This window comes from Osmerus eperlanus, chromosome 8 (genome assembly GCF_963692335.1).
Source record: "Osmerus eperlanus chromosome 8, fOsmEpe2.1, whole genome shotgun sequence".
Lineage (NCBI taxonomy): Eukaryota > Metazoa > Chordata > Actinopteri > Osmeriformes > Osmeridae > Osmerus > Osmerus eperlanus.
Genome location: NC_085025.1, coordinates 13,355,383 through 13,497,688, shown reverse-complemented (window position 1 = coordinate 13,497,688; position 142,306 = coordinate 13,355,383). Strand labels below are relative to the sequence as shown.

At 42.3% G+C, this 142,306-nt stretch overlaps 15 protein-coding genes across 20 annotated transcripts in view; 11 read left to right on the top strand and 4 right to left on the bottom strand.

Annotated features, from left to right (window-relative positions):
- Positions 1-1,061: 1,061 nt before the first annotated feature.
- Positions 1,062-1,522, top strand: LOC134025290 (histone H4). Its single transcript, XM_062468221.1, has one exon. It carries the CDS (start codon positions 1,073-1,075, stop codon positions 1,382-1,384), a length of 312 nt encoding a protein of 103 aa, XP_062324205.1. The 5' UTR covers positions 1,062-1,072; the 3' UTR covers positions 1,385-1,522.
- Positions 1,523-2,386: 864 nt separating this feature from the next.
- LOC134024671 (histone H2B-like) lies at positions 2,387-3,181 on the top strand. Its single transcript, XM_062467268.1, has one exon. The coding sequence runs from the start codon at positions 2,398-2,400 to the stop codon at positions 2,770-2,772; it is 375 nt and encodes a 124-aa protein (XP_062323252.1). The 5' UTR covers positions 2,387-2,397; the 3' UTR covers positions 2,773-3,181.
- Positions 3,182-17,241: 14,060 nt separating this feature from the next.
- LOC134024851 (histone H2A-like) lies at positions 17,242-19,442 on the top strand. The gene is made up of 2 exons (XM_062467570.1): positions 17,242-17,624; positions 19,232-19,442. Exons 1-2 carry the CDS (start codon positions 17,242-17,244, stop codon positions 19,422-19,424), a joined length of 576 nt encoding a protein of 191 aa, XP_062323554.1. The 3' UTR covers positions 19,425-19,442.
- Positions 19,443-21,291: 1,849 nt separating this feature from the next.
- Positions 21,292-23,785, bottom strand: LOC134024862 (histone H2B-like). The gene has a single exon (XM_062467581.1). The coding sequence runs from the start codon at positions 23,767-23,769 to the stop codon at positions 23,395-23,397; it is 375 nt and encodes a 124-aa protein (XP_062323565.1). The 5' UTR covers positions 23,770-23,785; the 3' UTR covers positions 21,292-23,394.
- Positions 23,786-24,629: 844 nt separating this feature from the next.
- On the bottom strand, positions 24,630-24,982 carry LOC134024864 (histone H4). The gene has a single exon (XM_062467583.1). It carries the CDS (start codon positions 24,967-24,969, stop codon positions 24,658-24,660), a length of 312 nt encoding a protein of 103 aa, XP_062323567.1. The 5' UTR covers positions 24,970-24,982; the 3' UTR covers positions 24,630-24,657.
- Positions 24,983-38,806: 13,824 nt separating this feature from the next.
- LOC134024849 (histone H1-like) lies at positions 38,807-39,418 on the top strand. Its single transcript, XM_062467567.1, has one exon. The coding sequence runs from the start codon at positions 38,807-38,809 to the stop codon at positions 39,416-39,418; it is 612 nt and encodes a 203-aa protein (XP_062323551.1).
- Positions 39,419-42,338: 2,920 nt separating this feature from the next.
- On the top strand, positions 42,339-42,727 carry LOC134024860 (histone H2A-like). The gene has a single exon (XM_062467578.1). It carries the CDS (start codon positions 42,339-42,341, stop codon positions 42,723-42,725), a length of 387 nt encoding a protein of 128 aa, XP_062323562.1. The 3' UTR covers positions 42,726-42,727.
- A 1,323-nt stretch (positions 42,728-44,050) lies between these two features.
- LOC134024853 (histone H3) lies at positions 44,051-44,881 on the top strand. The gene has a single exon (XM_062467572.1). The coding sequence runs from the start codon at positions 44,070-44,072 to the stop codon at positions 44,478-44,480; it is 411 nt and encodes a 136-aa protein (XP_062323556.1). The 5' UTR covers positions 44,051-44,069; the 3' UTR covers positions 44,481-44,881.
- Positions 44,882-46,226: 1,345 nt separating this feature from the next.
- On the bottom strand, positions 46,227-47,197 carry LOC134024725 (histone H2B-like). Its single transcript, XM_062467350.1, has one exon. The coding sequence runs from the start codon at positions 47,161-47,163 to the stop codon at positions 46,789-46,791; it is 375 nt and encodes a 124-aa protein (XP_062323334.1). The 5' UTR covers positions 47,164-47,197; the 3' UTR covers positions 46,227-46,788.
- A 1,909-nt stretch (positions 47,198-49,106) lies between these two features.
- On the top strand, positions 49,107-49,775 carry LOC134024891 (histone H1-like). The gene has a single exon (XM_062467626.1). The coding sequence runs from the start codon at positions 49,107-49,109 to the stop codon at positions 49,704-49,706; it is 600 nt and encodes a 199-aa protein (XP_062323610.1). The 3' UTR covers positions 49,707-49,775.
- Positions 49,776-52,723: 2,948 nt separating this feature from the next.
- Positions 52,724-75,752, top strand: ppp1r13bb (protein phosphatase 1, regulatory subunit 13Bb). 4 transcript variants are annotated; one of them, XM_062467614.1, is made up of 19 exons: positions 52,820-52,961; positions 54,006-54,208; positions 57,648-57,795; positions 58,296-58,415; positions 59,438-59,505; positions 62,352-62,453; positions 63,696-63,870; positions 64,608-64,807; positions 65,213-65,353; positions 65,667-65,859; positions 66,552-66,686; positions 68,106-68,239; positions 68,534-68,987; positions 69,102-69,859; positions 71,615-71,752; positions 72,030-72,163; positions 72,353-72,519; positions 73,633-73,832; positions 74,267-75,752. In XM_062467614.1, exons 2-19 carry the CDS (start codon positions 54,200-54,202, stop codon positions 74,306-74,308), a joined length of 3,318 nt encoding a protein of 1,105 aa, XP_062323598.1. In that variant the 5' UTR covers positions 52,820-52,961; positions 54,006-54,199; the 3' UTR covers positions 74,309-75,752. The 4 variants fall into 4 exon arrangements, with proteins under 4 accessions (XP_062323595.1, XP_062323598.1, XP_062323596.1 ...); XM_062467611.1 differs by lacking the exon at positions 66,552-66,686 and having other exon boundaries at positions 52,724-52,838; positions 65,213-65,377; XM_062467612.1 differs by lacking the exon at positions 66,552-66,686.
- Positions 75,753-76,480: 728 nt separating this feature from the next.
- Positions 76,481-84,025, top strand: LOC134024843 (sphingosine-1-phosphate phosphatase 1-like). The gene is made up of 3 exons (XM_062467562.1): positions 76,481-77,421; positions 78,540-78,629; positions 80,429-84,025. Exons 1-3 carry the CDS (start codon positions 76,660-76,662, stop codon positions 80,978-80,980), a joined length of 1,404 nt encoding a protein of 467 aa, XP_062323546.1. The 5' UTR covers positions 76,481-76,659; the 3' UTR covers positions 80,981-84,025.
- A 453-nt stretch (positions 84,026-84,478) lies between these two features.
- On the top strand, positions 84,479-103,046 carry LOC134025383 (potassium voltage-gated channel subfamily H member 5-like). Its single transcript, XM_062468375.1, has 12 exons — positions 84,479-84,722; positions 88,041-88,164; positions 88,288-88,394; positions 88,744-88,872; positions 91,302-91,411; positions 92,319-92,711; positions 93,333-93,425; positions 93,856-94,285; positions 94,415-94,614; positions 95,321-95,573; positions 95,657-95,853; positions 99,891-103,046. Exons 1-12 carry the CDS (start codon positions 84,650-84,652, stop codon positions 100,854-100,856), a joined length of 3,075 nt encoding a protein of 1,024 aa, XP_062324359.1. The 5' UTR covers positions 84,479-84,649; the 3' UTR covers positions 100,857-103,046.
- A 1,358-nt stretch (positions 103,047-104,404) lies between these two features.
- On the top strand, positions 104,405-132,770 carry mthfd1a (methylenetetrahydrofolate dehydrogenase (NADP+ dependent) 1a, methenyltetrahydrofolate cyclohydrolase, formyltetrahydrofolate synthetase). 3 transcript variants are annotated; one of them, XM_062467558.1, is made up of 27 exons: positions 104,405-104,601; positions 105,425-105,509; positions 105,832-105,891; positions 106,060-106,113; positions 117,417-117,553; positions 118,703-118,803; positions 119,163-119,299; positions 119,958-120,069; positions 120,309-120,436; positions 121,009-121,106; positions 121,387-121,560; positions 121,712-121,848; positions 122,045-122,091; positions 122,248-122,355; positions 122,629-122,703; positions 122,822-122,914; positions 123,467-123,607; positions 124,073-124,141; positions 124,455-124,566; positions 124,858-124,997; positions 126,334-126,375; positions 126,645-126,745; positions 127,287-127,464; positions 128,221-128,328; positions 128,614-128,766; positions 129,405-129,486; positions 131,890-132,770. In XM_062467558.1, the coding sequence occupies exons 1-26, from the start codon at positions 104,501-104,503 to the stop codon at positions 129,468-129,470; spliced, it is 2,757 nt and encodes a 918-aa protein (XP_062323542.1). In that variant the 5' UTR covers positions 104,405-104,500; the 3' UTR covers positions 129,471-129,486; positions 131,890-132,770. The 3 variants fall into 3 exon arrangements, with proteins under 3 accessions (XP_062323542.1, XP_062323543.1, XP_062323540.1); XM_062467559.1 differs by lacking the exon at positions 131,890-132,770 and adding an exon at positions 130,089-131,360; XM_062467556.1 differs by lacking the exon at positions 131,890-132,770 and adding an exon at positions 130,178-131,360 and having other exon boundaries at positions 104,406-104,601; positions 129,405-129,487.
- Positions 132,771-140,249: 7,479 nt separating this feature from the next.
- The window catches only part of zbtb25 (zinc finger and BTB domain containing 25), a 4,460-nt gene continuing 2,403 nt past the window's right edge, over positions 140,250-142,306 (bottom strand). The window contains exons 3-4 of the mRNA XM_062467640.1: positions 140,820-142,306; positions 140,250-140,564 (exon numbers count right to left, since the gene is read on the bottom strand). The exon at positions 140,820-142,306 is cut by the window's right edge and continues 765 nt beyond it. Coding sequence (XP_062323624.1) covers positions 141,865-142,306 — 442 coding nt within the window. The 3' untranslated portion in view covers positions 140,250-140,564; positions 140,820-141,864. The remainder of the gene's footprint in view (positions 140,565-140,819) is intronic.

Genomic DNA, 142,306 nt, shown 5'->3' with positions numbered 1-142,306 from the left:
ACCAATTTTACACGTCTTCGTGTAAAATTGTTGTAGGAAACAGAACTGAAGTAGAGAGGATTCTTTTTTACCGATGGCTGAGGGAAATTCAGATTTGGAGCTGTCAGATGATGAGAGAGATGAGGATGAGTTTGAGCCTGGGATAGAAGAAGATGTTGAAGAAGAGGAAGATGATGCAGGAGGCTCAGATGTTACAGACACAGAGACAGACAGGGAGGATCAGGAAAGATGTTGCCCTCTTTGGGCCAATTATTATTATTATTTATTTAGTACCAGGGTTAGGGTTATTTATGTTATATTTATCTGTTATCCTTAAGATTTTACGATTTCCACAGTAATGCTATGAAATGAATAAAAAAATTCTCAAGAATGCTAAGTTTGTTTCCATGAGTATGGTCACTACTGTAATTTTATAATGATGCACTACCACCTGACTACATTTAATCTAATTTGATTAGCGTGAGACTTAAGTATTATTCTTGTTTATTACATTTCATTTATAGCCTATGTGTTTTTTCCTTCATCCTAATAGATTCACACCTGTGCTACCTGGGCTTCCTGACTGTCAAGATGACCCTACAGCCCGTATTGTCACTCTACAGCCATAATATGTTCAGTTTTTCTATCCTTTAAATTTGGCTGTTTTTGCACACAAAAAATGATCCCGTAGTGCATGACAGTGGACATACTATGAAATAAAAAATCTAAATACTTTTTCAAAAGTCTAAATTGTAAGATGTGTTTTAAAGACTAAATAAACAGGGAATGACAAAACAAACTATTAAATGGAAAACAATACTTTACCTTGGTTCCCAGGAGGGTTTGACCGATCGTTACTTCTAACTATCGCGATCCCTTTCATTAACTTTTGGAAATGTCTTTGAGAATACACATGACAAAACAGTGTCAGCATTCAGGAGGCCATGTTGGGAGACGGTCCCTTTAATTGCAACGCCACAGGGAGTCGAAGAATGGCGCTTGCAGTGTTCCTTCACGTCCGTGCCGTCGAAACATAACGCCAGTGAGTCTGTGGTGAACTTCATTATTGTTTGTAACCGTTGTAATACCCATCATGTCAGGAAGAGGCAAAGGAGGCAAAGGACTCGGCAAGGGAGGCGCCAAGCGTCATCGCAAGGTTTTGAGGGACAACATCCAGGGCATCACCAAGCCCGCTATCCGTCGCCTTGCTCGTCGTGGCGGCGTGAAACGTATCTCAGGCTTGATCTACGAGGAGACACGTGGAGTTCTCAAGGTGTTTCTTGAGAATGTCATCCGTGATGCTGTAACCTACACTGAGCATGCTAAGAGGAAGACCGTGACCGCCATGGACGTCGTCTACGCTCTCAAGCGCCAAGGACGTACTCTGTACGGTTTCGGCGGTTAAACTCCTATTTTGATTTACTGTTTCGGCACTTAACCCAAAGGCTCTTTTAAGAGCCACCCACACTTTCAGTAAAGAGTAATCCATACCGAATTCAGTGTTGAAAACGATACATTGTTCCCTCAGTTTATCTAGTCGCCTTTGGTTATTAGCGGGTCAGGTAAGCCTATTTCCTGAGAACATGTGCCAGAGCACTACACATTTGACTATTTGATACTAGCCTGACACTTTCTTCAACACGAAATATTGCCGTTCATTAAAAAAACTTATTTCAGTTAAAAAAATCCTTAATAAAGTATTGGTTATATCGAAGCCACCAAGCGCCGTGTGTGTATTGTAGTCGGACACGTTTTTAGCGAGGCTCGATTTCGTTTGCAAGGTTAGGTTATTTGTGACATTGAGAGCAGCAGCTAAACAAGACTACTATTCCGAATAAAGTGGCAAATTATAGTAGTTGGAACAATGCTCAGTTTTTACAGTAGAATTTCGTGTAGCTAGTAAAAATACAAATGGTTTTGTACTCATATGTATTTAAGTAGACGTTAGACATAAGCCTATCTGACCTTTGAAAAGATCCGTAACAAAACATGAAACAAAGTGGCAAACTTTTAATGGATAACCAAATGGATACTTTAGGGCGGCAAGCGCATGTCGTCCGCAAGGATGGACGCATGCGCTGAAGAGATGCTAACAAAATCTACCGGGAGAAGGTAAGTAGAGCAGGCAGATAATGAGGCGTTGACGCGGTGAAACGCGCGTGCGCCTGATTATCTGCCTGCTCTACTTCCCTGCTCTACTTCCCTTCTCAAAACTTCCCTTCTCAAAAAGATGCTAACAAAATCTACCGGGAGAAGGGAAGTAGAGCAGGCAGATAATCAGGCGCACGCGCGTTTCACCGCGTCAACGCCTCGAAGAGCTGGGAGGCGTGCCTCAATTTTTGCATCCAAACCCCTATAAATACGGGGAAGCGAGTACCCGGCAATTCATTCGTTACTGAACAGAAACGAGACGTCAACATGCCTGAGCCTGCAAAGTCAGCGCCCAAGAAGGGCTCCAAGAAAGCAGTATCCAAGACTGCTGCGAAGGGAGGCAAAAAGCGCAGAAAGTCAAGGAAGGAGAGCTATGCCATCTACGTGTATAAAGTGCTGAAACAGGTCCATCCAGATACCGGCATCTCGTCCAAGGCTATGGGAATCATGAATTCCTTTGTCAACGACATTTTCGAGCGTATTGCCGGAGAGTCTTCTCGCTTGGCGCACTACAACAAGCGTTCAACCATCACCTCCAGGGAGATCCAGACCGCCGTCCGCCTACTGCTCCCAGGTGAGCTGGCTAAGCACGCCGTGTCCGAGGGCACCAAGGCGGTGACCAAGTACACCAGCTCCAAGTAAACGGGTGCCATTTGACTGCCCTGTGATACCCCAAAGGTTCTTTTAAGAGCCACCCACACTAACTTTAAAATGTGCCAATTTCCATTTCCGCCTGTCACGGTTATGATTAAGACAAGAGCCTTAAGGCGACTTGCGATGGTAAAGGTACTAAGGGGGCTTTGAAGGTGCGTAACAATGGATATCATTTTAAGACACTTGGGAGTGAGCAACACATTGTAATGAACTAGGCCTATCAGTTTTAACTGTCGCTTGGGGTTACACATTACAAAGTCACATTTCAGTTTTTTTTTTAAATTTCTGTTCTGAAACAGCAAATTCTACACGTTGAAATGTTCAAATCGTAATGATCCATGTTCTTGTTTCTAGTGCAAATGACCAATTGTGAATTGTGATCATTAAAAAAAACTTATGCTCCACATAACTGTCGAGTGAGTTACTAGGAGTAGGCTACCTTGATTTGTTCAGGGTTCAATTTCACACACATTGTCACGCACATTCGTGTATTTAATTATTTCCGTCTAATTATTAAAAAGCAGTGACTCATATAGGGTGTTGTCTTCATTCAGAAACCAAGTATTGAGACTTGTCTCTGCATTCAGAATATTGTCTTTAGTCTGAACGGTCATCGTGAACTTTAAACATTAGGCATGGTCTTTTAACACCATGTCGTGCTATGTCCGTGACAGATAACCATAGACTTAACTTGACATCATGTATTCACATTTCTACACACTCTCTACTCTTTGCCATTTCATGAGGTGAAAACACTAAGGCTACAGGGTGATGTTTGGGTCTCGGGTCCAGGTCGCTGCATTTGGCGCCTTGAGAATGACACCACAACTGATAAACATAATGGCTGTATTATATCATGCGTAACAATGCGTCGATATTGGTGGCTGTGAGTACACACCATGAGTTATGTTTTCATAGAAATGTATTGGGTAAAAGTGCAGTATTTGGTGACTTGCCTGTCTCGGAGAGTGAAAATATAGGGCGAATAATTTGGGGAAGGGAGACGGAACCCAGCGATGGCTCGGGACTTGAGACCTGTGTTTTACGCGACTCAGAAGACGCACATTAAAAAACCTTTGTCACCCTAACTGGCTACCGCGAAGCTGCAAAGTCTATTGCCTGACATCTTGGCTCACTGTGCAACGTGTACTGGTCGGAAGAGAATGCACTTTTAAACACTTTAGAGGAAAAATGCCATCGGTAAACCCGTGCGCAACGCTCAGTCTCGGAGTCCAACGCTGGCGTGTTGGGACAGTTGCAACAAAAAACACGAGGCTTCTGGTACTACAACAACTTTATTATGAACAATAAGAAGTTTACTTTCTAGCCACAGCTGCTTTTGGACAGTTTGTCTATTCCAGCTGCGTTTTTTACACCGCTATACACGAGGAGAAAACACAAGTGGCACTGCTTGTCGATTGCAGACAGCGGTCGAGCTGACTAATTGAGTCTACACAGTTCTCATACCGCCTTTAAGGCCAGCCCCCAGCCCACAACCGAACACTACACCTATAAAATATTTTACAAAATTACCAACATGAAAATATTTTACAAAATTACCAACATGAAATGAAATATGCATAAAATAGACAACAAAAGAAAACTAGAGAGGGTACAATTTCTGGGGAAATTGTAGGATGTGCTTGCTTTCGTCGGTTGCACAGGGGTCCGTTTTTGAATGACATTTTTACAACTGATATTTTTGTATATTTTATATAAAAATGCATACTTATTATTTATAAAGATTACATAGATTTAAAAGCATTTTTTTTGCTGCTCATGTACAACTGAAAATACGAGTGAAGTGTAGAATGAAATAGATGTCTTCTCAAAGAGGCAGCCTCATCGTTGAATCAAAACAAACAAATTTGGCAGACCGGTGTACAAATTGACCTAATCTCGATGACTTAAACGTCATTTTAAGTTTTTCCCTTCTCATGATATTTTCAGGCATTTAGCCTACTCATTGCATTCATTCATTGATAAAGAACCCCCTTTGAAGATTATTCTACGACGTTACCCGGCAATAGAAGATGGAATCGCGATTCAAACAGTACCATCTGCTAACTGAAAATATGCCCCCCAAAATGTAAATAAGCTTGACATTTATTTAGTGGAAATTCGCTCATTCATAAAAAGCTCTTTGGTAGATGTTTTTGTAGTGTCTCGCGTAGGCTACAGCGTTGCAGTGAGCAACACTGGTTTGAAACCACAGGTAATGATGATTTCACCCACAAATCGTTTACTTGTAATGTAATGTCATAATAAATCCTACAACGAAAATGTATTTGTGAGGAATGTTTATTTTAAAGATTGAAAACAGATGCATCATAGACCACTGTAGTATGTGTTGCCCGGGCAACAGAGGCTAATGTCATGATGCTAATGCTTCAGTGAAATAGTAGACTACCGTTTCCAAAAGTAGATGTGGGCCTACTTCCTTAATAATATCAGCTAATATTGTACATTACATTTCATAATTGTGTTTCACATCACAAAGTAAAATGAGTAAATAGTTATCACCCTGGCCTCTTTGCTTGTGGCGTTTCTGCAGCTGCCTTGCAGTAAAGCTATAGTTAGCCTAGCTATCCCCCAAGTTAACAGATGCGAAACGAATGTTCTGCTACAGGTAGTCACGCGTGTTTTCGTGACGTTAGTGACGTAGTGACGTTAGTAACGTCAGTGACTGTGGCTAGCAAATTAGCCACCGTTAGCTTCACTTTTCGCCACAAAAACTTAACTTAAGCCCAAACCATGCAATGGAACGTAAATTCCAATAGAAGCAACGCAATCGCTACCAAGACGAACCTTTTGACACCGCCGTAGTGTATGTAGGCCAAATATTGACTGTGTTTTAGGGGGGCGAAAATAAATAATAATAAATAAACTAGAGAGGGTACAATTTCTGGGGAAATTGTAGGATGTGCTTGCTTGCGTCGGTTGCACAGGGGTCCGTTTTTGAATGACATTTTTACAACTGATATTTCTGGATATTTTATATAAAAATGCATACTTATTATTTATAAAGATGACATAGATTTAAAAGCATTTTTTTTTTGCTGCTCATTTACAACTGAAAATACGAGTGAAGTGTAGAATGAAATAGATGTCTTCTCATTTCCCCTGCAAGAGGCAGCCTCATCGTTGAAACAAAACGAATAAATTGGGCAGGCCGGTGTAAAAATTGACCTAATCTCTATGACTTAAACGTCATTTTAAGTTTTTCCCTTCTCATGATATTTTCAGGCATTTAGCCTACTCATTGCATTCATTCATTAATAAAGAACCCCCTTTGAAGATTATTCTACGACGTTACCCGGCAGTAGAAGATGGAATCGCGATTCAAACAGTACCATCTGCTAACGGAAAATATGACCCCCAAAACGTAAATAAGCTTGACATTTATTTAGTGGAAAATCGCTCATTCATAAAAAGCTCACTGGTAGCCATCATTGTCAGTAACAACGCAAAATGCGATATAGCCCTGTGTGGAGAAGCTTCCCCGGTAAATTGTACTACTACGGCACAGTACTAGACTACTGTGTTCGTCTTGGTAGTGATTGCGTTGGTTGAATTGGATTTAACGTTCCGTTGTACGGTTTAAACTGAAATTAATTATTTTCATGAACAGATTGACAACGTTTAGGCTGTGGCAATGAAGTTCAGGTTAGTAGTTAGATAGACTTTTGATTTAAGTAAGGGGAGTGCCGAACATGTTCTGTCGCCGTTTGACTTCCTACAGCTGTGTAGATGTTTTTGTAGTGTCTCGCGTAGGCTACAGCGTTGCAGTGAGCAACACTGGTTTGAAACCACAGGTAATGGTAATTTCACCAACAAATCGTTTACTAATGTCAGAATAAATCCTACAACGAAAATGTATATGTGAGGAATGTTTATTTTAAGATTGAAAACAGATAACGCTACATCATAGACCACTGTAGTATGTGTTGCCCGGGCAACACAGGCTAATGTCATGATGCTAATACTTCAGTGAAATAGTAGACTACTGTTTCCGAAAGTAGATGTACTTCCTTAATAATATCAGCTTATACTGTACATTACACATGACAATTGTGTGTCATATCACAAAGTAAAAGGAGTAACTAGTCATCACCCTGGCCTCTTTGCTTGTGGCGTTTCTGCAGCTGCCTTGCAGTAAAGCTATAGTTAGCCTAGCTATTCCCCAAGTTAACAGATGCGAAACGAATGTTCTGCCAAAGGTAGTCACGCGTGTTTTCGTGACGTTAGTGACGTAGTGACGTTAGTAACGTCAGTGACTGTGGCTAGCAAATTAGCCACCGTTAGCTTCACTTTTCACCACAAAAACTTAACTTCAGCCTAAACCATGCAACGGAACGTAAATTCCAATAGAAGCAACTCAATCGCTACCAAGACGAAACCTTTGACACCTAGATTGTCTATGTAGGCCAAATATTGACTGAGTTTTAGCGGGGCGAAAATAAACAATAATAAATATATATGTGAGAGAACAAAGGTTGTGCTCTCGCCGAAGGCTTGAGCACACCCAATAAATATATATGTGAGAGAACAAAGGTTGTGCTCTCGCCGAAGGCTTGAGCACACCCAATAATATATATGTAAGAGAAGAAAAGGTTGTGCCCTTGCCGAAGGCAAAGCACACCCAACTAGAGAGGGTACAATTTCTGGGGAAATTGTAGGGTGTGCTTGCTTGCTTCGGTTGCACAGGGGTCCGTTTTTGAATGACATTTTTACAACTGATATATCTGTATATTTTATATTAAAATGCATACTTATTATTTATAAAGATTACATAGATTTAAAAGCATTTTTTTTGTGCTGCTCATTTACAACTGAAAATACAAGTGAAGTGTAGAATTAAATATGATGTCTTCTCATTTCCCCTGCAAGAGGCAGCCTCATAGCTGAATCAAAACGAATAAATTTGGCAGACCCGTGTAAAAATTGACCTAATCTCTATGACTTAAACGTCCTTTTAAGTTTTCCCTTCTCGTGATATTTTCAGGCATTTAGCCTACTCATATTGCATTCATTCATTAATAAAGAACCTCCTTTGAAGATTAATTCTACGACGTTACCGACAGTAGAAGATGGAATCGCGATTCAAACAGTACCATCTGCTAACTGAAAATATGCCCCCAAAAACGTAAATAAGCTTGACATTTATTTAGTGGAAAATCGCTCATTCATAAAAAGCTCACTCGTAGCGATCATTGTCAGTAACAACGCAAAATGCGATATAGCCCTGTGTGGAGAAGCTGCCCCAGTAAATTGTACTACTACGGTACAGTACTAGACTACTGCTGTGTTCGTCTCTGTAGCGATTGCGTTGGTTGAATTGGATTTAACGTTCCGTTGTACGGTTTAGGCTGAAATTAATTATTTTCATGAACAGATTGACAAAGTTTAGGCTGTGGCAATGAAGTTCAGGTTAGTAGTTAGATAGACTTTTGATTTAAGTAAGGGGAGTGCCGAACATGTTCTGTCGCCGTTTGACTTCCTACAGCTGTGTAGATGTTTTTGTAGTGTCTCGCGTAGGCTACAGCGTTGCAGTGATACACTGGATTGAAACCACAGGTAATGATAATTTCACTCACAAATCGTTTACTTGTAATCTAATGTCATAATAAATCCTACAACGAAAATGTATATGTGAGGAATGTTTATTTTAACGATTGAAAACAGATAACGCTACATCATAGACCACTGTAGTATGTGTTGCCCGGGCAACACAGGCTAATGTCATGATGCTAATACTTCAGTGAAATAGTAGACTACTGTTTCCGAAAGTAGATGTACTTCCTTAATAATATCATCTTATACTGTACATTACACATCACAATTGTGTGTCTTATCACAAAGTAAAATGAGTAAATAGTTATCACCCTGGCCTCTTTGCTTGTGGCGTTTCTGCAGCTGCCTTGCAGTAAAGCTATAGTTAGCCTAGCTATCCCCCAAGTTAACAGATGCGAAACGAATGTTCTGCCAAAGGTAGTCACGCGTGTTTTCGTGACGTTAGTGACGTAGTGACGTTAGTAACGTCAGTGACTGTGGCTAGCAAATTAGCCACCGTTAGCTTCACTTTTCGCCACAAAAACTTAACTTAAGCCCAAACCATGCAACGGAACGTAAATTCCAATACAAGCAACTCAATCGCTACCAAGACGAAACTTTTGACACCTACTTTGTCTATGTAAGCCAAATATTGACTGAGTTTTAGGGGGGCAAAAAAAATAAAATAATATATATATATATATATATATATATATATGAGAGAACAAAGTTGTGCTCTCGCCGAAGGCTTGAGCACACCCAACTAGAGAGGGTACAATTTCTGGGGAAATTGTAGGGTGTGCTTGCTTGCGTTTTTCCCTTCTAGTGATATTTTCAAGCATTTAGCCTACTCATATTGCATATTTCATTAAGAACACCCTTTGAAACAGCTGCGAACCCCCTTTGAAACAAGCTACTGTAACAACGTTGTCACTGGCAGTATATTTCAGATGGAATCGCGATTCAAACAGTACCGTCTGCTAACTGAAAATATGCCCCCAAAACATAAATAAGTTTGACATTAATGTAGGGGGAAATGGCTAATTCAAAATAAGTTTGCTGGAGGCAAGATAGCTGCTGTTGCTCCACATTTCACTGATTGTTTGAAAGCGCCGGAAATGAGAATGTTTCTTTTGACATAAAGTTTAGCTGTGGCATTGAAGACAGTAGTACTACACTGCCAGTGGGCGAGCCGAGTCTGACTGAGGCTAACGTCAAAACAAGCCGCGGTGTCACTCAAATTCCAAGTTTGACACAAATCACAAAAATATGCTGACCCGCTGGCTGTCTTCGCAATCGCCATATCTTTAAAACACTGCCCTCCTTCTGATTAAACAGCTGTGTAGATGTTTTTGTAGTGTGTCTCGCGTAGACTACAGCGTTGCAGTGAGCAACACTGGTTTGAAACCACAGGTAATGAAAATGTCACCAACAAATCGTTTACTTGTAATGTAATGTCATAATAAATCGACAACCAAAATGTATTTGTGAGGAATGTTTATTTTAACGATTGAAAACAGATGCATCATAGACCACTGTAGTATGTGTTGCCCGGGCAACAGAGGCTAATGTCATGCTAATGCTTCAGTGAAATAGTAGACTACCGTTTCCGAAAGTAGATGTGGGCCTACTTACATTTAGTCATTTAGCAGACGCTCTTATCCAGATCGACTTAATAATATCAGCTAATATTATACATTACATTTCACAATAGTGTTTCACATCACAAAGTAAAATGAGTAAATAGTTATCACCCTGGCCTCTTTGCTTGTGGCGTTTCTGCAGCTGCCTTGCAGTAAAGCTATAGTTAGCTTAGCTATCCCCCAAGTTAACAGATGCGAAACAAATGTTCTGCCAAAGGTAGTCACGCTTGTTTTCGTGACGTTAGTGACGTAGTGACGTTAGTAACGTCAGTGTCTGTGGCTAGCAAATTAGCCACCGTTAGCTTCACTTTTCGCCACAAAAACTTAAGTTGAGCCTAAACCATGCAACGGAACGTAAATCCCAATAGAAGCAACTCAATCGCTACCAAGACGAAACTTTTGACACCTAGGTTGTCTATGTAGGCCAAATATTGACTGAGTTTTAGGGGGGCAAAAAGAAATAATAATAATAATATATATGTGAGAGAACAAAGGTTGTGCCCTTGCCGAAGGCAAAGCACACCCAATAATATATATGTGAGAGAACAAAGGTTGTGCCCTTGCCGAAGGCAAAGCACACCCAATAATATAATTGCGTTGAGCGTGTGTGAGTGCATGTGTGTGCATGTGAAAGTAAAGTCTTGCTTGTGTTTGTTCAGGGATGTTGGATTATACCCCTGTGGTATTTCCTAAGCAATGGGAATGCTAAGTGAAACAACTATAAATGTAGATATAACAGCAAAAACAAGACATAAATTAACAATAATACATAAAACTCTTACAAAACAGCAATTAGAATTTCTTTTAGGCACTTTTTGAAACAATTTATGGTGGGACATTCAGTTTACCCGCTGCCTAGTGCAGCCAATGACTGAAGATCAAAACGTATCCACACCTGTCACTCACACAGGTGCCCTATGTAAGGGGGTGACAGCCGTCACTCATCCTCCCAAAAAATTCATTCAGCACGGTTTGTCCTGAATTTTGATCGAAGATTAAGAAGAAAAGAAGCTTTCAATAAAATGAGCTTTTCCATGCCACCTCTGCCGCACAAAGCTCTTTTAAGAGCAAAGTGCAGGTGCCGTCATCTGGAGGCCGAAGGAGACCGCCACAAATTTTGTATGGGTGTATAGGACCTCGGCATGCCAGAGACGGCCTGGTAAATTCCCCCGCATGCAATGAGTGTGCCAGTCTCTCTACAAAGGAGAGACAAAAGCGTCACAAATTCTTCCAGGAGGAAGAGCCCCTCGAGGACGTGGTCTCGGCCCTGTTTTATTTCGTGGAGCTCCGCCCCATAGGGGAGCTCTGCTCCTATTGGTTTACCCGCTGCCTAGTGCAGCTAATGACTGAAGATCAAAATATACACACACCTGTCACTCACACAGGTGCCCTATATAAGGGGGTGACAGCCGTCACTCATCCTCCCCAAAAAATTCAGCACGGGTTGCTGGAATTTAGTGGCTTGAAGATTAAAGAATATCTGAAATGAGCGTTTCCATTCCACCGCTTCCGCTTAAGGCTCTTTTAAGAGCCCAATGCCGGTGCCGTTTCTTGGAGGCCGATGGAGACCACCACGAATTTTGTTTCGTGTGCTTGGGACCTCGGCATGCCAGGGACGGTTTGGTGAACCCTCCTGTCTGCTTGTCGTGCGCTGGCCTCTCCGTTTCGGAGAGGCGGCTGCGTCACGACTTCTTTCAGGTGGAGGAGCCCCTCGAAGATGTGGTCTCTGCTCTCCGAGGAGGAGAGTTCAGAATTTGAGGACCACCTCGAGGTGGCTATTGAGGTGCACGCGCCTGGGCGGGAACCTCCTGTGGAGGCTTTCTGCCCAAGCGTGTTGTTCAACCCCCCGCACTTCTCTGAGGTAAAAGGGCGCGAGTTGACCTCGACCTCAGAGGATGACGAAGAGCCGGCTCCCGCCCCTCCCGTCTCCTCCGCGCTGTCTCGCAGGGCAGACTTCCCGTCTGTCATCGCGAAGGCAGCCGAAATCATGGGCGTTCCCCTGCCGGCCTCTCCTCCTGTGGAGGAAGATGACCCGTGGGATGTTGGCCCTCATGCAAAACGCAGTGAGGCCTCGAAGCCCTTATGCCCCACTATGCCGAGACTGGCAGACTATGTGCAGGGCTCATGGGAGGCGCCATTGGTGGCTAACGCCCCGGTCAAGGCGCTCCTCCCGTTCACGAGGGTGAGCGGGCTGGGTGAGGCAGCGAAGTCCGGTCCCCCACCCTTGGAACCGTCCCTCGCCGCTTACCTGGTGCCAGGGGCGAGCGCTTGGTTGACGGCGAGGAAGGCGACCCTGCCATCATCCCGGGACAAGCTTACTGCCTCTCTGGCAGACAAGGCGTATGTCTGGGGTGCGCAGGCTGCGGCTGCCTCTGGGAACGCCGCCCTTCTGACGGCGGCGGTCTCCAAACTCTCCACGGAGAGGCCTGAGGGACTGTCGGCCGAGGAGACGTCGTGGGTTGCCAGGATGGCATCTGCCGCGCTCCACCTGAATCAGGGGGCAGCGATTGCGCTGGCAGGGCGATGGGAAACAGCGTTGGTGTTCATCGCCACCTGTGGCTGTCGCTGACAGCCATGAGGGAGGCGGACAAGTCCGCCCTACTCAACGCTCCCGTGGCTAGCGAGGGCCTGTTCGGACCGGCTGTGGCGTCAGCCTCCGAACGCTTCTCGCGCCTGGAGGAGGAGAGGAAGCACCTGCTAGGGCATATGCCCCTGCAGAAGAAACCTCACGCTGCTCCCTTCTCTGTTTCCTCCGGTGCCTCGCAAAGCAGGAGGAAACGAGCTCGCCGTCCGGTGGCACGAGCGGCCGCTGCGACGCAGGCTGCTCCTCCCGCGGCACCTGTTCCACCCTTGGCTGTTCCCCCCGAGAGAGCGGGTCACAGCCGCCCACCTAACGCCAGCTGGCGTGGTGGCGGAGGGGGAAGAAAGAGGAGAGCGTGACTGGCGGCGGGGACCGAGGCTTCGGTCCCCACCCCGGTCTATCTGAATGAAATAAAGAGGCTTGGACCTCCACTTTACCCTTTCCCTGAAAGACAAGTGTTCCATTCAGTGCCTCTTACGCCTTCGACGAGTACAGAGCTGAGCACTCGTACTGTTGTCGAGCGGGTTCATGAGTTGGTTTCGGTTCGCGAGTTGTCCTCAACGAGTGACGCCGAACCATCAAGCACTGCACTCGTAGCGGAGTCTGGCCCAGCTAGCAAGCGTGTGGCCAGACCGCTACCCGTCTCTGTGCACCTTGACACAGCGTGTGACTCTGTTGTCACGTTACAAGAGCCATCACTGCGGCTGTGCGCCCAGAGCTCTGGCCGCACTGTGAGACCTCTTGAAGCTCATAGCTCAGACAGAGCTCAGACCTCTCTTGGTCAGGGGGCGCAGCCCCAGCCCTTTCGAGTCGACCCCACCTTGGGCTGTGCCGCCGATTCGGTGCACAGCAGCGGCTGGGGTCAGACGAGAGTACGGCCGTTTCCTGTCTGCGGCTCCGCAGCTAAACGCACGCCCGCTCTCTCTGCGTTATGCAGAGTGGCGAGAGTCATGCTCACTGCCAAGCTGGCTAGACAGGATACTGAGAGAGGGTTGTGCCATCCAGTTCATGCGGACTCCCCCTCCTTTCAGAGGAGTGAGGGAGACACGCTTGTCCTGCCCGCTGAAAGCACTCGCGCTCCGGACGGAGATAGCGAGCTTGCTGACCAAAGGGACAGTGATCCCGGTCCCCAGAGATCAGGAGAACTCGGGTCTCTACTCCCCTTATTTTTTGGTTCCCAAGAAAAACGGGGGGATGAGGCCGATTCTAGACCTGAGGGTGCTCAACGAGAGTGTGGCCAAACGGCCCTTTTGCATGCTGACGATAAAGCGTTTGCTGACTTGTGTACAGCGGAACGACTTTGGGATCAGCATAGATCTGAAGGACGCGTATTTCCATGTGCCTATCAAACTGAAGCACAGGAGATTTCTGCGTTTTGCCTTCGAAGGGAAAAAGTACGAGTACACGCGCCTGCCGTTTGGTTACGCGCTGGCTCCTCGAACTTTCTCCAAGTGCGTGGAAGCAGCTCTAGAACCGTTACGGCGGAGAGGAATACGCATTCTGGCGTACCTCGACGACCTGTTAGTTCTAGCTCAGTCTCCGGACAGAGCTATCCAGGACGCGACCTCACTGGTGAGTCAGCTCAGCCAGTTGGGGTTCGATGTCAACTGGGAGAAGAGCGCTCCATGGCCCGCTCAACAGTTTACCTACCTAGGTATCCATTTGGACACTGTTGGGATGAGAGCCAGACTGTCGGCGCCACGGAGAGAGGCTATTTCAATAGCTCTCCGCGCGTTCCGGGTCTCACGCACAATCACCGCGCTGTCGGCGATGTCCCTATTGGGGTTGATGGCGGCGGCTCATGTAGTAGTGCCATTAGGCCTGTTATACATGCGCAAGCTGCAGAGATGGTTTGCTCAGCTGCGGTTGGATCCTGTGCGACACCGCCGCAGACTGCTAGTGATACCGAGATCAGTCAAAACCGATCTGAACCATTGGAGAGACCCGCGCGTCATGGCGCGCGGAGTCGACATGGGCAGAGTGACATCTCTCTACCCGGTCTTTACGGACGCGTCCTTGACCGGGTGGGGTGGAGTATGTCAGGCGGGCTCGATAGGAGGAAGATGGGAACCGTCAGAGACGCGTCACATCAACTTCCTGGAGCTCGAAGCGGTTCGACTGACTCTGTGCCATTTCGCGCTGGTGTTGAAGGATCAAGACGTTCTCGTCAGATCCGACAACAGGGTGACGGTGGCTTACATCAACAGACAGGGAGGGGTGCGCTCTCCAGCACTTCACCGCTTAGCGGAGGAAGTGTGGACTTGGGCTTTCACGCACCTACGCTCCCTGAGAGCTCTGCACATTCCAGGTCTGCTCAACGAGGGAGCGGACCTGATGTCAAGAGGCGGCCCGAGAGAGGACGAATGGAGGTTGAAACTGTCCATCGTGTCTCTGATCTGGGCACGTTTCGGCCGAGCACAGGTGGATCTGTTTGCGTCACGAGCCAACACACAGTGTCTTCTGTGGTTCTCGCTGCGCGCACAGGACAGACCTCCGCTTGGAGTCGATGCGTTCGCGCACCGTTCCTGGCCGAGAGGTCTGCTATACGCATTTCCACCTCTGGCCTCCATCCTCCCCTTGCTGGCTCGGGTGAGGTCAGACGGGCTGTCGGTCATTCTGATAGCCCCTGATCGCCCCGGAGCCCCATGGTTCCCGGAGATGATGGGGATGCTGGTGGGCGGGCCTTGGCCCATACCTCATCAGACGGATGCGCTCTCTCAGGCCGGAGGCCTGGTGAAGAGCCCTCCAGTGATCGGAGGCCCACTTATGGCTTGGCTCCTGAGAGGGAACTCTTAGAGCGCCGGGGTCTGTCTGATGCTGTCATTCAGACCATTCAGAGTGCGCGCGCACAATCTACTGCTAGAGGGTACGCGTCGCGCTGGCGAGCCTTCATGCAATGGTGTGGAAAACAGAACCTTGACCCGGTCTCATGTCCGGTCGAAATGTTCTTGTGTTTCTTACAATCGTTTGACGAGGGCTTAGCCGCGAGCACGGTTCGTGTTTACGCGGCTGCCGTTTCGGCATGTCACGAAGGGTTCGCCAAAACGACGCTGTTCAGCCACCCGCTGGTCAAGCGTTTTCTGGCTGGGGTGTGTAGGCTCAGGCCGCCTCCGAGAGCGTCAACACCTACATGGGATTTATCTCTGGTGTTAGACGCTCTGTGTGGGCCACCTTTCGAGCCCATAGACAATGTGTCATTGCGTCTGCTTTCTCTCAAGACGAGTCTGCTTCTCGCTTTGACTACGGCTAAGCGAGTGAGCGACTTGTGCGCTTTGTCAACACGCGCGGATTGTTTGGTCATCTCGGGTGATCGAACAAGAGCGGTGTTGCGTCCTAACCCGGCTTTTATCCCCAAGGTGATTAGCCGAGCGTTCAGGGCACAAAGCTGCGAACTGAGAGGCTTTTTCCCACCTCCGCACAGCGGAAAGGAGGAAAGACGCTTACATAGCCTGTGCCCAGTGCGCGCTCTCTCGCGCTATCTGGAATGCACAGCAAGCATCAGATCTTCTCCCCAGTTACTGATCTGCTACGGTGGATCGAGAGCTGGCTTGCCACTCTCCAAACAGAGACTTTCTCACTGGCTCTGCGAGGCTATTGGTCTCGCGTACGAGTCTATGAGATGTCCCGTGCCACCTGGCATTCGGGCTCATTCCACCCAAGGAGTGGCGGCATCAGCCGCCATCCTCAGGGGTGTAGGAGTGGAGGAGATTTGTGAAGCGGCGTCTTGGTCGTCGCCTTCACCATTTGTGCGATATTATCTATTGGACGTTTCCTCCTCATCTTTTGCGCATTCTGTCCTCAGCATGGCTGGTGGATCAGGTGTAGCGAGATGACAACTCGCAAGGTTCTTGTGGGCCCTAGATGCGAGTTGTTCGTTGGGTTTATCGCCAAGTGTGGGACAGTCAGACATTCTCAGTTGAGATGTCTATACTGTATGTGTTCTGTTGCCCCTCCAGCTTAGCTGTTGTGCAGGCGAGAGGAACAACATGAGTTTTTAAGTAAACTCTCCTGTTTTCACCCTGGACGGCTCTCTGTCACAGTAGCGGCCTGACCAGGAGGACAGACCCTGTGTATTATTTACATCAGCAGGTCTGTCCTCGGTGCCTTGTGAGATTATGTGTCTTTTAGATCTAGTCTCGCTGGGGGTATATCTGGCCTCGCTCGCTCCGCCTAAACCAATAGGAGCAGAGCTCCCCTATGGGGCGGAGCTCCACGAAATAGAACGATAGTTAATGGAGGTAACTCCAGTTCTATGAGTGGAGCGGAGCCCCATAGGGCTGCAGGCCCAGCTCGACTTATTCAACCCGGCTGTATTAATACTTTTGGGAGGATGAGTGACGGCTGTCACCCCCTTATATAGGGCACCTGTGTGAGTGACAGGTGTGTGTATATTTTGATCTTCAGTCATTAGCTGCACTAGGCAGCGGGTAAACCAATAGGAGCAGAGCTCCCCTATGGGGCTCCGCTCCACTCATAGAACTGGAGTTACCTCCATTAACTATCGTTACCTCCATTAACTATCGTTTGCGATAAAGCAAAAGACTCCGCCTTCAGTTGTGCCGCTACCTCTGATTGGATTGAGACCAAACCGGCCTTGTGACCAATGACTGCCAGTTACCGTGAAGTATAATAGCTGGCCTCTGAACAATGCCATTCACTGTAATCTAAAACGTCAACAAAATGAGCGGAAGAGGAAAAACTGGAGGCAAAGCCAGGGCCAAGGCAAAGACCAGGTCATCCCGCGCCGGTCTTCAGTTTCCTGTGGGTCGTGTTCACAGACTTCTCCGTAAAGGAAATTACGCTCAGCGTGTGGGAGCTGGTGCGCCAGTTTACTTGGCCGCTGTGCTCGAATATCTGACTGCTGAGATCCTTGAGTTGGCTGGCAACGCTGCCCGCGACAACAAGAAGACTCGCATCATTCCTCGTCACCTGCAGCTGGCTGTCCGCAACGACGAAGAGTTAAACAAACTCCTCGGTGGTGTCACCATCGCTCAGGGTGGAGTGTTGCCTAACATTCAGGCAGTACTTCTTCCCAAGAAGACCGAGAAGGCCGTCAAGGCCAAGTAAAGTCCCTGTTTGATTTGATGTGATTACTCACCCTCCACAAAGGCTCTTTTAAGAGCCACCCAATTAACTCTAGAAAAGCGCATTGACCTTATTGACCATTTTCATACAGGGATCAATTTTTTTCACTGGTGGGCTATATTCACAGATGTACTGGGCCAAATCGAATCTCGTTACCCTGCGTGACTGAAAAGTTCACTACATTGCGCGATTAATCAACATTTTCCTCGCAAGTGTTAAAGCTGGGAGGTGCACAGACGAGAATAGCCTCCTTAGTGAAAAATAAACCCTGTAGGCTCCCGCGGGAAGTAGCAGCTGGCCAATATTTTGTCCTAAAGATATTTAAAAGTAAGACAACTTTCTTTGGATAGGGTATTTTATCGTATCAACGTTGTTAATGATCATACATGCACTCCGCGTATTTGCCCCCCCCAGCAGAATACGTTCCCACGGCCATGTAGCCTACATATCTGGATCGTCTCATTTCCGTAGGATACACTTACATTGACGCTAGTAAAAGATAATTATTGGATTTTAAATATAATTTTGTAATACATAACTAAACCACTAAAGCGACCAAAGGATCGGACCCAATGCCATTTCGCGCAGAAGTTCAAAGGAGGACGAGGGCGGAGGCATAACGTTTGAAATTTAGGCGGGCACGGCTTTGTAACATCCCCAAAGGCTCTTTTAAGAGCCATCCACATCACTCTTGCAAAGCGCAATATGTTCTTGAGGTTTTTCATGAGCCAGAAAGTTATACATTTGACATTACACATAAGTTACTAATGTGTCACCTTGAATATCCCTTACGAGTATTACGTCCCTTATGAAAAGTAAAATGTGTCCTTATCAGGTGTAGCCTACGTACACAAGAGCGTTGCCCAATGGATTTCTGAAAATAATGTTAATACGCGGCATATTGCTCTTTCTACCAGGGGGCTGAGAGTATAATCGTATATTGCGCGCAGGGATAAAGATGCTAATTTACAAATGCGAGAATCTATTTTAGATCTTCTTTGGAGGAGACTTAGCTGTGGAAGAAGAAACAAAATATATAGGTATATATCTGCACGCAAATAAATACGCTGTTCCCGTGTAAAAAGCGCTAGTTATTTTGGAAATTGTGATTAAATTTGACCTTTTGAAAGGGAAAATGGAAGTTGTTCTGAATTTGGATATAGTAATAGCAAAGCAAGCTTCGGAGTGGGGCGGGGTCTTGTTTGAATTTTTGGCGGCCCTGACTACATCCAATGGCGGGGGAGAGGGAGGCTCCTGCCTGACAATGAGGCCGTCCAATCAATGCAGGACGTGGCTGGAGATATAAACTTGTTCGCTTCCCCTTTTACTGTATTCAGTTTCGTGTCGAAGAGAAGGAAACAAGCAGCATGGCCAGAACCAAGCAGACCGCTCGTAAATCTACCGGTGGCAAAGCCCCGAGGAAGCAGCTTGCCACAAAGGCAGCCCGTAAGAGTGCGCCAGCCACCGGTGGCGTGAAGAAGCCCCATCGGTACAGGCCCGGCACCGTGGCTCTGAGAGAGATCCGTCGCTACCAGAAGTCGACTGAGCTGCTTATCCGCAAGCTCCCCTTCCAGCGTCTGGTCAGAGAAATCGCCCAGGACTTCAAGACTGACTTGCGGTTCCAGAGCTCCGCTGTGATGGCTCTGCAGGAGGCTAGCGAGGCCTATCTGGTCGGTCTCTTCGAGGACACCAACTTGTGCGCCATCCATGCCAAGAGGGTTACCATCATGCCCAAGGACATCCAACTGGCCCGCCGCATTCGCGGAGAGCGCGCCTAAATGTAATTTGACTGCAACATCCCCAAAGGCTCTTTTAAGAGCCACCTCATTATCTCTTTGAAAAGACAAAGTCCTTCCGTTTCCTTGCATGCTTGTATTATGTGAAATAACATGATCATAACCATGTGACACTGCTGGCAATAGTGAGTATGCCTGTCAAAGCAATGCGATTTTAATCGAATGCTCTGACAATCGATGACATTAAGCAGCTCAATTAGACTTTGCCCAGAACGACTGTCCCACTTTTCTAACGCACCGTCTGTGAGAAACGATTACATATGCTAGGCCTATATCGAATTTGGACTGTCCTTGCATGCTTGTAGTATGTAAAACGGCTGGCACCAGTGTTGTAGGCCTATTCACACAAAACGATTTGCAACAAATGGCAGCTCAATTTTATCTGGTCCAGAACCAACTTCTACAAAACAGAAATGGTGCGGTATGAATTGAATTCCTAATATGCTACTATTCAAGTCTCACAAATATCCACTCTTCTATCCCAAAATATCTAACAACTTGTACCCATTCTTTTTAAAGTTGTCTCAAAATAAAAAATATTTTTTTTTTTAACCTTCATATTTTCATATTACGGATAACGTTTAAAGGTAGTGGCTAGTTGATTTGAACTTACCCTGAAACATTACCTCATTCATGGTACATGGTCTGTGTTCAGAGTGGTGTGCACTCAATGATGAACATCATCACCATGGAGATGGTTTTGTAGCCTTGAACTTTACCATAATTATACATTATTTACTTTCTGATCTCCTTGGACAACTCTCTCCTTTGCTTTCTCAGGTCCGTGTTCAGTGTGGTGCACTCAATGATATCAAATGGCACTGTGACTTTTTTCCTCCATTCAAATAGGCTGAATGACGGATTACATGATTGGAGACATGTCTTGTGTTAAACAAATTAAAGGAAGTAATTGGTTTGTAAAATCACCATTTTATCTCTATAATGATCTATTATCTTTTCTAAGGGGTATCAAGAAATGTGTCCAGGACATGTTATAATATCTTAGTTAAACTGAGCAATTATGAATCTCTTTTCACAGCTTCTTTGTTTTATGACATACCAAAGGCATGTACGGATTGATGATGCAATAGCTTTGAATGTCATCGCTTTCAAGAGGAATTAAGCATTATTTCAAAGTACTATAAGGGTAACAACAAATTATAACACGTCTATATACAGACAGACATCTTAGATGGCAAAGTCACTGTGCCACAAAACACATCAGAATGAGAGTGAAACTGAACCACCAGTTCCCAGGTGGTCAGAAGTGACAGAATATACTTAATTTGAATTAAGCATTTCCTACAACATACACTAACACATATAACATATTTCAGAAGACACATAACTTGTTCTTTCAATTCAAAATGTCCTTTACTTACAATGTGAAAACAAAAAGTTATTCTTTTCATGGAATGACCACGTTAAAGGGGTCATTGACTGGGTTTTTTGGTTATTTCACACTGTTCCTTAAGGTCTCCGAATGGGGTATATAACATTGGTTGGGCTGAAAATGGCCCGGATGCTGTTCTATGCCCCCTGATGCTTCCTGTGAAATTGTCCCAGGAACAAACGCTAGGTTTTCTCCTTTTATGGTATGCTCATGAATATATAGATGAGCTGCGTGCTGATTGGTTGGTTTACAACGAGTGAAGCTGCGGAGCAAAGACGCAACATGGCCAACAGCACTCACTGAAACAAGAAGGTGGAGACTTGAAATAAAAACGTACAAATAAATCTATTGTGTCTACACAACACTGTTTTCAACAGATTGACTAGATATCATTTGAGATTATTACGTTAGTTGTTTCCATTTCTGTTGTCGAAGCAAACAGGATCGCCTTAGGTGGGTAACATTAGCACTACAAATTAGCAAACAAACTATCGTGATTCAACTCAGCTTCAGTTAGCTCTAGCTATCTTGCTGAAAAATAGGTTTGGACAAACATACATCTTGAATTGTAGATTGACATGACAACACAGGTTATTTATTTGAATGAAACACAGTCAGGAACATGAAATAACGTTAGGCCCATTGCCAATAAACTAAATCATCACACATTCTACCTATGCTAGATACAGGCAGGATACGTTAGCATTGCTAATAACTGTTTGCGACATCATACTACAGCTTGCGGCTGTGATGAACATAAGGTCGGAACAGCACCTCTTTTCAGCAACAGCTTCATAGCAAATCCTGCTTTACATTGTCCCAGGTTTTCAAAACTGTCCTGGGCTGCGTTTCCCGATAACGATGGATTGTAGCAATGATCGAGCAAAAAACCATCGATATTTCTTACGTGCGTTTCCCAAACATGCTCGTAAGGAGTAGGCTAATCTATGCACTTTCAAGAGTTACAAATTTTCAAGAGACACTTTAGCTACGATGTCTTCAGGAACGGCCCGTAAAACTAAGATTCATCCTACGATGGATTCTACGATCAACTTAGGCTTACGACGCTTTCGGGAAACGTACCCCTGGTGAAATGGTTCGAGCAAATATGTAATTGAGGGTCGAACTGCACATCTTCTCATAGACAAACATCACAGCCCGTCGAGTGTTTGGTTCCTTGGGAAGACTCTGAAAAGTGTCAGCATTCCTTGTACAGGCTGGAACACTGCATTTACGACCGTAGTCCATTTTCAATATCCTTGAAAAACGTTCTTCTTTGTAATTCCGTGGAAGTACACAGAGCAGCGCGCAGCAAATTTTAGGGCATGACAAAAGTACAGACCAGAGCCAAAAAAGGTGGAGCCACCAAACTGACATCAGTTCAGTGGCTTTTTCAAAACCTATGTTTTACAGCTGTTTTTTTTAATTGTGATATTTGCATAGGAAAGAGGTGTCAATGGACTTTGGGGTTCACTGTATGTCCATTTTACCACTGAACTGTCATTATTCAACTGTGACAAGGTAAATTCAGTTCCTCAATAAATGACCCCTTTAAGCATCCACATACATTTTCTGAAGCTACGTCTAAGACTCTTTTCTCTGTCTAAAGAAAACCAGAAACAAAAAAAAGAGCTTGAATGAGACTGACTCTCAAAACATCTTCACTATAGACATAATCGACATGATGGGTAGGCTGGGAAAACATTTTTGGGTAAATATCGTTTGTGAATGTGTGGACATTTTGTTGGCCTGTGCTGAATTAATCAAAGTAGGCTACAAAACTCGTACTCCCTCAGAAATAGTCAGATGGGACAGTATAACCAGATTGTATTTTTAAATCAATTATTCAGGTCACATTCCAGTAACATGAGATCATATGAGTGAAATGGAACCCTGAACAAATCAAGGTAGCCTACTCCTAGTAACTCACTTAAAATAGTTATGTGGAGCGTTAGTTATTTTTTAAGATCAAAATTCACAATTGGTCATTTGCACGAGAAACAAGGACATGGATCATTACGATTTAAACGTGTAGAACTTGCTGAAAAAAATCTACACAAGTCTATTTCACAACAAAGATCTAATAAAAACTGAAATGACTTTTTTAACAATAATGTGTTGTAACAAGGTGCAAGTTCCCACAAGCCACTCTGTCTCGTTTACATTACATTTAGTCATTTAGCAGACGCTCTTATCCAGAGCAACTTACACTAAGTACAGGGACATTCTCCCTGTAGTAGGGTGAAGTGCTTTGCCCAAGGACACCCTTTATAGAGTCTTGGAACATTTCTTGCAATAGTTTTATCAATGTTATGGTAAAAAGAGCAAAACCCAATGCATGTCCTGACCAGGAGCTAGGAAAGTAATGACTATTCCCAGGTCGCATGTCAAGGTTCATAACGTTAGTAAAGTACCCTTACCATCGCAAGTCGCCTGTAGTCTCTTATCAGAATCATAACCGTGACAGACGCAAATGGAAATTGGCACATTTTAAAAAGTAGTGTGGGTGGCTCTTAACAGAGCCTTTGGGGTATCATAGGGCAGTCAAATGGCAACCGTTTACTTGGAACTGGTGTACTTGGTCACCGCCTTGGTGCCCTCGGACACGGCGTGCTTAGCCAGTTCACCGGGGAGCAGCAGGCGGACGGCGGTCTGGATCTCCCTGGAGGTGATGGTTGATCGCTTGTTGTAGTGAGCCAAACGGGAAGACTCTCCGGCGATACGCTCGAAAATGTCGTTGACAAAGGAATTCATGATTCCCATGGCCTTGGACGAGATTCCGGTATCGGGGTGGACCTGTTTCAGCACTTTGTACACGTAGATAGCATAGCTCTCCTTCCTTGACTTTCTGCGCTTCTTGCCTCCCTTCACAGCAGTCTTAGAGACGGCTTTCTTGGAGCCCTTCTTGGGCGCTGACTTCGCTGGCTCAGGCATGTTGACGTCTCGTTGCTATTCATGAACGAATGAGTTACCAGGAGGTCGCTTCTCCGTGTATATAGGGGGTTGGATGCAAAAATAGGGGCACGCCTCCCAGCACTACGAGGCGTTGACGCAGTGAAACGCGCGTGCGCCTGATTATCCGCCTCCTCTACTTCCCTTCTCCCGGTGGATTTTGTTGGCATCTCTCCAGCGCACGCGTCCATCCTTGCGGACGACATGCACTTGCCATCCTGAAGTATCCATTTTGTTATCCATTTAAAGTGTTCCACTTTGTTTCATGTTTTGTTACGGATCGTTTTCAACCAATGTCAATTTTTCCTTTCAAAGGTCAGATAGGTTGTTTACTTAAATATGTCTAATGTCTACTTAAAAACATATGAATACAGGAATAGGAGCCTCGTTTAGCTTCTGCTCGCAAATAACCTAACCTTACAAACAAAATCAAGTCTCACAAAATTATACGTGTCAGACTACAATCCTAGCGCAATACACGCACGGCGCTTGGTGGCTTCAATGTAACCAATAATGTTTTGTTGGGAATTGTTCAACTGAAAGACAAATATTGTTATGAATAATATGAAAGGCAATATAACGTGTCGAAAAATGTCTGCCTAGTATTAAATTGTGAAATGTATCGTGCTCTGGCACTCATGCCATCTCAGGAAATAGGCCCACATTATTAGCACTCATCCCTGATCTATAACGTATTTTCAACCTGACCCACTAATAACCACAGGCGACTTTTATATCTAAAGCCTGAGGAAACAATGTATCGTTTGCAACATGGAATTAAATATGGATAACTCTTTACTGAAAGTGTGGGTGGCTCTTAAAAGAACCTTTGAGTTGTGTCGAAACAGTAGCCTATGTCAACATTGCAGTTTAACCGCCGAAGCCGTACAGAGTGCGTCCCTGGCGCTTGAGAGCGTAGACGACGTCCATGGCGGTCACGGTCTTCCTCTTGGCATGCTCGGTGTAGGTTACAGCATCACGGATGACATTTTCAAGAAACACTTTGAGAACTCCACGAGTTTCTTCGTAGATCAAGCCTGAGATACGTTTCACGCCGCCACGACGAGCAAGGCGACGAATAGCGGGCTTGGTGATGCCTTGGATATTATCCCTCAAAACTTTACGGTGACGCTTGGCGCCTCCTTTGCCGAGTCCTTTGCCTCCTTTGCCTCTTCCTGACATGATGACTATTACAACGGTTTCAAACGGTAATAGAGCTCTCAACCGACTCCTGGCTCTTTGTCTCGACCGTACGGACGTGAAGGAACACTGCAAGCGCCATTCTCCTTGTCTCTGTGGAGTTGTAATTAAAGGGACCGTCTCCCAACATGGCCTCCTGTAGACCTATGCTGACACTATTTTGTCATGTGTATTCTTAAAGCCATTTTCAAAAGTTAATGAAAGGGATCGCGATAGTTAGAAAAAATGATTGGTCATACAGTGAAGTTCAAATGAATGGATGATCAGATTACATTTTGTCATCTAACCAATTTACCAAAAAGGTGCGTTGTCACATTTAAATGTGGAGAGTAATATTTAAAACTTATACTAACCTATACACTAATTGTAGTAGTACAAAATATATATACATATAATAGGGGCGTCAGGTGGCTGAGTGGTGAGGGAAGCGGGCTAGTAATTTGAAGGTTGTTAGTTCGATTCCCGGGCGTGCAAAAATGACGTTGTGTCCTTGGGCAAGGCACTTTACCCTACTTGCCTCGGGGGGAATGTCCCGGTACTTACTGTAAGTCGCTCTGGATAAGAGCATTTGCTAAATGACTAGATGTAATGTAATGTAAACGAGACAGAGTGGCTTGTGGGAACTTGCACCTTGTTACAACACATTATTGTTAAAAAAGTCACATTTCAGTTTTTATTAGATTTTTGTTGTGAAATAGACTTGTGTAGATTTTTTTCAGCAAGTTCTACACGTTTAAATCGTAATGATCCATGTCCTTGTTTCTCGTGCAAATGACCAATTGTGAATTTTGATCTTAAAAAATAACTAACGCTCAACATAACTATTTCGAGTGAGTTACTAGGAGTAGGCTACCTTGATTTGTTCAGGGTTCCATTTCACTCATATTGTCACGCACATTCCCCTGCTTAGGTTGCTGCCCCCGCGACCCGATGGACAAGCGGAAGATGATGGATGGATGGATGGATTTCACGCACATTCTGTCTTGTATTTTATAGTACTTCTATAAATAAGGAATGGACCAGAGACCAAGGCATAAGGTTGACCATTTACTAGGCATAACTTAAAGTCTGAACACTCGCGCATGTGCACTCATTACATAGCAAAACCTGCTCACCACATCTCCCCCTTTTAAACTGATACTTTTAGGATCTTTACAGAAAACTTAAATCATATGTTAATAAAGCGTAATGCTTATTTTACCCACAAGGCAGGGGACAGCTGGCACATTTAACATCTGTAAACATGAGCATAGGTAAACTAGTTAAATGAACCTCATATTTTCATATCTCATATCTCGACACACATTTCACAACACATATCTAGACATACATTCCACATCTCATGTTCCTTTTTTTGTTTTGTTTTTCTACATATGAACACAGTACATGACCTGAGAGGTAGGGTGGACTGCCTGATCCTCTCTGTTGTGGTATGGAGGTTATTCTGCTCCGTGTATACACACAACACTAAGCTACAAATTCAGTCTGTACACAGGCTTGACTTCTCTGCCAACCCTGGTGTGTAGGCCAGAGTGTGGCTGGCTTCCAGACGGTGAAGGAGCCACTCTCAAATGAGAACTGTTTCTTCGGAGACTGCCTGTTGAGGTTTGGATCACGTATGAACGTGGTGTCCCTGCTGAGCCAGAGACGACTCCTGTGTGTGGTACATTCCGTATCCCAAGTCTCTGACCTGGCTGGAGTGGTGGTGTCTCCCGTGCTCTGTGTCATCTGTTGTATCCTTCAGCCTGTTGTCTCCTCCTGGTCTTTCAACTCAAAAGGTCTCAAGTCTGGCCATGCTGTTTTGAGAGTGCTTGGACAGACCGGAAGGGGTGTCTGGATGTTGCGGCCCATCAGGAGCTCCGCTGGTGATACTCCATGGGCAAGAGGAGTTGCTCTGTACGCCATAAGCGCTTTGTGAGGGTCCTCACTCTTCTGCAACAAGGATATCAAAGTCTTTACTGCACGTTCAGCTTCCCCATTGCTTTGCGGGTAACGGGGGCTACTGGTAACATGTTAAAAGTTGTAATCCTTTTGCGGCAGCAAACTGCCGTCTGTTGTCTGTGACGAGTGTATCTGGCACCCCATGGCGGCTAAAGATGGCTTTTATTTTCTTAATCACAGCTGTTGCTGAAGTGCTTGTGAGATTGGCAACCTCAATGTAACGTGAGTAGTAATCAATGATTACTAAATACTGACCCTTCTTCCACTCAAACAAGTCAGCTGCCAGCCGTTCCCATGGGCGTGATGGCAAGGGTGTGGTCATCAGAGGTTCTGTGGCATTTTGACTCTCTTTAGCACAAATTTCACACTGACGTACCTTCTCTCTGATTTCATTTGTCAGCCCAGGCCACCACACTGCTTCATGGGCCCTGGCCATGCATTTCACCATGCCCTGGTGACCCTGGTGAATTTTGTCCAAAATGTCCTGTTGCATGCTTGCTGGAATCAGTATTCTCCTTCCTTTCATCAACAGGCCATCCACCATCAACAGGTCGTTTCTGTATCACCAAAAGGGCTTTAACCGTGGCGCAGAACTGTTTCTTTCCCACCCTGTGTGGACCAGGGAAGACAGCTGCTTACACACTGGATCTTCTTCTTGTGCTCTTCCTATTTGTAGCAATTTCTCAGGTGAGGCTGGGAGTTGCTGAATGACCTCATTGATTTGAGCTGTCACGTCATTCTGGAGCGCAAGGTCTTCCTCTGTTGCAGTACACAGGAGTGCAGCTCTTGATAGAGCGTCAGCTGTGATAAGATTTTTCCCTGGTACATGTAAAACGCATAAGTCTCAATCTGAAGCGCATAATACGAGGCGGGACGTCATCCAGCGGCCTTGAGCTTAGAAGACTGATTAATGGTTTGTGGTTGGTTCGCATCACAAAGTGTAGGCCCAGGAGGTAGGTCTGAAATCTCTCGCAAGCCCAGTTGACAGCAAGGGCATATCTGCGCTCTGTTTCAGTCATACTGCGAGATATGAAAGCCACTGGCCTCCAGTCTCCAGATTCTTGAAGATGAGACAAGACCCCGCCTAATCCATAAGAGGATGCATCTGCTGAAACCCTGGTCTGTGTCTCTGGACTGTACTGGGCAAGGACAGTAGATGAGCTGAGCTCGTCTTTCACCTTTTCAAAGGCATTCTTCTGCGCTGCTCCCCACATCCACATGTTGTCAGCTTTCAGGAGGTCTCTGATTGGCCCTGTGAGCTCTGCCAGGTTAGGGGAGAATTTTCCCACATAGCTGACCATCCCCATGAAGCGTTTTATGTCGGCCACATCTTTGGGTGGCGGCATCTCTCTAATCACCCTGATCTTCTCAGGATCTGCTCATATGCCCTCTGAACTGACAAAGTGTCAGTTCAGTCATTTGACCTGCTTCACTGCGAACTGACATTTGTAATTCAGAGTTAGGCCTCTCTGCTGCAGTCATTGCAATATTTTATGCACTCTGTCATCATGCTCTCTGGGCCACACCAGGATGTCATCTGCATGACACCCTCCAGGCCGTCAAGCATCTGTGTCAATCGCTTCTGAAAGTGTTCTGGTGCGGACGATATTCCAAAGGGAAGCCGATTAAAACAATAACGGCCTATCGGTGTGATGAAGGTGGTGAGTGGAGTTGAGTCCTTGTGCAAAGGCACCTGCCAAAAACCCGCAGTGGCATCCAGTTTGGAAAAAATCCTAGCTCCAGCCAGCTCCAGCCAGCTCCAGCCAGCTCCAGCCAGCTCCAGCCAGCTCCAGCCAGCTCCAGCCAGCTCCAGCCAGCTCCAGCCAGCTCCAGCCAGCTCCAGCCAGCTCCTGCCGATCTGTAATCTGTAGAGCTTCCAGACAACTGTGAGCAGCACAACTGTGAAGAACTGAAATTAACTCCCAAAATCCTGCTTCTTTATAGGCAGTTACTCCCAAGTCAGGCTTTAGCATATGCCAATCACTCCTAGGGTGATTAGGGGCAGATCTTTAGAGGTGATTATCACACATGTCTCCTTGACCCTGGCCCTGAAAGCTGAAACAATACAAGTGAATGGGTGAGGTTGTCACCTGCATAATCAGCCCTCAATCAGCTTTAGCATATTTTTATACATGACCAGACTCCCAAAATCGCTCATAAATTTAGTTCACACTATCTTAATTACATTGAAAATATTAAACTTTGAATCACCTCTGTGCTTATTCATGGCACTTGCCTGAACACGTTGATACCACAACTGAGACTGTACGATATGTATCATGAAATTCAGCACTGTTACAACGTTTGGATCCAAAAAGGGTTAACACCTTCAGTTTATCAGGATCAGTTTATCTTAAAATTATGATTCGAACGTGTGCTTACTCGTGAGACTTTCATGAAAACGTTGCTACCAGAACTGAGACTGTTTAAATTGAACCTCATAGGATATGTCTAAATATCTATTCAGATTAGATGTGTGACGTGAGGTTATCAGACATTTGTCCTTGGCCCTGCCCCTGAAACCAACAAACAAAAGCAGCCCCTAATGGCTAATTATAATACACAATGGCGGTTGATCATTTAATGGGGGTGGAGCGGCCTATAATTGAGCCTACATTGGGGAGTTCATTCACTTCTTATTTCTCCTGCTCAAGCACAGACTTTGACCTTCTGAAGAATATATTGAATCATGGCTCCACCAGAACCAAATAACCAGTGGCTTTTGTGCCCTCTCTGCCTGAAATCCCAGGTGAAACTGTCTTTTCATCTGCACCGAGTCTGTATGAAGAGATCAACTGACTCCATTCCTGCAGTGGTCCAGCAGGCAAAGATGAATGCTCAGGGGATTCTAAAGGATGGCATTTTTTTCAGTTACGACTTGGTTGAGAAAATGACAAAGGATCCTGATCCATGCAGCAGACTGATAGAGGAGCTTCAGTGTCGCAACATGGTGGTGACTGGTATCACCCCAAGGCTTTCCACCAGCACAGCCAGACAGCCACCTGATGTCGAAGCTTCTGAGACTGGCGAGCGTGAGCAGTGTACAGAGAGAGGTCCACATGACTGCTTGGCTCTGTTGAGGGCTGCCAAGAAGGATTTCTTAGCAGTTCTCACAAAGGTCAACAAAGGTGACGGCACAGACTCGGCTCCCACCGATTGCAGCTTTCTGGTGAATTATCTCCAGGCAGTGTTGATGTTGAAAAACCTCCAAAACCCATGCATCGTAGAGCGCATGACTGTGAGTATTCCCGTACTATTGTCATTTTCACTTTCAGCAAATTTGACCATACTAGTTTTTTGATGATCTTACTAATATAAGTGATATCCTTGTTTGGTGCAGGAGAAGGACTGGCTTGACAAACAGAAGCAATCAGGCTTCACAGTTATTAAAGTCAAACAGCACAGAACAGCAGCTAAACATGCTGCCATATTTGCCCTCTCAGCAGAGGAATCCTTGGTAAGTTTATCAAATTTTCGTGAAACTCACCATAACCTGTTCACAATAAAATGTATGTAAAGTTATTAACCTTCCTTCCTACTTTTCCTCTGCCAACAGTGGTTTGGCCTGTACTTTGCCCACGTGCGGCCACAACTCCTCACCTCTAAGAAGGTCAAAAGCAGTGAAAGAGAGGAATGCTTTTTCATCTCCACCACTGGGAATCCTATTCACAATGCCAGCAGAGATCTGAAACGGCTGCACGTCAAGTAAGCTCACCATCATTTTTCATTTCCACAGTATGTGCTCGATTTAGTAGCTGTCTCAGGTAAAAAAAAATTAATACATTTCGTATTAATATGTTTTTAAAACCTACGTTTTAGATACCACATTCAGCCAGTTGCCGTCCACGAAGCACGTCGGGCTTTTGGGATGTCCGCCAATAGTATGAGCTATGCCAAACAGTCTCTGGTGGCGGGATATCTCACCTGTTCAATTGCAACAGCTGATACAGTTGTGGAGGCCAGACAGCTGCTGGATGAGATTGCTGGTGACTCAAGGTAACAATATTTTATAATAATAAGAAGACTTTATTTATATAGCACATTTCATACAAGAATTGAAGCTCAATGTGCTTTACATAAAATCAATAAAAACAATAATACAAGTGTTAAAAGTAATACAAATAAAGAAAAAATAAGAATACATATATTTTTTTTAAATGTAACTCAACAATATACAAGCTGCAGTCTTTGTGGGAATCAAAACACATAAATCGCAATCTTTGCGGTATTTCGAATCCGTCTTAGACTTAAGCTGCCTTTGCAGTTTCCAAAACATATAACAAGCCAGACTAGCCGCAATCTATCTGCGGTCTCTCGAATCCGTTTTAGACTCGAGCTGCCTTTGCAGTTTCCAAAGATATAAATGTATATCTGTCAACACAGTTAATACAATCAACAATTTCTTTACACAGTCATACATTCATATATATTTTTGACAGACTGAATACTAATGTTATATTCTTCATCTAATTTTTTATTTTTATTATTTAGCTCTGAGTCTGCCCAGTCAGCATGCGATGCTGCCCACCAGACCATCACTGGTTCAAATAAGAAGATGTCTACCAAAAGAGCGTTGGACAGACTTCTTGAAATGCACCCGGTGACTCTGGATGAGGAGCCACCTGCTAAGACTCTGCGCACACAAATCTCACTCGAGTTGCAGCGGCCGCTCTATGACCATTGGCTGAAAGAGCAGAGGAAACTGCGTGCGCAGCATGTTGCCTGTGAGTATTTAAAGGATTTGACTATATTCAATAAAAGTAAAAATGGTATGCGTAAGATGTAAAGCAATTTTAGTCTCTCTTCTCAATTAATGAAATATTATCATTTTCCTTTGACAGCACAATTCTCCCGACGCCTCCCAGAACAAAGCAGAGTGAAAGACTTACTCAGAACAACACACTGGAAGAGAAACATCCCCAAGATTGATGCAATCCTCAAAGAGTGGAAAAAAGAGGGCAGAAGAGGGCAAAACAATACACCTGACCGCCAATGAAGAGGAGACTGGTTATATATTTTCTTTGTCAAGACAGGGCAGGAACTTTAAAAGAGGAAAAAAGAGGGCAGAAGAGGGCAAAACAATACACCTGACCGCCAGTGAAGAGGAGACTGGTTATATATTTTCTTTGTCAAGACAGGGCAGGAACTTTACATTGATGCACATTCTGAAGCTTGTGAATGCCACCCTGGACAGCAGACCTTTGGGCGGTTGATCAACCAGTCAAGGAGTAAACCGAACCTAAGTCCGAAGCATTTTTCTGTGGAAACAAATGGGAATGAAACGGATGTCATTCTTTTCCTCGCAAAAAACAACATTAGGTGTTGAACTTCTGTTTGATTACGGAGTTCAGAGGAATTCTTTTTGAAGGCGTGGAACTTCAGTGGCTCTAGACCATCTGAAATGTACATGTAACAAGTCATTTTTAACTAAGTTACAATAAAAAAAAACGAATACCGGGGCCATCTCCTTTGTTCTATTTCAGACCTCGGTGTGTTTGAGCATTTTTTTGACCCATGCGGGTAAAAGTTTTTTTTATCAGACCCATGCGGGGACGGTGGGCCGGCCCCTCGAGGTCTCGGCCGGCCCTAGACGCTTTGGTGACTCTAGATAACTTCGAGCCGATCGCACACCCTCCTTGGCAATGACGTCTCATTCGAATGTCTGCCCTATCAACTTTCGATGGTAGGGGAGACTGGGGACAATCGTAACACTTTTTGCATTTCTCTCAGTTTCTCAGAGACTATTTGGACTAGACCAACCAAATTTGTATATATTTAACTTGCATCGTTCTGCTAATTACCCATACCATTTAAAGATGATTACATATGACATATCGTTCACAGTATTTATTTGAATGTAAGAAGCCAGATGTTGCAACTGACCCCAACCCAGGGGACAGATGCAACAACAATCAGTTTCACAAATTAACTTTAGCTTTTTGTCTCAATGAGCATAGAATTCTGAAAATAATAACTGTTTTACTATAATATTATTGTATTATTTATTTATCATATTTATCAAATAACACTTATTGAGTTTTGTTTATGTGTAGAACATAGGCCTACATAGATTCAGTGTGCAGGTGTTACAGATGCTATAAACAGTTGCTATAAACACACTGTTTTGTGGTCTGTTTTGATATTGCTGCTTAGCTTGGGGAGGGTTGCAATAAGTTGTTGCAACCGTCCCCAAGCTAAGCAGCCATGACACAACATAATGTGCTAGCTAGCCACACTGACCTTGACACATGCTAACCATGTCACTTAGAAGTCAACAAAACAATCATTCAAACTAAGTAAGTTTTGATTAATTCATACAAAATGTCAGGACAGTATGACAAAAATTCACCTCATGAAAAAAATTACTTTCATACCTCCAAAACAAGTTTTGTCAATTAATGCAGCAGCAGATCTTGAATGTGTCTTATTTCTTCTTGGTAGGGGGAGGGATCTAACTGTGCATGTGCAGTATGAGTGTCATCACTCTAGCATGTTTCTTATAGGAGGAATAAGACTTGTTGCAACTGTCCCTTGTTGCGACTGTCCCCAGGCTCCCCTACTTTCTGTGCCTAACATTGGTGACCATGGGTAACGGGGAATCAGGGTTCGATTCCAGAGAGGGAGCCTGAGAAACGGCTACCACATACAAATTACCCACTCCCGACTTGGGGAGGTAGTGACGAAAAATAACAATACAGGACTCTTACAAGGCCCTGTAATTGGAATGAGTACACTTTAAATCATTTAAATAGGATCCTTTGGAGGGCAATTCTGGTGCCAGCAGCCGCGGTAATTCCAGCTCCAATAGCGTATCTTATAGTTGCTGCAGTTAAAAAGCTTGTAGTTGGATCTCGGGGTCGAGCTGGCGGTCCGCCGCGAGCAGTGGCGGAACCAGACTTTTATCAATGGGGTGGCCAAGGGGTGGCCAGGGCTACTTCAGGGAGTCAACAGACCAAGACTGAAAATGTGTGTGTAACCTTAGCCTGGCATCTAAGCAGTGTAAATTATTCATATGATTGCTGATGAGAAATAGAAATTCAAATTCACTTAAGCCTGAGTTCTTCAGTGTGGCCTAGTATGGTCCGCTAGGGTTACTTTAATCAAATTATACATTTACTATGAATAGACTGTGTCTCTATATCTGAATTGCAACTCATTTCTTTCTTACACACGCTGTACTGTACTCATAAACTGGAGAGACTTTGGTCACTCTGTTTTTATGAATATATAATCTGGGTCTATCCAGGTTAGAGGTTAGATCCTTTGATGAATCTTTTAAATTAAAACATAACTATTAGTGTATACTCACACAAAAAATGCCAAAGCCATCAAAACAAAACCACTCATGAATCAACAACCAACATTTTAAAGTGAGGCTTAATCGGAAAAAAAACTTTTGTGTAGGCTTTCATGTGTGGCCTACAAACACAAGACCTGGTGCCTGTGGCCTCGTGGAGGGAGCTGCTCTGAGGTGTTGGGGTGGTGCAAGGACTGGGGTCTATTTCCACCCGATCCTGTTTGATCAGATTTTTGAAGAAGTCTGCTATCTCACCCTTTCTTTTAATGTTTGAAGTGAACCCTAAGCAAAAATAACATGTAGGCCTACACATCCAATTACCCACATTTGAGTCCAATCTCAATCTTAAACATATCCCCATTATTATCTTCAAGCAACTACCAGCCTTTAAGTTATTAGATCATGGCTGGCCCTACTCTGAAATATGTATTTCAAACAGACATTATACAATAGCAAACAGGGTAGCTATCTGACTGCAGTGTTAATCTTTTGTAACGTTCATAGATTGATAAGGCATCTCATCAAGGAATCTTAGCAGTTAAAGTACAAAAATAGTGTAGCGACCCACACAGAAAGACGTGTGTTATATGATAGGCTGTTAGTTGGTTGTTTACCAGTAGTGTTCGCAGGGTCCGACATGCCAATCAACCTGCTGTCTGCCACCACGGGAATGCCCGGAATGTTCGGATGCCGGGCATCCTGGTGGTTGGCGAAGGGGCATGGAGGGGGTTTGTGCAGGGGGATGGAGCATTCGAAGTTAGGACCAGGTTTATCATCTGTTATTTCTGTTATGTCTGGGTTTCACAAGAGACGGTTGATATGCAGATATTCTGTATACACGAAACTTGTGTCTTAGGGAGGTCAAGAGGTCGCTCCGTGGGCCCCTAGAAGGACACATATAGATCTAGGGATGCACTCTGTGCAACCTCAGGAGAGCGAGGAAGCAGATAATGGTCTCCAAACTTAGTTATGACCGCATCACCTGTGTGCCATTTCCCCTGTGCATTATTCGTGGAATGTGTACTGTTAAAGGGCATGTTTTGGTGGTTACTATATCTGTACTGTCTAGCTCATGTATATAATGGCCATCTGAGAGACAGGTTTTTCACTCATGCCAACCACTCTGCCTGATGTGGTGACGTGATCCGAGCAGCTCGATCTAATAAACAAAGTGAACTCTTTTTCATTTGGGTGTCTTCCTTGGCCTATCTTCTGACAGTAAAAAGTCATATAACAATGGTCACTATTGTTTTGTGGTCTACCTTTCTTTTATTTAGCATGGGTTAGGGCCAAACAGCTGTACAAACGTTTGGCTTACTAGTAGCCTGTGTACCATGTGGTTAATAAATGTCAATTCGGGAACTTCATCTTATGCCTGGACGATTGTTCCTTTCTGACTTAGTCAGGTCATTACAATAGATTTCAAATGGCTAAATGATACTGTTTTTGTTGTTTTAAAAGTGTGCTATATAAATGAAAAAAATAAATAATAATTTGAATCAACAACACCACAGTATGACAACTGGTCGTATTGTAACTTTTCAGTACAACCATCTGGTACGCTGCTTCCACTGCCAAGGACAAGAGCAGGCTGCAGCGTATCATCCGCTCGGCAGAGAAGGTGATTGGTTGTATTTCACACAACAAAATGACAACAACGCCACTTGTAACGCGTGTAAAAAGTCTATTTCATCGAAGGGAGGAAATGCCACAAATATGAAGAAGCATTTGAACACACAGCATGGAATTAAGTTATTGGAATGTCATGTCTTCGATGCACGCAGCAACGCAGCTAACGTTCGCGCTTCATAAAGGTGAGCAAAACTCCTCAAAAGTGATCACAACCACTTGTCACTGTGTGAAGCAATTTGCCTTTATTGTGTGTAGTCGATCAAGTTATCTTCTGTCCCGTCGTTTGAAGCATACATTTTTGCTCCGACATTCGTCTTCCATTATTGATCACTTCACGTTAATTATCGGAGGGCGTGCGTTAGCAAACGTTCGTGTTGTCGTGTTAACCCAATATTAGCTAAACTGAGCGACACTGTCATATTATATGATTTGACCTTGGCTGAAAATTGAAGATTTTATAGCTAAGCTAGCGTAGCTATAACTGACATAGCTTAGCTATAGAATCTTCCATTTTCAGCCAAGGTCAAATAGAAGTGTAGAAGAAGAGCAACAACAACATGTAAATGTGTATGTATACATACTGTATATGGTGTGTAGCATTACAGAAAATGATATTAAAGAAAATGTATGTACATTAACCCGTTTGTGCTCTCGATTTTCGAAACGGTTTGATCGGTACAGCCAATCAAAATCTGCGGCAAAGCCGGCAAACAGGAAGTTGGGTCGTATCTCAGCAAATCTTTGATGGATTAAAAGCTACATTTACTCAGAACCCTGTTCTGAGAATGTCTAAAATGTTTTTTGTTCATTTTACCTGCTTTACCGGTTTGGCCACCTCATTGCTGCTTGCAGCTATATTTATTATTATTATTATTTAGTTTAATCTACATAGTGTTTTACGTAATGTGGACACATGTCGTTTGTAGATATATGCATAATAAACCCATTAAAAATACATACTTTTTAAAGAGGCAGAGGCAGAGGATTTGTTTGGATGACTGAGTTGGTTGCCATGACGTAGCGAGGGACTGCTAAACTGCGGAGCTTCTAGAGCCGATCCGCGGGTGCTGAGCTGGAGCAAAGCGGAAGGGATACACTAAGGCTGGACAGACTGGTCAGGAAGGCAGTGACTGTTGTGAAGATATAGGCAGCAGCACCCTACGTTCTACGTTTTCATCTTATCTACTCTGTACATGGCCTTGTTGTGTTGTGTTGTCTGTTTGTATTGTATCGTGTTGTCTGTATATTGTCTGTGGTTGTTGTTGGTATGAGAGCTGTGAGAGATACCTGAATTTCCCCACGGGATTAATAAAGTATCTATCTATCTATGTTATTAGCCTACAGCCTGTTCAGCAGACAACTGATCTTTGTATTCTTTTGACGTCATAAAGGCTAGTGGGGGCTTTGAAGGTGCGTAACAATGGATATCATTTTATGACACTTGGGAGTGAGAGACACATTGTAATGAACTAGGCCTACCAGTTTTAACTGTCACTTGGGGTTACACATTACAGTGTCATTTCAGTCACATTTCCGTTTTTATTTGATTTCTGTTCTGAAATAGACTTAAGTAGAATTTGTTCAGCAAATTCTACCATTTTAAATGTTCAAATCGTAAGGATCAATTTTCTTGTTTCTGGTGCAAATGACCAATTGTGAATTTTGATTTGATTACTAACGCTCAACATAACTATTTCGAGTGAGTTACTAGGAGTAGGCTACCATAGATTTGTGCAGGGGTCCATTTAACTCATATTGTTACGGCAGAGTATTGCTACCACACCAGAAAAAGAAAAACGGATCAGTATCACGTATAACGTGATGCAAACTTATCAAGTTATAAACAAACTTGTCACTGACGTATATTTTCACGCACAGTCGTGTATTTAATTCTTTCCGTCTAATTATTAAAAAGCAGTGACTCAAATAGGGTGTTGTCTTCATTCAGAAACCAAGTATTGAGACTTGTCTCTGCATTCAGAATAATGTCTTTAGTCTGAACGGTCATCGTGAACTTTAAACATTAGGCATGGTCTTTTAACACCATGTCGTGCTATGTCCGTGACAGATAACCATAGACTTAACTTGACATCATGTATTCACATTTATACACACTCTCTACTCCTTGCCATTTCATGAGGTGAAAACACTAAGGCTACAGGGCGATGTTTGGGTCTCGGGTCCAGGTCGCTGCATTTGGCGCCTTGAGAATGACACCACAACTGATAAACATAATGGCTGTATGGATTATCTCCTGCTCAACATGCGTCGCTATTGGTGGCTGTGAGTACACACCATGAGTAATGTTTTCAAAGAAATGTATTGGGTAAAAGTGCTGTATTTGGTGACCTGCCTGTCTGAAAATATAGGGCGAATAATTTGTGGAAGGGAGACGGAACCCAGCGAAGGCTCGGGACTTGAGATCTGTGTTTTACGCGATTCAGAAGACGCACATTAAAAACCTTTGGCACCGTAACTGGCTACCCCGAAGCTGCAAAGTCTATTGCCTGACATCTTGGCCCACTGTGCAACGTGTACTGGTCGGAAGAGAATGCACTTTTAAACACTTTAGAGGAAAAATGCCATCGGTAAACCCGTGCGCAAAGCTCAGTCTCGGAGTTCAACGCTGGTGTGTTGGGACAGTTGCAACAAAAAACACGAGCCTTCCGCTACTAGAACAACTTTATTATGAGCAATAAGAAGTTTACTTTCTAGCCACAGTTGTTTTTGGACAGTTTGTCTATTCCAGCTGCGATTTGTACACCGTTATACACCAGGAGAAAACACAAGTGGCACAGCTTGTCGATTGCAGACAGCGGTCGAGCTGACTAATTGAGTCTACACAGTTCTCATACCGCCTTTAAGGCCAGCCCCCAGCCCAGAGCCGAACACTACTCCCGAGCACAGAAGTCAGTTTAGTTTACTTGAGCGATCGGTTCAAAGACAGACATGGCAGAAGTCGCCCCAGCAGCACCCGCTCCGGCCAAGGCACCTAAGAAGAAGGCAGCAGCTAAGCCCAAGAAAGCGGGACCCAGCGTCAGTGAGCTGATTGTTAAGGCTGTGTCCGCCTCCAAGGAACGCAGCGGCGTGTCCCTGGCAGCGCTCAAGAAGGCTCTTTCTGCCGGTGGCTACGATGTAGAGAAGAACAACTCCCGCGTCAAGGTCGCCGTCAAGGGGCTGGTTACGAAGGGGACCTTGGTCCAGACCAAGGGAACCGGCGCCTCCGGGTCTTTTAAGATCAACAAGGCCGCTGAGACCAAGGCAAAGAATCCTGTCAAGAAAGCCGTCACTCCGAAGCCCAAGAAGGTTGTCGCCAAGAAGCCCGCTGCGGCCAAGAAGCCCAAGAAGGCTGTGGCGAAGAAGCCAGCAGCTGCCAAGAAGTCTCCCAAGAAGGCAAAGAAGCCCGTGGCAGCCAAGAAGGCTACCAAGAGCCCCAAAAAGGCCAAGAAGCCTGTGACACCCAAGAAGGTAGCAGCCAAGAGCCCCAAGAAGGCAGTCAAGGCAGCCAAACCCAAAGCGGCCAAACCCAAGGCAAAGAAGGCGACACCCAAGAAGAAGTAATATCTTGAATACAACTTCTACGTGGCAGTTGCTTTGCGCACTGTTACACAAGCACAAACAAAAGGCTCTTTTAAGAGCCACCAACTCTTTCCGTAAAAGCGCATCCATTTGTTAGTTTCCCTCCACAAATACTACGTGTGAGAAAATGCCCCATTTGGTCATGGGGATTATAATACTATGTCGTTGACATGGGCATCTCACCGGTAAAACAGGCCAGAGGTATTTGTTACATTGTGGGGAAATCTTCCCCTGCTCATAGACCGCTTTTCATGGTAGCAACTTAACAGAAACAAGGAAGTTTCTGAGTTCCATTTCGCGGAGCTCCGCCCCACAGGGCAGCTCAGCTCCAATTGGGTTAGGCAGCAAACGACTGAAGATCAAAATGTATCCGCATCTGTAACATCTCAGTCTGATTTTTTGGAAAGACTCAAGACTAAAAGACTTAAAGAACATTGCCAGAGCAACCCACTGGCATTTAGGTAATGGCCCAATGTGGTCGATATCAGTTCCCCCTCAGCCTCCTCTCCATCAACTTCAATAGCCTAATATAGCTTCTATCACATTATCAATTATAATCAGGGGGCTCCTCAATAATTCTAATCAAATACAAATTTGGTATGGTGGGTCCAGTGCAAAATATAGTATTTGATTTCACGCAACATAAAATTACTACAGGGGCTCTATAATTGTTCTATTTCGTGGAGCTCCGCCCCATAGGGGAGCTCTGCTCCTATTGGTTTACCCGCAGCCTAGTGCAGCTAATGACTGAAGATCAAAATGTATCCGCACCTGTCACTCACACAGGTGCCCTATATAAGGGGGTGACAGCTGTCACTCATCCTCCCCAAAAATTCAGCATGGGTTGCTCGAATTTAGTGGCTTGAAAAATAAAAGAATGTCTGAAATGAGCTTTTACATTCCACCGCTTCCGCGCAAGGCTCTTTTAAGGGCCCAATGCCGGTGCCGTTTCTTGGAAGCCGATGGAGACCACCACAAATTATTTTTCATGTGCTTGGGACCTCGGCATGCCAGGGACGGTTTGTTGAACTCTCCTGTCTGCTTGTCGTGCGCTGGCCTCTCCGTTTCGGAGAGGCGGCTGCGTCACGACTTCTTTAAGGTGGAGGAGCCCCTCGAAGATGTGGGCTCTGCTCTCCGAGGAGGAGAGTTCAGAAATTGAGGACCACCTCGAGGCGGCTATTGAGGTGCACGCGTCTGGGCGGTAACCTTCTGTGGAGGCTTTCTTCCCAAGCATGTTGCGTTCAACCCCCCCGCACTTCTCTGAGGTAGAGGGACGCGTGTTGACCTCGGCCTCAGAGGATGACGAAGAGCCGGCTCCCGCCCCTCCCGTCTCCTCTGCGCTGTCTCGCAGGGCAGACTTCCCGTCTGTCATCGCGAAGGCAGCCGAAATCATGGGCGTTCCCCTGCCGGCCTCTCCTCCTGTGGAGGAAGATGACCCGTGAGATGTCAGCCCTCATGCAAAACGCCTGAAGGCCTCAAAGCCCTTGTGCCCCACTATGCCGAGACTGGCAGACTATGTGCAGGGCTCATGGGAGGCGCCATTGGTGGATAACGCCCCAGTCAAGGCGCTCCTCCCGTTCACAAGGGTGAACGGGCTGGGTGAGGCAGCGAAGTCCGGTCCCCCACCCTTGGAACCGTCCCTCGTGGCTTACCTGGGGCCAGGGGCGAGCGCTTGGAAGACGGCGAGGAAGGCGACCCTGCCATCATCCCGGGACAAGCTTAATGCCTCTCTGGCAGACAAGGCGTATGTCTGGGGTGCGCAGGCAGCGGCTGCCTCTGGGAACGCCGCCCTTCTGACGGCGGCGGTCTCCAAACTCTCCACGGAGAGACCGGAGGGACTGTTGGCTGAGGAGACGTCGTGGGTTGCCAGGATGGCATCTGCCGCGCTCCACCTGAATCAGGGGGCAGCGATTTGCGCTGGCAGGGCGATGGGAAACAGCGTTGTGGTTCATCGCCACCTGTGGCTGTCGCTGACAGCCATGAGGGAGGCGGACAAGTCCGCCCTACTCAACGCTCCAGTGGCTAGCGAGGGCCTGTTTGGACCGGCTGTGGCGTCAGCCTCCGAACGCTTCTCGCGCCTGGAGGAGGAGAGGAAGCACCTGCTAGGGCATATGCCCCTGCAGAAGAAACCTAATGCTGCTCCCTTCTGTTTCCACAGGTGCCTCGCAAAGCAGGAGGAAACAAGCTCGCTGTCCAGTGGCACGAGCGGCCGCTGCGACGCAGGCTGCTCCTCCCGCGGCACCTGCGGCACCTGTTCCAAAAATATACGTTTTTACAATATAAAAATACAAAAAACACAAATATTACAAAAAATACAAATGGTATAAGATACATTTGTGATGCAGTGGAAAAAGCAATGTGTTTAAGGACATTTAGTCATAAAGGTCAGTGTGGGCCCTTGGTATGGTGGGTCCAGTGCAAAATATAGTATTTTATTTCACGCAACATAAAATCACTACATTGGCTTCATAATTGTTCTTTGGGGGGATGGGGGTCACCGCATACTAATATCACTGCACACCATAGCTAATACTAATAATATCGAGCAATAATAGCGACTACTTAAAGAAATTCTTAAAACACCCATAATTCATCACAGCAAACTAAGGCCTAAGCCATGTAGCCTACTGAGAAATGCTGGTTCTAATGACATTTAATGGAGACCATTTTAGCGAATGGTGCCCAAAATGAGGAGCGACGAAAAGGAACAAAGAGAAGGATGGGGACCAAATACCCCCCTCGCCGTTTGCGATGAAGCAAATGACTCCGCCTTCAGTTTTGCCGCTACCTCTGATTGGATTGAGACCGAACCGGCCTTGTGACCAATGGCTGCCTGTTACCGTGAAGTATAATAGCTGGGCTCCGACCTATGCTATTCACTGTAATCTTAAACGTCAACAAAATGAGCGGAAGAGGAAAAACTGGAGGCAAAGCCAGGGCCAAGGCAAAGACCAGGTCATCCCGCGCCGGACTTCAGTTTCCCGTGGGTCGTGTTCACAGACTTCTCCGTAAAGGAAATTACGCTCAGCGTGTGGGGGCTGGCGCGCCCGTCTACTTGGCCGCTGTGCTCGAGTATCTGACTGCTGAGATCCTTGAGTTGGCTGGCAACGCTGCCCGCGACAACAAGAAGACTCGCATCATTCCTCGTCACCTGCAGCTGGCTGTCCGCAACGACGAAGAGTTGAACAAACTCCTCGGTGGTGTCACCATCGCTCAGGGTGGAGTGTTGCCTAACATCCAGGCAGTACTTCTTCCCAAGAAGACCGAGAAGGCTGTCAAGTCCAAGTAATGTCCCCGTTTGATTTGTGATTGTTCACCCTCCCCAAAGGCTCTTTTAAGAGCCACCCATTTAACTCTAGAAAAGCGCATTGACCTTATTAACCATTTTCATTCAAGGATGAAATTATTTCACAGGTGGGTTATATTCACAGATGTAGTGAGCCAAAACGAAACTGAAAAACAGACCCTGTAGGCTCCCGCGGGAAGTAGCAGGGGCAATTTTTGACCTTATTATATTTAAGATTAAGACAACTTTCTTTGGATAGGGTATTTTATCGTATCAACGTTGTTAATGATCATACATGCACTCTGGTATAGCCTATTTGATAGGCGTCTATAGGAGCCTATTATGTCCCCCCCAACCCACAGCAGAATACGTTCCCACAGCCATGTAGCCTACATATCTGGATAGTCTCATTTCCGTAGTATACACTTAGCCTACATTGACGCTAGTAAAAAAAATATTTTTGGATTATAAATATAATTTTGTAATGCATAACTAAACCACTAAAGCAACCAAAGGATCTGACCCAATGCCATTGCGCGCAGCAGTTCAAAGGAAGACGAGGGCGGAGGCATGAAGTTTGAAATTTAGGCGGGCACGGCTTTGTAACATCCCCAAAGGCTCTTTTAAGAGCCATCCACATCACTCTTGCAAAGCGCAATATGTTCTTGAGGTTTTTCATGAGCCAGAAAGTTATACATTTGACATTGCACATAAGTTACTAATGTGTCACCTTCAATATCCCTTACGAGTATTACTTCCCTCATGAAAAGTAAAATGTGTCCTTATCAGGTGTAGCCTACGTACATAAGAGCGTTGCCCAATGGATTTCTGAAAACCATGTTAATACGCGCGGCATATGGCTCTATCTACTCCATAACGCTTTTCAAACAAGCACCAAGGGGCTGAGAGGATATCGTAGATTACAGGAATAAAGATGCTCATTTACAAATGAGAGAATCTATTTTAGATCTTCAGTGGAGGTGACTTAACTGTGGTAGAAGAAAAACAAGTTATAGGTATATATCTGCACGCTAATAAATACGCCCGAGTAAAAAAAAAAGCGCTAGTTATTTTGGAAATCGTGATTAAATATGACCTTTTGAAAGGGAAAATGGAAGTGGTTTGAAATCGATTCTGAATTTGGAAATAATAATAGCAAAGCAAGCTTCGGAGTGGGGCGGGGTCTTGTTTGAATTTTTGGCGGCCCTGACTACATCCAATGGTGGAGGAGAGGGAGGCTCCTGCCTGAGGCTGTCCAATCAATGCACGACGTGGTTGGAGATATAAACTTGTTCGCTTCCCCTTTATTGTATTCAGTTTCGTGTCGAAAAGAAGGAAACAAGCAACATGGCCAGAACCAAGCAGACCGCTCGTAAATCTACCGGTGGCAAAGCCCCGAGGAAGCAGCTTGCCACAAAGGCAGCCCGTAAGAGTGCGCCAGCCACCGGTGGCGTGAAGAAGCCCCATCGGTACAGGCCCGGCACCGTGGCTCTGAGAGAGATCCGTCGCTACCAGAAGTCGACTGAGCTGCTGATCCGCAAGCTCCCCTTCCAGCGTCTGGTCAGAGAAATCGCCCAGGACTTCAAGACTGACTTGCGGTTCCAGAGCTCCGCTGTGATGGCTCTGCAGGAGGCTAGCGAAGCCTACCTGGTCGGTCTCTTCGAGGACACCAACTTGTGCGCCATCCACGCCAAGAGGGTTACCATCATGCCCAAGGACATCCAACTGGCCCGCCGCATTCGCGGAGAGCGCGCCTAAATGTAGTTTGACTGCAACATCCCCAAAGGCTCTTTTAAGAGCCACCTCATTATCTCTATGAAAAGACCAGGCCTTCCGTTTCCTTGCATGCTTGTATCATGTGTAATACCATGATCATAACCATATGACACTGCTGGCAACAGTGAGTATGCCTGTCAAAGCAATGCGATTTGCATCGAATGCTCTAACAATCGATGACATTAAGCAGCTCAATTAGACTTTGCCCAGAACGACTGTTCCACTTTTCTAACGCACCATCTGTGAGAAACGATTACATATGCTAGGCCTGTATCGAATTTGGACTGTCCTTGCATGCTTGTAGTATGTAAAACGGCTGGCACCAGTGTTGTAGGCCTATCCACACAACGATTTGCAACAAATGGCAGCTCAATTTTATCTGGTCCAGAACCAATTCCTACAAAACAGAAATGGTGCAGTATGAATTGAATTTCCAATATGCTACTATTAAAGTCTCACAAATATCCACTCTTCTATCCCAAAATATCTAAAAACTTGTCCCCATTTCTTTTAAATGTCTCAAAATAAAAGCATTTTATTAAAGAATATATAGAAGATTGGCACACTGCCCTCGGGACTTCAGGTACTACCAACCTTGGTAGGCTAGCATATGTGGTCTATTTATTTCACTAACAAATGCATTATTTTAACCTTCATATTTTCATTTCACGGATTATGTTTAAAGGTAGTAGCTAGTTGATTTGAACTTACCATGAAACGTTACCTCATTCATGGTACATGGTCTGTGTTCAGCGTGGTGCACTCAATGATGAACATCATCACCACAGAGATGGACTTGTAGCCTTGACCTTTACCATAATTGTACATTATTTTCTTTCTGATCTCCTTGGACAACTCTCTCCTTTGCTTTCTCAGGTCCGTGTTCAGTGTGGTGCACTCAATGATATCAAATGGCACTGACTTTTTTCCTCCATTCAAATAGGCCGAATGACAGATTACATGATTGGAGACATGTCTTGTGTTATTCAAATGAAAGGAAGTAATTGGTTTGTAAAATCACTATTTTGTCTATATAATGATCTATTATCTTTTCTAAGGGGTATCAAGAAATGTGTCCGGGACATTTTATAATATCTTAGTTAGACTGAGCAATTATGAATCTCTTTTCACAGCTTCTTGATGATGATGATGCAATAGCTTGGAATGTCATCACTTTCAGGAGGAATGAAGCATTATTTCAAAGTACTATAAGGGTAACAACAAATTCGACCACGGCTATATACAGACAGACATCTTACATGGCAAAGTTACTGTGTCACAGAACACATCAGAATGAGTGAAACTGAATCACCAGTTCCCAGGTGGTCAGAAATGACAGTTCAAGAATATACTTAATTTGAATTAAGCATTTCCTAAAACATACACTAACACATCATATTTCAGAAGACACAACTTGTTCTTTCAGTTCAACATGTCCTTTATTTACAATGTGAAAACAAAACGTTATTATTTTCATGGATTGACCACGTTAAGCGTCCACATACATTTTCTGAAGCTTTTTTTTGCATATATTGGGGCAACCATTCAATTGTCTAAATAAAACCAGAACCAAAAAAAAGAGCTTGAATGAATGCGACTGACTCTCAAAACATCTTCAATATAAACATAATGGACATGATGGGTAGGCTGAGAAAAAAATGTTGGATCAATATTTTCTGTGAATGTGTGAACATTTTGTTGGCCTGTGCTGAATTAATCAAAGGAGGCTACAATACTCGTACTCCCTCAGAAAGTCAGGTGGGACAGTATAACCATATTGTATTTTTAAATAAATTATTCAGGTCACATTCCTGCAAAATAGAACTTAATTCGGAGTACTGGGTTGCAACAAAACATGAATGTGCATTCATTCATTCAATGTTAAACCCTTTATTTACATTTAGTCATTTTAGCAGACGCTCTTATCCAGAGCAACTTACAGTAAGTACATGTACATTCTCCCCAAGGGAAGCAGGGTTAAGTGCTTTGCCCAATGACACACTATAGTCTTGGAACATTTCTTGCAATACTGTTGCAACAATGTTATAGTAAAAACAGCAAAACGCAATGCATTTGTGCTGACCAGGAGCTAGGAAAGTAATGACTATTCCCAGGTCGCATGACAACGTTCATAACGTTAGTAAAGTACCCGTACCATCGCAAGTCGCCTGTAGTCTGTTAGAATCATAACCGTGACAGGCGCAAATGGAATTTGGCACATTTTCAAGGTAGTGTGGGTGGCTCTTAAAAGAGCCTTTGGGGTATCACAGGGCAGTCAAATGGCACCCGTTTACTTGGAGCTGGTGTACTTGGTCACCGCCTTGGTGCCCTCGGACACGGCGTGCTTAGCCAGTTCACCTGGGAGCAGCAGGCGGACGGCGGTCTGGATCTCCCTGGAGGTGATGGTCGAACGCTTGTTGTAGTGAGCCAAGCGAGAAGACTCTCCGGCGATACGTTCGAAAATGTCGTTGACAAAGGAATTCATGATTCCCATAGCCTTGGACGAGATGCCGGTATCGGGGTGGACCTGTTTCAGCACTTTGTACACGTAGATGGCATAGCTCTCCTTCCTGGACTTTCTGCGCTTCTTGCCTCCCTTCGCAGCAGTCTTGGAGACAGCTTTCTTGGAGCCCTTCTTAGGCGCTGACTTTGCTGGCTCAGGCATGTTAACGTCTCGTTTCTCTTCAGGAACTAATGAATTGCCAGGCAAGCGCTTCCCCGTATATATAGGGGGTTGGATGCAAAAATTGAGGCACGCCTCCCAGCTCTTTGAGGCGTTGACGTGGTGAAACGCGCGTGCGCCTGATTATCCGCCTCCTCTAGGCTACTTCCCTTCTACCGTTGGAGTTTGTTGGCATCTCTCCAGTATGGAGTTAGATTCGTTTCAAAATTCACAAACAAACGTAACACGATTCACAAATGTATTTCATGATTCACAAATAAATGTAACGCGATTCACAAATGTATTTCGTGATTCACAAATGTAACGCGATTCACAAATAAATGACCCCATTACATTTGTTTGCAACCTGACAAACACGAGTTACAAATCGGAGAACAGAGTTACAAATCGGATAACACGAGTTACAAATCCCTGCATTTGTGTGTGTGGATTTTTGGAACTTTCCTGACGCACTTAGATTCACCAATGCATTTTTTCTAAAAGATATTCTCTGCAGCCTCTCTTCCAATTTTACGACCGTTAAAATGCGTAAATTGTAGACCTACCAAATCTACTTAACATATATATATATATATATATATATATATATATATATATATATATAACGCAATTTATAAACGCAATTTTACGACACTTGGGAGTGAGCGACACATTGTAATGAACTAGGCCTACCAGTTTTTAACTGTCACTTGGGGTTACACATTACAGTGTCATTTCAGTCACATTTCAGTTTTTCTTAGAATTTTGTTCTGAAATAGACTTGTAAGACCAGCAAATTCTACACGTTGAACTGTTCCAATCGTCATGATCCATGTTCTTGTTTCTTGTGCAAATGACCAATTGTGAATTTTGATCTTAAAAAATAACTTACGCTCCACATAACTATTGAGTGAGTTACTAGGAGTAGGCTACCTCGATTTGTTCAGGGGTCCATTTCACACAAATTGTCACGCACATTACTGTATTTAATTATTTCCATCTAATTATTAAAAAGCAGTGACTCATATAGGGTGTTGTCTTCATTCAGAAACCAAGTATTGAGACTTGTCTCTGCATTCAGAATAATGTCTTTAGTCTGAACGGTCATCGTGAACTTTAAACATTAGGCATGGTCTTACTGTGTCGTACTATGTCCATGAAAGATAACCATAGACTTAACTTGACATCATGTATTCACATTTCTACATACTCTCTCTACTCTTTGCCATTTCATGAGGTGAAAACGCTAAGGCTACAGGGCGATGTTTGGGTCTATTGGTGGCTGTGAGTACACACCTTGAGTAATGTTTTCAAGGAAATGTATTGGGTAAAAGTGCTGTATTTGGTGACCTGCCTGTGAAAATATAGGGCGAATAATTTGGGGAAGGGAGACGGAACCCAGCGATGGCTCGGGACTTGAGATCTGTGTTTTACGCGATTCCGAAGACGCACATTAAAAACCTTTGGCACCATAACTGGCTACCCCGAATCTGCAAAGTCTATTGCCTGACATCTTGGCCCACTGTGCAACGTGTACTGGTCGGAAGAGAATGCACTTAACACTTTAGAGGAAAAATGCCATCGGTAAACCCGTGCGCAAAGCTCAGTCTCGGAGTTCAACGCTGGCGTGTTGGGACAGTTGCAACAAAAAACACGAGGCTTCTGGTACTACAACAACTTTATTATGAACAATAAGAAGTTTACTTTCTAGCCACAGCTGTTTTTGGACAGTTTGTCTATTCCAGCTGCGTTTTTTACACCGTTATACACGAGGAGAAAACACAAGTGGCACAGCTTGTCGATTGCAGACAGCGGTCGAGCTGACTAATTGAGTCTACACAGTTCTCATACCGCCTTTAAGGCCATCCCCCAGCCCAGAGCGGAACACTACTCCCGAGCACAGAAATCAGTTGAGTTTACTCGAGCGATCGGTTCAAACGACAGACATGGCAGAAGTCGCCCCAGCAGCACCCGCTCCGGCCAAGGCACCCAAGAAGAAGGCAGCTAAGCCCAAGAAAGCGGGACCCAGCGTCAGTGACCTGATTGTTAAGGCTGTGTCCGCCTCCAAGGAACGCAGCGGCGTGTCCCTGGCAGCGCTCAAGAAGGCTCTTTCTGCCGGTGGCTACGATGTAGAGAAGAACAACTCCCGCGTCAAGGTCGCCGTCAAGGGGCTGGTTACGAAGGGGACCTTGGTCCAGACCAAGGGAACCGGCGCCTCCGGGTCTTTTAAGATCAACAAGGCCGCTGAGACCAAGGCAAAGAATCCTGTCAAGAAAGCCGTCACTCCGAAGCCCAAGAAGGTTGTCGCCAAGAAGCCCGCTGCGGCCAAGAAGCCCAAGAAGGTTGTGGCGAAGAAGCCAGCAGCTGCCAAGAAGTCTCCCAAGAAGGCAAAGAAGCCCGTGGCAGCCAAGAAGGCTACCAAGAGCCCCAAAAAGGCCAAGAAGCCTGTGACGCCCAAGAAGGTAGCAGCCAAGAAGGCAGTCAAGGCAGCCAAACCCAAAGCGGCCAAATCAAAGGCAAAGAAGGCGACACCCAAGAAGAAGTAATTTTTTTTATACAACTTCGTGTGGCAACGTGGCAGTTGCTTTGCTCACTGTTACACACGCACAAACAAAAGGCTCTTTTAAGAGCCACCAACTCTTTCCGTAAACGGGCAACTCCATTTGTTTCCTTCATTAATACTAGTGTAAGGCACACTTTATTGCTTACTGTCAATGCCCCAATTGGGTAATTATCAATGCATGTAATTAACATGGGCATTTTTCACGTGTTACACAAGTTACATTGTAGGGGAACTGGTGGGGAGAGGTGCCTCGCTCATGCACCGCTTCTTATGTTAGCGCCCAAAAAGAAATAAGGCAGGTCGTGGGTTCCATGTAGTGGAGCTCCGCTCGATATGGCGGCTCAGCTCCTATTGGTTTACGCTGCAGCTTAGACAACCAATGACTGAAGATCTAAATGTATCCGCATCTGTCTCACCAAGCATGTAAGTCTGATAAAATTTCGGTAAGACTGAAGTGAAAGACTCAGATGAACATCACCAGAGCAAACCACTGACATAATGGTAATATAGTTTTGTGACAACAGAGATGGCCATATCTAGTTGAGTCTGATTGTCCCTCCAATCTTGACGCTTCATCTCCATTACGCCATAGGAGAGTATGATGGCTACCACAGACTGGTAAGACATCTGCCGTGAAGACCGCGGTATATCTTGAACACCTGAGACCCTTAACCCTTGTGCCCGCTTCGGCTCACATGACACGAACCATGGTTGTGTTGAGACAACTTTACCTAATACAAAAACAAATAAAAAGCTTCATCTTTTAAACTTCGCAATGTAGGAGGTCTGAGACAGCCCGACGGTTAACAGAAAATGCCTCACTTTTTTTTTTTTTTGTATGCGGTAAAGTTGTCGCAATACGACGGTGGGTCACAATCACTGATGGGTCAGAAGGACCCGAAGATAACAAAAGGGTTAAGAAAAATCAGTCTGCTCTGTCCTTTCCGATAGAGGCCCGAAGTGTCTGTCCCGTCAAGTTCTCTGTTTATGTGCACTCCTGTGAACCTGTACAGTATCACCATCTCTAGTTCCTCCCCCTGTATGGTAACAGCGGTTGGAGTGCTTCCTGCTTCCTACTCCATCAGAAGTCCACCACCAGTTCCCTGGTCTAGGTGATGTTGATCTCCTAGGAGGTGGTTCCCCCCAGACCATCTAATGAAGCTCATCTCTATACTTTCATTTATGAAAACTATAAACAATGGTCTGGTAGGCGCTGACCATAACTCAGTTACTCAAAGTTTCAAAGTTTGTATCTATGCAAACCGGAGATTTTGAGTGGGTGGCATTGCTGTCAATCAAGTTCTCAAGCAGATCCTTACAAGCTTCTGCAGACAGCCCTGAAGAGGTAGGGGCCAAACGCAGACCTCCTGAGAATTAATTGATGTTATATTCATTTCAGAATCCATTTTTTTAAAGATACAAAGGGCGATAGAATGATGGAAAGGATGGCAGTAGTTAAAATATTGGTCATCCGGCTTTTTGTACTGAATACAGATGCAGATCATTTGATTCTGTACAGTTACGGAAGAAGAACTCTTCATTCATCTAACTACATGAATACACACACACGTGTGCAGGGAGGCGGAGCACACAGACATGCATGACAGGGCATCCACCAGAGAAATGAGTCCCTCAACCACATCAGCAGTTCCCACCTCTGTATGTTTTTATAATGGGGTTCTTTGTTGAGGGAACCATTGTAATCACAGGGAGAATAAGCAAAATCCTCGCAGAAAGGCCCAGTAAACAGGCCACAGACCCTAGAGGGACTCCACCCCAGGACCTTCTTATGTGGTGGCAGTGCAATTGCAGATAGTGGCATTTCTCTACACACCTATAAACACACATATGTGTACTGTTCTAATGGTAATTGGTGTGAGATATCTTAAAATGTACCCACATCATTTTCCACAAATGATGTGATATTGTTGACTGACTGACTCTCACCTTCCCCACTGTATCGTGTGATGGCAGAAAGTGAGACCTCCCCCACATGGCTTGCTGTATGTACTACAGCTCAGTCCAGGACCTCCTGGTCATGGTGTGCCAGACCTTGCAAATGTATGCTGCGTGGATTAATTGAAATATGAATAGATCCGATCCCCTGGAACAGATTTCATGTTCCAAATGAGGGGGGCTGTCGCTGTCTTGGTGTGTGGGGTTGCATCAAATTCCCCTTTTTTGCTCTGTTAAATTGCTGCACCAGTCCACACTTGACCGGTGGGGATCTCATTCTATTATGACTGTAACTGTTAGCTGCTCCTGGCATTCTCTAATCCCTGCTCTCCTCTCTGTCCCCCCCCACACACATCCCTTGTGGTGTGGGGGGTTTGAGTTGTCAGCACCTGCCTGGTTGTCGGTCAGCCAACGCTGGACCTGGTCGCGAGTCTCCCGGTCCTGTCCTACATCTATAAAGTTGAATAATGGATTTTGGTGTTTTAAAAACCCATCGACACTGTATGACCATGTTTAGCCTGTGTTCTGCTCCTCTCTCCCACCAACCGTCTCTGGAGGAGGGGATCCCTCTCTGAATTGCTCCTCCCAAGGTTTCTTCCATTTTTTTTCTCCTGTTGAGAGTTTTTTGGGAGTTTTTCCTTGTCTTCCTTGAGGGTTTAGGTTGGTTGAGGGGCAGTTCTATGGGCATATGTGAAGCCCTCTGTGACATGCTTGCGTGTAAAAAGGGCTATACAAATAAATTTGATTTGATCCGTAATCTCTGTGTGTGTTTACAGTTACAGATGGTCGGTTTGTGACTCACTGTCACAGACCAATAATAGCATACCCTAGAGATAAAAAAAATATTTTTTTATTGTTACTAAATATATTAAGCTATACCATCCAAACATGCATCACCTTCAAAAAGATAACACACAAAAAGTAGGGACATCATCTTATTGTGTAATTAATCAATTCCTCTTTCTTCTCAAAATGAAATAAGTAAATAGTTCAATAACGAACAAGTGTAGAAATGTGTAACCACCATCCTCTCACCCTTTTCTGTGATTGTACAGGTCAACCTCCTACTTGTTATCAACTTTCTCTGTGGTGCAGCTCACATTTTTTACATTCCGAGTCAACGTGACATCACTGCGTGGCAGCGTACTGCAGGGCGGGGGTATGTTTTCTCACGTCAACAGATTAAATATATACAGTACTCTTCTCTAACCTTGAAATTTAAAGGCAAGCCGGCAATATTTCCCGAAATTCGATTAATCCAAAACGGAATCATTGTTAGGAGGTGAGTTTGGCAGCTTTCTCGTTTCTGAATGTGCTTCCCTGAGCTAGTCTAGCTAGCCGAAACAGCAGGCTAAACAACCCCAGTTCGCAGTTTGTTTAGCTAGCTACTAGCTAGTCCTAGCTAATTGAAATTAGCCCGTATACAAGCACGAGCTAACTACTTACATCGGGTACTAATATTGACAGTTATCCACCATCCATAATTTACTTAATCGTGGATTGTCTTTAAGATCTGTGCTGAAATTACGTTGTTATACTAGCCAATCTAGTATAACAACGCGGTAGAGCTACATATGTCATTAAATAGTGAGTGTTTCAGATAGCTACCGTGGCTAGGCTATCTACTATCTGGTCGATTTTTGGGTTGACTAGCTCTACTGTAGCTAGCTAATTAAAGCCACAATCGTTTGTAGCCTAATCGCAAATCAAACCTTACGTTTTGATTTTATAATTTAGCTTTTCACAAGCAGTTTGAAATGCTTGCGATCATTACAAAAAATATACTCTGCTACTTTGGCTGCTTTGGCTAGCCAAATTGCCAAAGAGGCAATGGATTTACCAGTACTAGGCTACTAGCTAGTACTAGCTTAGCAATCAGACTGCTGAACCCAAGCCAATGCGGTAGGCTAGCCATCTAAATGCATCCTGTCATTTCGAACCAACTTAAATGTTCAAAACCTTAGGCTAAACGTATCACTAAACGACGGGGTTTTTGTTTTTACGTTTGATAAAGCTGTTTTGCGATTTGTGACTGACATTGTTTTGACGTTGGGCCCACACACTCGATGTACGGCAACATGTAGGCTAGACCTACCTACGTACTGGTACTCTCGAGTCCCTCTGCCATGGCATGTACGTCCAACAAAGTTGGTCGTGGTTGCTAGCCATGATGAAATGGCTAACTATCACACTAACGTGACAATTAACGCTACAGGAACGTGTCCGGATAATTGTATGGCTAACCACAATAGCGTAAATCATGCGATCAATTATGCCAACTCTCAGTTGTCTAGTAAACTAGAGCTAATTGTGATGTATTTTGCAGAGGACTGGCGTCGAAGCAACAACAGCGCATCGGACAGGGTGGACCATTCCTTTACTTGTTTGGGCTTGAGGATGCTGCAGCGGTGGGCATTGCAAATTTGCAAGTGAACGTCACCACTCCCTGGTTGAACTTCAAGCTACCCAACGTTAGTGCTGTTATGTGCCTCTCCTCCTGACACCAACCGAGCCGCAAATATGATGCCGGTGAGGAAACTGTCATTCCTAAAAAGTATTACAATATGATGTTTTGGTGCTACTTTGTGTTTGGTGGACAGACCGAATGAAATCAGAGCAAGGGATACATTGATATTAAAATGATTTACTGAAACACAGACACTGATAACATTATCCAAGCCTATACCAACATTTCTTGATTTTGTTTGCCTATTTGTACACCTCTTGAACATTCAGTTGCTGTTTTGCTTTTGAATAAACACAACTCGAATGTGACCCGCAAGCTTTTTTTTGAATTGTCAAACCTTTTTCTAGAATATTTCTAACTTGTTGTTATGACAAGTAGCCTAAATTGTGTTTACAAATACTTACGATATTATGTTTACAAAGAAAAAAAATGAAGCTTACTTTTTTATAAAGCTGTTACCTTGCAATATGGGCAATATATTGTTACAGAACATTAACAAATTGTCAGTTGTACAAATAATTTTGCTGTCATTGTAGCTTACAGTACCATCCTGTTGGCACAACTGAGAACTATTTACTTTGATACAATTGTCACACATTGTAAGCGTTGTGTGATACAGCTTTATGGTGACTGCAAGTCTTGCATGTCCATGAACAGCTGCCTTTTACAGGAAGTTAATATTGATACTAAATACAAGACTATTTCCACATTTTGATATTCTAATACTTTCCTCCATACTCCATACAAATAATCAGAATTAGCTTCTATAGCCTGTTATATATCATATTCAGTTATTGCACTGGTAAAAATATGGTTAGATTGAATTATTTTCTGTCTGAGGACGGAAATCATACTTTTGGTTGGTTTGTAATTGCCTTGTTTGGTTCTCGAGTGCCTTACTGTGTAAGGAGCTTTTATGCCCAAGGCTGTGTGACTCAATGTACCTGACTGGCTCAGAGTCTGTCAAAGTTGATCATGAATAGAGAAAATAAATCAGCTCTTGACTTATTCAAGAGCCCCACCTGTTTGGTGACCTTTTATCTATTATATATTTTTCTTCCCTAATGCACTTGTCTAAATTGTCATCTTTCTTACTGCAGAGCTTTTCAAATGTTAATGGATCCTGTCATGAGAACTTAGAATCATGAGGACAATTGGCTCTTAAGTTAGTGTTTTTATTTGAGACTCAAACCTCACTTTTTGCACTTCAGTTTGGTATATCCCTTTGAATGAAATGTTCAGAGTAATAACCATTGTAATCATATAACCAAGAAGCAGGCAGCGGCATGCACTCTTCAGTTTGCCATTTTGGTTCTCTGTCCACGTCTGTACAATAGACCCTTGCTTGAATCAGTAAACAGTCATTTTCAAAATGTAGGACTTGCTTGCTGGGATCAGTAGCTGTTCTCTGTAGTAGGTCTACCCTGTCACAGCCTGGTCAACTCAATCTTATTTGATAATTTGGTTGCACTGTCATAACACACCGAAGTGGAGCCTTATTCAAAAAGGGGAGCTTGCGGCCAAAAACACGTCTCTCTCTCTCTCTCTCTCTCTCTCTCTCTCTCTCTCTCTCTCTCTCTCTCTCTCTCTCTCTCTCTCTCCTTGCCTCTGTCCTTCAGTGGATGCACACACAGCATGCCTTTACACAAAGGAGACTAATGCTGTTTTGCAGAGCTCACGTCTGCAAACCTTTTTACTTGTGGGCTACTGGCGTTTCCCGCTCGTCTTTCCTAGTTTCATTGAATGCTGAGTATTTGAAGTCCGAATGTTAAAATGAAGAAGTTTGTGACAGTAGTGCTAAGGAGCCTGGTCAGCCTCTCAAAAGACCGAAACACTTGGACTAAGAAGGTCCACCACCCCCAGAATGAGGGCAGGAGACAGGTGGCATTCAAAGGGTCAAAGCCTACGGGCAGACGGAACTTAGCGAGGGCAACACGTTTTTCCCTCAAGGTGAGATCACTGCCCTCTTGAAATTCAGTGTGATTTGTCATCGCTTGCGCTACATTTGGATATTAGTCTACCGGGGAGTCAGGTGGCTGAGCGGTGAGGGAATCGGGCTAGTAATCCGAAGGTTGCCAGTTCGATTCCCGGTCATGCCAACTGACGTTGTGTCCTTGGGCAAGGCACTTCACCCTACTTGCTTCAGGGGGGAATGGCCCTCTACTTACTGTACTTACTGTAAGTCGCTCTGGATAAGAGCGTCTGCTAAATGACTAAATGTAATGTAAATGTAGTCTGAGCTTGAAGTGATTGCGGAAATTGACACTTTAAGGTGATTGACATCATCATTGTTGCATGAAAATGTAAATGAGTCTTGGCTATGTTGGCATACATGTGTGATGTACATCATACATTTCTTAGTGAAATAATAGTCTATCCTGACTAAATGCCTTAACATGTCTGGTGTCTATGAAGGATTCTGCAATATTAGTACTTTCCTGTCCAAATAGGCTATATCCAGTAATGGATTTATTATCACAACATTAGCTTAAATCATTCACTTGGTTTTGCTCATAGATACATTGTTGCTGTCCAGATATTGGGATTTCTGAATACCTATTGTTGTGATGAACTTTAATTATGTATCCTAAATAGATCCATAGCCTATCTGTGCTCATGGAATGATTGTATTTGTAAGGTTATTTAAAATAAATCGCTTGAAGTGTGAGTATAATTGTAACAGATTGTCTGTAGAATCTATAATGTGTTTCTGCTCAATGGTGTGTAGATTGTTTTAGTTATTGTCACATTAGTTCAAGACATTGCGGTATTTTTGTGTGTGCTCTCTCGTTGACACATGCTTCAGATTTGGGTCATATGGATTACGCATCAGGGAATTTTATTTTATTGCGCCATTTAATGTGCTTCGGTTTGAGATCAGTACACATGGAGGCAGTCCAGAATAAGTGCTTGGTGGTGCAGGAAAGTCATGTTTTGAAACACCCAGGGAACTATGGGTTTGATATAAGCTGACACAAAGCTAAAAAGGAGGCAACCTCTAGTATGAAATCCAGAGGTACAAAAAACCTGCAATCAACAGCACTCTATTAGGACAAATCTAGTGTTTCTGCAGTGATAATTGGCAGTTTAGTTTAAAGCTGCACTTGGTAACATTGTAAAATAAATTGAACAATATGAGAAAGGGTGCCCCTAATTCTAGTCTGGACTTCTACACTTTCCTTCAGCTGAAGTTTGAATGACACAAAATAAGACAATGAGAAAGGTACGCCTCACCAAGGAAGGCACGCCTTGCTGAAGGCGATTGGCTGGAACAAAATTGCTGGAACCGAGTTGGCTTGAAAGTGCCTGTACGCTCCAAAAATGTTCAAATTGACATTCCACTGGCACTGGGCTGTATGTGTTGCTAAACAGCTCTCAGAGGACCTCATTATTACACACCATGTTTAAAGGGGACTGAAAAAATCCTACCAGGAAAAAATGGTCCCAGCTGAAAAAAGGCTTGCTTGATCTAATTCTCTTGCTATTTTTTTCCTCTTTCAGATGATCTTGACAGTGTACCTCAGTGATGGAGAGCAGGCTTTAACGGAGGTACCCATCACCCCAGAAACCTCATGCCGTGATGTGGTGGAGTTTTGCAAGGAGCCTGGAGAGAGCGGCTGCCATCTGGCTGAAGTGTGGCGAGGCAATGGTAGGGGAATGATGACACTTTTATAGCACTCTCATTTGAAAGGAGTACATTCTATTTGACTTAATGAGGGAAAAAATGCAGCTTAATGGTGGGTCGTCGTTGCAGGTTATTTGTATTACACAATCAGAATTGACTTTGACCTGACAACCAAGCACCCACTTTCCCTCAGTGTGCTTTGCACAAAAAACCCAAACACTGATGATACAGGAGTTTGTCACAGTGGATATTGTTGATGGATCGTTCAGACAATGCAAGTGTTAGCATTCCTCTTTCACTTAGGTTTCAACCTTACAAACTATGGCCCTACTTTAACAGGTTGTTTGCTGTCTGCAACACATTTCTGTGGAGACAAACATTTGAGTATTCAAATTTTAGAATGAAAAAACGCATGTCTTGGTTCAGTCACCAATCTCTTCCCAACACTGTGATTTTATGTCCGGTGTATCATGTAATTATAATTCAAACAGAGAACTTACGGAGTCTTAAATTTGTCTTTACAGAGCGAGCCATTCCATTTGAACACATGATGTATGAGCACTTGCAGAAGTGGGGCCCTCGTAAACAAGAGGTGAAGTTCTTCCTCAGACACGAAGAGTCACCAACCGAGAGCAGTGATCAAGGTGGGCGGGCTAAACTCCACACTTACTTGGACGCTATGAAATCAAAAGGCATGTCTGTCATTGCCCAAGCACACAGACACTCGAAGACACGCAGGTGTCTTAGATGTGCTGTGCTGTCAGAGGTTGATTAAGAAGCCATTTTTGTCTGGCAGTTTATCTTAGTTGGTGTTTGCAGTCACTGATGTCTTACTTGGGTTACTGCTGCAGAGATAAACAGGAAAGTGGAACGGCCAGGAAACCCACTGCTGTGCCTGGTTATCAGATGGTCAAGCTTGGGTGACAGATCAGGAATGAGTGGCGAACGTCTTGCTGAATTTATGAGATGATGTGTTTCAGCCTCTGAGCCAGAGGATATGGAAGCTAACAATATCAATATATTTGTATGCTGCTAGTTTTTAATAAATGTTATAAAAAATTATTTCAAAAATAAATACTTTCATGCTAACATAAGCATGGTCTGGTCATCGGACTAACAATCTCAGACTTCTAGGGAGTCAGGTGGCTGAGCGGTAAGGGAGTCGGGCTAGTAATCTGAAGGTTACCGGTTCGATTCCCGGCTGTGCAAAATTACGTTGTGTCCTTGGGCAAGGCACTTCACCCTACTTGCCTCAGGGGGAATGTCCCTGTACTTACTGTAAGTCGCTCTGGATAAGAGCGTCTGCTAAATGACTAAATGTAAATGTAAATTAGGCACCTCGACATTGTAGCACGGGTACGTTGGCCTGTCATGTGACATCACGTGTCATCAGCTTCCCATGAGTCAATGTTTCAGCATTTGACTGTTTAAACAGAGGAGCAGTGCAAAACCGATTTGCGTTCTGATAAAATTGTGGAGAGTTTTTAACATCATACCGTGATGGCAACATATTCACACACCTTCTGCATTCTCTGGCTCTAAACTAGAATACAAGCTTCAAATCCTTTTGGCTTTGTATTGTCTACTTTGTGCTGCATCGGTTGGTTTGAAGGGACCATTATTAATTAAGTGTATTTTCCTGCTGTGTACATCTTACTCTTTGCAGGGAGCCAGCAGTCTCAAGAGCAGGCCAACCGCAGGGCTGGAAGCAGTGGAGAAAAGAATGAGAATGGGGTAAAAGCTCACAATGCACATCAAAAACACAAACATAATATTCTCGAGTATTTTCAATTGTAAATCCAGGGACTATTAGATGGACTCATCGCTTACTGAAGCAAAGTATACCAGAGGCTGTGTTTACATGGCTGTTGCAGGGAAACCTCTACTAAAATAGTGACTCAGAGGCCTCACTTCTTTCCTAGTCTAAATGCCATACAGATTTTTAATGGCTGTGCTGACCAAACCACAACAATGGACTTTTCCTGGTCACATGGCCTGATGAAGAAGTATGAATTATGAACGAGTCAACGAGAATTATTTCCCTAATTGATGCTGCAAAATCATGACATATGTACACGAACCTTGCTGGTCAGACCAGCATATACAGTAGTCTAAACAACATCGACAAGTGTGGTTATGCAATTCATGTACCCCTCCAACAAATCAGAATCGAGTGTCCACAATATACATTTACATTTAGTAGATGCTCTTATCCAGAGCGACTTACAGTAAGTACAGGGACATTCCCCCCGAGGCAAGTAGGGTGAAGTGCCTTGCCCAAGGACACAACGTCATTTGGCGTGGCCGGGAATCGAACCAACAACCTTCTGATCAATAGCCCGACTCCCTAACCGCTCAGCCACCTGACTCCCTATATAACATATATATACTTTCAGAATATCTCTGAGACATCTCTGTCTCCATCATGATCTATATCTAGGTATTGGTCCATTGTCAGCAGGTACTGATCTGTTGTCAGTACTGATGTGCGTGGCCAGCGGGTTATCTGGGTTAAAGAGAGGTTGAGCAGTTCAGCCTCCCTGGGTGACTGATGCAGTTGGGGACTGTCAGGTGGCATGGCTGCCTGACCTGACCAGTGCACCAGAGATGGCCAAATAATATAGACAATGCATTCATTTCGGTACTACAGTACTCTCTATAAATGGAACTTAAAATGCCAGCAAACACATTACCTCTCCTACTTACAATAAGGGAATGGATCACAGTATGTTGTAGTTTTATCCAACGCTGTGTGAATCCGGTTCTTAGAAGTATGCCGCCCCGTCCCATATTAACTGTGTGAGCTGTAATGTATCTCTCAGTTCGAGTTGGCCTCATAAGCACTCCGTGAAGTGTGTATCCAGTCCATTATCCCCCCCCGTCCCAGATTCCAGAACGGGAAGCTGCCGTGGTCAAGGGAGCGGAACTAATTTAACCTTAGGGGGGATTTGGGTAAGAACTAGAACGTCACGAGATGCCAAATTGTTTATTTATTTCCCTTCCCTTCTCAAGAGACGGCAGCATGACACACCTTCTGTCTTTCTTATCTAATACACACTATCCAGTTGTGTGTAGTGTGAGTGTAGTGTGATCCAGTTCCTCATTAGTTGGTTTCTGTGAGCAATGTTAGAGTTGCCTGACCGACGGCCTACACACACAACATACACAGGATGTTTTCTAAAAAGGAGTGAACCAGTTGCCCTGGGGTTCTGATAGATGTGCAGCCCACCTCTGACAGAGCTGCTGACCCTGCATCTGTTAAGACCCCTCAGCTAGGAAATCGATCATTTCCAGTTGGCCAATGTCTAGTTTGTAAAAGATCAGTGTAAAATGAAGATGTGGACCATAGCTCAATAAGTCTGAGTAGAAGACTCAAGCGTGATTTTGGGATGTATCTAACAGTGCAATGACAATGACATTCTGGTTTTCATTTGGGTCAGGCCCAGAGCACGTTACAATTTGCAAATACCTGGGTGACGTTGCTCTAAGTACCAATGGTAACGTGGTTAAATTGGTGAACTGTGTAAAGAATCATTCAATGTCACTTTGAATGGTTGGTAGAGGCACTAACTTGCCTGGTTCCGTGCTCTCTGTGATTTGTCCGTTAGACAGCCACTGAGTGGCCATGCGTGTAAGTTGCTTCATTCTCTCGTTCTCAAACGCAACACGGTCTCGCGAACGCGCAAGACTCGCCACGCGCTTGCATGGACGCCGCGCGCATGTAGCTTTCTCCCCCGAGCGTGACTCGCTTTGGCTTAGTCACTCCCCCAGTTCCGTCTCATCTCCAGCACACTCTCTCCAGTCATCTGCTCTACATCTATATCGCGTCAGTGCGCATACTTAATTCATCCAGCACCACGACAAGAAATACTCGCTGCTTCTAGGGAAGAGAGACCAGGCCTTGGGTAAGGAAATATTCATAGACAACGTGGCATGATTGCCATGACTGTGTGATGGCTTTTTAGTTATCTATGAACCTGTTGTCTCTCATCACTTATCCTCCTTTGGTTAATCCCATCCCACACTTACTGTGCTGTCTTACTTGCATACAGTGAGTCCTTGGAGAGTGACATCTTTTTTGTTGTCTTTTTTAGAAAGCACATTGTGGCTATATGAATGTTCCTGTATGTGGCCAAAGTGCACATTTAACTGAGGGGTTATGACAGGACATTGATAGCAGGCATCATCATGTCCCAGTGGTGAGCTTTACCGGGAGGTAGAACTAACATCTGTAGTTTCTATCCAGCTAATGTGTTCTACTACAATTCATTATTGGTTCGGAGACCAGCATCATGTGCTGGCATGAAACAAAGCTATTGGATTTACTGATTGAGTTGTATGTCAGATGTATCCACGAGCAATAGGTCACCTTCTATTTTAGTGTCCGTATCCACACTGCTGGGTGTGCACGCACGATTACTGTTGCAGCTCCACATACTGACATACGTTGTGCTATTTTATGTACCCACCATCTGGGTTCACCTTTAAACGTGACTATATTTGAAACCTTTTATACAGGCTACCAATGAAAACAGGTAGGGAAGCCCCAAGTTGATGGATCGTGTGTGTGTGTGTGTTAGGTGGGGAGCCCCCGTGTGGAGCTCACGCTGTCAGAGCTGCAGGAGATGGCCACACGGCAGCAGCAACAAATTGAGGTGCAACAGCAGATGCTTGTCGCTAAGGTAACACCTTTTTGATTATGAATTGGTGTTGATATTATCTTTGTTGCATGTTAAAATTCGAACTTGTAAATTTTGCCATGTTGTACTACTACCTAGGGATAGTCTTTGTAGGTGAATCGCATACAATTTATCGAAAAATCTTTTTTGGTGTAAGTGAATGAAGAAAATGTAGAGTTGAGAACTATACTATATTTTGATGGGGCCCTCATCTGATCTAAGAACGTCTTATTGACTTATCTTATTTGTATCTGAGGGGTCTCAGACCCCGAATGATCTGTTTGTGTGTATTTAAAGGTACAATAGGATCTAGTAAGATCTTTTCATAAAAATACAATAAAATCTACATTCTGCCATAAACATTTGGGTAAATTATATAGTACAGGGTTCCCGCGGGGTCTTAAAAAGTCTTAAAAAGTCTAAAATTCGGAACTTTAAATTTAAGGCCTTAAAACGTCTTAAAAACGGCCATATTTTCATCCGAGGTCTTAAATTTCATTTAGTCAGGTCTAAAAAAGGTTTTACCCTCGTCCATTTCCAAAACCGCTGGCCGCAGAAAGTTATGACAAAGTAGCAAAAAAGTATTGAGTCGCAGCCTACAAAGCGGATCTCTACAAACGAAACCAGCAGAACGCTGCCCTTAGAACGTTGGTTCGGTGTGTTGTAGTTCTTTCTGGGGGATATTTGTGTTTGTATGTACACGGTGATAAAACTACAAATCCTGTTATAAATGCAATACATGCCCGCGAAATACGTCTGCGCTTCCTCAGAGTTTGTTAAAGTCCGGCTACGTGTGGAAAATGGGAAAGTGTACTTTCAACGAGACATGGCTAGATCACAGCGATTTCCGCTGTTGGTTACAAGCGGTACCCAGCTCCAGGTACAAGGCTCGCTGCAAACTTTGCCTAAAAAATATTAAAAAATTACTAATGTGATTGTTTTATCTGTAAATTACATTTATACTTTTTCAATGACTGAATTCATTGAAATAAAATGTGGGTAATGCATCGTGTAGGTCTTAAATTTCAGTCTTTATGGTCTTAAAATGTCTTAAAAAGGTCTTAAATTTGACTTGCTGAAACCTGCAAGAACCCTGTAGTAGTAAATCCTAGAAAATATTCAAAAGCCAAACTACCCATATATGGTTTTGATTCATGTATGCCCAACTGCATATTAGATGGAAATCTAGAGCAGTGAAGACAAACGTTCCATTTGAATAATCGGAAGCGTCCCGTGTGCGTCTAGGAGCAGCGTCTGCGCTACCTGAAGCAGCAGGAGAGACGGCAGCAGCAGTCAGTGTCTGAGACAGAGAAGCTGCAGAGGCTGAAGGACCGCGTGGAGAACCAGGAGGCCAAACTCAAGAAGATCCGTGCCATGAGGGGCCAGGTTGACTACAGCAAAGTCATCAATGGCAACCTGTGTACGTACTACATACTCACACACAGTCTCAACCTGTGTACGTACTACATACTCACACACAGTCTCAACCTGTGTACGTACTACATACTCACACACAGTCTCAACCTGTGTACGTACTACATACTCACACACAGTCTCAACCTGTGTACGTACTACATACTCACACACAGTCTCAACCTGTGTACGTACTCACACACATATACTTGGTCTTGGTCTCTGGAGTTAAATTCAACCCTGATTAGTCTTGAACGTAGACATATCTGTTCAAGTAATATGCTTAAGGCTAGGCATTCTTACAATTAAGATCATCTGGGATTTGAAGAATACTTTGCATGACAAGTCTGGCCTCTTTACTTTTTCTCTCTCTTTTTTTCTACCCCTTTAGCTCTGAGCAGATCCCATCAGAGTCATGAAAACCAATGCCCTTAACTTTGTAAAAGGAAACAAAGGTTTTATAAGGGCTAGCTAAGCACAGTAAGAGTGGCACAAAATGAAAAGACACTTAAACTCCATTTTGGAGAGAGTTTGTTTCCGCTGTACTCAGCTACAAGCTGACACTTCCTTTGTAAAAAAGCAACATGTATTTATCGATTCATCATGAATCAACTCTCTTCAACTGAAGTTTCACTCCCCTCATACCACTGGTCACGGGTTAGACATTGCTGCTGCGGCCTTTCTCCTGCGCTCTCCGATCCACGAGGTACTAAAGGACTACGCTCTCATCCCCTTTCTCCTCAGCTGCCGAGATCGAGCAGGTGAGCGGGTTGTTCCAGGAGAAGCAGGCGGACCTGCAGGCGGCCGTGCTGCGGGTGGAGCAGCTGAGCCTGCAGCTGGAGGACCTGCGGAGAGGCAAGCTGAACAACCTGCAGTCCGCCCTGGGAGGACAGGTGTCCAATACCGCCGCTCTGGAGCTGCGCAAACTCTACCAGGAGCTGCAGGTCTGTGAAATGTCACGAGATGAGACTGTAGGTGCATCTTACCTGCAGCCCCCCCCCCCCCCCCCCCCATTGTACGGTCTGTAGAGTGACGTCGTCACCTCTGCTGATTGGCCAAAGCTTTAGTCTTCCTAAAAGAGCCGGGTAATTGTCATGGCCAAAACCGCAAAGCAAATTTGCTATAGGCTACTGTTTTGGGCCCTGAAATGTGTATATTATGATTTAGTTGTATCCCAAATCTGTCGAGATTTGCTTTGTATCGAAGCGGTAAAACAAATACTAGGAAAACATGGACGACATCAGCTCTATCACAGTCTACTGATGGACTACTGCCGCCTACGATCACCCTCCCAATTGGATCGTTTCGCGTCACTAATCAAGCGTGCACCTTCCTCCCCGTTTCCCCAGATAAGAAACAAGCTGAACCAGGATCAGAACAGCAAGCTGCAGCAGCAGAAGGACCTGCTGAACAAGCGCAACGTGGAGGTGACGCTGATGGACAAGCGCATCACCGAGCTGCGCGACCGCCTCTACAAGAAAAAAGCTGAGGCACGTCCAAAAGAGAACGTGCCTGTAAGGCTAGGAGCGCACAGCACACGCGCGCACACACAACATGCTACACACATTAGAGATCACCCTCATTATTTGTTGATGCGCTGTTCACTGTGTACAATATTTACGTTATTTTTATTAAAGCTACAATAGCTAGTGCAATGCGATAACTTCCCATTTAGCCAGCAAACAGTTAGCTTAACAATAAAAAGATTTGGGCAAGTTTCAAGTGAAATTAGATGTTCGAGAAGTCCTTCTTCACGTGACCCCACTTGTCTTATTTGTTCATGTGGTTCTTGTAACCCTGCAGCTCAACCGGACTAATCGGCCGCCGTCTCCCCAGCCGGCCCCAGGGACAGTGGGTCGCGTGGCAGCCGTGGGGCCGTACATCCAGGTCCCTGTGCCGGGGACGCAGGAGAGTGGGTACTCTGTGCCGGCAGACCCCCTCAAGCCCCAGTCGCTGGGCGTCAACGTCCCCAACAACCAAGCCCGCTTGAAATCAGGTTTGTCTACTGCCCTCCCAATTCCTCCTTGTCAGCTCTGCTGTGCCGTGGTTGAGTTCTTCCCCCGCCCGCTGTCACCTTTTACCTTTCCTTTGCTGTCTCTTTAATTCTGCTTTTTGAGTCTGGTTGCCACTTGCATTACGTTCTGGAGAATCCTTTTCTGTGCAAAATGTATTTGATAATGGATTGTGGGCATATGTACCAAGCCAAAATGTATTTGAGTTGTATTGCAGCAGGAGTATTACAGAGTCATAGGAGACTCGTAACCCCAAACAAACTAAAATTTTGTCCTCCGGTTTTTCATTCTCTCGGATCAGTTGAGATCCCTGGGGCCCAATTCATCCAGTTATGTCAACAACTTGTTTCTATACTAGATTAAGAGTGGTGATCCCAGAATGTCAGTCAGACAAAACATTTTAAAGAACCTGTTCAGACTTGGCTAGCCGGCGAATATGCTGTCCCAGACGTTCTAAAAAGTAATTGTACGTATCTGTTACATAACTAATGACGGTACAGGTATTGCTATAGAGTTATCAACAACAACAAAAAAGTAGATGCGAGTGTATGTACAAGCTGATGACAAAACATACATTTCCATACATTTTTATGTATAGCTTTCCTGCCCAATAGCATGCAGTATAATTTCCATACAGAGAACTTGAACAACCAGCCAGAACACCCACTACCATCAGTGGCGGATTCTGTGAGAAAGCCCCCCAGCTCATGGAAGGTGTCAGATTTAGACATCGTTGTGGACCCTGTACCGGCACCCCTTCAAGAAGCTCAAATGGGGCCCGGGGCCCCCTCCAGTTTGGAAGGTCCTTCCCGTGAGTGTGCAGGTTGCTAAGCAGAGGGATGGCTTGCTTTGAACCTTCTTAGATATCTGAGCGAGATTTAGTTGGCCATTGTATTCCAACTGAAGCTTGGTTAACAACCAGGGATATTGAGGGAATCGTTTTTTATGAAATTTGATGAGACTTAGTAAAATTGCAAACTGAGACATTTTGGTGCTTGATGACGTTTATAACAGTAATGCCTGCTTTGCCTCAGACATTGAGACACATTGCCCACTATGCAAGTTTGAGGTCTATGTAAAACAGACCCTCAACCATAAATCAATGCATGGTGCAAATGAATAGGCTAATGCTTGTTTTGACACTGCAGCATCCATTGCATTTCTTTTTTCCAGACCGTGCCATGGTTTTTGCTGTTTTCTTGTGTTCCTGTGCACCTTCAGTTGAGAATACTTTGCTTATAATGCAAGTTGAGCACTAGAGCCGTGTTAGTTTTTTTTTTGTTGACAAAATTAAATACCAAGCAACTTGGTCACTGATTTTTGTAAATGAGTCTTTCTTATGAACACTAAAAAGAAAGGCGACAGAATATGTAGAATTTGCACTGAAGTATGTGAAAGCACATCAAGAAAAATCAAACCAACACCGTTTATGATTCTTCACTTTTGACCTCATAAACTAGCTGTCTGGATCTAGTGGCTTATAGAAAGAACTATGGGTTTCATAGCTCTCTAAATTTCAGCCTCACACCACAGGGGATATGTACATAGGTGCTCCTTTATGCTCTGGCATCGAGAAAGAAAACAGATCCTGCATTATTATGCATTGCTACTTTGGGAAGGTTCACTGCGCTCCCCTGCATGTAGTGTGATCAGTGCTGAAGTCAAATTTACCTATGTAATGCCACACCTGTAAATTTGAGCTCTGATCAGATTTTCGTTCCATGACCTCCATAGCCCACCTAGTTACTCACCATGCATCACTTAAATAATAATAAGCTAATAAAATTATCAAGCATGCTGGAAAATATTTTCTTAGCATTTAGTCTTGACAATTTTGTATGCAAGCCAATTATTTTATATTCTTGAATATAGGAATATATATAATCTAGATGATTTTATAATGCACAACAAATTGTCAATTGAGTTTTCAACTAATGATTCCATTAATCACCCCTTCCTGGTGAAAGACCAGGTTAAGCCAGACCATGTGTAGCATGTCTGAAAAAGATAAACACTGTTCATTTGTATCAATCAAAAATCTGGTTTGTAATATGTCCAGCTTCCACCCAATCCATTACACTAGCTGTGGACAAGAACAGCAATTTGTATTCAAGCAACCATTTCGACCCAGCTCTGGTAAACCTCCTTTATCCCATGCTAGTCCTAAAACTAGCCCTGAGGCCTTCTCTTACTCTCATGGTCCTTACCTTACCTCCTCCCCTCTTCTCAGCTAACGAAGCCAGCTGGCCCACACTAGGCAAGGGCAATGCCTTGCTAAAACCCCCAGACTGGAGAGAGTCTGAGATTGACACTCAAGGCACCACTCCACCTCCCAGCTCCCCCTCCGGTACCACCACAGACAAGGTCAGTCTCCATTTCTCTCCAAATGTAGCAAACATGTACTCTGGTGTCGGAATTGTACCTAGTTAGCTATCTTTAATGAACGTGCAGCTCTTACACAGTTGCTGGCCTTATACTTCCTGACGGTCGTAAAACATAGGTGGGATCATTCCAGCGTTATATCATAGCATAGATTGAGTGTATTTATCTACAGGGCTGCATATCATTTTCCAGATGGAAATTTCTTCCTGTTGGATATGAGCATCTGATGAATGAGTCAATGACATTTAAATGTTGTTCCTCTGTGCCTCTCCCAAGGTGATGGACTCAAACAAGATGACCGTCTCCTCCCCTGCCATATCCAAGCCCCAGCCCCCGCCTTACGGCTCGCACCTCATCTCGGCGGCCTACAACAGCTCGCTGGAGCGCCGCAAAGACGTGCCTCCCCCTCGACCTCACCCCAACCCCCCGGCCCCCTCCTGGCCCCGTGTGCCTCCCCCATCCGGCTCGTCCTCTCAGCAGATTCAGCAGCGCATATCAGTGCCCCCCAGCCCCACCTTCCAGCCAAACTCACCGCTCTTCCCCCCAGGGCTGGGGGAGCGGCTGGACCCGCCCCTCGCCGTGGCCGTTCGCCCCTTCATTCCAGACAGAGGGTCGCGGCCGCAGTCGCCCCGCAAGGGCCCGGCCACCATGAACTCTAGCTCTATTTACCACATGTACCTCCAGCAGGCGGCGCCAAAGAGTCACCCTCTCAAACCCGCTCTCAAAGCAGGTATTGAAACAAAACTTTGTCATTGTTGAATTCATTGTTGCATTGGCATTCCCCCCCCAAAGATCTAACAAGCAGATTATGTAACTATTTCAATTTTTTCCTTTGTGCGTGCAGTGTATGGAAAACCTGTTCTCCACTCGGGCTCCACACCCCCATCCCCTCTGCCCTTCATGCTGTCAGGAGGGCCCTTCCCTGCATTCCAGGGCCACGAAGATTCTTTCGATGGCGAAGCGACAGATCTGGAAGGTGGCCATGCCCCGGAGTCCTCAGCCCCCCCTCCCAACGTCGAGAACATCCCGCGGCCTCTGAGCCCCACCAAGCTGACGCCCATGGTGCACTCGCCGCTGCGCTACCAAAGCGATGTTGACCTGGAGGTGCTGCGCAAGAAGCTGGCCAACGCCCCTCGGCCACTGAAAAAGCGCAGCTCGATCACGGAGCCCGAGGGCCCCGCGGGGCCCAATATCCAGAAGCTGCTCTACCAGCGCTTTAACACGCTGGCGGGGGGCATAGAGACTTCTGTTGTCGGGGGAAATGGGGGAGGGGGGGCCGGGGGAGGCACACCCTTCTATCAGCCCGCCAATCCGCCAGACTACCCTTGCGTTAACATGGCAGCGGACGCCGACAACGGGAATCCCCCTCCACAGACAACCGGCGCTGAGGGACCAGCCTCAGAAGCTCTCCCTCCGCCAAACGACACCAACGACAACCAGGCCCTTGCATCGGCCCCGGAGGGCCTCTTGAATCCCCCCGAACCGGAGGAGTCTGAGGATAACCACAACAACAATCTCGAGGGTCTAGTGGTCATGCTTCCCAGCCCGGTGCTCGAGGTCAGCTCTCCAGAGGATGCCGGGACTACGCCCTCACCAGCAGTGGTGAGGCACACACCTTAGTTTGTATTGTTACGTTCACACAAATGCAACCTAGTTAGCGTAAAAAAATAGCCTTTCCCATAATTTTTTTTTAATCAAAGCCAATAGATGTTAGGTAAAACACCACAAATACGTACAAACAAACAGCCCAACTTATTAGTTTTTAGAGCATAGTTTATTTACATCCCATTTGAATTGTGTGATCGTTCAAAATGTTTTACAAAAGATGTTCCGGATGCAGGTTATGCAGACTAGAAAGCAGAGAGAGATAGAAAGACAAGTGGGAGAACAGCACAGACCGGTTTTCAAAAACAAAGGGACTGTGCACTCAAATCAAATAAAAATGTATTTGTATTGCGCTTTTTATGGGACCGGGAAACTCGCTGTTGCCCGTCATGGAGACTGGTTTCCGGTTGGCGACCAGGTCCAGCGTTGGCAGACCGACGACCAGGCAGGTGCTGACGGCTCAAACCCCCCACACCACAGGGGATGTGTGTGTGGGGGGGACGGGGACAGAGAGGAAAGCAGGGATTAGAGAATGCCAGGAGCAGCTAACAGTTATAGTCATATTAGAATGAGATCCCCACCGGTCAAGTGTGGACTAGTGCAGCAATTTAGCAGAGCAAAAAAAGGTTATTTGATGCAGCCCTAGACACTAAGACAGCGCCAGCCCCCCTCGGTTGAACATGAAATCTGTTCCAGGGGAAAGAACTCTAAAATAAGTTATACTTATACGAATAAGTATGAGAATGCCCCGTCCCCCGTTGTCACCTACTAGTAAGAGAAACTATAACAGTAACAATATACAGTAAAAGGTTTAGTTTATTTTTAAAATCTAGATGGGGCAACATGAACATATAGAGGCTTTAATTGTACCATAATATTCGGACTATAAGCCGCGCCTTTGTTCCCATTTTTCGACCCTGCGGCTTATATAATGGTGCGGCTAATATATGGATTCTATGGAAAATATATGGATTTTTACAGCTAACGGCCACTAGCGGTGCACACTTTTTCAAGGTTTTTCAAAAATAGCCAAAGTTAAGTGGTTAAATGATTGCCACGCCTTGCCACATCTCTATGCTGATCTCTTTGTGATAGCAGCTAAGTTAACAACAGACATTTAGCTGCTGCGGCTTATATAACGATGCACCTTTATAGTCCAAAAATTACGGTAATATACAGATAGACACACACTTCAGGTTTACATAGAAAGTACATACACACATACTTTTAGCAGTCATAGGACGCTTAGCAGTCATAGAATTGACTAAATAAGAACGTTTTTAACCTAATTTTGAATGTCGAAACAGTATCAGCCTCCTTAATTGAGACAGGTAATTTGTTCCAGAGAAGTGGTGCTCTATATGAGACGCCCTGCCTCCAGCAGGGCATTTTTTAATTAATTTTGGGAACCACCAGATAGCCAGCATCTTGAGATCTAAGTGTCCTTACAGGGTGATAGGGTGCAGGAGAAGTGGGCAGCTGCCAGATTAGTTGACTAGAACCTAGAAAGTGTTGATCACAGAACATCTACTCTCGTCTTCTGGCTTGGATAGGGAGCCAGTGTAAAGAGACGAGAGTAGATGTTATGTGATCAAACTTTCTGGTTCTAGTCAATAATCTGGCAGCAGCATTTTGCACCCGCTGTAAATTTTTTAGGTAGGTAATTGCACTCATGCCCTCCGGATCTTTGAACTCTCTTTCGAGGAGAACATGTGCCACATTTACCACTAATAGAACTTTCACTTTCTCTAGGAGAAGCGTACTAACTTGAAGAAGGCCAACTCTGAGCGTACAGGCCATGGCCTCAGGGTCAAATTCAACCCCCTGGCCTTGCTGCTGGACGCCTCACTGGAAGGAGAGTTTGACCTGGTGCAGAGAATCATCTATGAGGTGACATTTATCTCTCTCACACACACACTTTCTCCTTTTACCTACTTTACTTATTGGCAGTTTGTTAAATTTGCTGGCGAGTGATTTTTCATTCGATCAACAACATTAACAGAACTGCACATCATATATCATGTAATCCCTAAAACCCAGTTTTACCCAGTCAAGATTCCCTGCTTTGTGAAAAGTTGCGAATTCTAGCTTTGTAAGCATCTGCAGACAATGCTTAAAATGTCCTAGGTATCGCCCTTAATCTCACCTGCATGTACACTGTCCTCAGGTGGAAAACCCCAGCACTCCCAATGATGAGGGCATCACCCCATTACATAACTCTGTCTGCGCCGGGCATCACCACATAGTCAAGTTCCTGCTCGACTTTGGTGTCAACGTCAATGCTGCGGACAGTGATGGCTGGTAAGCCACCCCACACCATACAGGAAACAGGCTTCATTGGCCTTTTGACTGTTTAACTTGTCATACCTTTGTGCATGTAGCGCACTAGATATAGGGTTCCGGAACACGCATGGCTTGTCACAATAAGAATTCATTTTATACTTTTTCCCCACTTGTTTGTGTGTCTCTGTGTGTTCGGCCCGTACACAGGACTCCCCTGCACTGCGCGGCGTCTTGTAACAGCGTGCACCTGTGCAAGGTCCTGGTAGAGTCGGGTGCTGCAATCTTTGCCAGTACCATCAGCGATGTTGAAACTGCTGCAGACAAGTGTGAAGAGATGGAGGAAGGCTTCATTCAATGTTCCCAGTTTCTCTATGGTGATGCCTCCTTTTTCTTTTTTTGCTCCCCAGACATGCCCTCTTTATATATTCGGCTTTGTAAATAAGCTAAAAGCCAGTTTCATTCAAAACGGATAGAATCTGTCTTCAACATTGTATTGTTGGGTTAAGGGTGGGTATAGCATAGTAGTAGAGGCTTCGACCACAGATCAAGAGGTTTGCCTTCGGCAAGGGCACAACCTTTGTTCTCTCACATATATCTTATTATTATTATTATTATTTTCCCACCCCTAAGGATCAGTCAATATTTGGACTACGGTACATAGACAACGTCGGTGTCAAAATGTTCGTCTTGGTCACGATTGTGTTGCTTCTATTGGGATTTACGTTCCGTTGCACGGTTTAGGCTAAACTTAAGTTTTTGTGGCAAAAAGTGCCTTGTGTCAACAAAGTATACTCAGTGCTAGCCTACGTCACAACGTCAGCACACGTTAGCAACGACGCATGGATACAACGTGCATAGATGTGCTGTTGCACAGCGAGTATTGTGCCGTGGTGTACTAGCAGAATCATACATGTACATTTAAGCAAATCAAGACTTGCATGTACAGTAAGTAATGTAACATTAAATAATGTATTTAAACTAAAGCTTGTGTGGTGCATCGCTGGCTTCAGTGCCACAGCCTAAACTTTATGTCAAAAGAAACTTTCTCATTTCCGGCGCTTTCAAACAATCCCGTCACTCAGTGAAGTTTGGCTAGCCACCGCAACTAGCTTGCTCGTAGCAAACCTCTTTTGAATTAGCCAATTCTCCCTAAATAAATATTTACATAGCTTATTTACATTTTTGGGGGCATATTTTCAGTTAGCAGATGGTACTGTTTGAATTGCGATTCCATCTGAAATACTGCCGGTGACAACGTTGTTACAGTAGTTTATTTCAAAGGGGGTTCTTAATGAATTACGCAATATGAGTAGGCTAAATGCTTGAAAAATGTCACTAGAAGAGAAAAACTTAAGGGGACGGACCCACCTGCAACCGACGCAAGCAAGCACACCCTACAATTTCCCCAGAAATTGTACTTTCTCTAGTTAGAATTGTAATACTGTTCAATACTCATTCTGTCATGTGCCTGGGTTCTCTCTATCCAGGTGTTCAGGAAAAGATGGGGGTGATGAACAAGGGCGTTGTGTATGCCCTCTGGGAGTACGATGCCCAGAGCCCAGACGAGCTGTCGTTTGCAGAAGGGGACGCCATCACCATTCTGCGGCGGCAAGATGACAACGAGACAGAGTGGTGGTGGGGTCATCTCGACGACAAGGAAGGCTACGTGCCACGCAACCTGTTAGGGGTGAGACGCGTCTTTCCACGACTGAAATATCAGCATTGGTTGTCCTTTGCGCATAGGCAGATCACACAGAATGTATGGCCCCTTTGCGCTTTACGCATGTTAGTATACTGGGTTTCAATTTAATCAACAAGTTTTGGGACTAAATATTCATCAAACACCCTTTATGACCGGCAACAGGCAAACAGGATAACTTGTGATGACATCAAGTTGGCTGTATGAAATCACTTTGGTTAAATCGTATTCATGCACCACAAACTGAAATTGGAAGTTTATATTGCGAAATATTTGTATTCAAAAATGTTTGCAGTTACACGTGGACTTGACAGGTTTACATGTAACAATTGAAAAATAAAATTACAAATGTGACTAGATTGAGTGGACTAGTAAACAGAAAGTATAATAATGTATATCCTTTTTCTCTCTCTCTTCTACAGCTATACCCCAGAATAAAACCCCGCCAGCGTTCCCTTGCGTAATTCTCCTGTCCCTCTATCCCTGGTGAACATCAAGACTACAGACATCACTCAACACCTGAGGAAAAACATGGTGCCTGGTGCTCCCCTCCTGCATCTCCCTCTGCCATACATTAGCCTCATACTTCTACAACCTGTGAACAATGAAGCTTGAGACTTAACCCCCCCCCCCCCACACACACACACACATCAAGCTATCAAGAGCATCCCCCTGTCAACCACTGATTTACTCCAACAGACACCAGTTCTAGGCTCGCCATTTCATACTCCCTCTCTGTCCAGCAAGAATTCAACAATAAACAACTGATTTTTATTATTATTGAATACTTACACGTATTCATTGGAGATCACCCCCCTCCCCCAAAACATACCACTGCTTCGTGTAAGTGCGTGTGCATGCGTGACAGTGATGAACTTTGTGTGGGCTTTGTACATTTACATTTAGGCATTTAGCAGATGCTCTTGTCCAGAGCGACTTACAGTAAGTACATTCCCCCGAGGCAAGTAGGGTGAAGTGCCTTGCCCAAGGACACATCATTTCTGCACGGCCGGATATCGAACCGGCAACCTTCTGATTAATAGCCAGATTCCCTAACCGCTCAGCCATCTGACTCCTTTGTAGGATGATAACGAAATTGAGAAGTGTGTTTTATGTGAAAAGGGTTGACAACATCAGTTTATAAATTGAAAATTTGTTTTTTTTGGCAGCCATAGAGAGGGATAAAAGAAAACAAATCTATGCATAGAATCTGATTTAATGACAGTGTTATACAATCATAAGTGGGATCTTGATACAAGTACACTTCTTATTTCAATAATCAAGTTGTTCTATTTCACTTCAGTAAATGCTCCCCAAGGTATTTCAGAATAGGCTTTCTTATCATTGCCTTATTTCCTTTTAAATTCAGATTATTTGATCTCTACACTTTATTTTAATGTTTTACTTGTAATTAAGTAGAATGGGCAGTCCTCTCCTTCAGTATGGTCTTTAACTTGTATTCATACAGTAGAAAATTTGACATTTTGAAACGTTTTTGGGGAGAAGGCTATACATATGTGCAAGGTTTCACCATCACCCAAATTGTACTATTGAAAATCATTTAGAAAAGAACACTTGCAGGTAAGTGTTTTTTTATTTTTTTATTTACAGTATTAGAGAGTGTGTGTGAGAGAAAGAGACCAAGCACTTGACCTAACTGGATCAATTTTCACCATCTCAACTGTCATTTTCTATTGGTGGCATAGGTTTTTATTTGCATTCTGTTCCCCAAATCTAACCATATTTTCATTCATGTGACATGAGATTGGTAATCCTAGTTAGACACGACACGGCCTTTCCCTGAATCAACTCTGTAAATACTGTGTGAGGAGTTTAGTGTTTGAGTGTGTATGAAGACTGTACTCATGCTGTTCAGTAAATGTGCACAATAAAATGGTCCGAGCATGACGAGCATGGGAGTTTTTCCTGGTCTCATACGCTTTTAAGCATTACAGTACCGTTATACTGTAGCCCAGTGGTTCTCAACCCTGGTCCTCAAGTACCCCCTGTCCTGCATGTTATAGATGTTTCCCTGCTCCGACACACCTGATTCAAATGAATGGGTCGTTATCTAGTTATACAGAAGCCTGCTAACGACCATTCATTTAAATCAGGTGTGTTGGAACAGGGAAACATCTAAAACATGCAGGACAGGGGGTACTTGAGGACCAGGGTTGAGAACCACTGCTGTAGCCTATAGGCTACCGTTAAATACACCGTTATATAACATGTTTTAAAAGTTGCTTTTAAAGTAGGCAACGTGAAAACAATGAAAGTTGCTTTTAAAGTAGGCAACGTGAAAACAATGAATACATCGAAGCGGACATCGATAGAACTGGTCAACTGTGCCGTTTTTTCGTTTCGTTTTTTTGTCATAACTATGTTGTCATGGGACCGACGTGCACGTCCGTGTTGACAACATAAACTACGCACTTTTAATTTTATGATAACAGTTAAACAAATATAAAGCAAGACCGCCTGATTTCTCAATTTTCAGACAGTAGGCTATGTGTTCTAACAGCCTGGCATGTCGTATGCCACCCCATGTTATGTTCATAGTCTAGTGTAGTTAATAGGGAACAGTGAGCGCGCATGTTCCCGTGACAAAGCGAAGGAAATCCGCCCTCTTGCTGTTTGCACACGTCCACACACCCGACGAAATGTGTTATCTCTCTACTGTCGGACTAGGAGTGGTTGGTTTCTTTTAATTATTCAAGTCGTGCGTTGAGCCTTTATTTAGGGTGGATCTTCAATTGAGGTACACGAACAAAATGAGCTTGTGGTTTTGAAGGCGGCATTTGGTTGAGGCGTCGCGATGGCGAACGGACTTAAAACAACATTAACACGGCTTTGTAGATATCTGCAAGATCCGAACCATGTGGCGAGTTTCCAACAGCTTTGTGGAGTGAAAGGAACGTTTCCCCCACAGAACACGACTGAGGACGATTTAACGTCCAATGGTGTCTGCGTGAAGCAGGGCCTACGTGAAGAGGATGTTGGCCCCAAGCAAAGAAATACAGCCTCAAATAGATGGCAACAGAATGACTGTTCAAAGGGGTTGCCGAATGGGGAGGCTGGATCCGTAGCTGCGGATGAACCAAACGCAGGTAGAGATTTGGACAGAAGGATAGAAACTGGCCATAGAATGGCTGTCCAGCCATCTGAATTAAGTAATGACGAGAAGACGGGGGTTTCAATGAAAAGGGCAAAACCTCTGCGTAAGAACTCTTTGACTGGCGAAGTAGGACAGGAGTTTATTATAAACAATCAGTTTTTGTTCTATCTTTTCACATTTGGAACTGAGCTGGGCAACGAGATGTTCTTCATAGTTTTCTTTCCCTTTCTCATGTGGAATGTTGATGCTTTTGTGAGCAGACAACTAATAGTGGTATGGATTTGGAATCTCTTCTTCGGTCAGTGCGCCAAAGACCTTATCCGCTGGACGCGACCGACATCGCCACCCGTAGTTAAGGTGGAGATATTTTACAATTTGGAGTACAGCATGCCATCGACGCACGCTATGTCGGGAACAGCCATACCGTTCTGCCTCTTCTTACTCACTTATGGACGCTGGCAGGTAAATACCAGTGCAGTTATTTTCAAAAGGTCATGAAGCACAACATCTCAATGTAGCCTAAACCATTGGACTCCAACCCAATGTTTATCTTTTTGTCAATATCCACTGACACGATACAAACAAACAAATATTACTTACCCCAATGTTCCCCCAGAAAGATTGTGAAACATGGTAAACATTTAAAAAAAAAACATGATCAGGTGTTGTTTTCAGCAAAACATATTTGCAATTATGTTGTGAAAATACATGTTGCGAAAAAGAATTGCGATTAAAGGCACCCAAACCAATCACAATTCCATCTGACGTTTATTTATGACAATTTAATGGTGCTGAACCTAGAAAGCAGGGTTTACCTTCTGTCATTGAGCAAAATGACCCACAATCACTTCCAGTCCAATTTTATGGTCCAGACTTTATCAGTAATATGTCAGTTAGCAGTGCATCATGCTTTCTTAAGTATATTTTTAAAAGCAGCTTCTGTTCCATGTGTCCATATGGTAGCATGTCGTAAATAAGGATATTTTGCATGTCTCATAAACTGACAAGTGAATATGTGATATCCTTATTTTGCTGCATGCTCTAAATGTACATGAACATACCACCTATCACTTGCATGATTTTTTGCCACAGAGCTCATAAGGGCAGATGAACAAAGAGCAAGATTGTGTGTGATAAGACAAGGAACTCGGTCTTTATCTCTTATCTTTCAGATGATTAAACACTGCATGTTAATGGTAAGATTTTCAGGTAAAAGGTGGGTGTAGGGTGAAGGCCATGCCAGGTTAATGTTTTATTTGATTCACTAATTTAGAAAATCAGGCCTCCCTGTTCAACAAGAAGATTCAGTTATGCTATACAAAGTACATGACTGACATGATTCAACAAAAGAACCATCAAATATAGTCGTCGTCGTCCCCCCCCCCCCCATTTTTTTTTTTACAATTAATGTATCATTTTAAATGTATTTAACCTATATTATATGTGGTTTTAAATGTAACTAAACCATGTGGGGACAAATACATTATTGTCATGTCAGGGACATGCAGCACATTTAAGTGCTTGAAAAAGATTTAAATTCATATAATAAACCACCTCTTGTATTTCTGTTGTGCTCGCAGTACCCGTTCCTGATTGGCTTAAGCGTGGCCATTTGCTGGAGCATCCTGGTCTGCATAAGCAGAATCTACATGGGCATGCACTCCATTCTGGTGAGTTAGTGGTATTTTCTACATAGCAACATTAAGATTGAAAAGATTTTTAACCCCTGTCCTCCAAAGTCATGGTTTAATTAGGCATTTGTATACATTTCAAAGAGGCCTAAAACATTTTAGGTTGTACCTTGATACAGTTTTACCAGTGGGTGTGTATTTGCCATTTGTGTATATTTGCAATTATAGGAATCATTTTGGGGAATTTTGAAGCGCAGACCAAATCACTGCCGCATTGTGCCACTGAGTTCAATATGTCGAGGGTTAACTTCTACACATCTTATCTGGGCTGCACTTAGTGACTGATAAGACATTTACTTCAGTACAAATGTGTTGCTTCTATCTACCAAGAACATTGGAACACAAGGTTACTAATATGATCATAAACATTTTGGGCTTTATTTACCCTGACATTAAGTTTTAATCATCACGTTCATGTCTTTTATTGTCAGATGTACAGAACAACACAGGGTCAGACTGGGCACTGAAATTCTTAGGACAAGACAACGCAAAGCAAACTGGCATAACATAAGTACACGGAACATAGATTACATCTATGATAAGCTAAAATATAGTGAACATCCTAAATATACAAAATAATATACAATGTACAATACAGTAAACCTATAATAAACCTATACTAACTTAAGACAAGTGAAGTACAATTAGTGCAATATTTCTGATAGTGCAACTATTAGCTGAAAGGGACAGTGTGTAAAGTGGCTAGTGAGAAGTGTATCAATGTCTATATCAATGTCCATTCAGAAGACTGATGGCCCTTGGAAAGAAACTGTTGTCCAGACTGCGTGTGCGAGACCGAATGGTTCGGTATCGCCTGCCAGAAAGTAACGAGGTAAAAAGACTGAAGGATGGGTGGTGGTAACAGTCTCTTAGAATCCTGCCAGCTTTCTTGAGGCATCGTGTGTGGTAGGTGTCCTGTAGGGCAGGGAGCTTCCTGCCAATGATGAACTCATCAGACCTGACCACACTGCATAGGGCCTTGCGGTCCCTGTCTGTACAGCTCCCATACCACACTGTGAAGCAACCAGTCAGTATGCTCTCTAATGTTTTATGCTTAGGCAGACAGGTTCTATTAAGAGAACAATAATGGTTCTATGAGAATGACAAGTTCTCAGCGAGGGCCCAATTGAGACATTTCTCCAATGCTTTGTTCCTTGATTACTTCCCTGATGGCAAATATGATGCATAATGGGTGGAGTTAAGAACTTAGGAATATTTCAAACTTTCACAATTATGGTCTGTACACTGCTTATATGTTGTGTAAGTGACCTACCTACTTACTGTGGACTTCCTACTGTGAACATTCTAGCAGAAATAGCTGTAACCCACAGCTATTGAGCTATTTATTAGTGATGGAAAAATAAATGCAACCTCAGCACCTAACCGTTGTTTATTATACCCACTGTCCATGAAGCATGGCGCAATGACACAGTGACCTTCTACTTATCCATTTGTACTGATAATCTTTGTTGGTGGGGAGTTTTGGTGTAGTCTGTGTGCAATTATTCTGTCCTTTTGGTGCAGTGCTTTTAGCTGACCTATTTTACCACACTTCCTATGTGTTTTTTTTGCATCTGTTGTAGTTCCTTTTTCTCTACTGTTGTGGAAAAAAACTGGTGGAGCATTGTAGCAGTCTCTTTTTTCTTGGTTCCTGAAAACTGTAGATCAATATTAGCAATAAACAATGAACTTTCAAAAAGCAGCCATTTTCTAAAAGAAAAAACCTTTCAATTTGATTTATAAGTAACATTCAGCTCTTTCTTTGTCTCATGTTTCAGGAGGTTATCTCAGGCTTCCTCTTCAGTCTGTTGATCCTGGCCTGCTTCAAACCATTTTTGGCCCAGATCGACAGCTTCTACCTGATGAGCCCGTATGCATCGTTGGTCATTGTTACCCTGCATGTGAGCCTGGGTCTGCTGGCCTTCTCTCTGGATTCCTGGAGCACCTCACGGGGCGACACCGCACAGGCCCTAGGCACTGGGGCTGGGGCTGCCTTAGCCTCCCACTTAAACTATCAGCTGGGGCTGCTGGCTGACCCAGCCCTGTCGGCATTACCACTATACTTTCCATCCCTCAGCACTGACCTACTGGTCCGCATAGGACTGCGTCTCCTCATCGGAGTATCCTGCCTGCTCGCTGTTCGGGCGACCACCAAAGCAATTACTGTTCCATTGGTCTGCCGTGTGTTGAAGGTGCCTTGTGACAACGTTAGGGAGGCGCGACAGAACATGATGGTGGAGCTGCCGTATCGCTATGTTGTCTACGGCTCCATTTCCTTCAGTTGTGTCTTTGTTGTGCCCCTTCTTTTCAGCTGCTTAAACATTTCCTGAGAGCGTCTCTCCCTGAATCAGTACAGATCCTCCATTAGGTTCAGGCTTGTTATTGCCTCGTGCTGAGCATATTTGAGTTTTTTTGAAACGGGAAATATGGTTGGTAATACTTCACATTAGGATGCCCTTATTCCTAGGTAATTGGACAGTAAGATCAAGCAAAACTATATTATTGACAGTACATGTTTTGGGCATTTAAATACACATAATACTTGTTTCTACAGGTATTACAAAGTAGTAGAAATTGGAAATATAATGTTCCAAATAGTTATAAATTCACATTTGATGACCTGGCCATAATTTATACCAAATCAAATATGCAGCTTGCATGAACTTCACGTAAACATGGATGTGCTTCTTACTGTATATTATTGGGTCTGACTCAGACCTTTGTACTTTTTCATACTAGAGGTGGATTGAGAGATGGAGATGAACTGAAGGAAATGGTCAATCTTGCATGGTGGCAGATGTGATTGGTAGTCGTACAGTGTAAAGTGCACTCATACTTAATATCCAACTGTAAATGTAAAATGCAAATGTAACTGTACTTTATACATTAATTTTATTTGGCAGTGTACTCAAATGGTTAAAGACTGATACACTGCTCCAGCTATTCCACTAGCTAGACCTGTAAATGTATTGTAAACCCCTTGATATCATGGTTGGAGGATGCCTGTAATGAAAATATGATGTATTGAAGTGATAGTGATCAGATCCAGTTGAAGTGGGGGTACATCATTTAGACTTATGCTCAGCAGGACTGAAGCAGCAAACCACATGGGACTAACACCAGATCAGGGGCGTTGTTAGACATAAAGCTCTACTGGGGCACAGGCCCCCTATTCATATCACTTTTTTTTCCAAGCTTGCTGCAGACAATGCACTATTAGGCTATAGAAACTCAATTTGCTTAACCCACTATACAACAGATACATATACTTCTGTGTGTGGGCTGCAGTGGCTATTTGGCAAGCTCAGAAGAGTACGCTGACATGGAACTCGAACGGACATTGATTTGTGTTTTCGGTTAAACTGCTTTGATTTTACAAGCGTTGATTGGGATACTGCGTTTATTTTTCCCGGATTATCAATCTAAATGAATGCACTGACTAATAAAGTAAATTGTTAAAACTCAAACTTTAGATTTTACAGGGGCACAGCAGATTTATACTGGGGCACAGCAGATTTATACTGGGGCACGCGCCCCAGTAAAAACAGTCTAATGACGCCCCCTGCACCAGATGCAATTAAAAGGATTTATTTGGCTCCTCAAATTGCTTACCTAATTATTAGCAAGTGTCAAAATCAACAAAGAGACCATAATGTAGAATGGACCACATATGATTTGCACTGTACATGTCGCTTCCATCCTTAGACCATGATTCTTGTTACACACATAAAATAATATAATATAACTTTGATAAATTCAAAAACGATGTTGACTGCTATCATTTTGAAATTGTTTCCTATTCACATTATCAATCTCAGCAAATAAATGTCAGTAATATAAAAAATAGATAATTGGTCAGTGTAACATTTTTCATATTGTTTTTATATATATTTTGGAGTTTCATGAAGTCCTGTCTTTGACAGTGGAGGTGGCTCTTTTTGATGGAGGTGTTGCTTTAGAAAGGTATAATCACTTTATACTTAATTGTGTTCGTTTTTTCAATTCTGAAGTCATCCTTCAGAAATCACCCACAGCTTGTTTCTCCTATTTCCTTTCCACACATTCTCTGAAGGGGCTATGGTGTCAGATTGCCAGTGTGAAGGGAAAAGAAGGGTGTGAAGCCAATTTAGTTCATGAAACAATTGTAAAAAAGCTGAAACTTGTCATAACTGTTTGCACATTTTCAAAGACGTAACATTTATTTCTACTGTGGTGTTAAAAAGCTAGCCACTCACAGCTCCTTTTGCTCAGTTGGAGTGATATCCTTACAGGGTATCTCAAGCTTAGTCTCTAGTTCTACTGGGAGCTTCAAGTGGAGAAGTGGAGCCTCCAGTGGTGTCTTTTGATCTTTTTCCTGTGCTGTTGTGATTGATTACTGTGATTGAATACTGTCATTGTTTTAAACCGACGTTATCATTGTTGCCCTTCTCTTTTACTCTAAATGTTTTGAGGAAATAAATTAAATCATAAATCTTCTGTACTCTTTTACATTATTGTATTAGCATAAATTGGGGTTTATTAATACCATCCATATGTTCATAAGTTCATATGTCATATATATCCATATGTCCAATATCCATACCATCCATTTGTTAATTAGACATGCCAAAAAGGCATGGCACAGAATCTGCATTAAATATAAGAATATTTAGGTTCTGACTAAAAACTACCTAAAAGCTGCACTATTTCAACATTTTGCACAGAACTGTTTCCACATAAGACTACTGACTGGATATACACATTTTCTTTAAAAAAAGATTCTCTCTATTCACACTTACACAATTGCTACAATACTAAGGTACAGTAGTCCACCAAAAAGAAGCTCCTATAGGGCTTTAAGGGATCTGGAAGATTCTAGCAACCCCCACACTGAAACAATTCCAGTGTGAAATGGCATCAAAACATCCATTAACCTCCCCAATAATGATCAAAAACTGGCATAATGTTTAATATATTGGCATATCTCTTCAAGTTTATAAATGAAGACGCTGAAAAGGCAAAAACACTGAAAAAGGTATTTATATTACCAATGTTGATTCATTTGTGTTTTTATTGTTAAAATTGTCTCAATACTTGTCTCATTGTTTCCCCTGTACATTGATTTGATGCAAAATAAGTCATAAGCATAGGCAGTTTGGTTTCAAGGCGATGACTAGTATAGGAGGACACAATTGCATGAAATTTATGAACATTAATTTGACAGCATTGGTTCATTTATTTTATTAACTGAACATGTAATAATCATCTGTCCAAATGGATATTTTTACAACTTCTGATCTGAGTTTGGACTTTACTGTTTATTTATCTATATACAAAGTTTGCAGCAATAATGTAATGTTGACTGAATAAACAGTTATGGTATCAATATAAACAAATTATCTGTATTTTATTTGAAACAGAAGACTGTTGATATGTGCACACTGCTTCTGTAATAATAATATCTTGTTTAAACACCATTTTCATATCAATATGAAATTCTAAATATATAATGTATCATATGGGTGAAAGAAGATCACTCAAATTACGCTATGCAGTGCTTAATAGTCTACACATCTCACACAACTTTAAGTGAACAATAAACGATAATAAATATTCATGACAAAATCAAGTATCTGTAGTTGTGGGCTTAATGAGTTATGTTGTACTACAGCATGTTTAGTGAACTGTGTGTATGAATATTAACCTCCATGTGTAGTCTTCTTAAATTGATAGTGTGTAATGTACCCATACTAAAATGTTGCACATCCTACATCATAAAGGGCGGATATGGTTTCTATCGGTGGACTACAATGCTCATAGCCTCATTTTGCAGAAGCGCTGCCGTTTTGTGCGGTAGCAAGTCTTATTTACGGAGACGGACAACGTTGATGTAGTTGGCAGTACTGCGTTTCATTGAAAACTGTTTCTGCGTTTGACTGACGAATATTTCAGATATTATTAGAATTAAGTGATCAGATTTACTGAGTTTACAACCCATACGGCTAAATTTTGATCACAGAATGCACGGGGGGAAGAGGGGATTGGTGGCACCGCAGAACACCTTTCTAGAGAATATTATTCGGCGCTCAAGTGGTGAGTTACTTTGGCTAGAATATTAAAATGATGACTGACTAAAGGCACGTTCAAGAAGGCACATTGTTTTGAGGATTGTGATGAAATGTTGGAATTTAAGAAAACTTTTCTCTCCGACCTTGTCAGTTATTTTGCAACCTAGATATTCAGCTTTTCTTCCGCCATTGTTTATTGTGTCTTCTTTTCTGAATGAATTATTATTTTAATCTGAACATAGGGGAAAAAAGTAGGCTATACAGAACTGGAATATTGGTGAGATGAGTGTGCAGCCCCCTGATACAGATGATGGAAGCACATCTGACATCAATACAGTTGGGTTGTTTAATGGGATCTCAGATCTCAATTTAACAATATTTGCCTTTTCATTCAGAAAAAAAATATTTAGATGCTGAAGCATGGATGGACAGCAATCAATAGGTTATTCTGCTATACACTATGTGGGGTAATCGTTATCCATATCTCAAGATCTGTTTTATAACAAACTGTTTTGTGCACGATCCCTCATGTAAGTGCGATGGAATGGAATAGCTCAAGCTGTGTCACTGAATTCACAGCCCTTGCCTAGTCATTCACTTTTAAGGAACTATATAATATATTGAGGTCCTGTATAGGGAGCAGATCTACTGATAGTAATACACAAGTATTGTTCTTGATGTAATGTGTTGTTTTTCTATATATTTCTGTTGTTGTTAAATATATACTGAGAATGTTGAAGTCACAAATGCAGTTAGACTCCTAGTGGGCTGTTGTCAAGGCATGTTGTCAGGTAGAAGAACAAACATGTATTCACCTTTCAGTAGTGACACGTGTACACGTGTGCAGGGAGCAGTGACACTGGGAACACACACATAATTGCAGGAGTGTTCCCCATATAAATGAGTTTTCTGCATTTTGTCATCCCTGCTGTCCTTCCTACAAGTGGAACAAGGAGCAGCGGGCAGCCCTATCAGTGGTGCCCAAGTGCTCATGCGGTCTGTTCTGTTCTGCATGTTTTTGTATCGAGGTTATTTGAGGAAGAAGTCAATTTGAGCACGGGGAGAACATGCAAACTCCACACTGAAGGGCCTGGGATATAAACCACCTGAGGGCCAATGGGACTGGGGAGAACATGCCAACAGTGTCCCTGCTGGAGTCAAACCCAGAACCTCCTTGCTGTGAGGTGGCAGTACCAAGCACCATGGCACAAGTAGGCCAGAACATGGACTCCTTGGAGAAGCAGGGGTTCCAGCACAGTCTTCATGCTTTAAAAAACGCAAGGAGATGGAACTCAATCACTTGAATCAAGTACTCAATAAGAACTCAACATAAAGGTCCATGTTCATGCTTAAGTTGTTTGGTTGCATGCAATAATCACCAAAGATGCTTTGACTGAGAATGTGGAGACAGTCTGATTAATTGGATGTGCACTTGTTCAAGAGCCTTAGATCCCCCAACTAGCATCACACCTCTTGTCTTTTTGTTGTTGTTGAGCTAAATAGAGCCCATGTCTTTGTTGGACCATTGCATCACATTAACATATCAAAATCCTCTTCCAACAGAAGCTGTGCTGTCTTTCTCGCTAGCTCAACACAGTCTCCAATCATAGCTACAATGACAAAAAATCTCATTGTAGCTATAGTTAGTCTAGTGGAATGAGCAGGCATCCTTAATACTTGAGTCTGACCAAATGTATGTTTTACCAAAAGAGAAGTAGTTTTTTGCCCTGGCCACTACTGTGATACTGTGAAACTGTGGCACAGCCCATGGTGAGCATCTAATCAGAAGAGGAGGAACCATCCTTAAACTCTACATGGGATAGAGTGCATCACCTCTCTCTTTGTGCACTGGGATTCACTTTGCAGATTGCATTTCAATATTGAAATGGGGAGAGAAGACTAACAACCCTGCATACTGGCATCTCAAAGCAAGAAGCTGACATGGTCAGGTTGAGATCATTTACGATTCTTTCTTTTTTTACACCAGCAAACTGTTTTGATATGGATGGCATCATTTAGTTCTCTGTTAAAAATGATAATAGGTGCAAAATTGAATCAACCTGTCTAATGGTTAGTACATGTTGTGTGAAGTCAAGGAATCCACATAGCTACACATCTGTAACAGGTGTCAAAGTGATGTGCTAGAATAACTTGATGCCCGTTTGTGTGAATTGGGTTTTATTTAACGATAGATAAAAAGTCAGGGCTGTGGTGGTCATATTTCTCCCTAACTTCACACTATAAACAGTTCTCTGAGGTCAGACGTCAGTGCTTTTCTCTATTTATTTTTTCCACACACAAACGATGAAGTGAAAGCTTCATTGGAAGTCAGAGATCTGTGAAATGGTTTGGACCCAGTAGGCGCGAGCGATTCATATCCTGCCCTGAGTTCCCAGTCTTCAGACGCCCTAATTATGTTACAGCTTGTCAGGGGTGATAAACTTCATTCCACTCACGAAAAAAGATCCTACTCTTAGCCTTATTTATGGAATAGCTTTGCCCTCAAAGAGTGTCTTAGAGGCAGATCAAATTAGGCTTTCAAGAAGACTCATGGCCCTTATGAAACACTCACAAAACATTCACACAGTGCCAAAACTGACAATGTGCAAGAAAGCAATCCTGAACAGATGAGCTTGTGTCAGCAATTTTATCTCAAAATGTCACAAACTGCCACAGAATCTGAATCTGGCAAATCTTGAAAATGTCTTGATTGCTACACAAAAATATTATTCTGGCTACCAGGTGCGTAGCCAGAATAATCTTTTCGTGTAGGCCTAGAAAAATATGCATCTTTTCAGTTTTTTTACTTATTGGGTGTGCTTACGCCTTCGGCGAGCACAACCATTGTTCTCTCATGTATGTATTTATTATTTATTATTTTTCTTTCTTTTCCAAAACCCTAAGGATCTGTTAATATTTGGACTACATAGACAACGTCGGTGTCAAAAGTTTCGTCTTGGTAGCGATTGAGTGAAGAGGCATTTTTTTACGGGTTCGGTTGAAACACGACAGACTAGTCAGACTCATATTCTGACTAGAATTATGAGTATGACAACGTCAGGCTAGAAAATATCACTAGAAGGGAAAAACTTAAGGGGACGGACCCACCTGCAACCGACGCAAGCAAGCACACCCTACAATTTCCCCAGAAATTGTACCCTCTCTAGTTTACTTTGCAATGTGAACCCGTGCATACATTTTCAGAGATATTTTCGGTTTTGGGTAGGCCTTAGAACAAATTGGGTAGGCCTGTGCCTACCCAGGGCTACCCGTGGCTACGCCTTTGTTGCATACTAAAATAAATCCCCTCGCTTCAGTCCCTTACCCCACCTCTGTCTTTCAGAAACAAGTTTCTTGTTGGGGAATGCCCAGCTACTCGAATGGCCGGTTGTCTACAGTAATGATGGATTCTGCAAGCTGTCAGGCTACCACAGGGCTGAAGTTATGCAGAGAAGCAGCACATGCAAGTAAGGATGTCTCATCACAGGCAATTTGTCTCCAACATCTTTGTGGATTTCTTTTTGTACCATCTTTCTTTACTTTTCTTATCTTCTACCACTCCTGTCTACTCTCTCCTACCGTCTTTACAGTTTCATGTACGGAGAACATACAGAAAAGAAAACAATGGACAAAGTCAGACAGGCCTTTGATAATTATGAATCAAATTGCTTTGAAGTGCTGCTCTATAAGAAGAACAGTGAGTATTATCTTCAGTGTCACTACCAATCATTGTCTATGTAGGGCCTACTGTCCCATCAAATCTCAGGATGTAGTTTATAGTAACAGGCCGGTAATTGGCCTGTTTGACCGTGGGAGATATGGACTGTGTGTGGTTCAATGCTCCAACATCTACTCTTTATTTTATCTTTGTCTTTAATATATTACATTGGCTTAATTCAAATAATAGTAAACACAATTGGATCTAATATACGAATGTCTCAAATCCTCCCAACCCCCCCAACCCCCTTTGGATTGACCTCATTTTTATTCTCTTGTCTGGAAATGCACACTCTTTTTTTGTATCCCCCTCTTCTGTACTCTTGCAGAGACACCAATATGGCTCTACATGCAGGTAGCTCCAATCCGAAATGAAAGCAACAAAGTGGTCCTGTTTCTCTGCACATTCAAAGATATTACAGTCTTCAAGGAGCCTATTGAGGATGAGACCAACAAGGGTGGGTTGTTCCCTTATCTATGAATCATTTTTTGCTTTTTCTGTAGTGTCAGAGTGTTCAAAATATTAGTTGAGATGGATAAAACATTTTGGCACACATTAGCATTTTGTTGAAGCCTAAGATAATTTATTCAAAACTGTTCCCCTCAATATTACTGCTTGACTGGAAATGAATTTAACAAATTACCTAATTTGTTAATTCAATACACTGTATTTTGGTATGGTATTGTGGGTTTAGATAACGTATCTGCATTTCACTTGAAAAGATCAAACATATCTTTTGCAATTCAGACTATAGTGAGGTGTTATGAGGAAAGGGGAAACATGGCATGCATGACTGACTGCCCAGATTTGTCCCAGTGTGCCACAACACTTGGGTACTCCAGGCTGTGTACACTACTACATGCATGTACATGAATATGGTGGAATGCAAGCACAAGTCCATGTGCTTGTATAGTTTGTAAGTGATGATCAGTAATTCATTATTGATGTAAACAGGACTAACGCTAAGTGGCTTTGTCACATGATTTGGAGGCAATCTGGATAAGTTTACAATGATGTTGACATACAGTAGAAACAATTTCTATGTATGTACCTCCCACATGGAGTGTTTAACAGAATATTGAGACATAAGGCGATTTCCCTTACAAGGAACATTCACTGGCCCTGCACACAGGACAGAACCAGATGCTATTGGCTGTTTTAAATTGTTGTGCTACTAAAAGGTTCCCGTCACCATGCCAAGGATATCTATAACCTAGAAATGCATTTTTTAGTACAACAGAATAGTAGATCATTGTCGGCTACTGACTAATTGAACCGACTCAATTGAAGTGGGGATGACGCAGATGGCACTGAAATGGACCATCTCTCCTAGTCTGTCTGGCTGACTGCTTTTCATTCAAGGGGCAGTAATAAAATATTTTTTCCATTAATTGTTTCTTTAATTTCTAAACAGTAAGCACAATGAATGCAGGCAAGCAGTAGCCTTTGGTGTAGAGATTTCATGTAGACGCTTGAAATACATTTGTTATGACAAAAAGTCTGTAGCTTGAATGTGTACGCTGAAAGTTGGACTGATCTCAATTTTTAGGGAAATAATTGTATTAAATATAGCATTGTTTCCCTATAAATTTCCCTATAAATAGAGACCAGTCAAAATGTCCCTAAAAATAGAGATCAGTCGAACTTAACTCAGCGTAGGGAGGAAAGCATCCACCTGATAATTTAATTTCAGAATGAATGTTTTTTTCTTTTTTTGGTCCCCTAATACAGTAATACAAAAAAGTGAGAAAGTGGCTGATCTGAACTCTGACTAACTACCATTTTGTTGGTTTGGTGGCTTGGCTTCTGCAGCTAATTTCATTTCAAAGTGTGCTGGACAGGATTGATATTGAGTGTTGATTTGTTAAGCAATTTGCACTTAAAATTGACATACACAAATTATGACATTCTGGAACTTCATGCCAACAAAATAAAAATCTATGAGCATTTGGCCAACAGCTTTTGAATAAAGTCCACATGCTGTACCCTAATCAAATCCGTACTCGCTGTTTTAAATTTCTCTTCTCTGTCATCCACAAGGTTATATTTGAAAAAGGTAACCACAGTTTAACAACTAACATTTAACAAAACAAAAAAAGTGTTTTTATATATCTTCTGCTTATAGTCTTTGAAGCTTCACTGTACTATATCTACTGTCCGGAGACAGTATTGTTGAGCCTGTGTTGTTGTTCGGGGCCCAGATGTTGTTTGTCTGGGTCAATGGTCATATGCCTCCCACTGGGTCCAGAGTGACATCCCTGGGGTCCTATCTTGCAGTGTGACGTCATTAATAAAAGGCAGATGGCAAGAACAACTCTGGGCATATTTTAAGAGACAGATGCCTATATTTATTTTAAAAACTTCTGAATGGTTGAACAGATAACTGGACATTTGTCTAAGCAATGGTAGAGGCCCCAACTGTCAGAAGGACTAATATTGAGTCACTGAACACGTGACGAGTCCCTTAAGCAAGCCTTGCTACTTACGGTAAACTAAAGGGTTAACTTCTGTTCTCCCTGTTATCAACCCCTCTCCCTTTGTATTTAAGTGGTCGTCTACGACCCTCTACCAAGTTTATTACAGTTTTGAAATGTTTCTTTCTATATCTATTTTAGAACAGCCATACACCTAGTTAAATAGTGCTAGAATTCAACTCAATAAATTGCATGCCATTGAGTTTCTTATGTGTTTCTCAGATGAATAAAGGTTACCAACACCTTTACACTTGGTCATGACCTAAATCTTTCATCGGAAATGTTTTACTGGCACTGGCCGTGCTGGGAATTTACCTAGACCCTCATAAAATAACACTGGCAGGACATGATTATACATTATGAAGGTGGATACTGGAACTGAATTGATTTAATTTGTTATTTTGTCTGACAGGATGGACTAAGCTTACTCGACTGACACGAGCACTTACAAGCAGCAGCACTATGCAGCAGCTGGCACCAGCCAAGACAGAAGTCAGCCACAAGCCCTCCAGACTGGCTGAGGTGCGCAACAAACAAGGCTATTTAATGTTTCCCCTGCCAGGAAGGATTAAATCATTCAAATAACTAAAGAAGGCAAAAAGTTGAGAAATCTCAATAATGATAACTAGAAAGGAAGGAAGATGATCAGGAGTATTGGAGAACTGTACAGCTAATGGAATTTCGTATGCAAATATTTAGTTTAAAAACAGTGGTTCAATGGCTTACTGATTTAAATGTTCAATTAAAATGTGAAAATAGAGCAGTACTTAATTCCTTCTCACTGTTTTGTCACGATCGTAAACTTAAATAATGAGTAAATATCAATCATCCTGAGTAAAGAAAGGGATACATTTAAGTTTTATATTAAATTTGATTTAGAAGATGTTTTTATCTAAGCGTTAATAAAATATTGTGCTTTTACACAAGTACAGCAGATGAGTCAATGACCAGAAGAGCCCAGTTTCAACAGTTTTACTCAGTTTTGGCTAGTGCCAAAGAATGATCTGTATTTTAACCAGACACAGTGTAACAGTAACATAACATATATCTTAATTTACCCATAAAACTCTCAAATTGTACAATACAGTATGTTTTGTTTACCTAATCTGTACTCAATATGTTGCCACATACAATATACCTCAATTAAAATTTAAGTTAAATTTGTCACTCTTATGCATCAACAAAGGCACAAGGTGGCAGTGTAGGCCAAGGAATAACCATGTTTCAGTCACTATAACCTACCATACTACAGGCTCAATATATCAAACTCTTGATAATATACAGTATTCTTACTGTACAGCACTTAAAAAACATACCTACACATTCATAACCAGTTTATTTGCCTATACACTGTTCCAATCTCCAAAATAGTCACAATAACCACAATCATTTGTGTGCTGTATATCTTTCCTTTGTCATTTGACTCCAGGCTCTACAGCTGGGCTCAGACATTCTCCCTCAGTATAAGCAGGAGGCACCTAAGACTCCCCCTCACATCATCCTCCACTACTGCCTCTTCAAGACCACGTGGGACTGGGTCATCCTCATCCTCACCTTCTACACCGCCATCATGGTGCCCTACAACGTGTCCTTCAAGACCAAGCAGAACAATTTGGCCTGGCTTGTTCTAGACAGCGTGGTAGATGTCATATTCCTTGTGGACATAGTGCTCAACTTCCATACGACCTTTGTGGGTCCAGGTGGAGAAGTCATTTCTGACCCCAAGCTGATTAGAATGAACTACATGAAGACCTGGTTTGTCATCGACTTGCTGTCCTGCTTGCCTTATGACATTATCAATGCCTTTGAAAATGTGGACGAGGTAGGCCTTACTTGCATACATTAACTAAACTGTAGTACCTACTGAACTGTTACTATGACCAGATCATTAACAACATTCACAGTTGAGAATATAGCTGCTTGTTAACTGTTGGTGACATACTAAAGATATTTTCTTTAAACTTAATTTGTCCCGGACGGCAATTCGTTCTGCAGCAAGACATAGATACAAAACAGACATAGATAAAGATGAACTGGAATTGTCAACAACCTCAACCATTTTTTGAAGACTGGGTCACCTAGAACACTATCAGTTTATCAGTGCTTCAAAGGACTTGAAGTCTGTAGCCAACAAGAACATTTAGTTTTATTTTAATATAAATGATACTTGATGGGGGAAAGGCATAATGCATTACAGATAATGAAAACCATGCCAAATATTCAGCGTTGTTTTGCTTATCAGCCTTTTAAGAAATGGAATATTCACATTTTGACTTAAATTGTGAATTGTTTGGTCACCAAAACCACCATATCCTGTGAGGACTGCCAGGGTTTGGGATTGGAACCTATGCTCTATTGTTAACTTGTAGTTTCACCACATGTACATTAACAGTGACTGTATTCAGTGACTAGTAAGGGTGCTTCTTATCTTTTGTGTGTAAAGGATCCTATCTCAGAGACATCAGCAGTCCAGCACATCAGAGAGTTATCCAGTACCCAGAGGAACACTACACGGACAGAGGACTCTGTACTCCCAGTAAGAACATTGAAACTATTTGATTGCCCACATTATTATCTGTAAGTGTAATGTCCATGATATTGTGTTTTGTTTTTTGGGGGAAATTAGCGTCAACATCACATAATCATCAAGTATTTTTTTCCTCTTTAATATTGTCCCCTACCATGTCTTGAAACTGTGAAGTAGAAGTTGCTATACCCAGAGTGGATTGAATCCTAATCATCGTACAAGCGTGTAGGTGGAGGGAGGCCTAAAGGCTTCAAGTGCCGTCACAATTTCCGCACAAAGCTTGTGAGACAAGTGCTACTTATACAGTTTATGCATTGAGCAAATTCCTGAAAAGGATCGCTCAACGCATACATCACCACCCACCGCTTGTCATCAATGTACTTGGTGTCATGAGGAAGAGGAATGAGCCTTAAATAAACCTTTTTTCTTATTTTTACAGGGCCTTAGCAGCCTATTTAGCTCCCTGAAAGTAGTTCGACTTCTTCGTCTGGGTCGAGTGGCTCGAAAGCTGGACCACTACTTAGAATACGGGGCAGCTGTCTTGGTCCTGCTTGTGTGCGTCTTTGGCCTGGTAGCTCACTGGCTAGCCTGCATCTGGTACAGCATCGGGGACTACGAGGTCATTAACGAGGCCACCAACACCATCAAGACAGACAGCTGGCTGTACCAGCTAGCCTCAAGCATCGGCACACCCTACCGCTACAACATCAGTGGCTCCGGCCAATGGGAGGGCGGCCCCAGCAAGGACACGCTCTACATCTCCTCCCTCTACTTCACCATGACCAGTCTCACCACCATAGGTTTTGGTAACATCGCTCCAACCACAGACGGTGAGAAGATCTTCTCTGTGGCCATGATGATGGTGGGCTGTGAGTATTCTGGGAGCTATGAATCAGATTCGTTCTATACATGAAGGATGACAATAACGTAATACAACCATGACTGGTGGTATTGTTGTTTCAGAAATTATACTTTCCCCCTCCCTTCCTTTGTTTCAGCCCTGCTGTATGCAACCATTTTTGGAAACGTGACCACCATCTTCCAACAGATGTACACAAACACCAACCGCTACCATGAGATGTGCAACAATGTGCGTGATTTTCTCAAGCTTTACCAGGTTCCAAAAGGTCTGAGTGAGAGGGTCATGGACTACATTGTTTCTACTTGGGCTACTTCCAAAGGCATTGACACAGAGAGGGTAAGTAGATGTTGCAGTAGGGATGGTGGTCATGAAATATACTGAACAATATTGAGCAAGGTGTGTTGGTTGACACCACAAGCAAATTGGACAAATGAGGCAACCTGCTACCAACAAAGTGCTGACTTTATAGGCTATTGCAAGTGTCTCTGCTGTTTTCTTGTAATTATACTCAACAGTAAAATAATTGTGTAGATTGTTATGCACACAATTTATTTTCAATTAATCTTAAAACTGGTGACCGTTTGAACTTTCTGGCATCTCTGACTATTATTTAGGTAGAAACCCATAGCAATAATAGGCCTATATTATTTTATAAAGACAAATTCCTCCAAGAGGCTGGTTTGTGTTCTGTGGAAAAAAAGAAAAAACATTTTCGATTAATTCATTTTCGATTAATAATAAGGGGGTCAGATGGCTGAGCGGTTAGAGAGTTGGGCTATTAATCAGAAGGTTGTTGGTTCGATTCCTGGCCGTGTCAAATGACTTTGTGTCCTTGGGCAAGGCACTTCACCCTACTTGCCTCGGGGGGAATGTCCCTGTACTTACTGTAAGTCGCTCTGGATAAGAGCGTCTGCTAAATGACTAAATGTAATTCAAAGGTTTCACTGGGCTGTCTGCTGGAGATTTTTGCTAAATGTAACTTCACTTCAATTCAAACATCAAAGTGATCTATTGGTGCTTCGTATCTTCCCTCTCTTGCCAGGTTCTCTCCATTTGTCCCAAAGACATGCGAGCTGACATCTGTGTACATCTCAACAATCAAGTTTTCAACGAGCACCCGGCTTTCAGGCTTGCGAGTGACGGCTGTCTGCGCTCCCTGGCCGTGGAGTTCCAGACCACACACTGTGCACCTGGGGACCTCATATTCCATGCGGGCGAAAGTCTTGACACCCTTTGCTTTGTAGTATCAGGATCGCTGGAAGTTATTCAGGATGACGAGGTCATCGCCATTCTGGGTGAGCACCAGTCGACACTCAATGATTCAGAGTTGTGGACTTTGGGAATCCAAGCGTGATTGGCTCTTTTTTCTACTTACCAGGTAAGGGAGATGTGTTTGGGGATGTGTTCTGGAAGGAAACCACACTGGCTCGTGCTTGCGCCAACGTCCGGGCACTCACCTACTGTGACCTGCATGTAATCAGTAGAGATGCCCTGCTGAAGGTCCTCGAATTCTACACGGCCTTCGCCAACTCCTTTTCTCGAAATCTGATCCTCACCTGTAATCTACGCAAACGGGTAAGGAGTGCATACTGAGCTGAATTCATTTGGAGAGTTTTGAGGAATAGAAATATGGTGATAACATTTGCCTGATATCCTTACCTTTATGAGCTCTTTACATGACCAACCTATCCAGGAAAGGTAGCCATATTGCCTTGCTTGTTTTAACTTTGTTTATTTACTTTTCATGAATTGGATCAAAAAGTCAATCCAAGAAAATCAGTATCATACATTTAAAACTACCTAAACCCTAACAACAGGACAGTCAAAAGGATAACACAGTGTACCTTAAGCAGCTTGATGATTTACTTTTTAAATGTGTTTTATTCAATGTGAAGTGCAAGTATTGTAACAACAGAGTTTTCAATGTGCCCTTTTTGAAATCCCATTGTGTGTGTAACGAGTGTCTAACTTTAACACCGCTACAGAGAATAATAATGTGATAAATGGGAGATGTATCAGAATATGTGGTTCTTTGGAAAGATGGTACTGTTTGCACTACAGAATGAAACACACAGAACACGTTGGCTATATTTCAGAGGTAATAAAATTGTTGTTGTTATTATTTTTGATATTTTGTTTCTCTATTACCTCTGTTTTATTTTTTTTCTTCTCATGTAAAAACACACCTTAACAAACAAACAAACAAACAACAATGGCAATTGACTTCATGACAAGAACACAAAAAATAAGAAAATAGTAATTCCCCAAATCAATGAAAGTGTCAAGTAATTGTTCTCCCTGATTCCCTTACGTTTTATCTATTTATTCTTATTAGCTTGGGTTTTTTTCTGCTTTTAAAATAGCTATGGGGTTATCAGTATATTATACTAATTGGGTGTGCTCAAGCCTTCGGCGAGAGCACAACCTTTGTTCTCTCACATATATATTTATTTATTATTATTTATTGTTTATTTTCGCCCCCCTAAAACTCAGTCAATATTTGGCCTACATAGAAAACGTAGGTGTCAAAAGTTTCGTATTGGTAGCGATTGAGTTGCTTGTATTGGAATTTACGTTCCGTTGCATGGTTTAGGCTGAAGTTAAGTTTTTGTGGCGAAAAGTGAAGCTAACGGTGGCTAATTTGCTAGCCACAGTCACTGACGTTACTAACGTCACTACGTCACTAACGTCACGAAAACACGCGTGACTACCTTTGGCAGAACATTCGTTTCGCATCTGTTAACTTGGGGGATAGCTAGGCTAACTATAGCTTTACTGCAAGGCAGCTGCAGAAACGCCACAAGCAAAGAGGCCAGGGTGATAACTATTTACTCATTTTACTTTGTGATATGACACACAATTGTGATGTGTAATGTACAGTATAAGATGATATTATTAAGGAAGTACATCTACTTTTGGAAACAGTAGTCTACTATTTCACTGAAGTATTAGCATCATGACATTAGCCTGTGTTGCCCGGGCAACACATACTACAGCGGTCTATGATGTAGCGTTATCTGTTTTCAATCGTTAAAATAAACATTCCTCACATATACATTTTCGTTGTAGGATTTATTCTGACATTAGATTACAAGTAAACGATTTGTGAGTGAAATTATCATTACCTGTGGTTTCAAACCAGTGTATCACTGCAACGCTGTAGCCTACGCGAGACACTACAAAAACATCTACACAGCTGTAGGAAGTCAAACGGCGACAGAACATGTTCGGCACTCCCCTTACTTAAATCAAAAGTCTATCTAACTACTAACCTGAACTTCATTGCCACAGCCTAAACTTTGTCAATCTGTTCATGAAAATAATTAATTTCAGCCTAAACCGTACAACGGAACGTTAAATCCAATTCAACCAACGCAATCGCTACCGAGACGAACACAGCAGTAGTCTAGTACTGTACCGTAGTAGTACAATTTACCGGGGCATCTTCTCCACACAGGGCTATATCGCATTTTGCGTTGTTACTGACAATGATCGCTACCAGTGAGCTTTTTATGAATGAGCGATTTTCCACTAAATAAATGTCAATCTTATTTACGTTTTTGGGGGCATATTTTCAGTTAGCAGATGGTACTGTTTGAATCGCGATTCCATCTTCTACTGCCGGTAACGTCGTAGAATAATCTTCAAAGGGGGTTCTTTATTCATGAATGAATGCAATATGAGTAGGCTAAATGCCTGAAAATATCACGAGAAGGGAAAACTTAAAAGGACGTTTAAGTCTTAGAGATTAGGTCAATTTGTACACCGGTCTGCCAAATTTATTCGTTTTGATTCAACGATGAGGCTGCCTCTTGCCTCTTGGGGAAATGAGAAGACATCTATTTAATTCTACACTTCACTCGTATTTTCAGTTGTAAATGAGCAGCAAAAAAAAAATGCTTTTAAATCTATGTAATCTTTATAAATAATAAGTATGCATTTTTATATAAAATACAGAAATATCAGTTGTAAAAATGTCATTAAAAAACGGGCCCCTGTCCAACCGACGCAAGCAAGCACACCCTACAATTTCCCCAGAAATTGTACCCTCTCTAGTTTGATTTTGGGACTCTTATTCTGGAAAACGGGCTTTACTTTTTGGATACTGTTTTACTCTAATTTAAATGAGGGGATTATTGATTTGATTTAAAGTACAAGTATAAAAAACAACAAATATATCTATACACAAATCAAGTAATGGAACAACCAAATTTAGAAACCCTCAATCTAACCTCATCAATGAATGCTACAGCATGTATAAAACAGTGAGGCAGCGTGAACTCACGAGCATCTACAAACGATTTAAAGTACGACAGTCCTTCAAAACAAAAAATACAAAAGTGATCAGTCCAGGTTCAAGTGTCTGGCAAATCGCTCCAGGGTAGAAACAAAATATATAAATCAATCAAATAAAATCAGGTCCTTGTCCTACCAGTCGTAGCAAGTTGTTCTCTTTTTGTTCAGTCTCTCACAGCGATCGCTAGCACCTCAATTTGCTAGCACTGCTGATGATGGAGTTGCACTCCACTCCAGTACTGTACTCCGGGAAAGAGTACGCCGCAGACGATGATTCACTCAGAACGATGGTTCACTCAGATGGATGGTTTAGTTAGATCTTCCCAAAAACAATTGAAAAAAAGAGGAGAATACGGCCGAGGTTACTCTACAGTTCTCCACCCAACCGTAGTGTAGCAGACGGGACCTCTCTTCTCTTCGGTTAGTACAGTTAGCCTAGCCAACCGCAACTAGCTAAACCAATGTACAGAAACGAAAAAACGAAACAAAATAACAGATCTTCTTTTTCTCAATCACACTTCAACTACTCTCTATCTTCACACATACAGGGGAACTAACTACGTAAATCAATATTTTCGTTTTTTCTTTCTTTCATTTCAATAACTGCAATCTCTAGTCTAGCTGTATCTCTCTCGTCCCTCTTCTAGTTCAGTAGTCTTCCCCTTTTTTGCGCGAGAGAGCGCGAGAACCCCAACTTTCCCGCCTGTAAACCCAAAAAATAAATTCACCCACAGCCACAGTATGAAACTGGGACCCAACCACACCAGCATCACTTTTCTTAATCAACAAATATATAATAGCTCTTGTATATTACTTTCGTGAATATAATAGTTATTTATTTGTTACTCTTTATAAATAATTTTATTTTATATTTAATTAATTTGTGCCCTGTAACCCTGGGTTACATGTGCCTAACTCTGTCTGCTGAATCTCTCTTCTAAATCTCTGTGCTGTTCTGAAAGATCTTCAGCGTGCCTATTTTCCCTTTACTACAAAAAGCTGTGATAATGAGTAAACATCTGTATTTATTTAATTGAGCCTTAGAATGGCATCAGTCTGCTTGTGTTGTGACATGTTCAGACAGATTGTGCTTCATCATTCCATAAGATTAGAAGAATCAGAATTCGTTTTATTCGCCATGTATGTTATACAAACACGGATTTACTGTGGCAGGGAGGTGCAAAACACTAAACATATGCGAATCTTAAATTAAGTAAAGTTAAAATTAATAAGTAATTACTGAAACGTTCTTCATCTAACAAGCTTTCAAAAACATAATACTATAACCTCTTCTCTTTGAATTGTTTTCTGAATAGATCATATTCCGAAAGATCGCTGATGTGAAGAGGGAAGAGGAAGAGCGTAGGAGGCATAAGAATGAAGCACCTCTCTCCATTCCCGTTGACCACCCAGTCCGCAAGCTGTTTCAGAGATTCAAGCAGCAGAAAAACGATCTTCCTCCGGGCGAAGCTGAACGTGACCTGGAATGCAATCGGCCACAGGTGGAGCCCCTGCACCAGCCCACCCCAAACCATCCCCGTCAGCAGTGTCAGCCGCACCTTTTGCATCCCAATCACATACCCATCCTGAATGGTAAGACTAGCAATGCAGTTGGTGACTCAAGTACATTTCCCATTTCCACCGTCACCAATCTGCAGAGCACACTGGCATTTGTCCATAAAGGGGAAGCCAGCCAGAGTGATGGCCAAGATATGGCCAAGGACTATGTTGATAAACCTCAAGCAACAGATCAGCTAATAGAAGACAGAAAGAGCCAGGAGGTAAAAAGTGAGGGGATGAATAAAGGGGGTGGCACCAGTTGCACTGGGAAAGAGGGTGAAGAGGAAATAGCCCATCTCAAGACACACTCCTTTGACATCAGTATTAGCAAGAGTGAAAGCACAGGTGTAGAGTGGAACTCTTTCGAATGGAGCCACGTTGAGAGGAGCCTGCTTGGAAGGAACCCCTGCGAGCACAGCGCAGAGGTCGGAAGTGTGTGCGCGCTAGAGCGGCCTGTTGCTCTACCTAATGCAGGACAGTCACTGCTCCAGACCAGTCTGAAGGAGATCAAGGTGGAGCTGAAGGAAGACATCCAGTCGCTGAGTAGCCGTTTGTCGACTCTTGAGGGTCAGGTTGGAGAGATCCTGAGACTGCTTTCAGGGAAGAGGCGACTATCCCTGGCACAGACTCCTACACCTAAGGTTAAAATCAAATGCCAGGACATCTTTACTGTACCCAAGCCTGTCACATCAGACACAGAAAAAGATGATGGGCCATTTTGAATGTGCAGGAAGAGGCTTTGTTCATACTTACAACAAAAACACAGACCAATGTTTTGTTTATTTATTTTGGGACATTTTAAACTTTCTTAAAGCCCTAGACTTGAGTTAAGCAACTGGCTGGCACCAGGCACCTTGAGACAACAAGTCATCAAAGTGATGTTAACAAACGTATGCAGGCCAGAATATGACATTGTGTGGCCATGATATTTTTCCTTTATGGAATACATAGACATACATAGTTTTTAACCAAGGTCGTTATCTAACATCAAGACTGTTTGATGCCTTTCTGAATTCCCTTTATATATCTATTAATCTCTAGGAAAAAGAAACACATCATCTGACTATAAAGCCAGGAATCAGTTTGCTTGTGTGGCTAAAGTTGAAAGATTGCAGGTGTATGGCTCAGGTCCCAAGGGCGTGCAGTGTCCACAACAATTTAATGTAAATAAACACAACAAATCAATATAGGTATAAAACTGGGTTCTCCCTATTGTTTGGCCCAGGAACACTGCAGCTAGTGTTTGTTGAGAACACAACAACACTCAGAAAGTAGCTACTGCGTTCAGAACGGATTTCACAAGAAATTAAGTGGCACAGACTTCCCTTCCTTACTAAACATTTTATTATCGCCATGGCATAGGCAACTAAGTGTGGCTGAATATGGCCAAATGTGTTGATCCAAAATGCTTATTTTGTGCATTAAATCAGACCATCAATGAGCCACAACAGACTGCTGCTAATTTATATTCCAGAATTTGAAATGTTATGGCAGGTTTAAAAGGTGTTTGTTTGGACAAATGCAATCACTTGATGGTTAAAAAAAGGGAAAATGTGGAAAGTATGTGCATTTAAAGGAACACTCATGCATGTCCAGCAATATTTTTGCTTTTCAAAGAAATCATGAATATAGTTGCTTGTTCTGTAGGGTATGCAGTTGCTTATGCCACTGATTGATTGCATGCAAATACTGATTAGAGTACCCTGAACAGTAGTTCAAAATTTGTGACTTCTTTATCCCATTGACCCATTAATCAATCGTGAATGAGTATTCTAGATCTTAGACTTCAGTCTACCCTCACAAATGGATGAATTGGACATAGACCTACAGAACAACATAATATATTACCAATAGTAGAAAATTATAGCAATAGCAAAATAATAGTAACGATAATTCCTTCTGCTTCTCAATCTCATTGTTTGGCTGACACACTTTATGGTTGAACTTTTACTTGTCCTGTATTCCACAAGTCAATTTGCCTATATTTTCAAAATGTCAGTCATCAGCACCCAGACCCAAAGTCATTTCTGAAAAGTAAAGGATGTTTTTATGCTAATAAACCATTGCTATCTGCAATAGTTGGCACTTGCACTAATTGAACTCTGCATTTAACAGAGCTGGAGGTTGGTTCAGCCTCATGTTAAGTTTCATTTCATCATGTAAGCACTGTCAGTAAGAAAGGGAGGACCCTTTGTCCTCTGTCTTCCCTACCTCATCACGCTCCCACAGGTCTAATGGTGATCTAGCTCCTTTTCTGATGAGTCCTATACAGGACATGCATTAGAAACAGATGACCATGGCTGGTACAGCCTAATAGATTCTTGTTCACCCTATCGTCAAAAATAAAGAAATAAATAGCTTAATGGAATCCATTAAGTGTATGTCTAATAACCTGTGTATGTTTATAATAAAAAGCATGACATTACCAATTAATTAAAGTACATTTTAAAACTGAAATTGCTCTCAATCATAATGTGAGTGTCTTTGACAGAATAATATTGATAACATACTTAGTAGTCCTTCAAATAAAATAATTCAACATGAACATTCTATGATGTTATCACAGGTGCATAAACGCATTTTAATGGTGTACTGTCATGCCTGTAATGGTTATGTTCTCTGAGAAGAGGGCACTTGATATCAGCCTTGGGAGGTTGAAGAGACAATATTAACAATAGTATTTAGTTTCTCTCTGTGCACCCTTGACCTACAGACTACATTGACAGCTTGTCACTGGAGTGACACAAATGTAATTTCATGTTGTTCTATGGTATTGGTTTTATTAAATTGTTCTGTCACAATGAAACATAATCTTGTCATTAGGTATTTTTTGTATGTCCAATTTGTATGCACTTTGATTTGTATGCACTTGACTTTTTGGATCAGATCAAAATTGCTGGATGCATATTGAAGTAAATACATGAATAAATACATTGTCATATGTTTTATATTCAGTCTTTCATTGTACTGTAAGCACAAACCCCTTTCTGAAAAAATTGATATGTACACTATAGGAATGTATAACTGGTTCACATTATCCATGCCTGTGACATAATTTATCATTATTATCATCATTGACTATACATTAAGTCATTAATCTGCAGACAATTGCTGTTTTTTACCGTGGGAAAACTATTGTATTCTCCAAGACATTCAAGATTTTAACTGATCAATTGTAGCTGATTAAGCTGTAAAAAGGTTGGCCTGACGCCTATTTGGTTGAGGTGTAGACATAACAGTACAGTAGTACACACAGAGGCAAACCTAGGGTTAACAGGCATTCCCCCTTTCGCTTGGTCTGACCAAGCTCTTTGACTTTGTTTCCTTGGGAATGCTTAGGAAGAAGGAGGAGCCTGGGAATGAGAGAAAATGGTGCATGCAAGAAAGAGGACGTTCAATGGAGTGTGTGAGAGAAATAAAGTTGCTGAAAAACAGGGAGGTGCTTGCTTGTGCAACCACACTGGGATGAGGAATTAAGTAATCCGGTATGGTCCAACTTTGACACAAAAGTAATTTTCCGCCTACTGCCTACTTTGCGTTTTTAAGGACCAAAATATATACTGGATTGTATCCCAGTTCCTGGCTCTCCCAAGCTGGAGTGCCAGTAATCATAGTAATGTAAAAACACTCCCCATAAAACGAAACTGCTGATTGGCTGGCTTCGTGGACCCTGCAGTGGGACGGCCCACTATGCACTCCAACCACTGGGTTGCTGTTTAACTTGGCTTACCTCCCTCTGGATATTTGGTATGAGCCTACAAAGTGTTGCTTACTCCACTCTCCCTGTCACTAGCCTTGGGATTTTATCTCTCTAGTTCATGTTTGGTCCGGAATAGGCAAGAATGCCACGGAAAAAAGGGCAGAGGCAGAGATAAGATACTGTTGGTGGAAGCCCCAGCTGTAGTGACAGAGGCATGCCAGTAGTGGCTGTGGAAGACACACACACGCACACAAACACACACCCACACACAAACACGTATACACAAACTCTGAAAAGCCTTGGTCTCCCTTTGGTGTGGATCATTTGCAGGCTGGCCTGGTCCTCAGGCGACTGAAGCTACGTTTGGAGTTTGCTTTTGAACAGGCATGTATTTCCTCTTCAGTAGACTGTTTACATATTTTGCATTGTTGGAATCTTTGAAAATTGTTGTTTGCATTGCCATGTGCCATACTTACTGTAAAGTTGCATGTTTTGGGGCACTGCACCAGCTGTACTCTTTGGATCGTAAGATCTTCTTGATGCTCATCAATTCACCTGTTCACTGTGTGTGTCACTTCATGTTGTGTGTGTGTCAGTCTGTTTTGTGTTGTGTGTGTGTGTGTGTGTGTGTGTGAGTGTGCGTGCGCGTTTCAACAGTTTTCAGCCATGCTCTCCTTAGCCGCCTTCACACTTCGACTAAGGGCCTCAGTATGCCGAGAAGGGAGGCGTACCATAGCGACTGTTGTCTCTGGCAACAAGACCTCTAAGTGAGAGCTCCATTCTGGTCCTGTGTGGAATAATTTGTTATATAAATATAGACTATTTGTTATATTCCAATGATTATATGTACTGTAAAAATATACAATATAAAGATGGTTCTGTCACATAGTATTTGGTCAAATCCAAAGGGTATGGTTTCACAAAAATCCCTTTCCAAAAAGTAGCAAAGAGACAGTAGTTAGAATGGAAGGTCAAAATCAAGTTTCATTTGTTTATTGTCAACTCAGATGTACTGTGCAGGGAAAAAGAAAAAAGAAAACTTCTATATAAAAATGATATTGTGTTTAAGTTCCAAAGACTGAAATCGTAATCAGGGAATGTGAATAATGAGATTGGACATCACATTACGTATTGGTAAATCAATTCAAACATTGCAACAAACAATTAACTGTATACATAGAGATTTTATTTAAAAAAGGTCTTCTGTAGCAGTATGTACAGTAACAATGGTCTTTACAATGGATTCTTCATTTAAAGAGGTCAGACTGAGGAGCCAAATTTAGGCTGAATGTGTCCTCTCAATCATTAAAATGATTGTAAACTCTTTTAGTATTTGTTTTGCATATGGATTCCCTCACAGGAAACCAAATGGGTCCATTACAGTTTGGCCTCCAACCAAGTAGACCTCAGATATGTTTTTATCACGTGGAAAAAAAGTGACATCTGACAATTAAGAATAGCGAAATGTGTACAATATAAAAGGCCATAAAAAATACAATGTATATCTGTTGTATTTGTGACATTTTACTGTACATCCACAATGTGTGAAAGGGTCTTTAAGTTATAGTGAGTTTGTTTCTCTCTACACAGGCTGGTGAAAGAGAGGTTGAAGAAGGATGTGGAGAAGATGAGGACACAGTTCCCTGGTTTCCGACCAGGTCTGGTGGTGTTACAGGTGTGTATCCTTTTTCACGGTTCTGACACAGTGCTTTCATGCCAACTTATTTTACAGATAAAGCTAAAAGATTATTTGCTTTTCTACAACCTTACGTTTTCATTAGCAGACGAGAATATACTAATCAAATTCTAAGCTAATTAAAGATTAAATTGTTTGCTTGCACCTTCCACACATTCTTTTGAAATGCTACCTATTTGGCTTAAGCTATATCTACCAGTGAAGTAGACAATTACATTTAATTACATTTAGCATGACTTACATACCTTGCTTGTGGTGGTAGGTTGAATAAAAAGTTAAAAACTTGTTTAACTATAACCAGGTGGGAGACCGAGACGACTCTAATCTCTACATTAGCATGAAGCTAAAAGCTGCTGCCGAGGTAAGATTAGCACTTATTTGCTTCTTATCTGATTGTAAATAGTGTAGATACAGGAGGGTACAGGAAAGCCAAACCCCTATTGAACCTCTTCTATGGTTAATGGATATGTATAGGCCTAGGTGGAAGATCCTTTTAACGCTTAATTTCACACCCTCACCATGTTCGCAGATTGGAATCTGTGCCAGTCATGTCAGGCTGCCTAAAACTGCCAAAGAGGATGAGGTGAGTCCCTAAACTGTATCCATCTCAATGAATCACTTACATTGTTGTATCCAGAGCGACTTACAGTCGCTTACAGTCGCTCTGGATACAACTTGCCCTCAATACAGATGTCTTATGAGCAGATTAGCCTATAGTTTTTGGATAATTGGGTGTGCTTTGCCTTCGGCAAGGGCACAACCTTTGTTCTCTCACATATATATTATTGGGTGTGCTTTGCCTTCGGCAAGGGCACAACCTTTGTTCTCTCACATATATATTATTATTGTGAGAATGCTGTTAATCATTCTCACTATTGCTTTCCTGTTTCTCTTTATTATTATTATTATATCAACTTCTTAGTTCTTCCGTCGTTTTTTGGCCTTTAACTAGTTCTGCATACTTCCACCGATTCCTACAATTTTTGTATCAAAACGTTCAGCTCCTTCAGGAGATGTTGGCTATGGCTATGATGGTATTTCTCACTTTTATACTTTTTAAGACATTAAGGTTTTTGTGCAAATTATTCTCCCATTAAAAGTAATGGTAAATCCTTTCAAATCATTAAAAAGCTTCCTCCTCTTTCAAACGTAACTACTTCAGCATACTTTCAGCTAGAGACACCATTCAACCTTTAAAATGTGCACAAGACATTCAGCTATTCCCAAATGATTCAGCTTTTTCAAATGTTCAGCCAATTTTGAATTATGACAGTTTGAAATACATTAAAATGTTTGCTCCTTCTTGATTTTTATGAATGAGCAGCAAGCAGAGTGGCACACTGCTGGCTGCTCTTTTTCTGATATTCAACTAAATAAAGTAAATGTAACTAAAGAGCTCACATTTACAGATTTTCATCTATGAGCCTTGAAGCGAGAGCAGCCTTTCAAATTCTCTCACTAACTTCAATGGAGAGGTGGGTAAAATTCGTCAGAGAAAGCAAGAAGGAAGACGATTTCGAAACTGCCGGTAGAGACATATTTCTGACCGCACAGACAAATAAAGGACATCTCTAGTTTCGGCAGATTCTTGGGTCTCGGAAAATATCCTAATTTTAATGATTGGACGAGTAGTTTTGCGTCTAGGTCAACTTGTTTGAGGTGTGGATGCTAGGTAAATGTTCGTTTTTCTCTCTGCCTAGCTCGTTAGCCATCACAGCTGCGCCATCACCGTGGCAACCAAACAGACACGCACCATGAAAGCAGAATTGGGTACACGTTTTCGAAACTGCCAAGAGTTGTATTTCTGACCGCACAGACATATAAAGAATATCTCTGGTTTCGGCAGAGTCTTGGGTCTTGGAAAATATCCTTATATTTTGGATTGGACGTACAGTTTTGCGTATAGGTTAACTTGTTTGAGGTGTGGATTCTAGCTACATTAGTTATTCTCTCTGCCCAGCTCGTTAGCGATCACAGCTGCTCCATCGCTCTGGCAACCTAACAAACATGCACCAGGAAAGCAGAAGGAACACGTTTTTGAAACTGCAGGTAGAGTCGTATTTCTGACTGCACAGACATATAAAGAATATCTCTGGTTTCGGCAGAGACTTGGGTCTCGGAAAATATCCTTATTTTTGGGATTGGACGTACAGTTTTGCGTCTAGGTTATCTTGTTTGAGGTGTGGATTCTAGCTACATTTCTCTTATTCTCTGCCCACAGCGCGTTAGCAATCATAGCTGCACCATCACCGTAACGACAGACACGCACCTCTCTCACACAGGTGATTGGTACGTTTACTTGACCATGAGAAACCCGATTACTAGCAATTGTGGGTTTATGCCAATAATACGATTACTCCGTTTACATGTGTAATTAGTTATGCGATTACTCAATAAACGCGTCTACATGATTCTTTTTTATTAATCGTTGTATGCTCCACGGACAAAACTTGCACCATCATCCTTCTGCAACAAAGTGTCGCCGTGTCTTCCTGTATCGGCCCTACTGCTGTATGTTTCATTCCATCAACACATTGAATCCTACTAAGAAAGCCGAGTAAACGCACTCAATGATAGGCTACAGCTATTACTACCCCAACTATAATTTCAGCTGTTAAAACTATAATATTCTTGTTATGACTAGCTAGCCTACTTCTTCTGTTTAACAGTTCAGCTTTCAGCTGCTCCCGCATTGTAGGCTATTTAAGCTCTTAGCTTTGTTAGATGATGCAGTTCAGCTTCCACACTCCCTCTTTTGTGTGAATCACACATTTTTAAAATCAATTTCAGCTTTCAGCTTGCGGGTATTTTCTCATTTCTGTATTTTCAGCCATTTAAAAAAAAATGTCAGATTTCAGCATTCCAACGCATTTTCAGCAGGAAATGCCTTTTCTAGTTCAACTTCTTATTCTATTTCTTCCGTGGCACGTTTCAGCGCCTTCAAATCTTCAGCTATTAAAACCGCTCAGCTATCAAAACATTCAGCAGTTTCAGGCCATTCCTGCTATGACTTTTCAGCTTTGTACCTCTTATGCTTGAATTAATATAAATCAATATTCATAATATTTTTAACATGGGTTTCCAATGGAGTTTTCTTTCAAATCCTCTCAAACTTCTTTAAACTTCTTCAACTTCCAAATCCTTCTTCTTCCTCACTCTTTCAGCTAGAGCCACCATTTAAACTTTAAAATGTTGACAAAACCCTAAACTATTTTTAAATAATTCAGCTTTTTGATATCTATTCAACTTTTTTCAATATCACTGATTATGTTTCATGACTTTTTCAAGCCGTTTCTGAGATTTACATGGGTGTGTACGTGAATCCCTAGAGTGCAGACTGAAACGCTTAGAGTGGAGGGCAGCTTCGGATGTCGTTGAAAAAATATTTCTAGTTTGACAGCATTGCCACAATTTTCGCTCTTCATGCTTCATTTTTGGATCAATACATAGCTAATTTTGTGCTGGTCGTAGACAGTTGTCTGTTGAATCCAACAGACGTACACATTTGTTCAGAGCCCCACGAAAGCGAGACAAAGTCCAACTCTCGCCCCATAGAGACCAATGCAAATCTGGTGACAAAATCGTCAGAGAAAGCAAAAAGAACAAGATTTTGAAACTGCCGGTAGAGTCGTATTTCTGAGTCTTGGGTCTCGGAAAATATCCTTATTTTTTGGATTGGACGTATAGTTTTGCGTCTAGGTCAACTTGTTTGAGGTGTGGATGCTAGGTAAATGTTCGTTTTTCTCTCTGCCTAGCTCGTTAGCCATCACAGCTGCGCCATCACCGTGGCAACCAAACAAACACGCACCAGGAAAGCAAAAGGAACACGTTTTTGAAACTGCAGGTACAGTCGTATTTCTGACTGCACAGACATATAAAGAATATCTCTGGTTTAGGCAGAGTCTTGGGTCTCGGAAAATATCCTTATTTTTTGGATTGGACGTACAGTTTTGCGTCTCGGTTAACTTGTGTGAGGTGTGGATTCTAGCTACATTTCGGTTATTCTCTCGTATAATCGAGCTAGCGCGATGGCTCTCCATAACTAAGAACGGTTGGACTTTTTTCCACAATCGACCAAATTGGCCAAACAAGGTATGTACATTGATCTTAAAGTGTACATAATCTAGCTAGATCGTTTTTATTTTAGCAAGTTTTACAGAAATCTGCAAAAATCGAGGCTCAAGACTGTCATAGCTGACCGTCACGAACAGCCAAAAACCGGGGCTGGGGCATGTGTTTGCTGCAGCTGGCGTTAATCCTATGAACAAACGCTTCGTAACTGGAAAGTTTTTACTTTTAATTGACGATATTGAACACAGATGTTAAGTAAATTGTCTTTACTCTAAATATCTTCTCCGTTTTCAATTTGAAGCAGTAAATCTAACACAGTAGGAATTCTCCCACGACATCCGCTCGCTCTGCTTTGACTAACAAATATGTTCTCAGTCCACCATACATTAGACGAGCTAATTTTCGAGCACTTTCGATACAAGATACAGGCCATGTTAGAGTTGAATTGTGTGGGCAATGTAGAACAGCAGACAGATTTGAAATATGATCTTTTGTTATGGCCATTCTAGTGACACTACGACTGTCATCATACGGCGAAACAAGGTCACATACCCAGCTAACACAGTTACGTTGCCCTTACGTTGCCGCAACGTCACTCGATGACCAAACATACGTTGCCGCAACGTCTTTGGCGACGCAACGTAATCTTGTGACGTTGCCAGTCCGTAACCGCGATGTCGTGGCAACGTTATTTTTCCGACGTTGCCAGTCTGTAACCGCGACCTCTTAGCAACGTCATTTTCCGACGTTGCCAGTCCGTAACCGCGACCTCCTAGCAACGTCATTTTCCGACGTTGCCAGTCTGTAACCGCGACCTCCTAGCAACGTCATTTTCCGACGTTGCCAGTCTGTAACCGCGACCTCCTAGCAACGTCATTTTCCGACGTTGCCAGTCCGTAACCGCGACCTCCTAGCAACGTAATTTTCCGACGTTGCCAGTCTGTAACCGCGACCTCCTAGCAACGTCATTTTCCGACGTTGCCAGTCCGTAACCGCGACCTCCTAGCAACGTAATTTTGTGACGTTGCCAGTCCGTAACTGCAACGTTAACTAAGTAACCTATATTTCTCAATTCTACTGCTTATATTGGGGCGGTTCATATGCAGACCTCATTTGCCCAAAATGCTACTTGTTCTTGTATAATAGGCTACATGGTAGCCAACTTTAGGAGGTTTGTGTGATGTGTAGCCTAACTCCAGCTAATCATAAACAAGGCAGCATTTCCATGTAACATTGTCATTTTATTTCAAACAAAGTGCCAAACAGTGAATTAAAATCTTCTGCCAGTCCCCACTACAGGTCCTGTCTGTTGGCCCTGACAATGAAGCACAAAATACGTTAGTGTTCTATCAACATAATTGCACGTGTAAAAAGGCGCTATACAAGTCATAAAAAAATCACATCTAAAATAATATACATCATCAAAAAAACATGTGATTCTAGATTTGTGTCACATAGCCATGTGAAAGGTTGGATATGGAAGCTGCAATCATGATTCATTCACCTGGCTTGTTTTGAACGGGCTGCCGGGTTGTGTTTGAGTGTCTCCTCTATGAGGAGCTCCACAGCTTTCTCTCCCAGTCCCGTCTTCCACTTCATCACAGCGTCTGGAATTAGAAGTCATGAACTTATTGTCAGCACCAATGTGAACGTTGAACGCTGCGTGTAAGCCATAGTTCATGGCATCTCCAAACACTTACCACTCTCTTTCGCAACTCCAGCACCTTAAGGCGCTCCTCGCTTAAGCCGTCTTGGAGTTCAGCCTGTGTTTGGGCCACCTGTAGGTCCATCACTGGCACCTCTTCAGTGTGTCTGCCCTGTAGTCGCCTGAATAGGAGAGCCTCTCGCTGGTTCTCCTCCAATGTCTCCATCTTCCGGAGCATAACCTGTAATGTGTCTGTCATTAAAGACAAGTAAAACAAGTTTACGAGAGTTAGCATGATTGGCATACACTGTGGTTCTTCTAGATTAGCTGTAACATTTATGTAAATAACAAATGTTACCTTGAATGGTTGTATACAAAGCATATATTTTTTTGAGTGTCTTATATTTGCACTTGCCTGGCTGCCAGCTGTTTTCCTGGGCCCCCAATTGGTTCACCTCCACCAGACCAGAGTTGACATCTAGGGGTATGGAATCTGGTGATGCAAAAGTTTTAAGTCATGCTTTTGCTTCAAAACATAGCCTTTAGGTTGCCATGGCTCATACAATTATTGTCACTGTTTTAAACGGTCATTCATTACTTTACCATCATTTCCCAGGGACACAGTGCTAGGCCGTGTGACGGTGGTAGGATAATCTGTACAGAAATGAAAATGGAATGTAGTTTATGTACATAGTTATAGCATATTGATATAAAAGGAGTAGCATTGCACATATGTGATCGTTCGAAAGCAGGGCCCCACATCGTAGCGTCGCACATGTGTGATTCTGAACATTCCAACCGACTGTTTTCCGATAGACAAAAACTATATGACAAACGCTATAGTATGGCTTCAAAATTTACAATTAGTAGGCTAACAAGTAACACTAGCAGGTAGTAGCATTGCTACGAGTATTATGCTAGGTTGCTAGGTAACGGAAGCTAATTAAAGCAACCTAGCTGCCGTTTTGGAAAAATAACTGGTGGAAGCGTCGGAAATATTTAAAACTCGCGCATCTAAAAGGTTAAAACGAATAAACTTATCCAAAAAAAGATGTAATGTACAAATTGGAAAAATTAGTGACATGATACTTTTATAGACGCCATTGCTGTGATTAAAACGTGATCAGCCACGCTAGCTCCACAGTCTTTGAAAATTCCGGGCTAAATAAACTATTTTGGGACAAGGTTTTTTAACAGTTCTGAACGTTTATTTTCACAGATTCTTTTGTGGGTGATTTGTGAGAAGCTAAACTTTGAAAACATGTAGGCCTATGCATTTTCAGTATTTCAACATAACTTTCTGGAGGGTTTAACCTCTACTGTACTGTAGCTATCGAAATCCTAACGTAAACAATGTGAATCTGATAGCACATAAACAGGCTAAATGGCCTACATTTCAAACATATACGTATAAGTATGCCCCATCAAATTTCTTAAAATATGTTTATATATTTCTGTAAAGAAACTCACCTTTGAAGTAGCTAATTTCCAGTTGAAATCCAATGCGTACAAGACGGTGTTGAACCCCTGCAAAATCTCTTCTGAAACCCCAATTTGAGCGATGCGTTGAAATGGGCATGAGCAGGGGCTCAGGGGCAGACTGAGGGGCAGGTTTGCTAAGGAAGAATTGTAATATTCTGTGATGACTTGTCTTTGGAAATGAAACTCTTAAGAGTCGCTTACCTTTTGGTCACATTTAACAATTTTTTATCACAAAAATTATTGGAGCACAAATTTGCATTGTGTGTCATACAGCTTTGGTGTGCTATACAAAGAATGTTTGCTTAATCATGTTACACATCACACATTGATTGCTTTTGTACATGTTTATAGTAAAGAATGAAAGACTAAATTATATTCCAGATTCAGTCTTATTTATTAAAGCTATGTTTCTGCATATGAGAAAATTGATGACCAATGACATGCTGGGGCTGAGCTGCACATGAATTACATGCATTGTCTACATTTATACGTGCTGGGTGCAACATTTAATATTGTGTGTGATTGAAATTCATGTAGACTATGGGTACATTGCAAAAGTGTCAGAACTGAGAGCAGTCCAGTGTGATCTCTCCATCTCTGGATAAACCACTATATGCACTCGAGATCCGTTGTCCTGCGACCAAAGAGCGACTTAGCCGCAACTTAACCCATGGTACCAAAATTAATGTATCCAGCCGACCAAGGTACAACGTCTCGGCAACGTTGTCCACGGGACCAAAAAATAACGTAACCAGCCGACCAAGGTACGACGTCGCGGCAACGTTGTCCACGGGTCTAAAAATAAGGTAATTAGCCGACCAATGTACAACGTCGCGGCAACGTTGTCCATGGGACCAAAAAATAACGTAACCAGCCGACCAAGGTACAACGTCGCGGCCACGTTGTCCAGGGGACCAAAAAATAACGTAACCAGCCGACCAAGGTACGACGTCGCGGCAACGTTGTCCAGGGGACCAACAAATAACGTAACCAGCCGACCAAGGTACGACGTCGCGGCAACGTTGCCCACGGGTCTAAAAATAACGAAACCAGCCGACCAAGGTACAACGTCGCGGCAACGTTGTCCAGGGGACCAAGAAATAACGTAACCAGCCGACCAAGGTACGACGTCGCGGCAACGTTGTCCAGGGGACCAACAAATAACGTAACCAGCCGACCAAGGTACGACGTCGCGGCAACGTTGCCCACGGGTCTAAAAATAACGTAACCAGCCGACCAAGGTACAACGTCGCGGCAACGTTGTCCAGGGGACCAAAAAATAACGTAACCAGCCGACCAAGGTACAACATCGCGGGAACGTTGTCCAGGGGACCAAAAAATAACGTAACCAGCCGACCAAGGTACGACGTCGCGGCAACGTTGTCCAGGGGACCAACAAATAACGTAACCAGCCGACCAAGGTACGACGTCGCGGCAACGTTGCCCACGGGTCTAAAAATAACGTAACCAGCCGACCAAGGTACAACGTCGCGGCAACGTTGTCCATGGGACCAACTGGCAACATTCCCTTTATAACGTAGCTACGACGTTGCCACGACGTTGCCAGAAGGTAACGTCGCGGGTTACCAACTGAGCACTTACTGGCAACGTTGCCGCAACGTCATGTGTTAGCTGGGTAGCTAGATACGTTTTTGCAGACATAATATTCGTTACCTAGCTACAAACAAACGCTTCGTAACTGAAGAGTATTTACTTTTTATTGGCGATATTGACAACAGAGGTTAAGGAACTTGTCTTTAATCAAAAGATGGTCTCCGTTTTCAATTTGAAGCAGTAGATATGGCTTACTATAGAAAGTGTCCCATTGAATCCTCTCATAGCTTAGCTTCGGCTACAGATGGACGACAAATCACTATGCATGCATTATTCACGCCTACGGTGTTAATACAGTCTGTAAAAATACCACTGTTTCTCAGGAACAGCCTTTTCGAGTTAGTTATGCGATTACACAATAAGCGCGTCTACATGATTCTTTTTATTAATCGTTGTATGCTCCACGGACAAAACTTGCACCATCATCCTTCAGCAACAGTGTCGCCGTGTCTTCCTGTATCGGCTCTACTGCTGTATGTTTCATTCCATCAACACATTGAATCCTACTAAGAAAGCCGAGTAAACGCATAGGCTACATCTGCTACTGCTAATACTATCCCAACTATAATTTCATCTGTGGAAGAAATTGCGATTTCCGGTGTGCTTACATTATTCACTAATCAATATAACTAGTCATTGGATACTAGTTAGTATGTTCTCATGTAAGCTTGCTATTAGTAAGAGTAGATGGTGTCTATGTGTCAGGGTTAATAGATGTTCGTGATCAGGAGAAAGTACTGGGTAAACGTCCTTGGTCATGACTACAAGGAGAGCGCCAACTATGATCTCTCTAGTCTGAGTGGTCATGTGTTGGGAGCTGTGAATCTCTTCCTCTGAGACTGTTGTAACGTCATTACTGCCTGACTGTCACTATCTATGTTTACATTCCTGTGCCCTATAAAAGATGGTCCTCCGGCTTTCAGAGCTGAGAGAGACATGATTGAGACCTAAGCCTGGTGTTGTCCCAATCTGCAGATTGATAATACTTATTAAAATCCAGAACTCAACTGAACTTAGTCACTCCGTTTATGAAGAGACGGACAAAACACTTTCTTCATCACATCTGTTAAAACGATAATATTCTTGTTACGACTAGCTAGCCTACTTCTTCTTCTGTTTAACAGTTCAGCTTTCAGCTTCTCCCGCATTGTAGGCTATTTTAGCTGTTAGCTTTCAGCAGTTCAGCTTCCACACTGCCTTTTTTGTGTGACTCACACATTTTTTAAATTCATTTCATCTTGCGGGTATTTTCTCATTTCTCACTTTTATACTTTTTAAAATATTAAGGTTTTTGTGCAAATTATTCTCCCTTTAAAAGTAATGGTAAATCCTTTCAAATCATTGTTGGAATGCTGCTCCAGCCCCTTTCAAAAATACCGTTGCTTTGAAGCTTCAGCTTATAACTTTCTACAAAATTTTCACTATTTTCAGCTTTTTTAGCATGGTCAGCTATCCCCATTCAGGTTTTCAGCATTCTCACTGCTGTTTCGCAGGAACAGACGTTTCTAGTTATTATTATTATTTGTTTTTCTTTTTGCCCCCCTAAAACTCAGTCAATATTTGGCCTACATAGACGTAGGTGTCAAAAGTTTCGTCTTGGTAGCGATTGAGTTGCTTCTACTGGAATTTACGTTCCGTTGCATGGTTTAGGCTCAAGTTAAGTTTTTGTGGCGAAAAGTGAAGCTAACGGTGGCTAATTTGCTAGCCACAGTCACTGGCGTTACTAACGTTACTGACGTTACTGACGTTACTGACGTTACCAACGTCACTAACGTCACGAAAACACGCGTGACTACCTTTGGCAGAACATTCGTTTCGCATCTGTTAACTTGGGGGATAGCTAGGCTAACTATAGCTTTACTGCAAGGCAGCTGCAGAAACGCCACAAGCAAAGAGGCCAGGGTGATAACTATTTACTCATTTTACTTTGTGATATGACACACAATTGTGATGTGTAATGTACAATATAAGCTGATATTATTAAGGAAGTACATCTACTTTCGGAAACAGTAGTCTACTATTTCACTGAAGTATTAGCATCATGACGTTAGCCTGTGTTGCCCGGGAAACACATACTACAGTGGTCTATGATGTATCTGTTTTCAATCGTTAAAATAAACATTCCTCACATATACATTTTCGTTGTAGGATTTATTCTGACATTAGTAAACTATTTGTTGGTGAAATTACCATTACCTGTGTTTTCAAACCAGTGTAGCTCACTGCAACGCTGTAGCTTACGCGAGACACACTACAAAAACATCTACAGTACACAGCTGTTTAGGAAGTCAAACGGCGACAGAACATGTTCGGCACTCCCCTTACTTAAATCAAAAGTCTATCTAACTACTAACCTGAACTTCATTGCCACAGCCTAAACGTTGTCAATCTGTTCACGAAAATAATTAATTTCAGCCTAAACCGTACAACGGAACGTTAAATCCAATTCAACCAACGCAATCGCTACCAAGACGAACACAGCAGTAGTCTAGTACTGTACCGTAGTAGTACAATTTACCGGGGCAGCTTCTCCACACAGGGCTATATCGCATTTTGCGTTGTTACTGACAATGATCGCTACCAGTGAGCTTTTTATGAATGAGCGATTTTCCACTAAATAAATGTCAAGCTTATTTACGTTTTGGGGGGCATATTTTCAGTTAGCAGATGGTACTGTTTGAATTCAACGATGAGGCTGCCTCTTGCAGGGGAAATGAGAAGACATCTATTTCATTCTACACTTCACTCGTATTTTCAGTTGTAAATGAGCAGCAAAAAAAATGCTTTTAAATCTATGTAATCTTTATAAATAATAAGTATGCATTTTTATATAAAATATACAGAAATATCAGTTGTAAAAATGTCATTCAAAAACGGACCCCTGTGCAACCGACGCAAGCACACCCTACCATTTCCCCAGAAATTGTACCCTCTCTAGTTATTATTGTTATTTTTATCCACATAGGCCTTCTTTACCGTAATACCCTTAATACATCCACAATGTCCATCTCAACTGCATAAATAGTTACAAAATGTCATTGGTCTTTCACTGACTGCACCCTCGGTTGAAACAGGTTCTACGTAGTATCGTGGCTGTCAACGAAAACCCTGCCGTACATGGCCTCATCGTCCAGTTACCCTTGGACTCTGTCCACCCCATAGACACAGAGAAGGTAACCAACGCTGTAGCACCGGAGAAAGATGTTGACGGGTGAGTAGCTCTGATAGAGGTGTTCCACAAAGCGTATTTTTCGTCAAGTCATCTTATATTCTCTTTTAAATGTTGATTGGACTGTAAACTATTTGGCTACAGCAATACCAAACCTCTTCACAAAGGCGGCTTAGTTGATTAGTAGTTAGCTTGCAGAAGTACTGTTTATGTGGGTGGTTGTGACTGACAGGGATATATTTATTTATGAACAAGAGCTTAGTTGCCTCAGGGTTGGACTTCCATCAATTCTGCTGACCCCTGTGAGGTTGTAATGACCCAATAAATGTGTCAGTCGGTGTGGAGGTTGTAGATGTTGTAAAAGATGAGTCTAGTAGTCTTAAAAGATAAGGTTATGTTTTGACTGAAGCAAAAAATATGAGAAATGTATCATCTAATATATGAACTCACCCACCCACCCATCACCCACCAACCAACAGTTGCAAATACACACAACTACTCGTACGTTCTTGCACTCAAACACAAAACATACAAACATACTAGGCTCCCGGATTCTTCCAGTTCCAACTGATTCCCTCCAACCTGTTTAGACCCCCTATCGGGAGTGTCCGCTCTTTGCTCTCAAGCTAGGGAGCCTGCCCAGATGGCCAGAACCCTGTCTACGTTCCAGAATTATCAGCCATTCGCCCACAAACGATTGCCTCTTGAAATGGTGACATCTGTTGTGTTCTGAACTCTTGTTGAAAGTCTAAATCAGAGATGTGCTGTTGCTTTAGCAACAAACGAAACATAATCCAATAATTATTTACATGATCCTTCTATTCAAGCTCTATGGGTATTGCTGAGAATATTTCAAAGATTAGAGATTGCGTGATCATGTCAAAATGTTAATATACGGTATTTTCCACTGTATGAAGATACAGTTGGCTTTATAAGTAGTTAGCTTTGTGTATGACCAGATGTTGTTTCATGCATTTCATTTTCAAACCCAGTGGGAGAAGTTGGAAACAGTTTGAAAAGCCAATGAAAATGGATTTCGGTGTCGACTGCTTAAGGCAGTAATGGTTATGTTCTACAGGGTGCATGAATTTTCTCTCTCATCCTTACCAAAAAAGATGGAATTTGGCTCCAATAGCAATGCATATTTAATGAATTACCTCCAATTTTGTTGGTGTGTGTGCATGTTTCCAGCCTGACCAGCATTAATGCAGGAAAGCTCTCTCGTGGAGACCTGGGGGACTGTTTTATCCCCTGTACCCCCAATGGCTGCATGGAGCTCATTGGTCAAACAGGTAATCCATGCATTTGCCAAAGGGATAAATATATGATATGCAATGCAACTGCATTGGTGTATTTTGCTGACAAATAGTCCAATATAACTTCAGTTGTACAAACAGTTAGTTTGTGGTGTTATCCCATGATATAGTTTATAGAATGCAATTAAGGAGTTTATCCCGCAACAGTAAATTATCCATATATATAAATATACTGTGTGGGTTTAGCTCAGTGGTAGAGCTTTTGACTGCAGATTATAATGTATATGTAAATTTAATTTAAATAGGTGCTTTTCTATTTTACAGAATTAAAAGCAGAAAGGCAACATTAAGTAGAACCACTTGAATTGAAAGTCGCTGTTGTTGTTTTTCTTTAGGTGTGTCAGTTGCAGGGAAGAACGCTGTGGTCATTGGACGCAGTAAAATAGTTGGGGCTCCAATGCACGACTTGCTTCTATGGAGCCATGCCACAGTGACCACCTGCCACTCTAGAACACACGACTTAGCCGCTCAGGCAAGAGCCGGAACCTTCCAGTCCCACCATTTCCCACTTCACTTCAAAATTACTGCGTCAGATGAATTTTGTTCCTTTTTTTCACCCTTTCCTACGCTGCTGTCTTTTTAAGTGTTTCCTCTCAAACCACATAAGCTTTAAGTAATTATCAAATCAAATGCAGAGCCCTGAGTGGGTTGGTGGATACAGGCAAAAGAGTTGACATTCAGGTGAGCCCCCAAGGCCTGTGCCAACCCTAGTGTGATAGTAAACTTCCCCTCACTCATTGGCGTGTGTGTGATCCTTCAAGTGGAGGTGGAGTTTTTCTCAACCTTTCTTTCTCTTTCTCTCTTTCTCTCTTTCCAAACAGTATCTCTCAAACCAAACAGTATGTAGTCTTCTGAAGCATGAAAGGGTGCACGTTAAGGCATCTTGACTCCTTGCTCATCAATTAGACTAACTGTCGTCCAAAGATGCTCAAGTGTCTTCCTTAAACGTAGCCACTCAACCCTGTAATTGGGTTCAGAAATGCAAGTGCATGTGTTTTAACGTGGTATCATGCGGATCTATAATTCTGCACATATTTAAGGCCTTTTGCTGTGAATTGTACATAATATCAAAAGTAGATGCCTTGTCTGATTTTTTGACAAAAGTTTAATAAAAAACATCTTCTTTCCAGGTTGGCAGAGCAGACATTTTGGTAGTAGGCGCAGGGAAGGCTGAGATGGTGAGGGGAGAGTGGGTGAAAGAGGGAGCCGTTGTCATAGATTGCGGCATAAACCACATACCAGGTATGTTCTGTAGTAGACACACTTAACTCCACCAAGGGCCTTCTAAACCCAGGAGCAAGCAAGAAAACATTGTTACTTTTAAAATATCTTCTCCAAGAATGTACAGACTTTTGACCTCTCTCTCTTTGTGGGATCTGTGATCATTTCAAATCCAAAACTAGAAGGGGCACAGTGAAATGTATGAACCGTGTGAAGAACTTGACCTTTCGCGTCTGATTTGGATCTTTTGACCCTTGCAGATGAGACCAAGCCGAGTGGTAAGCGGGTGGTAGGGGACGTCCACTATCACTCTGCCAAGGAGAAGGCAGGGTACATTACCCCGGTACCTGGGGGAGTGGGTCCCATGACGGTTGCCATGCTTATGGAGGTAGTTTGCTGTTCAACGTAAAACCTGAGTTAGGGATGTTGTTTAGTTTTACGCATTTGTGTGAAAGATCTCCATTCAATTTCAATCAAATCACGTAATCAAATCACGTTTGAATGTGATTGTATAATGTTGCTGAGGCAAAGCACTTTTTAAACAACCATTCATTTACTTTCATATTTGTTTTTCATGTTTGCTTAATAGGTTGTTCTTTTCCCCGCAAATTGTTTTTTCATAATACATTTTGCTTTGGTAGGGGGTGTAGGGGCTCTCTTAAGATTTTACTAAACTGAATTGTGTCTTTTAGATTTAGGTGCTTTATTTTTATGTTTCTATAAAACAGGCAATACTCGTGGCTAATCCTTGGGTATGACCAGATAAAGAGCATGTTTAAATTTGGTGTTAACTACTAGTTCTCCCATGTAGTGGTACTAAAATTAGGACAGAAAATACATCATATTTTGTTATTAGGATTGTATTTTTTTATTCAGAATGAAGTAAGGGTGGTTTTGTTCGAATCAAAATCAAATCAATGTCTTTGTGTCTTTCTTCACTCACTGCTACAACAATAACAGAACACTGTCCAGAGTGCCAAGCGCTTTCTCAAGACCTACGAAGCAGGGAAGTGGAACATTTCCTACTCCAAGTTGAAACTCCAGAAACCTCAGCCTAGGTATAAACCAGCAGCCCTATTTGCAGTACAGTATACATAGGACACCTATAGTTACGATTCATGAACATACTAATTTCCGTATTTTTGAATTATTTATGAAAGACCCACATTTTTGGTGTTAATTGTAATTAGCTGTCATTATTAAATAACTTCTATCTTATACTACTGTTATACTACTTCTACTAAATGCCGTTATACGTAAGTTCTACTATGCACACTTCAGACAAAAATACCATGCAATTACATCATCATATTAAGTTAGCCACCTCAACCTTCTCAGCTATGATGTCATCCAACACTCCTGCACGCCAAAGCCGATTGCACAACTGGCCAGAGAGATTGGACTTTTCACAGAGGAGGCAGAGCCATACGGGATGACCAGAGCCAAAGTTCGCCTCGATGTCATGAAGCGCCTCAAGGCACAAACCAATGGAAAATATGTGGTGGTTACAGGGTGAGGTCACTTCTCCCTTAACATATTTCATCCAACCCCGCTATGAACTCTTGTTGGGCACAAATACATACTTACTGTAAGGAGAAGTAATGGTGTTTTCATATTGCTTGTACTGCGTGTCATTTGTAATATTGCTGCCCTCCTCTTGAAGGATCACACCCACGCCAATGGGTGAGGGGAAGTCTACTATCACACTAGGGTTGGCACAGGCCCTGGGAGCTCACCTGAACATCAACTCTTTTGCCTGCGTCCGCCAACCCACTCAGGGCTCTGCATTTGGGATCAAAAGTGGGTGTAAATAGATATGACAGAAAATCGTTGTTATGTGTGTGAAGTGATCAACAAAAGTCATCCATAACCTGTTATTACATATCAACACATTTGCTGTTGATATGTGGTTTGGGTGTCTTCAGAACGTGCATCTCATTACACTGCAAATTTGAGCTGAGATACAGTTTAGCCTTAAATGATCCCTTGTGCTTAGATGGTGCTGTTGGTGGAGGTTATTCTCAAGTTCTTCCCATGGAGGAGGTAACACGTTCTCTTTTTTACCCATGTCTGTATTTTCTGCACATCAAAGAATACGACGTATAGTTGTATTCAATCTGCTGAACCTTTTCTCTGGAACCTTGAGCTCTTTAAAGGCGCTATATGAATTAAACATATCATTATTATTATTATTTCCAGGTCAGTCTTCACCTAAACGGAGATACCCAGGCTGTCACTGCTGCCAGTGGGCTGGTGGTAGACACTATCAATGCCCGTTTGCATTTTGAATCCACCCAGTCTGACAAGGTAACGACACACAATATAGTGCTAAGCAAACCTCAAGTGAAGAATTGAACGATTTTGGGATTAGCACATTGGGCATGTAGTTGTGCTTCGAAATATCAAATACAGTCTATGTCTTAAGGGTAGTATAATATTAAAGAAGTGTTTACACTAGCTAGTACTGTAAGGGAAGTCCACTGTAGTCAACAAGTCAGCAGTACATAGCAATATACTTTAATCAGATTTCAAACTCCAATTGGCTGTTTATTTGCTCTGTTTTATTTTCACCCATAACAGACTTTATTTGATCGACTGGTGCCTCTCAGACACAATCTTAGGAAGTTCTCCCAATCCCAGATCAATAGACTAAAGGTAAGAGATATTTGTTTGTAGATCTTGCTTAAAACCTGTAATATTATCAGACTACAGTTTCAAGATTCTTTTCAAATGATCAATAAAATAATCATGTAGGCCTCATGGTTGTTTCTAGAGACTGGGTATAGAGAAAACAGACCCGCTAACACTGAACGCAGAGGAGACACTCAGACTGATCCGTCTGGATATGGGTCCACAGGCAAAGATGGTATGTAGAAGGAGTTACCAACCACATTATAAATCACTTGTGCATCCTAAATAAACAGGATTTGTAGGCCTACTTGCACTTTCTGTGATTGCAGACCTTCACATTGGTCATAGACTTCCCCTTGGTCATGGGATGTCATAATGATTTGGAATTTTGAGTCGTTTGGTGGAGATGTGGAATATTGATGATGTTTACACAAGTGGTCATGTCTTCTTTGTAGCCTTTAGAACTGTGGCAGCTCTCACAATCCCAAAAGTATATCTGTATCTATGTTGATGTTGCTAGCTTTTTAAAAATGGGATTAAACATGCCTAGAAAATTGGATTTATGGAATCAAATTTGACTTCACTGCTCTGATAAAATGTCCCACTCCACAAAATGAACAAGCCGAGATCTAGAGTGAATTGATTAACTTCAGAGAATGATAGAAGAACTATATTACGTGACTTCATCCATACTGTACACCAGTAAGGCTGTGACATCACATTTACGCCCTTTGACTAACACAGTCTGCCTGACTGTGTCCAATCTGTCCATTTTGTGTTTTTGTAGGAGCAGGTGAGTGTGTGGGTGGCCAATGAGATCATGGCTGTCTTGGCCCTCAGTAGCAGTTGGGAGGACATGACAAGACGCCTGGCCCGGATGGTGGTGGCCACCAATCACAAAGGCAACCCAATAACCACTGAAGATCTGGTTAGTTTGTGTGTGTGTGTTGATGTGTGTGTGCATCTCTTGCTATCTGTGTGTGCGATCAAGGCAGCCTATAAATAGAATGCTGGATGAGCATGTGACGTTCAGTGTGTGCACATTTCCATCTGTGTGTGTGTGCATTTATGTCTGGAGTCTTTGTTTCTATGTAGAGCGTGTGCCTCAGCATACATTTGATTGAAATTTTGTGTGGTTTCTTGTGTGTATAACGCGCTGTATATGTATGAGCTCACATTAGTACGTACGATTGTATCCCACACAGAAATAGAATACTTTTTGAAACCCTTGTTCCGTGAAAATCACCCTTCGACGCACAAATGATGTGCGTTTCCTCTATCAGTATGTATCGTGGCCATTAGCTGTGTGCAGGACAGCGAGCAATATTGTATCTCAACCCTGAGTGATTCCAATAACATGTTATTAAAGCCTGCTGTGTCTCCTCTCCCACAGGGAATTAGTGGGGTGTTGGCCTCCCTGATGAGAGAAGCTCTGAAGCCCACCCTGATGCAGACATTGGAGGTGAGAGGCTGGCGCATGAATCAACAGGTCCAAAGACCATTTTAGATTTCCGGGCTTGTGTCTGGTCTGCTTTGATGAGGTATTGCTGGTTCATGCTTATATTGTATATTTGACCTTTTTGGCTCACGACTCTCTTTCAATCCTCGTTTCTCTTCTTTGGTCTCTTACCCTCTTCCCTTGTTTCCTTTGTTTGTTATATCTCTTGTGCCCTCTTTCAATGTATTTTCCACTCTCTCTCTCTCTCTCTCTTTGTATCTCCCTCTTTATGTGTGTTTTTTTTCCCTGTCTTCGCCCTCTCTCTCTTTCTGTCTAGGGGACACCAGTGTTTATTCACACCTGCCCATCTTCAGATATTGCCCATGGCAACTCCTCCGTTTTGGCTGACCAGATTGCCTTGAAGCTGGTGGGCCAAGAGGGAGTTGTGGGTAAGTGGGTTTAGTCACATTTAAGTGAACAATATTTGACAGTGTGATACTGTATGTGTTACTGTAATCCTATTTAGCTCCATGTATTTGAAATTGTGACAGAGTTAAAACCATGACAACTCTGAAACATTGCTCTGTTGCCCTATGCTTAAACATAACAATATGTTTGTTGGTCTTTCCCTACCTCTATTGTCTCCTGAACTACCAATACCCAATACAAACCTTTTACACTTTCTATCCTTTTCACACTTTCACGTTATGCATGCACACGCTCACATAAACGCACACAAGTCACTGAAGCAGGAGGAAGTGCCGACGTGGGCTTGGAGAAGTTCTTTGACATCAAGTGTCGGTCCTCCGGCCTGCGGCCTGATGTGGTGGTGGTTGTGGTCACAGTCCACACGCTGAAGATGCACGGGGGTGGTCCGACAGTGAGTGTGTCCACTAGAGAGCCACCGTAACACGGGGGATGGGGGGGCTGGTTAGCACCAGGTTGAAGATGATCTCTAAGCCATCAAGTTTAACTTTGAGTTAGTTGACTGTCGAATGAACTGGCACACTGGTCAGAATAATTACCTATTTTTACATACTGGCATCATACTGTTGACACAAAAGCATACGTATATTTGTATATACAGAGTATATTATATATAGTATGTCTGCATACTGTCAGTTGGGACTACAGTATCCTATAGGATGTCAGTCATCTGATCCCTGTAGAAAGCTTGACAATATGTGAGAGAACGCAGCTTTCTGAAGCATCCCCGTGGATTCACACTTGCCTTGGGGGATTCAAATATGCATCAATTATTCAACGCATTGACTGACCCGGTCCTCCAAGATGCCTGACCTCCGATCCACAGTCAAGTAGAGCTATCAATAGATGTTCGTCGCAGATGAGCCAATTAGCTTTCCAACCCATCACTATAAATAGTGCATATCTACATTGCAAATGAGTTCTCTATGACTCACACGAATAAAGGTTGTGGTACAATAATAGGAAAAGGCATGTAATCCCCCCATATACTGAATTCACTGCTAATGAAGCTTCTTCCCCACACAAGGCCATATTTGGAGACATAGAGGCGTCCAATCGAAGCGTTAGTGTGTGATATCGGCAGGCGTGAACACTCTGGCTTTTGCAGGCACCATCAACGAACCCTGCTCAGAAACCTGTGATTTATTTTTGCCTAAGGTTTTAATTAGTTTACAGTTAACAGACATTTTAAAGTCTTAAGAGGCAATCAAATCAGGGAACATTGAGTACACTCAAGGATAGGTAAACGGGAATTAGCTGCTGTTCTGAAAGTAATTTGAGAAGCAATTTGTTAGTACTGTGGTGTAAATAAATAATTCACAGTTTCTGTAATCAAGATATAGCAATTAAGCCCACATTTCCCAACCTCTTGATATTGGCTTGTAATCGAGAGAAGGAGAGAGACATTTTCCTGTTAAAATCCTGTTAGGCGGATTATGCAATTATGCCTATGAATAATCATGAACCAATTACGATACGATAAACTTTGATAGTCATGCAAGGGGGGTTTCTTGATTGAAAGGGAGGAGAGTGGATATAGGTGTGTGTGTGTTTGTGGGAGTGCACCCAAGCGAGAATAACAGCAAAATGGCGAGAAGAATATGTCAGCACACAATTTGATGGCAAAAAGCACAAAGAAATAACGAGGAAATAAACACTTGACAAAAGGACAGACTGACACACACTTTACCACACCTCATTAATGGGTTTCCCTCCTTTCTCCTCAACAGCTCTCTGCAATTTCAACCCTTCCCAGAGAGTACTTTAGAGAGGTAATATACCTTTCAGTCATGTCTGTCTCTCAAACCTTCCCCTCTCACATGAGGTTGTTGTGGACTAAAATACGTATTCAAAAGTAGCAATATTTTGGCTATGATCACTCAAAACTATTAAATCAACAGTGCAACGCATCGGTGAAAATAAACAATCAACAATCCTCAATCAAAGTTTTTTGTCGCATAAACTTTGATTGATTGATTGAGGATTGTTGATTGAAATCAAGATGACCACCTTTGTAATATCAATACAATGTCCTCCATAGAACCTGAAGTTGTTGGAGAGTGGCTGCAGCCACTTGAAGAAACAAGTGGAGAATGCCAAGGCCTTTGGCTTGCCTGTGGTGGTGGCTGTCAATACCTTCAGGTAAATGTATAGTGCATAATGTATAATGCACTATACATGTATAGTATTTATGTTATTGTATTATCACAACAGAGGCCTACAATGTGTTGCAAAATATCTCTTGATTCATGTTAAATTCATTTCACGGCAGTTTAAATAATGCATTCCGGGTAAATAACGCCTGTTGTAGCATTTGTATATTAACACTGTGGCCTGGGGGCAGTGGTCTAAAGTTCATTTTAAATAGATGTAATAAATGTAAATGTAATATATTGTGATTTGTTTGTTTGCGATTACTCTGAGATTTCCTTGAAAATACCATAATATTGTGATTGTCACTTGCATAGATTGATAATTGTTGCACTCTCAAATACATTTTGGTTAGATGTTTCCTCTTACCTATCAATCATCTGCATACTTTTTAAACGTAGACAAGGGTCTAGGTGACTGTAAATGTCGCATTTCATTCATGTTTATCAGTTGTGACCGCTACCTTGTTTTGACAGCGCACAGTCAGTGAAATATGTTAATCTAATAAGTATACTTGTCCTGTGTTATACAGCACTGACACAGGTGCAGAGCTGGAACTGGTTTGTTCCCAGGCAAGCCAAGCAGGTGCGGTGCAGGCAGTGCCATGCTCACCCTGGGCTGAAGGGGGCGCCGGAGCGGTGGCTTTGGCCGAGGCTGTACTGAGGGCAGCAGAAACTCCCCGGCAGTTCAGCTTCCTGTATGAACTTGAGGTATTGTACACATCCTCAGGCCCCATGTTGTGGAGACCTTATTAACTCCTTGCTCCCTTCCTTCTTGTGAAAAACCCAGAAGTTGATGGGAGCTTTTGTTAGATCTACACCCTCTCCAGATCCAGGAGAGAAAGGATGAATTTTTTTGTTTATGCTCCCGGTCAAAATAAACAAAACACAATTTCACCCCAAACGGGTTCCTTCTCGTTGCTGCTTTGAAAAGCTTGCCCATAAATTAATCTGACACATAAGAAACAAATAATCAGCCGTTGGCCTCCTGTTGTATTTGGATCAATATCAACAATATCGCTCTGGATAAGACCGTCTGCTAAATGACTAAATGTAAATGTAAACAATATAACATGCCTCAAAGATGTGTCTGATGAAGCTGTTCGAAAGCGTGATATTACCTTAGTTTTATTTCAGTCCTCTTTAACAACGTTGTCAGTAACGACTGTAATGTATCATTTTGAATTTCCTCCCACACACTTTGACCAAAGGACATACAGTTTCAAAACAGGTACACAGAACAGGTGGGACTCCTGTGTTTCATTAAGTTGGGTCTCTACCAAGCTAGTAGTATTCCCTCAATTAGTGTTAAAACAAGCCTTTGTGGTGGTGACCATTTTTTTATAGGCTAGTAATAGTTAGCAAGCTGTTTGAAAGCTATTGTTGCACCCTGTTAGCTTTATTGGTAATTGTTATTAGACACGTGTGTGCATACATGTGTAAATGGCAACATTGTTGATCCTTTAGGTTCCTGTTGTGGACAAGATTCGTATTATCGCCAAGACGATGTATGGTGCTGACGATGTGGAGTTCCTTGCAGAGGCCCAGGAGAGTTTAGCCCAGTACATGAAACAAGTGAGCACAAACGAGACTGATGGGCTATAGTGAAAGAAAAAAATGGGAAAACTCAAAGAATATGTCCATGTCTACTTACCTGACAAAGTTAAATACACTTTTTTGAGTTTATATTGTTGGGATCTGCTAAATGCCAGACTTTGTGGTAGGAAAATGCATAATCCTCTACATTGTAGTCCACAGAGTTAATATCTCTCTAGCTAACATCATTCTCATTGAAAAAAAACTATTTACTGCTATCAAGGAAACTAGGATCATTTGAGAATGTCATGTTTTTTTCCCCAGGGCTTGGCCAATCTGCCCATTTGCATTGCAAAGACCCACCTGTCCCTGTCCCACGACCCCGAAAGGAAAGGGGTGCCCACAGCCTTCACTCTGCCCATTAGAGACATCCGTGCCAACGTGGGAGCCGGGTTCCTTATACCCTTAGTGGGCACAGTAAGAATCCTTGTCTGCCAAGACTTTTGTGTCAGCAGAGCTTTGTCGTAGGAAACAAGCAATGGGTTCATGTTCAAGGAGATGACTAAAAATACATCTGCAACATGATCCTACAAACAGATTTTCCGAGGTCTGAGGAAAGAAACCAGTACCTAACCAGCAACACCGTTGCCGTAGGTTGCTTGATTGCTGCTGATTGATTCATTACTTGGACATAATGGACACATTTTCCATTAAGCGATGTTTGGAAAATCCAACAGGAGAAACAAGTTATCCAAGTTAACATAGTTATCCAAATCCAAGGTTAGGAGTAGTGTTATGATTTGATGCTGACTTGCTAACATGTAGTACCAGATGGGATACTGTACCAAGAGTTCGGTGATGCTGAGGGGTCACAGATTTAAAAGGCCACTACATGCAAGAAATGTTTGGCCAAGTACAAAACATGGCTATGTTCATGTAGATAAACGTCTGCTAAATGGCATAATGTTTTTTATGCATCAATTTCCTGTGTTCTCCCATTGTTAACCATTTATTGCTTATTGCTACATTTTTTATTGCGGCCCATCTGCACCACAGATAACATAATTGACCTGCTCTCTCTATCTCCTTCTCTCCCTCTGTCTCCCTCATACCAGTCACCACCCCAAGCATCAACCTTCTCTTGTTTCTATGACAACGACCTCTGCAGAGAAAGCAAATAGACCCCGTCAGTCCCAGGTGAGTTCCGGGGGTGGGGCTGAATGACCAAATCACAACCTACCTTAAGTATACTTAAGTTAATTTGCCGTTGGACTAAAGATTTAATTAAATGTAGTTCCATTGAAAGAGTTTCACAATTGTTATTTGATCATGCTCTGCATCTGAATAGTGACGTTTACGGCAGATTGGCCAGTGAGTCAGGCGCTAACTTAATTACAACGTTGGAGGGCCATATGGCCACTGTTAAAAGCAAACAGGCGTCAAAAGCAATTCGGTTTGATAGGCCATGTGGAAAAGAATAGGGCCAGAAAGTCTTTGAATAGACTTGGAAAAAACATTATTTTTTACTTACCTCTTAATGATCCACAGTATTGGTTTCTTGCAAACTTTTATCGGCGTCTCTTTTTTCCTCTTTTCTTTTTTCACTGTCTCTGTCTGTCTCTCATGTTCCAATCTCTTACGCTGCACTTTATGTCACACGTGCATGAATTATTTCCCATTTTCTGTTGCCATTTTCTTTCTTGTTCTCTGCCTCTTCCCATACTTCCCCTTTACCACTCTTTCATAATCCTTTCATGTTACCCCCACCCCCCTTCCCCCTTTCTTTTGTTTGATGTCAGCCAACGATGGGCCCACTTACTAAGATTGATGGAGGTTAAGGGCTTTTATCCTACATATCCGCTACAGACGGTTAATCTCCTGTTGCATGAAAACAGTGACCTAAAGACTAAGGAGCTCCATACTGTCTGATGAGGCAAACGTGTGTGGGAGCGGAACTCTTGTCCCGGGCAAGGAATTCTGTGTCCACTTCTCCTAAAAGGCTTTACCCCGATGAAAGGAGGGAATGTTTCTTGTATCTTTAATATATCTTTCTCATATCACTGATCAACTTCCACTCTGGACAATGGAGCACAAACAGTTACACAGACAGCCAGAGATGCCTATATTTCCCTTTTCATTTTTTGTGCTTCTATTCAGAACGTCTATTATTGTGGTGTGTAAAAATCAATGGTCAGATCCTCAGAGACACACCCACAAATACACTCCCACAAACACACAAGTCCATCTCTTGGAATACAGCTCAGTGTCACCGGGGGCCTCAGTGTTCCCTTGAAAAACCATTTACTAGCTGCTCCTGTCTGTTAGTCTGCCTGCACCTCGGCTGTGACAAGTGAGAAGAAGTCGTAGGAATTACAAAATTACAATTGTAATTTTTTATAGGGCTTGACCGAATGCTTCATAGATTTGTGTATGTTTTGTAATGTTATTCAAGGTTCATGTTCAATCTTACCAATAGAATGATAAAGTATGTTAAAAGCCATTGATTGACTTTAACTGTCAATTTGATTGACTTTAACTGTCAATTTGATGTGACAGTAATTTGTCAAATCATTGTTATGAAACTAATGAGTCCCAGTCATGGGCTGTGTTCCAATACTTTTTTGTCTTTCTCCCTATTGTTTACTGAATGGTTGAGACAGACTTGTGTGACAGACTGTGTCATTCATGCTGGCTTTCAGTCCTAAGTAGCTGCCATCTCATTTGGTTGTTATTTAGGATCCATTTATCATTCCTGACACATTTTAATCAAATGTAATATTTCTATTGATAGATATTCATACTATATTGCCTTATCATTGGTCATTACATAGAGTGGCTATGAAAATGACATTACAGTATTTTGCTACAGGCTTTAACTTGAAATGTCTCACCATAACCTGTTGGCTAACATATGGGAATGAAAGTTGTCTTTTCATTGTTTTATGACTTTCACCAATGAGCTAACCTGATGTAGTTGCACGCTTTCTTTCTTCACAAAATTGAGTTGCATCTCAAAGATGTTTCAACACTGGATGCAATAAATAAATTCATGTTTTTGATTATTTACACAATTATGTTCACAACTCTGTTAGATTCAACCTGACTATTTATTCAGGATGAATATCATGACAACTTTTTTATTACCTTTTTTTTGTTATTGCTGGAGGCTATGTTGATATGTAAAGTATAGAATACAGAATGCATGTTCCATGATGAGGACAAAGAATGGATGAACAGTGTTAGGTTTTTGTAGCTTGTCAGTCTCTTGGGAACCAGGCCAGCCTGAAAGGGATTCATGCCAAAAACAATGTGTGTGTCAATACAGAGAGGGTGTTTGGGAAGATATTATTAAAAAAATGTTGTAATAAAATACAAATTCTAAACCATAAGGAAAAGACACAATCTAATAAAGTGTGAGATTTTGTTTTGCAGGAAAGTGGGGTACAATGTCCTCGTCTTTAGACAGGAACAGCTAATGAGAAAAGGATCTTTTTTTATGTCTTTCCTCAGTAATGACCTTCTCCTTCGTCCATTCTTTCCTCTTCTGCTCTCGCTCTCTTTTCTCACTCTCTTGCTCGATCTATTTTTCTATCTCCACAGTCTCTCCTACTCAGAACACACACACTGACTTCAGAGAAAGTGGCCAGTGCTACCTTTGTCCTTTGAAGGGCTGGTTGATGGTATCCAATATCTACCTTATCTTGACATTGCGAAATGAAATGTCTGTGACCTTTTCAAAAGCCTACTGTTGCTATAGTTTTAAGTACTAATGATACAACTGTATTATGGTGGGTTACGGCATAGCACAGCACAGCTTCTGGATGTCCACCCAGGAAAGATCTTCACTGATCTGAATGTGCGCACGAGGAAGAGAACATTCTTGTCTAGCTAATGATACAAACTATTTACCTGAACTCACTTTAGGTGAATGCTGTGCTGTAGACAGTACAATTCAAAATATTTTTTTCTGTCCTGTTATGCAACCAACTGCAAGTGAGTGACATTTTTGTATATTTTGAAAAACACAACTCAATGTAAAGTATATTGTTTTTGTTAGTATTTGCTTTGTGCTTGGTGGTCATAATGTAATTCCGACCTGAGCTCTTTGAAAGCAGGCTCTAATCTTGAAATGTCATTTTCTCTTGCATATATTTGTGAATTTAATTTTCCTCTGAGAGTCTGGGATATTCTTTGACTTTTGTCATGCAATATTCAGAGGGCTATAAAGAGCTTTTCCTTCTCTTCAAATGCACCGCCGCCAAGAAGCAAAATAAATTAGTATGTCAGTCACATGCCCTTTTTTGGGGGAGGAGGAGAAATATAAATCTTCCTGAATAGATTTGAAATGATGAGCAAACTAAGTAAAACAGAGCATCGTTATTTGTTGGATATTTTAGTTTAAAAAAAATTGCTTTTTGAAATCATGAGGCAGTTCAGAGTTGGCTTCTTCATGTGGTTGAATCCAAGGTATCATACAGTAATGAGCATAGTAGAGCAAAATAAACAAGGCAAACTCAAGCTAGCATCCAGTCTTGTGTAGCACAAATATCTTGTGAATATCAATATGATTGTGCCAATGCCATTGTACTTCACATCAATTTGCATCTTTTAACATCGATGGACATCGACTGGTGGTTGTGGTCCAAGGCTAAATGGGTTCAAGCCAATGGGTTTGTAGCACCAGTATCAGGTTGCCATGAAATACATCCATTTATGTTACATGACTATTACTTTCAGGAGGTTTTTAGGCCACTGAGACTTCTCGCTACTAAATATTTATTGTGATGTCCTGTGGAAGACCGACAGTTGCTCCGAATATGCCACATACTAAAAGCTTTTCTCTCCATCACTTATGCAGCATGCCGACCGACATGCCAGTTGTCACTATGACATACAGTACAAGCTAATAGTGTGTTCACTGTTTATGTACAGTATATACAGTACATTGCCAAGTCAAATTACATTATTTAGCACAGCAGAATTGAAAAAAGTAATGTCATTGAGTGCCATTGTACTATGTCAAAATTAATTCCCAGTTGTGTGTGAATCTCACTAATAAAACAATGTCAGGGATACCAATGTGACAGATCCAAGTCAAAGAGAGAGAGACGTAGTGAGACCATGCAGCACATTGCTTTGGTATACCTGGCTTCATTAGTCAGCTTGCATGCTTTCCCTACCACCCGCTCTCCTACAGTGGGGAGTCCAAGGATATATATCGATTGGCTTGGGCTACTCTGCCCCCCTTACCTCTTTACTGGCACGGAGACACCCAAAGAGTTTCGTTCTCAAGATGTGAGCAATGACTGAAACGACCAACCTCATTTATACACATAAGGGTTGTCTCCTCATTCATACGCTTCTCTCCATTAAGCCACCATAGTAGAGGCAGACAGGAGAGGTAGAGCTGTCTTAGGAAATGGGACAGTTTCTATTGACAGCCCTTTAACAAAGGGTGTACTGAGTCACATGATTGATTTATGACTCATCAGCTAGTCATTGATGATTCTTAGTCCTGCAGCTAAATTATGCAGGCTGTTGTATTGACAAAAGCCATTGTGAACCACTTTGCTTAATTTGACATTAAACATTTCAGCAAGCTATTGTAAAAAGCCAGTTTTTTTATCTGCACTTTGATCTACTTTAAATCTTTCAGGCTTGACATTACAGTTTTATCAAGAAGGATTAAATACTAAAGGTTACTGGAGAAATGGAGCCACAGAAGTAACATTTCTATCCTCATCATCAATGCTTGTTTCTAATGTTAGCACTAGCACCTGAGGCTGATGTCATCATCCCACAATCTAATTCCTTCGGCATACCTTTTATGTAAAAAATAGATTGAAGAAACAAAACATAATTGATCGACTACATCACCATCCTTTTTCCCACTTGGTGTTTAGTCCTTTTTTTTGTTGCACTGAACCTTTGAGAAGATTAGTACACACACAAACAAACAAGCATTCACATACAACACAACACAAACCCCACACATATCAGAACATCACATAAGCATTCCCATCACAGCTATTCATCATTCAGCATGCTTTGTTGCAAAGGACTGGCAATTGTAAACGCTTGTCATAAATAGTTCTATAATACAGTAATGCAGTAATAGTGTGTAAGTCTACCACTAAAATGAACTGTGTTACATTATTTGTTACTGTAATGTAAAAAGGTAAATTGCACACTCCCAAGTATTTGTAACAAACTCCCAGTTGACCAAAACCCCAACAATACTGTAATAGTAACTCTTTAACTGTATTTGGACAGACTGCTGCTGGTGAAGTGCACACTTACTTCTGGGTCTGCACTTCCTCTTTATATTGTCTTCTTTGCAGTTTTAGATTACTTTGTTCTCACTCCCTATAGAAAGATAGGTAGAGAAATACAAAAATAAATAGAAAGAGATAGATAGAAAGAAAACAAAGGACAGCAAAGCACTTAGACAATAAGATATTGGTCTGTTGGATTATTTCACTACATACACATCATCACGAGACTCCCCTTCAGTTTTATAGCATTTCACATGCAATAAAGGATTGGGGTGATGTATTTTATTTCAAATTCATATAAAAAATGTTATATATTGAGCTCTTGGGTAAATCTTTAACGGTACACCTCAAGTAACATGTATTTCATTAATATGTATCTAGGCGTTACCCTATGTTGGGTGTTAAAAGAGGCTATATGACCCAGAGATAATGACTCACCTACGCTATTTGCAAGTGTGATCTATCACAGCCAAGACAATTTGCATGTTTTACAGCAAGCTACAGTAAAGGTTTTTGTGTTTTGTAATATAATTTGTAATATATTTAAAAAATATATATGTTTGCCATAATTGAAAAGTATAAAGTAAATGAGTCTTTGATCTCTGGAAAACAATACATTTGTTAACCTCATGAAATGTTACAAACTGTCAAGTTTAATCAACAGGGATTATGGCTGAGCAAATTTAATGTTGAAAATGCTGTAGCCTACTGTCTCATTACAGCCTATTGACATTATCCATAAAAGGTTGCTTTAAAATCTTCTACAGTTATCGTTATGATATATTTTCCAGGAATATCTGAGAGTCAGTGACTCAGTGATGAATATTGATTTTATAGTAACTTTTATTGATTGGAAAAAATATATCAAACTCAATTGTCACTCATCTGATCTCCATGGAAACAGGGCGGTGCAGTCATCGTGCGTACTGTGCTCGTTCCAGCAAGCAACAGCCACACGCGCAAGAATAGGATTGTCAAGCTCAGTTCGTTTGAAGACAACGTAGGCTACTTACATTGAGGAGACTATGACTTCGATTACAACAAGGATAAAACAGGTAGAGGTAGGATGTATGTTTATATTACCATACGTCTACGCTTCTATAGTTCGAGCTAGTTTACTCTTGCATAGTTCTGAATAAAAACCTAGTGAGATTTTGAAAAGCTTCAAGTTTTATTCGTTATGTTTTATTATTAACTAGCCCTCTATTTTAGAATTCGTCAATTTTCTTTTCGACTAACTGTATTAACTTTTCCCATAAAATATGTGATCGCTTTGAATTTTAATTTAACCACTGATTTATTACGTGGTAATTGAAAATGTGTAGTTAAATAACATACAAACAAAACGAAAACAAAAAACATCGTTTGGCACACATCATTTATATTCTTATACATTTAACGTTAGTATCTTGAATTCAATGGAATTAGCTATAGCTTGAAGATGTGTGGGATTACAACGTTGTCAAATGTGTTGCTTTAACCAGATTGTATTACTGCATTAAGTAGTGAGGGCATCTCTAAAATCACTTTATAACCAAACCGACTCTCTCGAGGATGTATCACATTGATATGTCGGATGATATCTACGTTGTCTATTAATCTATTTGAGAAATCCTGGTCAGAGAAACATCTGTGGAATTTTGTCGCATGAGTCACAGTTGGGTGATGGATATCTTTCTCTGTGTGTGAAATCAAACTGAATACAGCTGTCATTTTAATATAGTCACAGCAAAATCTGTCAAAAACTATTGATGGGTAATTCACGATTATGCTCAAAGTAGCAGATATATTTTGATGATATTCAATGTACTGAAAGAGCAAATATGTATCTAGCAAACCCATGCGATGTCAACTATTACAGTATGAAGTCATGACTGGGATGTTATATGATAACTTTGAATAAATCATTCAACATGTTTACAATTGTTTTTTTTTATATTTATTAGGTTTGGAGTGTTGTCTAATAATAGGAAAGAAGAACACTGAAACATCCTGGCTATCAGTAAGCAATGTTACAAATCAAGCATTAATCTTTTGAGTAAACAACATTAACATAACTGCAGATCTACAAGGCAGCCATGGCGACAGAAGAGGGCCAGGATGGACTGTGTCAGGATAAGGTTGTCTTGAAGAGGAAGCTGACCGGTCCACCTAGACTTCTCTTGGGAAAATCTAAGTCTAAGAACCAGGGAAATGACAGATCTGAGGCCCGGGCAAAAAGAAACGAACGACTGACTGTTAACAATGGAGTTCAAACAAGTTCCTCTTCCCCAAAACACCTAAATACTGAAGTTGAAGAGAATGTGTTGCCAATCGTCACTTTAGATGACCTCCATACATGCTCAAATATGGAAGAGGAGGATGCTTCACCACAGGTGGTGACAGAACACACAATGCTAGGTTCCTCTCAGGAAGAAGCCAGTGGTGACATTTCGGATCAGAACAGTCAAATTAAACCATCTGCAAAGTGTGGCTGGAAGAGGATCTTTTATCCTGCAGTCATTTGTTTCAGGAAACAGAGGAAGAATGCTAACCAATCATCAGGAGTTCCACTACATTGTGAATCAACTGATAAGACTACGAAATCCGATAAGAAGGTAGTGGAAGAAGATTGCATCTCCCTGAGTGTCAAAAACAGACCGGACACTGTCACCAAAAAGAAAAGAACGTTCGTCATCCGGAGATGGCCCATTTTCAAAAGGTTCTTAATCTCATCCCAAGACCATCAAAAGGCGAAACCAAAAAGACGCGTCAAACACAAGCTATCTGAACACGTTCAACAATCACAGCCGACCTTCAGGAACAAACTGCGACGTTTCTTTACTCGGGGAGGAAGGGAAACATCGCTGATGGTTCCTCAGGTGGAAGTAGACCTCCAGGACCCAGGAGACAGAGAGGCTGACTCTGAGCCAATGTCCACACAAGAAGGGGGCAAACACAAGTGCTCTTCTGGTGTCCAGCTTGATAACACTCCTCAAGATGGGAAGGAACTCACTGAACAATGTACTGAAAAAGTGACAGTCAGTGCTGATGTGAGCACCCTGTTCTCCAAGGAAAGAAATACAGAGGTGATGCAAACACAACCTGGGGTTCCAGAGATCCTCACTGCAACAGACGAAAGATACCGAACACCCAACACAGAAGACCCAGAGGACGGACAAAGGGATGTGAAAAGGGCAAAAGACTCTATGGTAGGGGAGAGGTCCATGAAAACAAAGGAGGGTCTTACTTGCTCGACTCGCACAACCTTAGACGTTAATGATGGCCTTAATGTTGCCATGGATGCTAACAAGGTTCACACGGATGAGCCTCTTCAGATCCAGTGTTTAGATAACAAGGGGATTATTGAGGAAGCCATTGATGATGGGCTCGTCAATACTGTCAACAGTGTTGCCATGGACACTAATGAGTGTCTCTCTGATTTAAGTTCAATCATTTTACTTGAGGATGCTGACGAGGTTAAGGTCATATCCCAGGAGATGGATACAGTCTGCAAGACCACATTGGAAAACAATTTGCACAATGGTCAGATCTTAACAAACATGGAGATGGAGGGACTCAGTGTGTTACAATGTAGTCTCCATGAAGTGAAGAGCAGTCCCATGGCTGAGGTAGATGCCTGTGACCAGGATGGCAACATTCTGGTGGATGAAGAGAGTGTTCTCCTCATGAAGGACCACCAGGACTTGGTGTGCACTCAGAGGTTGCTTGTGCAGACCGCTCGCGCTTTAGTCCAGGCCGCCATGAGTGCAGCCATGGACCAACTGTTATTAGAGCAGCAGGACAATATTGCCATTGTCCACAGGGAGGCGCAAGAGTGCAGGGATCATGCTTGACTTTGGCCCCCCTTGTGAAGTTGCTTCAGAATGTAATTATTACCCACTTGTGTACTCGGTTTAGCTTAAGTTTTATTCCACTAAAATTTCCCTTTATATCAATTGTTAATCATATAAATCATCTCACTTATTCCCACTGAGCTAGACATTGAATCACAGTTTTATGGAGGAAAACTTAGAGTGTTGTAACTTATCTGTAAACAATTTGTATTTTTTACAGTTGATGTATACAGTCTATTGTCAACAAACCAAACTGCTGCTGTTTGTGTGATATGGCAAAATGTTAACACATTTTTACTAAACATTCCCTGTTACAAATACAAAAGCTAGCACTGTAATAAACAGTATGATACTGTAAATAATATTCTCAGTTACAATCACAAAAATCTGAAATTAATATTGAAGTGATTGTACAGTGGTGTAGTCTAGTAATTTTGTTTTAAATGTTTTAAAGTAAAATTTGTTTGTCATAGAAATGTTGCCACTATGTTATGTTTTGCCTTAATTATCTGACAAAATGACCATAATTGTACATACTGAAAATGTGTGAGTGTGGTATGTGATACAGTATGTGGTGAATAGTTTACTGGACACAAATGTGTAGTTCTTACACACTGTGGTCTGGTGTATCAAATGTATATGCAGTTATTGCAGCTTGATTAACTGACATTTGTAAATAGTTTATGTTCCACACATTTATGATTTGTCCACTGTGTGGGGAGAAAACCAAAAGCTTTATACTGGAAAGCTATGTTGTGTGACTTTATTTTGTCATCCTGTTTTGTTTTCCCAGAAAGTTATAGGTGTCTTTTGAGTAATCAAAAACCTAGAAAACTTCCCCTTAGAAAAGTCCTCTGTTTAAGAAATGGAGGATAGTTTTTATTCATAATTTAGTTGAGTCCTATTGTGTGGGCATTGTGTGGCAAATTGATACACCCTTTCCATATAACTACGTTGACAGTCAAGTATTGTAACACCATATTGTTGAAGGTATGAATTAATAATAATGTTGTATTGTGAGCATACAGTGAGCTTGATAGTTGATACACTTTCTGTGTCTGAATAATACAACGTTGTTAAGAAATGTTGTAAGAATCAGACACTCATACTTGTTGAAAATATCATTAAATGTTTTGTTCCACAGATTGAAATGATTTAATCTGCATGTGATTTTCTTTAGATTCAAATGCAATCCACCTGCACAACAGACATGCAGTCTTATTTCTAGCATACCTATTTTTAGTAAGTTAAGAGTCAAATTGGTCTCTATAGCAATAGATCTTCCATTTAGTAGTACAGATATCTTAGCAACTGTAGTTTGCTCCCATATACACAAGCTGTTGGTTGGCCCATCTTCTTCCCATAATTCTAGTTATTCTTCCCATCATTTATTGTTGCATTTATTGTGACTTGCATGTTAGGAATACTTACGCACATCCTGTAGTTCTGTAACATTAGGTAATACAGATGTTCGTTTAATAATAATTGACAATACGAGCTTTTCCACTTTATGAAATAAGTAGGAGTTTATGGTGTTAGAGGGATGTTTAAACCACTCATGTAAGGAGGCCTACTAGCCATCTGTTTGTTTTAATATTTAGATGATGAGCTCCACAGGGAAATGCATCATACATTCTGTGTTGCCACTGTCCTCCTTGAATCATGAGTCACTCACTGGGAAGAAAAGCAAAGGCACTCGTGCCTGCATCCGGCTCTCAGATGCCATCTAGTGGCAAAATATTGTTATTGCATGAAAGGTGAAGAAGACCATAGGAAGACAATGTATCTACCTAAGGGGTATGGATTAAAATACAGACACTGAGCAATTCATGTAAAATACATTTATTTACAAAACAATTCCCATCCATGTAAAAGGATATATTACCAAAACATTAAATCACAATCATAATTCAAGTGCATGACAAAATGGAAACACCATTAAAGCCGATTCCAACACCAGAATCACACACAAATACACTAAAAAGTGAACAGAGACCAAATCTATTAAAATCTATAAATTAAAATATTATTGTATGTGTCTTATCACAGTACTGGTGAATATACAGATAAATGTATATTATGTGAAAGCCATAGGCATTCATAATGTATAACCACAAGTAAATTACATGAAAATATAGTGTGTTTGATCCTTACCAGGTTAACCCTTGTGTTATCTTCGGGTCATTCTGACCCATCAGTCATTGTGACCCACCGTCGTATTGCGACAGATTTACCGCATACAAAGACAAAGTGAAGCATTTTCTTTTAACAGCTAGGCTGTCTCAGACCCCCCACATTGCAAAGGTTAAAAGAAAATTATTTTAATTTGTTTTTGTATTGGGTAAAATTGGGTAAACACAACGATGGTTCGTTATGAACCTTTGGGTCATGTGACCCGAAGGCAGCACGAGGGTTAAACCATTTAACTGAATTTCTATGGAATGGATGTTAACTACATGGAAAAAACTTTGATAACCTAGCAATAGACCTCAAAATAGCTACTTTCACATTAATGTCAATTTAAATTAATCTCTCAGGGATAAAAGTGAGAACTATTTCAGTTGTCCCATGATTGGTTGCTATGTTTTCTGTTGATGAGAGGCCATTCAATGATACTTCACCCGGTCACAAATTGATAGCACATGAGAAGACTGACAATATTTGAAGGTGAAGGGACTAGACCTCTGTACAGAGTAAGGCTCCAACTAGTGGGGTAGGTTGTAAGTACTATTTTGTTTTGGAATGTAAAATAAGTAAGTAAGGCACTGCTTTCGCTGTTTTTCTTACCATTTTTAACAATAAACAATCTGGCCTTCATTAAATAAATTACCATGACACAAGTTATGTACTAGATCACCAGATTGGAAAAAATTTAAGGATGACCTATTATGCCGGTACAATGATTTTACTGTAACACATTTCAGAAAACACTTCCAATCTATATCGGCTGGTAACACCAGAAAGATAACACATTCTTTAAAAGAAAGTTGTCTATTCTATCCAGACTCCTCACATACTGCAACGGAATAAGAGGCACACACTGACACTGGAATCACATTACAAGGTATACAGAGATATGAGTGACACAATGTAGACGATGCACCATGATTTTGATTCAAACATTTGAGATAGATTAGATAGATGATAAGTTAGTGGTTCTTGAGGAGAGTAAAAATGTATTCCCTTGGCAGCACTATCCCTAACATCGGCATTGTTTCAAAGTAGCTCTTAGGGGAATAACTTTTTATCATTACATGTAACAAGTATATAATATTAGTCTTTCCACTCCATACGAACTTCAAATGAAACAAAAACAGATACAGTTAAATTGCTGTGGTGCATTACATAGTAATATACAAAGTTACCCCACAAAGTTTGACCACATCAAGTTACTTTGAAAATAAAACCGCTGTAATGTTCAGTGTTGCATGTACTCTTTTTTTCTCCACAGTACAGTACGTAACTCATTCAACAGGGACACCATCAACACTCTCCTGTGAAATCTCAGAGTCTAGTGAGTAGCAAGAGCTGCCATTGTCCTGGGTGTCCCTGTTGGCATCCAAAGCTGCAGCTGTTGATGTGACACCACCCCCGCCCTCTGGTGGACCCTCACAGAAATGCCCCGAGGCGTGGATGAGCTGGCTGCAGAGGCGGTTGTAGCGATGGTAGCGGGATGGCTTCCCAGTGTGTGTGTACATGTGCTCTTGTAACTGGCTCTTCTGGGAGAACCGCAGGCTGCACACGGCGCACGCTATCTTGCGCTTTCGAGTATGTGTGCTGGATGTGGTGGTGGTGGTCTGGGGAGGACTCGTACCTCCGCCACCGCCTCTGCTACGCCGTAGCTCCGCGGCTAGCTCGTCCGCCAATGCCTGGCTCTGCCTCAAGGCTTCCTCCAGACAGCCTGCA

Bases quoted from the DNA above. Each gene is read 5' to 3' on its own strand.
- LOC134025290 (XM_062468221.1), top strand. From the start codon at position 1,073: ATGTCAGGAAGAGGCAAAGGAGGCAAAGGACTCGGCAAGGGAGGCGCC.
- LOC134024671 (XM_062467268.1), top strand. From the start codon at position 2,398: ATGCCTGAGCCTGCAAAGTCAGCGCCCAAGAAGGGCTCCAAGAAAGCA.
- LOC134024851 (XM_062467570.1), top strand. From the start codon at position 17,242: ATGAGCGGAAGAGGAAAAACTGGAGGCAAAGCCAGGGCCAAGGCAAAG. The intron at 17,625-19,231 runs GTAAAGTCCCTG...GCGTCTGGTCAG, and splicing joins GAGAAGGCCGTCAAGGCCAA to AGAAATCGCCCAGGACTTCA.
- LOC134024862 (XM_062467581.1), bottom strand. From the start codon at position 23,769: ATGCCTGAGCCAGCGAAGTCAGCGCCCAAGAAGGGCTCCAAGAAAGCC.
- LOC134024864 (XM_062467583.1), bottom strand. From the start codon at position 24,969: ATGTCAGGAAGAGGCAAAGGAGGCAAAGGACTCGGCAAAGGAGGCGCC.
- LOC134024849 (XM_062467567.1), top strand. From the start codon at position 38,807: ATGGCAGAAGTCGCCCCAGCAGCACCCGCTCCGGCCAAGGCACCTAAG.
- LOC134024860 (XM_062467578.1), top strand. From the start codon at position 42,339: ATGAGCGGAAGAGGAAAAACTGGAGGCAAAGCCAGGGCCAAGGCAAAG.
- LOC134024853 (XM_062467572.1), top strand. From the start codon at position 44,070: ATGGCCAGAACCAAGCAGACCGCTCGTAAATCTACCGGTGGCAAAGCC.
- LOC134024725 (XM_062467350.1), bottom strand. From the start codon at position 47,163: ATGCCTGAGCCAGCAAAGTCAGCGCCTAAGAAGGGCTCCAAGAAAGCT.
- LOC134024891 (XM_062467626.1), top strand. From the start codon at position 49,107: ATGGCAGAAGTCGCCCCAGCAGCACCCGCTCCGGCCAAGGCACCCAAG.
- ppp1r13bb (XM_062467614.1), top strand. The intron at 62,454-63,695 runs GTAACACCTTTT...GTGTGCGTCTAG, and splicing joins AGCAGATGCTTGTCGCTAAG to GAGCAGCGTCTGCGCTACCT. The intron at 71,753-72,029 runs GTGACATTTATC...CACTGTCCTCAG, and splicing joins TGCAGAGAATCATCTATGAG to GTGGAAAACCCCAGCACTCC.
- LOC134024843 (XM_062467562.1), top strand. From the start codon at position 76,660: ATGGCGAACGGACTTAAAACAACATTAACACGGCTTTGTAGATATCTG. The intron at 77,422-78,539 runs GTAAATACCAGT...TTGTGCTCGCAG, and splicing joins TCACTTATGGACGCTGGCAG to TACCCGTTCCTGATTGGCTT. The intron at 78,630-80,428 runs GTGAGTTAGTGG...CTCATGTTTCAG, and splicing joins TGGGCATGCACTCCATTCTG to GAGGTTATCTCAGGCTTCCT.
- LOC134025383 (XM_062468375.1), top strand. From the start codon at position 84,650: ATGCACGGGGGGAAGAGGGGATTGGTGGCACCGCAGAACACCTTTCTA. The intron at 88,395-88,743 runs GTGAGTATTATC...GTACTCTTGCAG, and splicing joins GCTGCTCTATAAGAAGAACA to AGACACCAATATGGCTCTAC. The intron at 94,286-94,414 runs GTGAGTATTCTG...CCTTTGTTTCAG, and splicing joins GGCCATGATGATGGTGGGCT to CCCTGCTGTATGCAACCATT.
- mthfd1a (XM_062467558.1), top strand. From the start codon at position 104,501: ATGCTCTCCTTAGCCGCCTTCACACTTCGACTAAGGGCCTCAGTATGC. The intron at 121,849-122,044 runs GTGGGTGTAAAT...CCTTGTGCTTAG, and splicing joins CTCTGCATTTGGGATCAAAA to ATGGTGCTGTTGGTGGAGGT. The intron at 122,915-123,466 runs GTATGTAGAAGG...GTGTTTTTGTAG, and splicing joins TGGGTCCACAGGCAAAGATG to GAGCAGGTGAGTGTGTGGGT.